This window comes from Acomys minous, assembly GCF_964271855.1.
Source record: "Acomys minous genome assembly, chromosome: 4".
NCBI classification, from domain to species: Eukaryota; Metazoa; Chordata; class Mammalia; order Rodentia; family Muridae; genus Acomys; species Acomys minous.
Window position 1 is genome coordinate 31,499,242 of NC_140486.1, and position 144,179 is coordinate 31,643,420.

The following is a 144,179-nucleotide window of genomic DNA, read 5'->3' on the forward strand; positions in this document are numbered from 1 at the left end:
TCCAGGAAAAAACACACCTGATGGCACATTTCTGTTCTTTAGAGTGGTAAGGAATAAAGTTCTTCTGTTTTAAGCTGCCAAATTTGTCATGATATATTGTGATAAGTCGCTAAGTGTCTCTAAGATACTATGCAGGAACCATCTTATGTACAACTGCACTGCTTTACTGACCAGTGTGAGCTTGAGAAAGAGCAACATAAGCCAGGAACTACATTTTCTGGTCACCTTCATGGTGGTTGATTTTATGTGTGAATTGACTTTATGACCTACATGGTACCAAGTATTTTGTCAAATATTGTTCAAAGTGTTTCTATGAAGGAGTTTTTAGATTAGTGCCATTAAATTAATAGATTGAGTAAATCAGTAAATCAGTAAGCTTTTCTAAATGAGCTTGGCTTCATCTAGTTAAGTGAAAAGTTGAAGTCAGTGAAAAAGTTGTAGTCAGGACTTGTTGAATCCCTCCTGTCTCTGGCATCACTATCTCATGGAAGTATCCTGGATTCATGGTTTGATCTGGGACCTTCTAGGGTATTTGAGGAGCAATTGGTGCCTTGTGAAAGTATAAAGATGAGAAAGAGGCAGTATACATATCTTTCCTAACAGGAGAGAGGACAAATTATCCCCAAAAGAAAGTCTTGCACAAAATGTTTCTCAGATGATCAACTTACTTACATGCAGCATCAAGCTAAGTCTGACTCAGATTTTCAACAGACAGACCCAAAAGCAGAGATGCAGCTGCAGCCATCCATCATATATTTGAAGGACGCAGTAAAGAGTCCATGTTTTCAGCAAACTTGGTATTGAGATTCTGTGAGTAACCTAGCCACCTTTGCCATAATCTACACATCAGTACTGTCAAAGCTAATAAGGTATTGCTAATCTGAATGCCATGTAATATTGTGATAATTTTAAGTAAGAATAAATATTGAGTAGGAGGCAACTCATTTAAATATTCTGGCCTTGTGGCTATTCTGGTACTTTATGATAAAACTATGCAGGGAGTACTAGGATGGAGACAGAAGAAAATGCCCATGGCACTATAAACGGCCAAAATTGTAGGAGCTTGGAGTCTCTATACTCTTTGTCCCTTTATGGTCATCCCTACCTGTCTCACAGAGGTGATGACAGTGATATTTTTAGCTTTGATGTTTGTGGCATGACGACACCTTTGACTCATGCCGCTTACCCATAGTCAACAAGGTGGGAGTAACTGCAACAGTCAGTGTCAACTTTATCCAGTTCCCGTACTCCATCTTCTGCATGATCAGGTCAGGAGCAGTTCTTTACCAGTTATGCAGACAGAACTCTTCAGAGAACCCAAAGCAGTGGGTTCCTCTTTCAACTTTATCCAAAACTTTGATATGAATTTGTTATGGATGTAGATTTATAGTAATTATTATTCTGTTTTCTAATGGGACAATGAGCTTTATAAATTAAATATTTTGTCTGTGAACACATAGTTACTTGGTGGCGAAGTCAGTATTTAAACATAAGATACGCTAACAATGATTTAAAAATGTTCAACTAAATAATGCAGTGTATTTTTTACTTTTTATTTTTAAGATTAAAATATAATTGCAACATTTCTTCCTTCCCATTTCTCCCCCCGCCCCAAACCTTCCCACATACCCTCCTTGCTCTCTTTCAAATTCCATGGCCTGTTTTTGTATATACATATATGTTTTCCTAGCATTCTCAGTTTGTATAGTGTTACTTATATGTTTGTTTTCAGGGATGACCATTTGGTTTCAGATAACCAGTTAGTATGCTCTTTTCTGAGATAGATGATTTCTCCTACTCTCGGCATTCCTTAGTGGTCTGTAGACCTTTGGGTAGGGTTGCAGCCATATGGGGCTTCCCATCCACTTTGGCAGGTCCACTAGAGTTGTCCCTGTCCATCTCATTTGTAGTCATCACCCCACATTAAGGAAACTTCGCTTTCTCTTTGCAGTAGACAGAGACCTCTACAGGAAACCACAGGCATCATTAAAAATGATGTGTATTTTAAAATGAAGAAACCTTGTCCCCATACAGAAAATAAATGGAGGTAGCTGTCATTGCTAATAGACGTTACAGTTAATTCCATGCACGCTTTGCTCTGCTTCTGAACCTCAGAAGATGGACTTCAATAATGAGGTTAAGGTTTCCCCCAGAGTGGTTTCCTTTCAGCTAAAGCATTATAATATTTTCCCTGTCTGGACCCTTAAGTCAGTTGTACTGTTCAAACATGCCTTAGTTCCGTACTCAGTTTCTGGGGTGTTTCAAACCCAGTTTGATCCTTAGAAACTTACCTTGTCATCTATCTTTTGACTGAGAACCACCACACTTACCCTGTCTGTTGTGTCAGCTTCTGAGATGTTCACAGTCTACCCTATTCTGAGCATACCAATATTCACAGAGGTCTGATTTATTAAAAAAAAATGACTGAGAGTCATAATTTATCCTGAGAATACATTTGTCTTTATTTCATCAAGAATTTCATGAGAAATCTGAAAAAAAAAAAAAAAGGTCAGGTGACATTAAGTTAGGGTTTTAAATCCAAAGATGCCAATAAAAACATAATTGTTTGAAGAAATTGAAGAAATAAAATCAGAGCAGGATTCTGGCAGGACACCTTGCTTTAAGATGGAGACTTGCCTGAAGCTCCATGCAAATTTAGAAAACATTGAATTTGATCCATCTAATTGGGAAATACAGAAGCCAGCAGAGAAGTGTTTATTGACTTGTATATTGGAGTTACACCACGAGTAAGTAAAATGCTGGTCCTGAAAAGACTCTCGAGGCACATTTAGCTCAGTGCTTTTTAATGGGCAGTGTGGAAAACCTGTCCAAGATCTATATGCAAGAGATTTTGCGACTTGTACTGTCTTTGAAAGATTAGAAACTCAAAAGTGACAAGCGAATTAATGAAATCAGCATTTGATTTGAGTAAAATCTACCAAGTTTTCTTTTAGTCATTACTTTTTATGGGGAAGATTTAAGCCTCACTGCACACTCACGTGTCCTGACTTAGCACTGCCCTTTGCCCTTCTCTTGCCCTTTTGAAGGTGGGAAAAGTCAACTAACTGGTTTGGCTAATGATGTAGGGGTGGAAGGCTCATAAGTCACTCCTGGGCAGGAGCAGTGAAAGGCTCCAAAGTTCACTTCCCTGGCTATGTCTATCTCTAAGGCACATGTTCTAGAAATTGCTGCTGACTGAGAGAAACAGATTCAACTATGGCTTTCTTGAGAGCAGTCTAGTCACCAGCTATATCATAATACCACACTTTAATTGTTAAATCCTAGAATATTTCTTTTAAATGTATGCCATCGTTAAGCTCTTACAAATTGGGTTTTGATTCACGGGAGTACATATTTTTCTGATTTTCTTTAAATCACTGTGAAATTTTCCTGTATCACCAATTTAAATATGTTCAATCCAGCATAAAATTTTATGATTCATCCAGAATCTTTCCAACAATTTGATATTTTGCTTAAACTTGCATTTATCTGGTTAATTTTATAGATCTGAATATTTTTCTAATTCTAATAAACTATATTATGTTATTAATTGCTTGTATATGACCTTAGCTCTTTTTATAATTTAGAGGTTGAGTTATATTTTTAAAATAATACTTTATTTTACAAATGGCTATGTTGTAGTTCTAGGAAAAATTGATGTTGGAACTGCAATATTTATGAAATTTCTTAAGGGCATATAAACCATATAGCTTTTATCTTACTATAAATTACAAAATGAGCTAAGATATGTTTGATTAAGTCTTATGATACATAATGCCCTCTAACCATGTGACCTTGATCAGAACATGTGTCAGCTTTAATTCATTGTTTTCCTGGCTTATAAAATACAGGCAAGACATAGGTGATGTGAGGTGAAGGGCTTTATAAACAATGGCAGAGAGAATGCTGGTAAAATTGCAATTCTATACTTTGGACAATATTATAATAGTAAATTTTCTCTTACAGGATATTTATTCTGATGATTAAAAAAATCTAAGTGGTTTTATAAAATTAAAAAAAAATTAAGAGTGGCTGCAAATAAATGCCAAAATTTAGAGGGAACATTGAATTGAAAAAAAAAATACATGAGCTGGAGAAGATGAATCATGAGTGAAGAGACTATAGCACTCTTGTAGAGGATCTGAGTTTGGCTCCCAGTGCCCATGCTGATGGGCTCCAGGGAGATCAGATGCCTCTGTGGCCTTGGTGTGAACTGTTCTTATGTACACAAACCCTAAGACAAATACAAATACACTCACAAAATTAAAAATAAACTAAATTTTAAAGAAAGAAAAGAAATGTAGGGGCTAGAGAGATGGCTCAGTGGTTAAGAGTGCCGCCTGCTCTTCCAAAGGTCCTGAGTTCAATTCCCAGCAACCACATGGTGAGTCACAACCATCTATAATGTAACCTGATTCCCTCTTCTGGCCTACAAGCAGACAACACTGTATGTGTAATAAATAAATCTTTAAAAATAAAAATAAATGTAAATAGTATTTGCACAAAATTTATTCTTTCTCCCAATTGTAAAAGTACTTTTGTTCTCCTGGTGTAGTTGTCATCTCAGAGGCTTACTGCCTCCATCTGCTAACCTAGGCCTAGCCCTGGAAGCTTCTATCCTTCATACAATGGTTTTAAAATATTTTATTAATTTATTAATATTACATCTCAATTGTTATCCCATCCCTTGTATCCTCACATTCCTCCCTCCCTCCCACTTTCCCCTTACTCCCCTCCCCTATGTCTGTGACTGAGGGAGACCTCCTCCCCTATATATGCTCATAGGGTATCAAGTCTCTTCTTGGTAGCCTGCTATCCTTCCTCTGAGTGCCATCAGGCCTCCCCATCCAGGGGACATGGTCAAACATGGGGCACCAGAGTATGTGTGAAAGTCAGTCCCTACTCCCCACTCAACTATGGAGAATGTCCTGTCAATTGGCTAGATATGGGTAGGGGTTCGAAGTTTACTGCACATATTGTATTGTCCTTGGCTGGTGCCATAGTTTGAGCAGGACCCTTGGGTCCAGATCCACCTGTCATAATGTTTTTCTTGAAGGTTTCTAGGACCTTCTGGATCCTTCTATTTCCCCATTCTCCCATACTTCTCTCACCTAAAGTCCCAATAGGATGTCCTCTCCTCTGTCCCACTTTCCTGTAAATGAAGATTTTCATGGGACAATCCTTCATACAATCTAATTGAGGCCTAGAATCTTTTCAGTTTCTGAGATTTACTGCAGAATCTCACCCTTGCCAGCTCTTTCTGAACTCTGGCTGGCTGGTTCAACTCAGCTGTTCTGGCTCAAACTCTCCTCCAAGATGACTGATTCAAATTGGTTTCTCTCAGTTTCTGAATGAATTGTTCTAGTTGGCCTCAAACTAACTCTAGCAATCTTCTGGCTCCTTCTTATTTTCTGGCTCCTTCTCTATTTACCTGTTCTTTCTTCAACCTGTCTCTGTAAAACTCTCCTGGTAAAACTGCTTGCCCTCTCCCTCTGCGCTGCTCTCTTTTAAGTCGTTTCTCTTTCCTCTTTGTTCTCCCTGAGAGTTGGGCATATCCTATTTTGTCCAATCTTTCTCTGATTTATCACTTTGCCTGCATGTCAATTTGATGTCATTGTTTGAGATTAAAGGTGTATACTAAGGGTGTGTCTGTATTCTAGCTGAATCACACAGACCTAGGTCTTTAGATGTGATCAGAGCAGTCATGTTGCGAGATTAAACTCTATTTCTACTGCGCTCTCTAATTTTATGTATAATTTCATATATTTACACAATGTACACATAGATTGGGGAAGAGAAGAAAAGAGAGAGAGAGAGAGAGAGAGAGAGAGAGAGAGAGAGAGAAAGAGAATGCTATAAGGTTTTTAATGGAACCGACTGGCCTTTTTTCATTTGGCAAATGAAAGCTCTTTTGTTATGCTAATATCTTTATATTGAGGCCAAGGGTTAAAAATCATATATGTCACTTTAAAATCACTGCAAAAATGGAAGACTATATAGGCAGCTAGACTTATAATCTAGAAAATGATAACAATTTGGATTTGTTAGCCGTGAGTCTTAAATATATGTTTAGTCTCTTTAAAGAAAATATAAATATTCTTCTTAATATTAACATTTGAATTTGATATACATTAATCTAAACAAAATACCTGTTATTTCAACATTTTAAGAGAAACATCATCCCAAATTATAATCTCAGTTGATGGCACAACCTTGAAATTCAGTTTTATAAGGACAAAATGTCTAGATGGCATTTGAACCTGAACCCACTTTGACTGAATCCACCACTTATCAGTGATGTTTTCTGTACCATGGCTGAAATTCTCCTGGTGAATTAAGTCCATTATCCCAATGGATGACATTAAATTAAACAATAATTTAAAACCATTATATTTGTAAATGTAATTCCTTTACTATCATCTCCTTAAAGCACTGCCTTATTTTTGGACATGAACAGGCAAAAATAGGACTAGAGACAGTAAAATGAGCCTCCTGTGGTACTCTGTCTGCCACTGAAATGTTTGCAATATATTTGTACTAATTACTGGAACATGGACCACTGATGTGACAGACTTGACCATGCTGATTTTTAGAGGAGTGTGGAAGATTTGGGGAGTTTGGACCAGAAAGAAACAGTTGAATATTGTACATAGGGCCTACACATAGGACTTTGGAAGATGACAGTGTGAAGAACAATGTGGACTATGAAGGCCTAGTTCAAGAAGTTTCCAAGGGGAACACTATTGTCACCTAGGCTAGAGACCATTCTTCTGATATTTTGGCAAATAATGTGGCTGGGTTTTTCCTTTGTCCTAAGAATCTGCCTGAGGTTAAATTGAAAAGTTTTGGACCAATTTCACTGGTGCAGCAGATTTCAAGACATCCTAATATATTGACTCTGTCTTGTGGTGATTAATAATCACTCTTATTCAGATCTACAATGAAAGAGGGAGGCAGAATAAAAAGAAATAAAAAATCTACGATTTGAGGAGAAAAAGAACATCAGGAAATGTAATATTGGAGCCAAGGCTATTGCTGAAAGAGATGAGAAGAGGCCTGGTATGAAATGGAATAGAGAAGGTGGGGCCTTCAGGTCAAACTTGTGAAGGGGAAAGGCCTGAAGAATTTTCTGTTCCTACAAGCATTCGCAGATCACAGCTTACGCAAATGTAGCTCAAGAAGGGGCTCTGTCCCTTGCTCAGTCTATGGGGATAATTGCTTTCCATTATCCTTGGGGGATAATAAAACCGAGTAACTTGGAGAGAAAAAAGTTTATTTGGCTTACATAGGGATGCCCAAACAGAAACTTGAAGCCAAAACTTAGAGGCATGGAATTGAAGCTGAGGCCATAGAGGAATACTGCTTACTGCCTTTTCCTCAGCCTGCACACACACACACACACACACACACACACACACACACACACACACACACACATATATACACATACAGAATAGGTGTGATAAACTGTTACAGTAGAAAATTGGGATCCCAGAGTTGAACATGATTACCTCTTGTTTCGACCAACTATTGTTTGAAATGGTCGTCCTTTACTGTTTCCTATACACTGCTTGTTCTAGACCAGGGAGTGCTTTGATTAGGACGATGAGATGCAGAAGAAGACTGCGAATTCTGTGATGTGGATCATATCAACCAGTTTACTTTTCTTGGTGTCCTTTATAAGTGAACAGTAATATTATCCAATAAGACCTACTCCAATGACATGTCTACATAAAGCATGTGGAATATAAAAAATAAAAATGTAAGAATACTTTTTGATCTTAGCCATTCTGATGGGTGTAAGATGGAATCTCAGAGTTGTTTTGATTTGCATTTCCCTGATGATTAAGGAGGTTGAGCATTTCTTTAAGTGTTTCTTAGCCATTTGATATTCCTCTGTTGAGAATTCTCTGTTTAGTTCCAAGCCCCATTTCTCAGTTGGGTTATTTGGTTTGGTGGTGTTTAATTCTTGAGTTCTTTATATATTTTGGATATTAGGCCTTTGTCAGATGTAGGGTTGGTGAAGATCTTTTCCCAGTTTGTAGGCTGTTGCTTTGTTCTCTTGACAGTGTCTCCTTCCTTACAGAAGCTTCTCAGCCTCATGAGGTCCCATTTATTAATTGTTGACATTAATGCCTGGGCTGTTGGTGTTCTGTTCAGGAAGTTGCCTCCTGTGCCAATATGTTCCAGGCTCTTCCCCACTTTTTCTTCTAAGTGACTTAGTGTCTCTGGTTTTATGTTGAGGTCTTTAATCCACTTGGATTTGAATTTTGTACAAGGTGACAAATATGGGTCCAGTTAATTCAAGTGACACCACATGCTGGTGAGGATGTGGGGAGAGAGGAACACTCCTTCATTGCTGGTGGGAATGCAAACTAGTACAACCACTTTGGAAATCTATCTGGTGCTATCTCAGAAAAATGGGACTAGGGCTTCCTCAGGACCCAGCTATTCCACTCCTTGGAATATACCCAGAAGATGCTCCAGCACACAACAAGAAAATTTGCTCAACCATGTTCATAGCAGCCTTATTCATAATAGCCAGAACATGGAAACAGCCTAAGTGTCCATCAGTAGAAGAATGGATAAAGAAACTGTGGTACATATACACTATGGAATACTATTCAGCTATTAAAAACAAGGAATTCCCAAAATTTGTGGATAAATGGATTGAGCTAGAAATGATCATAATGAGTGAGTTAACCCAGAAGCAGAAAGACTCAAAGGGTATATACTCACTTATATCTGCATATTAGCCCAAGGGGCATGTCCCACGAAAGCCTTCACTTACCAGGAAACTGGGACAGAGGGGAGGACATTCTAGTGGGACTCTAGATGAGAGAATCATGGAAGAATGGCAAAGTAGAAGGATCCAGAGGGTCCTAGAAGCCTACAAGTAGAACATTATGATAGGCAGATTTGGGCACAGGGGTCTCGCTCAAACTAAGGCACCAGCCAAGGACAATACAGGTGGTAAACCTTAAACCCCTACTCAGTTCTAGACAATGGACAGAACACTCTCCACAGTAGAGTGGAGAGTGGGATATTACTTTCTCACATACTCTGGTGCCTCACCTTTGACCATGTCCCCTGGACGGGGAGACCTGGTGGCACTCAGAGGAAGGACAGCAGGTTACCAAGAAGAGACTTGATACCCTTTGAGCATATACAGGGGGAGGAAATCCCCCTCAGGAACAGTCATAGGGGAGGGGAATAAGGGGAAAATGGGAGGGAGGGAAGAATGGGAGGATACAAGGGCTGGGATAACCATTGAGATGTAACAAGAATAAATTAATAAAGGAGAAAAAAAAAGAAAACAAAAAAATGTAAGAATACATGTATCAACCATACAAGTATAGATGTGTTTTTTTTTTATGAAAGATTAATGGTAGTTTAAGGCTTGTGAAATTAGATGTTAAATTGCCTTAACATTAGATTGCTGAACTGCAGTGCTCTCTCTCTTTCTCTCTGTCTCTCTCTGTCTCTGTCTCTCCTGCCTCTGTCTCTTTGCTTCTCTCTCTCTCTCTCTCTCTCTCTCTCTCTCTCTCTCTCTCTCTCTCTCTTCTGCGTGTGTTGTATACATGCATGGCAAAGATGGGGTGGTAGGTATGTGTGACACATGTGCATGTGTACATACACACTCATAAAGGCCACAGGACGATATTAGCTGTCCTCTTCTATCACCCTCTGCCTTGTTTTCTTGAGCTAGAGTCTCTTCCTAAACCAGGAAGAAGCTCATGTTATATTTTTGTCGAGGTTGGCAGGCATCAAACACCAGCGATCCCCCAGCACTGGTGTTAACCACACAAACCCATGCTCAGCTTGTTGCCTGGCTGCTGGGATCTGATCTCAGATCCTTGTGGTTGTGGAGGGAGCACTCTTAACCACTGGAGCATCTCTCTAGCCCCTAAGATATCTTTTACATTCAGATCCAGGTGTCATTTTTCTCTTAAGAGAGGAAGGAATTAATAAACAGATGGCTATTAATAACCTCTTGAACACAAAATATTTCCATGTTAATTCCCCATAAACATTTTAGACTAAAGAACAAACCTTAACTCCCACCGCCCACCCCCACCCCCGTTGCTTTTTAAAGGTAAAACACAGATGGTTTAGTGACTTTCAGAACCATTACACAGCCCATCATTTTTCTCACTTCCCATGGCACAGGAACAAACAATGTCCAGTCAAAGCATCTTACCTTCCAATCTAGCAGGTCTATAGGCAACAGGAGTATTTTAACCATGATCTTAAGAAGCAGTAATTAAAGTGACAAACCCTCACATTATTTGGCCATGTATACAAGTGAGCACGACAGTCCTTGTTAACACCGGGAGGCCAGCATGTGTCCTAGGCACTGTTTGGGAACCTGTCTAACTGACTATTTTGTGTTCTCTGCAAGAACCCTGATAGTACTGAACAGATGTTGTGGGCAAAAGCTGTCAAGGGAAAATAAGGCAGTCACTGCCATCTATCTCTGTCGATTCTAATATGCATACTTATTCAGTCACCTAGTTAGTAGTGAAAGATTCCAATTATTATACTTTTAGGATCTTCACATGTGTTAAAAATAACTTGATGAATTTTTAAAGAACTAGAGATATCATTACAAATGACCACTTATGTTACTCAATTTAAAGTCATAGCTTAATAATTAGAATAATAATTGGCCGTGGCTAGTGAAACAAGGCAAATGTAAATGACCAGATTGAGCCAGAGAGGCACACTCTGCCATTTCCAGACACAGCACATTGCTACTGCTGCAGTGTCACAGAAAAGAAAAAGTTCACCCTAGGCAGAACACCCAAGGGAGAGGGGGAAACAGTGAGAAACACCTAGTAGCTTCTATAGATTATGTGCTTTTACAATGCTCCTGACATTTTTATTAGTGTGTTTAAAGTAAATGTTTACCTAAGCAATATGGTTCCCCAGTAGCTTTTCTGCTACGGGTTCTTCATTAACCACACGTTTTATCTTTGTATTTTACAATGTGGTGAATAAAAAAAATCACACAATAGCATGTTGGGCACACCAGCTCACCCAAGCACAGCCGCCAGAGTCCCCTGGGGCTCCTGTGTTCTCAGCGCGGCTGGTTTGCTGTAAATCAATTACAGTCATTTCCTAAGGATTAGGAGATGCACTTTGAGAATGTGCTCTTATGTGTCTTAATTTGACTTTAGTAAAATTCCACTGGATTATAGAAACAGTGCAGGGCTTTAATACGAGCTGGCGATGAGCCTCATTAAAGGGATGTGGTGCTTAGTATTCAAGTCATGCTCACACTTTGTTAGAAGTTGTGTCCTGAATAACTAACTCATCCCCAGAATGAATTCTAAATCGTCTGAATCCAAAAGTTAATACTGAGCACAGGACAAAAGGGACAGGCTTCTTCAAATCTTAGGCCATTCTGCAGAAACGAAATCACATGAAAACAATATGATTTATTAGAGAGATTTGTGATAATGCCTTAGCATTTGACCTCCCAAAAGATGTCTGAGTATTAACTATGTTTGCTCCCTTAAAAATGATTTTAAAGCTGAGCATAGAGGCTTATGCCTGTTATTTTAGTCCTTGGGTAACTGAGGCAAGCGGCTGTTTAAAGTTCCAGGCAAGCCTAGGCTACATCTTAAGGTCCAGACCAGCCTGGGTGACAATATGAGTTCCTGGTTCATCAACAAAATGGAAACAAAAGAAATAAAAGGAATGTGTTAAAGTGCTAAGTCTGTCTTGAACACGATATATTTAAGAAATGCAGGGCTGATAATAAAATACCAGTCTTAATAGGTCAGAAAGTAGGCTAGGAAAACAGCTCCACAGAGTACACGCTCCACATGCAGAAATCCCAGTTTAATCCCAGTATCACCTAAAATTTATGAACATAAAAATTAAAAAGTATTTCAGAAAGCATGAGAATGATATAGCTCAGGCATTTTTCCTTTACCCATGTCACAGGACGTTAAATCGATATGGGAATTGACAAACTGAAGATGGACACGCTGCAGAGAAACAATAGCACACTGTTCAGTATGTAAAAAGAGCATAAAAACTTAAATTCATAGTAAGGGCAAGCGAACACTTTGATTTTACAACCTGACAGGGCTGAAACAAGCTTAGTGTTGAACAAGGGAATTACACAACACTCTGGGTCAGGCAATATTTGCAAAGACTGTTTGTTCCTTGCTGTCATCTATTGTCTGTATAGAGTGAGGAGTGCCTGCAAATGGTGCTGGCTAAAGCAAATGCATTCTGCTTCTAAACCATCATCTGATTTGAATTTATTATCATACCATCTTCATAAAACCTTATTGCAGCTTAGTTGTCATTTTAACTCCACATGCTGTCCTGGGTCAAGATAGGCAGGCGTGTCTGTTTAGAAGAACTCCAGAAACGAGCTATTTACTGTAGCATTAATGATTGTCACTAATGACTAGTAATAAATGCCAAGAGAATTGTGTAGACCAACACTTCTCAGGAATCTATCTGATACTCTTAACATTTATAAACACAAAAGTAAAATGTAGTTGTGGACAATTAAGCTTTCATCTTAAGTGTGAAAAAAAGAGTGCACTTGATTGGATGCTACATCTTTGGATGATTTCAGTGCAGATTTTAAATTACAAGCTCTGTGGATGCGTTTGCATCCCTGACCTGAGCTAGCCACTCATCTCATTCTGAATGAATTTAAAACTCAGTGGTCAACACTGAGAATTCATGAGCATATCCAGTCTCCTCTGACCCGAGGATAGAGGTATTGAGAAACTTGAATTCATGATTTTTCATGATCCACACGGAGGCGAGGGTGGTGCCTCGACAATTTTTATCATCTCTGAAGGCAAAATCCATCTGCAGATGCCATTCTCTAAGAATAATTTAGAGACTTTTGCTAGGTCCATTTATTCTTTTGGGTTATTAAGAAATCAATTGGTAAGTAGCCACTGTAGTCTAATAAAATTTTCTTTTACAGCATTTTGTTAAATGTCAACATTTATATTAGTCTTCATTGTTGCGATCTTTCTTTTTCAGCATAAAACTGTCAAAAGAATTAATTACCAGAGAGCTCAGTATTACTCTTGGACCACAAAATCAAGAAACTGACTGTTGCAACAGCAGTGACAGGAATATTTGAGAATGGGATATTGCTCAGTCTCATACCAATGCTAAGATGTCCCAGACCTAGTCTAAGTTCTTTAGTGTTTTACATATGTGTGTGTGTGTGTGTGTGTGTGTGTGTGTGTGTGTGTGTGTATACATAATGAACATACTCTGAATATAAAGTTTATGGAGTAATATTTTGGAGGAATTTTAATCCAGCAAAATGGCTGCTTTGGCAAAGGATCCCATCCAAAGACCTAGGTCTGTGTGATATGTCTGGCATTTATACATGCCATACACCTTTAATCCCACTGGCTGGAATGCAGACATGCCCTTAGTATACACCTTTAATCTTAAACAATGTTGATAAGGCTAGTGAAGCATCCATGTTTGAAAGTGATATCTAATTGAGATACAGACAAAGTGACAAATAAAGAGAAAGTTTTGATAGTGAGAGATAGGATATACCCAGCTCTCATGAGAAGAGACAAAAAAAAAAAAGACTTAAGAGAGCACGGGGTGGGGGGGTGGGGGGTGGGGGTGGGGGAGAGTATGGTGGTGGAGTGGGGTGGTGGAGTGGGGGTGCAGAGGGGGAGTTTTACTGGGACAGTTTTACATAGACAGGTTGCAGAGAGAACAAGCTAGAAAAGGTGAAGACAGACAAGCCAAAGAATAAGAAGGAGACCACAGATTAGAACAAGTTGTCAGAAGTAGTTTGAGGCCAAGCAGAGCAATTCAGTCAGAAGCGGAGAGAAGCCAGTTTGAATCGATTCGCTTGGAGAGGAGTTTATTTTAGGCAAGTACAGCTGAGTTGAAAGAACTAGAACGGGTGACCTTATTTAACAGTGAGCCTCTGAGATGACAATTACATCTGGCAAGTAAAAGATTCTTCTACAAACACAATTAGGAAAGTTTACTTTTTTTTCCACAGTCAGGAATACAGTTGTGCTTATGGAAGGGATGTTATTAATGGTTGCAGGATGAAGAAACTGTATGGATCTGTGTTTAATTTGTCCAGTTAGTTTTACCTGAAATCTACCCAAACTTGTCCTGAGCACCAGTGTAAAAGTCTTTTTATAGCTTTTTGGCTCTTCATCTCCAGACTCAGGATTTTCTTTTCCCTTCAAAATAGTATCAGCTCATTTTTTAAGTTTCTGCCTTAATGTATGTTTTAATACTTCTGCTGACTTTTTGTTTTATGGCTCATTAGATTGACTTTATAAATCATGCTTATCTTTAACATATTGCTTAATCATCTTCTTTTGTCAGTACTTTCCTTAATTTATCTTTACTTTAGGATTCTAAGATGATAAAAAGAAGTTACTATACCAGACTTTTTTCTTCTGAATGACTACTCTTATGGAATATTTATATATGTACACAATATATATGCATATATGTATATATACATATATAAATCTTTAAAGATCTTCTGGGACATATATGTATATATAGATATATGTATAGTTATTTATCTAAAGGCCTAGATGGTTTTCTTTTTCACTGTTGGTTTTAACTTCTGTTTTATATTTATATATCAGACCTGTGCTGCATCTAGAAGCCTTCACATTTCTGTTGTACTCTTTCATTTTTCTTGTACAACAAAATGCATTAAAAATCAGGAATGAACTTCAAACATATGCAGAAAGGAAAGACTTAAGGGATGCGAAAACCCTTTTCAAACAAAAGCTACAATATGAAATGATTAATTCAAGGACACTTAGCATAAAACATGTTCAAAGACATCTCTTTGAATTACTGTGTGCTTTTTTAAAATATGGAAATATTATGAAAACAGGAAAGACAGCTAAAATAAAGCCCATTTGTAATATTCATGAGCTCCAGGGAGAATGTTTTAGGGGGAGTCAGTCTGGGCGCTGACCAGCACTGACTGGAGAGTCAGAGTCTCCACCTGGGCTCTTCCCTTTGCTACCTGGATCTGACTCAGTGGGTGGTGACTGGGGTGGGGTTCAGTCACATTACTGTTCATGCAGAAAAGAATCAGGTTTTCTTTCTCCAAAAATGCATATTTCATTGTTTTAAGTCTGCAGTGATGCCTGTGATAAAATATATTCTTTCAAGAAAACAACAGAAAGTGAAAATGATGATGACTCCATGCAAATGCCCTTTTGAGAGGAAAATTAACACCACAGCTCTCTTTTTTATGCCCAGTGATTATTGTGAGTTGTCACATGTGGCTTTGCTTTACTCATGATTATTATGTATTGTCCTGACTTGCCTATTTTAGAAAATGAATTTCCTTACTTGTAGAAAAAAAAAGATTTCCATTTCCTTCTATTCTACAACATTTTAATTATGTAACTTTTCCCCCTGTGCTTTGCTTTCTATCAAGTTATACTGAGATGTTGACTTGTTGAATGTATCTCTAAACTTTCCTCCAGTGAAAAGTGGAGAGAATTAAACTGCACTTGCTCTTCAAGGGTCAATATTATTGTTCTTAAAAAAAGCCCTTCAGCCTCTTAATATAAAGTGAAGCTTAACATAAATAATATGAATCTTTCAAATTTTAGAGACAGTTATATGCTTTTTAAAATGCTGAAAATTAATATTTCACATTTAAAAAGAAAAATATCATGCATATTTTCATTGCATCTAAGCCATACACTAGGATTCATAATTTTGTGTTATTTGAATTTACCAAGTATGTGTTCCCATGCTGTCAGGTCCAATGGCTTCTTTCATGTTGATGGACTTTCAATTCGGTATAATATGTACTGTTATTGTTTATTTTTAGGTGAATTTCTTTTCATTTACAGGAATCTCTCATCCAGTAATTAATTTACCTACAAATAAGAAAGAAAAATGCTGGTTGTAGGTATTACCTCAACTAGAACTGCTAGCCAGTGGTGAGAGTGGCTGTTGTCCTCTGTCCTTTTCCTCCTGTTGTGTAGCTTTTATCTGTTGGTCAGCGGACACTCTGTCTCCATTATGGTACAGGAAAAACAAGAAAATGCACACCTCTTCATAATGTTCAGTGGCCAGAGCTATGTCACATGTCCCAGCTGCAAGGGAAACCAGAATATCAAGTGTCTATAGCCTGCAACAGGAGAAAATATATCAGGAAACTTCTGTGCTGTCCTCTGAAGACACAGTTTTCTAGAAATCAGGTTAACATGAAACTGTCTAAATATTTCATACACAGATTTCAGAATGTTCTCATTTCTCCTGAGCTCAGCTTTTCCTGGGCGGCAACTGGAGTGAGGTTCAGTCCCATTGATGTTCGTGCAGAAAAGAATCAAGTTTTTTTCTTTCTCCTAAATGAACATTCCATTAGTTTTAGTGTGTAACTGCAGTAAGACTCCTTTGTCCAGTTTTATTTTGGAATGTTCTGGTGAGAAGGAGATGTCTGGTCTGATTCTCATTTTTCTTTTTAAATGAAGGACATGTCTACTTTTCTCACCACAGACAGCTTTAACATTCTTAGTCCATTACATTTATTGCTCCTTGTGTTTACTTCTGAAATTGTTTAGTAATACAGGTCAGTATCAGTTGATTCTTATCATTTGAAAATTCTAATTTTAATGTTTTCATTAAGATATAATTTATATACTTAAGATTTACTTCTTTAAGACCAGGCAGTGGTGTTACATGCCTTTAATCCCAGCATTAGGAGGCAGAGGCAGGTGGCTCTCTATGAGTTTGAGGCCAGCCTGGTCTACAAAGTGAGTGTAGGACAGCCAAGGCTACTCAGAGAAACCATGTCTTGAAAAACAAAACAAAACAAACAAACAAAAAGATTTACTTCTTTATTAAATAGTTCAACCATTTTAGTGTATTTTCAGAATTGTGCACAAATCATCTAAATCTAAATTTACAATACCTTAATCAAGAATTGTACCTATTAGAAGTCTCTTCATCCACATGTCTGACTCTGCTCAGGGGCATACAGCCAATAATATACTTCCTTTACCTATGGACATGACTCTTTTAGCATATACCATGTTAATAAGATCATTAAATATATGGTATTTTGTGGCTGCCTTTTGTCATTTAATGGGATTTTTTGAGGGTCATGTATTTTCAATATTATTTATTTTAACTTGTACACAAAAAATTATACATCTTCATGGGTGACCAGGTATTTTGGTTGATGTATATATTGTATAACATTTGGCATTTATCTTCATGGAAAAATCACCTATTGCTTTTTATCTGAGTGACATATTTTTTCAGATTTATTTTCATATTAAAATTTCTGGAGCTCTTTCTATGAAAGGATAAGCAAGAATATTTAGCTCTTACATTATAAATAGCATAGAAGTTTAATTCAAGAACTAATACTTAGGCTATTGCAATCATCTTTATGGGGATAAGAAAGAGTTTGATATTTTGATAGACAGTTTTTACAGATAGCCAAGGTACAAACAGGAGCTGCTACAGGGTCCTTCTGGTGAGGTTATCACGTCTAAATAAGACAGCGATTGAGGAGGGAAATGCACAGCAGAGTAAGAGGATATTAAATACAGTTACCACAAGAGTCATTTTTATTGGCTAGATATTATCATGTATCCTGATGAACTTCATTGATCACCCTCTGGCGTATTTTCTCCTTTATTTCCCATGAAAGAAAGAGCAAATGAGAAAAACTAAAAGTGCATTTCTGAAGTAAGACACACACTTCATAGAAATCCACATATTGAGAAAGCTAGCTTGCCCTCTAGATACCAGTGGTTAGAGGGTCCAGTAAGGACTTTGTCTGGCATTGACAGTGAGCTCCAGGGATCATCCCTCCTTACATGAATACAAGGCATAGAGTGAAGGCTTTGGTTCTGCTCTGCAGGCTCCAAGAAGCCTGAGTATAATACATATCTGTGGGTTCAGAAGAGAGGGGATGATCCAAAGCTTGTATCTGAGCACTGGATCTTAAGGGTAGAGTTCTCTGAGGCCCTCAGTTCTTAGAAAAAAAACATGAGAAAATTAAAATATATGAAGATTAATATAAAACCTACCACCATAATTACATAGATCATGTCTATGTTTGTTTCTGGTGTTTTAGTATCTACATTGTATCTCTTGAAAGAGATTAATTGAAATTTATACTGTTCATATAATTTTTTACTATATGTGGTGCAGGTGCAATGAACAAGCCAGAGAAGAGACATTATCATATTTATAGAAGTAGCAGTCAATTGTGACCAAAGTCAGGAGCAATAAAATTAGAAACAAGACTCACTGTGGCCGCAGTATCCACAGCACAGGATATTGTGTGAGTAGAGGCCTGAGGTACTTCACTACATCTTTGGGTTGGGTGAGACTCCAAGAGGTTTTCTCTGAGGAAATGACTAATGGCTATAAGTGGGCTACCATTGCCAGATACTGCAACAAATTAGGAGAGGGAGAAAGAGAAAGAGCATCATTTCAAATGAGGAAAATGGCCACTTTACAGGGAGAACATTATGCATTCAAAAGACATTAAGCAGTTAGCTGTGAGTGGGTAAAAGGGAGGGGGCAGGAAGGTACATAGAAAAAGCTGAAGCTGCTGAAGGCCAGGTAATATGGGGCTTCATGTGCATCCTAAGGTACTTAACCTTGGCTATAAGGGAAATGAACTCACTGAATGGCTTTAATTAGGGGACTGCCATTACAAGGTGTGTGTTTCAGAAAGATTATTATGACTGCTCCATGGAAAAATGTGATGGGAGAGACAAGGCTGCAGGAAATGAATGCAGTTAGCAAGCTTTGAGAACTCCACACAAGAGATGATAGGGACGTGAGATGTGGTGGTAGTTCAAACAGGGAGGTAGCAACATAGGGAGAACAGGTTGGATAGATGCAGGAACCAGAAGGTGAAACTCCGGAGGACTAATAATATGTGGGAGAGTTGACAGGAGGAGGAGGAGGAGTCATGTGCTGACTAAGGTGGGTAGGAGAATGTTAGATGGCGCACTAAGTGTAGACCCATTGTGACCATTTTATGATTCCCATCACAGGTGGGCTTGTTGCTTCCATTGAAGAAAGAGGACGTGTTGAGTGTGCACATGGATTGCATGACGTTCCTTGGTACTAACTGGCACCCTTAGGTCACTGACAACCATGGTTTTTTTTTTTCATGCTTTTATTTGACTGTCAAATCACTTTATTCTTTTAAACATCAGTGCTTGCTCTTTGTGTTTATAAGCTCTTAGCATTCGTGTAAATGAGGTCCAATCCCTGCCCACAAGTAGCTTTCAATGTCGTTTTGATCTGCAGCACGCGGTGACTAGGAGGAGAAGGACCAGACTGATTCAGACTTAATCTCATTATCACATGCCAACTTAGTAACAAATGCTACATTTTGATTTACTATCTAAGAAGTAATTTGAGTTTCACAGTCCTATTTTTCTTCTATTCTAGTGGGATTTTTTTCCCCCTCCTGATTACTGGAAAAGGAATTGTGACACAGCGAACATGACCGTTCAATACGCAATCTCTGGTAAGACCTCAGTCTTTAACTGAATATTGCTACATGCAAAACCTGCCTTTCATATCCCATCTGTAGCTATATGGGGACCTGACGAGTGACTTAAGTTCTGGGCAATGAGAGTTCTGTCATGTAGGGCTTCTGAGATGTCTCCTGACAGAATGGAGCACCATATTACCTCACAGTTGAGTCCATCCTATTACCTAAAGTGCTAATGGAGAATCTGGAATTGGAGTGGCCATATTGGATTTTGCATAGAGGCTCCAGGGTGGCATAGCAGTGATCTGGAAAGTCCCTAGTTGCATGATGACATCACAGAACTACCACAGACTTCCAGCAATAGAAATATCAGTCATTCTTCACATGGAAGAGAAATACATTCCTCATTATTTTTAGCTAATGTAATTATACAATAAGCAGCCAAACGTATCCCTAACACATTAACACTCAACCCAAAATTTAAAAATATCAATTAACCAGAGAAATTATTTGCTCAGGGACTCTTTTCTAGTCAACTAAATGTTGGCTGAGAGATTATTCTTGCAGTCAGTTTTAGGAAGGTATGCCCAGATTAACAATTGACACAGTTGGAATTATGAGACTTGGGACTCAGGAACAAGAAAGAGCATCCCAATTAGAAAATTCTCAAGTGGTAGGGGAAAGTGGCATGGTTTCAGCTCACACTGTACCCAGCAGGATACTTTGTGGTGGTGCACTTGTAAGGAAAACCTCAGGCAAAAGTACTGTGAACCCAGGGCAGTGAATTCCAGTGCACACACAACAGAACAAAAGTGTCCTCCTCCAGTCTCTCCTTTGTCAGGGGAGATGAGAAAGAACAAAGCTTGATCAACTAACTCTAGGAATTCAATTATGTGCTCTTGTGTATCTGGGCTGACCCATGTCTTTAGCAGCTCATCTAATTAGATGAACTGGGCAATTTGCCATTCAGTATTTTTGACTTGTTTTTGTCATCTCAGGTAGGACTGTGTTCAATTTGCATCTCTAGTTCTTCTTGAGAAAACTGCTTTTGAGGAAAATTGTTAATGCTTATTGCAAACAATGTTTAAGCAGGTTGATTTCAACTTTCCAAGATACTATTATGAAATTTATGTAAAAATATCTGTTATATATTGTAGTATACCAACTCATATAATGCATTTATATATACATTCACACAGATAGAAAAGGAGAATGAGAAAAGTGGATGACCCTGAATCACACCATGTTTTAACGTAGTAAATTCAATAAGTTATGACAATCTATCTGCATACTGAAGATAGATTACAAATAAGGTCTCTCCTTCACAAAATGTCTTAGAATAGTGAGTACAAAAATTGATTTATGATTAACATCATAAATCCCTTATCAGTCGCAATCACATGAGTACGGCATATGGATTAACTTTGCTCCTTTCCCGAGAAGACAATGTTGACAGAACAGGTGACCACGAAGCACTCGGGATTCCCAGGTCATTGATCTGTAGCTTTATCTTCTTTAGTGTTAGAAGAATAATTGTCCAGAAATGACAAATGTTGCCAACACTTTGTTCCCTAGACAATGGAATTGTGAAGCAGGCAATTATACTTAGAAGTTTCAGATCAATATTTTGATAACTTTTAAAGATGAAACATGTTTCTGATAGTAGCCAGAGTTAAGGGCTGCATTAGGAGGAAGGCTTTCAGGCAGGGATTCAGTCTGGGTTGAACTGTAATTAATGATGTGTCTATAATATTGGTAGACTATCAAGTGAAATTAGCTAACAAATGCCACTATGTTTTTACTTCTGCTTTCATAATTTGCTGTATCTTAAGATAAATGGGGTAAAATTAATAGCAGCTGATAATATGGCAGCCCATTTACTTTAATTAAATGTTTTTCAACTTTCAAGTAATACATTTAGCTTCAAAGATGATAGCACTTGTAATTTTTAACTGGGAAATTAATAATTTCACTTTTGTTTAAACTTTCTGAATAATTTCTACCATTCTTTCAGACGTAAAACACCACAAGTATTTTAAAATTAGCTCTTATTCATAATTTAATCCTGTAAAATAAAAAAGAATAAACTCCTGAAAAATATTCATTTTCTAGATCTAGCTGAGAAAAAAAGTGATTTTCCTCATTTCTGTTGTAACTTCTAACACACCATTACATTGATCAATGACCATTTTTACTTGCTTTGAGTCAGGAAACTAGAATTTTCTTATGTTTCTTCTCATGAACTTACTGAAAGACACCATTATCTATAAGAGGAACCTAATACTAAATTTTGGGAGTTTCTTGAATAAGCATGAAAAGCGTTATAAAAATATCCTACATGAACAGAGACTGAACCATAAAATATTTGCTGAAATAGAAGCAAAACTAAGAATCCATAAGGCAACAATTTTAAAGCAGTGATTTATGAAGAGAATGTGTAAGAGAAAGAGTGTGCAGTCTCAAACTCATGGAATTTAAACACCCCACTACTCAATGATGGATGGGCAAAAGAATAACTCATGACTAAATGACTATATGAACTATATTTAGTTTCATAACTAAATGAAAATAAAAATACAACATATTAAAACATCTGAGACACATTTAAAGCAGTTCTAAGATGGAAATTTGTAGTTACATTAAACAATCAGAAAGAGCATAAATAAATGACCTAATGATACAACTCAAGAGTTTGGAAGCATAAGAACAAACCAAACCCAAACCAAAATCAAATGGACAGCAAGAAATAATAAAAAAACAGAACAGAAATTAATGAAATGGAAACAAAGAAAACAATACAAGTAATCAATGAATCTAAGAGCTAGTTCTTTGTGAAGATAAACCAGATTGACAGATTCTTGGCCCAACTAACTGAAAGAAAAAGTTACCTAAACTAAAAAACTTACCCATGAAGTAGAAAACACATAAAAGTTTCAGAATATTATAAGGGAATATTTTAAAAACCTGGACTCCATTAAATTGGAAAATCTAAAAGAAAGGGATTTTCTACATTCATCAAAATCATTAAAGTTAACCAAGAAGATATTAGCAACCTAAACAAACTCATAACAAATAAAGAAATCAAAACCAGTAAAAAGCCTTAAACTAAATAATGTCCAGGTCCAGATAAAGTCACAGCAGAATTCTACCAGACTTTCAAAGATCTATAGCTAACCTTTTTAATATTAGTCAAAGAAATAAAAGAAGCATTCCCAAATTCTTTTTATGAAGCCAATATTAACCTAATACCAAAATCATGTAAAGACTCAGCAGAAGGGAAAACAACAGGCAAATAGCCTGATGAAAATCAAATCAAAAAATCCTCTTGAGAAGCTTGAAAACTGAACATAGACATACATAAAAAAGATTATCCCCCATCACGAAGCTGGCTTTATCCTCGAGATTCAAGGCCCATTCAACATATGCAAATTAATAAATGCAATAGCTTAAATAAATGGACTCAAGTGATGAAAATCACTTGATCAGATCAATAGATAAAAAAGAAACCTTTACAAAATCCAACGTGCTGTCTTGATTAAAGTCCTAGAAGGGGTAGAACTGGAGGGAGCATACCTCAACATAATAAAAGCTATATACAACAAACCATAAGCAAACAACCTCCTAAATGGAGAAGAGTTGAAGCAATCTATTTGAAATCAGGAATGGGATAGGGCTTCCCACTATATCTACTCAGTTACAATATTGTGCTTGAAGCACTAGCTGGACCAATAAAGCAAGAAAAGAAATTAAAGAGATATAACCAGGAAAAAAGTGAAATTATACCTATTTAAAGATGATGTGCTATTAAACATAAGAGGTCCAAAAATTCTATAAGAGAGAAAAACTTCTAAAAATAATCAACAACATCAGATAAATGGCTGAATTAACTTACAAAATTCAATAGGTTTTCACCATCCACAAACACACAGCAGAGATCATGGACATACCCCCATTCACAATAGCCTCAAAGACAATAAAATATCTCAGAATAAATCTAAGCAAGGACATAAAAGACCTATTCAGTGAAAATGGGAGGATATTCATTGCTTATGGATTGGTAAAATTAATATCATAATAATTATCTTTCTACCAAAACTGAATTATAGATCCAATATAGTCCCAGTCAAAATCCTCATCTCATTTTTTACAGAAATAGAAAAACTCTTAATATTCATTTGGAACCACAAAAAGACACCAAAAATATCTAAAAATACTGAAATAATACTGAATGGATTACCATTCTTGACAGCAAGATATATTACTGAGTAGTGGTGGTGGTAGTGGTGGTGGTGGTGATGGTGGTGGTGGTGATAGTAGTAGTAGTAGTAATAATAATAATAATAATAATAATAATAATAATAATAATAATAAACCGGTATGGTATTAATATAAAAACAGACATTTAGACAAGTTGAACAAAATAGAAGATCTAAACATGAGTATGCATAACTACAACATTTTATATTTTGCAGAGATGCTAATGACATACACTGACGAAAAGATAACATCTCAGCAAATCATGTGGAGAAAACTGCATAGTCACATGTGGAAAGAAATTAGACCCACATCTATCAGTTTTCATAAAACAATCTATGAGTGGATCACAGAATTAAGTGAAAACCAGAAACACTGAAACTTCTAATAGAAAACATAGGTAGTACATGATATAGGTGAAGGAGAAACTTTTCTGAATAGGACTCCATTTTTCCAGGAATGAAGACCCCCAATTGACAAGATAAACCTCATAAATTAAAATAAAATCCTCTGAACAGCTAAGTTAACAACCAACAAAATAAAAAGAACACCGACAGAATGGGAAAGAATCATTGACAGAGTATTAGAATGGAGAATAGATAAAGAACTCAAAAAATAAAACTCAAACAAACAACCCATTCAAAAACTGGTCTTAGGATGTGAACAGAGAGTTATCAAACAAAGAAATAAAAGTAGGTGAGACGTATCTCAAAAAATGTTCACAAACAAGATCCAACATTCTTCTGCATTCAAGAAACACATCTCACCCACAGGACAGATATTATCTCAAAGTAAAAGGCTGGAAAAAATATACCAAGCAAATGGTCACAAGAAGCAAGCTAGTATAGCCATTTTAATATCTAATAAAATAGACTTTCAACCAAAATTAATCAAAAGGGATGAGGAAGGACACTTCATACTCATCAAAGGTAAAGTCAATCAAGAGGACATCACAATTCTGAACATCTATGCTCCCAATACAAGGGCACCCACATTTGTAAAAGAACTATTAAGAAAGCTTAAACCACACTTCCATCCCCGCACATTAGTAGTGAGAGACTTCAACACTCCACTTTCACTGAAGGATAGGTCATTGAAACGGAAACTAAGCTGAGAAATAACATCATTAACCAACACCATGAATCAAATGGAGCTAACAGATATTTATAGACCTTTTCACCCAAATACAAAGGATTATACCTTCTTCTCAGCACCCCATGGAACCTTCTCCAAAATTGATCACATCATAGGTCACAAAGCAAGCCTCAACAGATACAAGAAGATTGAAATAATACCTTGTATCCTATCAGATCACTGTGGTCTAAGGCTGGACTTCAACAACAAGAGGAATAACAAAAAGCCTACAAACACATGGAAACTAAACAACTTTCTACTTAATGACACCTGGGTCAGGGAAGAAATAAAGAAAGAAATTAAGGAATTCATGAAATTCAATGATAATGAAGAAACAAAATACCCAAATTTGTGGGACACATTGAAAACAGTGCTAAGAGGAAAATTCATAGCACTACTTTAGAAAGAAAGTAGAAACATATAAGCAACTTAATGACACATCTGGAAGCCCTAGAAAAAAAGAAGCAGAAACACCCAAGAGGTGTAGACATCTGGAAATAATCAAACTCAGGGCTGAAATTAATAAATTAGAAACAAAGAGAACAATTCAAAGAATCACAAAACAAGGAGTTGGTTCTTTGAAAAAATCAACAAGATAGACAAACTGTTAGCCAAACTAACTAAAAGCCAGAGAGACACTATCCAAATCAACGAAAGCAGAAATGAAAAGGGAGACACAACAACACACACAGAAGAAATACAAAGAATCATAAGATCCTACTTTAAAGGCATATATGCCACAAAATTTGATAATCTAAGGGTAATGGACAATTTTCTTGATCGATTCCTCTTGCCAAAATTGAATCAGGATCAGATAAACAAATTGAATAGTCCTATTTCTCCTATAGAAATAGAAACACTCATTGATAGTCTCCAAACCAAAAAATGTACAGGGCCAGACGGTTTCAGGGCAGAATTCGACCAGATCTTCAAAGAAGACCTAATACCAATACTCTTCAAGCTACTCCAAAAGATAGAAACAGATGGAACATTACTAAATTCATTCTATGAGGCCGTAGTCACGTTGATACCTAAACCTCACAAAGACCCAACAAAAAAAGAGAATTTCAGACCACTTTCTCTTATGAACATTGATGTAAAAACACTCAACAAAATACTCGCAAAACAAATGCAAGAGCATATCAAAGATATCATTCACCATGACCAGGTAGGCTTCACTTCAGGCAGGCAGGGATGGTTTAATATATGAAAATCCATCGATGTAATTCACCATATAAACAAACTGAAAGAAAATAACCACATGATCATCTCCTTAGATGTAGAAAAAGCATTTGACAAAATCCAATACCCATTCATGTTTAAAGTTTTGGAGAGATCGAGAATACAAGGCATATACCTAAACATAATAAAGTCTATATACAGCAAGCCAATAGCCAACATCAAATTAAATGGAGAGATACTCACAGAAATCTCTCTAAAATCAGGGACCAGATAAGTGATCCCCAAAATTCCACCAGAGAACTCCTACAGCTGATAAACACCTTCAGCAAATTGGCTGGATACAAAATTAACTCAAAAAAAGTCAGTAGCCTTCCTATATACAAATGACAAATACAGAGGAAGAAATTAGGAAAACTACACCCTTCACGATAGCCACGAGCAATATAAAATATCTAGGAATTACTCTAACCAAGCAAGTTGAAAGACTTGTTTGAAAAAAATTTCAAAACTCTGAAGAAAGAAATTGAAGATGACATGAGAGGATGGAATGATCTTCCTTGCTCATTGATTGGGAGAATTAACATAGTAAAAATGGCCCTCTTACCAAAAGCAATCTACAGATTCAATGCAATCTGTATCAAAATACCTACACAATTTTTTAAAGACTTGAAAGTTCAATTCTGAACTTCATATGGAAAAACAAAAAACCTCAGAATAGCAAAAAACAATCCTATACAATAAAAGATCCTCTGGAGGAATCTCCATACCCAATCTCAAGCTGTACTATAGAGCCACTGTAATTAAAACAGCATGGTACTGGCACAGCAACAGGCTGGTTGATCAATGGAATCGAATTGAAGACCCAAAATGAATCCATACACATATGATCACTTGATTTTTGACAAGGAAGCCAAATCTATTCAATGGAAAAAGGATAGTATTTTCAACAAATGGTGCTGGTCTAACTGGATGTCTACATGTAGAAAATTGCAATTGGATGCATATTTGTCACCATGCAAAAACTCAAGTCCAAGTGGATAAAAGACCTTAACATAAAACCAGAGACACTAAATCGGTTAAAAGAAAAAATGGGGAAGAACCTGGAACACATTGGCACAGGAAACAACTTCCTGAACAAAACACCAACAGCCTAGGCCTTAAGGTCAACAAATAATAAATGGGACCTTAGGAGGCTGAGAAGCTTCTGTAAGGTAGGGAGCACTATTAACAGAACAAAGAGACAGCCTACAGACTGGGAAAAGATCTTCATCAACCCTACATCTGACAAAGGTCTTCCTCAGTCACAGTCATAGGGGAGGGGGAGTAAGGGGAAAATGGAAGGGAGGGAGGAATGGGAGGATGCAAGGGATGGGATAAGAATTGGGATGTAATATGAATAAATTAGTAAAATATATTTTTAAAATGATCACAATCCCTAGCAATTAAGAAAATGAAATTCAAAGTAAATTTGATATTTCATCTTCCCTCAAACAGAATGACAAAGATCAACAAAACAGCCAACAGTCAGTACTAAAGAGGATGCTGGGGGCGGGGAGGGGGCAGGGATCACTCATTTACTGTTGATGGGTTTGAATACCACTCCAGCTACTCTAAAAATCAGTGTGTAAAAGTTCCAAATTTCTAAAATTAAATCTACCATGTGACCCAGTTAACCACCCTTTGGTTATGCCCAATGGACTTGACAACTTACTCCATAGCTCCTTGTTCCGTGTCTCTCTGTTGACGGTAGGTAGGAAATGAAATCAGCTGAATGATTTTATTAGTTACTTTTCTATTGATGTGAAGAGACACCATACCAAGGTAATAAAAAAAAAGTCATTTAACTGGGGTTTGCCTACAGTTTCAGAGGGTGAGTCCATGTGCACCATGGTTAGGAGCATGGCAGCAAGCAAACAGGCATGACACTGGGAAAGCAGCAGATAGAGAGGAAGAGACTGGGTCTAGCATGGGCTTCTGAAATCTCAAAACACATCCCCAATGGCACTTTCTTCAACAAATCTACACTTCCCAATCCTTTTATTGGGATTGCTAGGTTTCCAATACCAGACATAGTTTTCCCTTCTACTGAAAGGGCCTTATATCTAATTAGAGGGACGTTGGCTACTACCAGCACATGAGTGCTGCTGATGAACCTGCAGGGTCTTCATGCCACGCTGGTTATCCTTGTGCTTTATCGGCATTAGAGTTGGGCAGGACGATTTTTATTCTGCCAACTAAGGACCAAGCATTCAAACATATGATTCTATGCTGGCTATTCGCATTTAAACACCACAATGTCCTTCAACAAATGAGTGGATAATTAAATATAGTTAATATACAGTATGGAATACTATTCAATGGTGAAGTAAAATAAAATTGTGAAGTTTGAAGGCAAATAGATGGAACTAGAAAATTTCATATTGAGTGAAATGACTGAGACCTGAAAAGACAAACATTCTCTCATCCGTTCCTAGATACAGCATGAAGTAACCTTCACAGAAACTAGGAAAGTAAAAAGGGGACAAACGGGGAGTATTTAGAGAGGGAGTTAGCAGGATACAAAAGATTTGAAGGAGGAAAAGAGAAAAATCAGCTGGTGCTTTAATTCATGAGTGGGGAGGGAGGCCAGTGCAGAAGGAAAGGGAGGGAAGAAGGTTAAATAATGATAAAGATACATGGAAAACCAATAAGGATTATATTATTAATTATCCAAAATTACATCACACACACATACACACACACACACACACAAACACAAACACACACACATATATATATATGTGCAACCTGGCCTGACAAAGCTCATTCCATGAGCCATATATAGACTATATTATAACAAACTCTCTAATACCAAATATGAGAAACCCTCCTTTTGAGATGTTGGTCATGAGAATTCAAGTGACTCCCAAACAATATAGCAACTGCTTTTGCCTATGGTTGTTTCTCAAATATTGAAGGTTAGTCTCTGTTGCTGAAGACACCATACACTTTGAAAACAAAACGTGGAGGCCTCTGGGTGGATCTTACTTGAAAAGCTCTTTGTTGAGTATTCATATACTGGAATTAGTTTCCTAGAGAGGGAAGCAACTGATAGTTCTACCCAGCTGCAATGCAATCAGTAGTCCTGCCCAACTGTAATGCTTATGAAACACAACAGCCACCAGCATGTTTCCATGAACAGAATAAAAGATTAGACCACTCATATGTTTAAACTTAAGTTTAATTTTACATAGAATCCTCTTGTATCTAGAAGAGGCCACTGGAAAACCTCATGTTGTATTGTGACATGTGATAGCAAAAATAAGAACGATCTATAAAGATCGTTGGGCTTTTTTCAGTGCTTTTCTAATGTTTTACGTTGCTTTTCCATTTCTGACGTCATTCAGAAACGTCTTCACAGATGTGGATCTCTGTCTTCCTTCTGCTTGAAAATGTGTTCCTGACCTGGAAATGCTGCTTAGACTCCAGATAATAAGTCATTGTTAGCCTTCTTTAGGATGCCACCACTGATGATGCTCGGGTGCTTCCCTTATTTCATGGAGATTAATGGAAGGACATTATTGTCACATTGTGGTATCGAGATGGCGAGGACATTGACTGTGATGCTGTGGGCAGAAGTGTGTGGAGGATAGACAAACCCCACAGCCCTCTATGCATCAAGAGGAGAAGGGACTCAACCTTTTCAAGTGTGACTTTTTTTAGAGGGGAATGATGACCCTGAGTCACATTGGTTGCCCAATGGAAGAGGAAAATGACTGAGTTTAGATTTATCTTGCATATTTTAACAAGGTCCATTCAAGCTGTATTGAAATCTCTAAATTTGCATTCTAGTAGGGATTTTAGTTCATAGTTTAAAAGTTGGGGCTGTACGAAAGTACATATTAAGTGACTATCATATTTGTGGGTGAAGAGTTGGGGAGAAGAGGTTAGAATCTGACACTTGGTAAGTATAGATATTTGGGGGTAAAAAATGAAACTGGTGAAGGTAAAAGAACTGTGTAAGAGATGGGAGAGACTAGGATATAGCTCAATATTATGAAGTAATGGTGAGAAAGAAATTTTTAAAGTTTTTTCCGAGTTTCATCATAGATGTGTATATATTATGGCAACACTAAGATCTCTTTCAAGAGCCATTTCGTAGACTGGTAGATTGACAGCTCAAGGGACCACTTCTTCAGACCCACTACTCGGTTAGACCAGTTTTCCCTGGCTGTTGCCAGTCAGTGACTAACTATAATGGGAATGTTATTATAATGGTTTCTGTTCAACATTGGCTGCTAGGCAATTGTTCCTTGGAGACTCCACTATAGCCTGAATGATTTTCTTGGAACTATGCTGCTGTCTTCCCATACTACCCCTCTGGCCCTTTACTCCTTTATCGTATACTGAGCCTGCTGTTGCTGACTCTACTGTTGTCCCTTTATCCTTCACAGGCCTGTTTCCCAACTTACCTCTTGGCATTTGCTTCTAAGAAAGGCACACTGATACAATTACCAGCTTCAGTTTAATAGTTGACCTGGACATCTCTAGTTACCTGAATCTATAAGAAATATTAGCTAAGACCCTGAAATATTTATATGTAATTGGTGTATTTCCCTCCAAGATCTAGTTATTTAGTGGTATTGTCCATTACAAATTGTATTTATTGTCCTATCCATGGGAAAGATGAACAGAACTACTTTTGAGTTTATCAAAATGAGGGTCTTGCAGATCATCTCCGCTACTTTCTCTAGAAGTGGGCTAAAGAGGCTGATAGCTTGCCCTAACTAGTGCTGACATTAAGAGCAGAGTTAAGATTCATCATCAGTGGTTCTGTTTCCAGAGATCTATACTTTCCACCAAAACAGAACCAGGAACTCACACTGGCTTTCCAGTCTTTGAGGAAATCCTCAGTGTGGTCTCAGTCATAAATAGTATAGCACAGTTCTCTGTCCTTGGTGCTGGATCACAGGGCAGTAAGAACTGCTCCCTTTCGCATGGAGCTTATAGAGTAGTGGAGAACAGACTGCACTTATGAGATGCTGTCCATGCCTTTGTATTACTTACAAGACAAGTGCAGTGATATTATTTCTATATTCTGACTCTTAACTCCTAGTATCTATAAATAGAGTCACTTCAACTAGAGTACCAAAAGGAAGAGTAGGGATTGATACCAGCTTCTCTCTAAGAACTCTGCTCTCTGGAAGCTCAGCCTTGCACTAACACCCTTGAGATTTGAGAGCACTGATTGGATGGGTGTCCACTAAAGACAGTACATGTTGAATGAGGGCCAGAGGAAGATGATAGAATATAATTATGGAGTTTTCTTGAGAAACAAAGCCAAATATTATACAAAGAGATTCACCTCACAGGTGGCAAGCTTAAATTCTAATTTTATTTATTTATTTATTTGAGAACAATTTCTGCTGAAGATTTTTAAAAAATGAAATAGTTTTTTTCATACAATATATGCTTAATATGACTTTCCCTCTACCAAGTCCTCTCCATCTCCCTACCCACCCTTGTTTGTTCTCTTATTAGAAAACAAATAGGCATCTCAGAAAAGAAAAAATAATAATAAAATAAGATGAAATAAAAACAAACAAATCTGAGTAGGATAAAACAAACAAATGGAAATAAAGGACAACAAGCCAGAGAAAAAGCACAAGAAAAAGAACATAAACATAGAGACAGACACATTTGTACACACAGAAATCCCGAAAACCACAAAACTGGGAACCATAATATGTACACAAAGACTTATAGGTTAGTAAAAAAACTCAGACAAAGTATTTTACCAGACAAAATGCCATTGTAAATGCAATAGAGTTTGTTTTGTGTTGGCCATCTACTGGTGGATACAGGGTCTAGTCTTAAGAGTGGTTTGCATACCCAATAAAACTCTGTTGGAGAAAACTAATGTTTCATTGATGAGTGGTATCAATTGGAAATAGTTTCTGGCTTAGTCATGTGTGCTTGTGTTCACTTCCCTTCTTCATAACTAGGCCCCATGTGGCTTAGACCTGTGCAGGACCTGTGAATGCTGTGGTCATCTCTGTGAGTTCAGATGTGCATTGGTCCTTCCATGTTAGAATGCCTTGATTTTTTTTTTTTCGAGACAAGGTTTCTCAGTGTAGCCTTGGCTGTCCTCGACTCACTTTGTAGACCAGGCTGGCCTCGAACTCACAGTGATCCGCCTGCCTCTGCCTCGCGAGTGCTGGGATTAAAGGCATGCGCCACCACCGCCCGGCCTGCCTTGATTTCTTGACATTCTCTATCTCCTCTGGCTTTTACAGGCTTTCCATCTACTCTTCCAGGGTTCCCTGAGCCAAAGAGAGAACTGATGGACATTGCATTGTAAACTGAGTGTTCTAAAGTGTCTTACTATCTTCACATTGTACAGGTGTAGGTCTCTGTATCGCTGTATTTGTTTCTATATAGTACAAGAGGAAGTGCCTCTGATGATGTCTGAGCAAGACACTAATCTATGAGTTATAACAGAATGTTATTAGAAGTAAACTGTTGCTGTTTTTTCAGAGGAGAGTAGTGTTTTAGTTTCACTTAGGTCCTTGGCATATCTAGTTGCAGGTTTGTGGCTACCTGAACAGTGTTTGGGATGGCTTTCATCTCATGGGGAGATGACCTTAAATCTAATCAGATATTGGTTGTTTACTCCCACAAGCTTTATGCCACTATTATACCTGAACATCTTATTGTGGAAGTCACAACTATTGAATCAAGAGTTTGTAGCTGTGTTGATATTTACCTTTTTCCATAGTTGCATGCAAAGTACTATGAATGTTAATCAGTAGAGGTGAAGGCTTTAGGTAGGCAACAGCTCAATTACTCCATGTTCAGTGAGATGTGTAGATGTTATCTTCAGCAATTGGGACTTACTATTGGTTTGTAGAGAGCAACCAATAACATTGGCAATGGCCTGGGGCTGTGGAACCCCTTTTGCCAAAAATTAGATATAACTCATTCTCAGAACTGGAGGTTTCATTTGGTGATAAGAGATGCCCAGGTGGGTTTCTGTCTCCCTCATTATTTGGTGATTTCACTTAGATAACCTTCATATATGTATATATTTTAGGAAGTTTCTACTTATTCGATTTCTATACAAACTCTTTAATGGCCTTTATTTTTATTTGTTCCTCTCCATATTTCCTCTCTCAATCCCTTTTTTACCTTCCTTCCTATCATTCCAGTGCCCTATCTTTTCATAACTATCTATTCAATTTACCCTTCCTAGGGTAATACAATCCTCCCTGAAATCCCATATTCCTCACCTAATCTCTGTGGTTATGTGAATTGTTGTCTGTTTAACAAAAGACTTAACTACTAATATCCACATACAAGTGAATATATATCATATTTGTCTTTTTTCGTCTGGGTTATTTCATTCAGGATAATTTTTTCTAGATCCATACATTTACCTATGAATTTCATTTTTTATATGGCTGAGTAATATTAATACTCCATAATGTAAATGTACCACATTATTTTTATCCATTTAGTCATTGATGACCATCTAGTCTGTTTTCCTGTTTTTAGCTGTTATGAATAGAACAGCAACAACTATGATTGAGAAAATATATCTGTGGTAGAATGTAGAGTCCTTTGGGTATATGTCAAGGATAGTATAGCTATATCTTGAAAAAGATCTATTCTCAGCTTCCCAGGGAACCATTACACTAATTTCCACTGTGGTTGTAAAAGTTTGAACTCCGACCATCAATGTATGAATATTCTTCATGCTCTACATCTTCTCTAGAATGAGTTTTCATTTGTTCTATTGATCTTGGACACTGATATAAGATGAATCTCAAAGCAGTTTTATTTGCATTTCCTTGAAGATTAAGGATGTTGAATATCTCTTTAAATGTTTCTCAGCCATTCACGTTTTCTCTTTTGAGAATCCTCTCTTTATATCTGCACTCCATTTTTAAGTTGAATTATTTGTTTTCTTGATTTCCAGGGTTTGTTTGTTTGTTTGTTTTGCATTCTTTATGTTTTGGATATTAGCCCTTCTGATGTTGGGTGTACAGTTGGTAAAAATCTTTCCTTTTCTGTAGGCTGCTGCTTTGTCCGAATGACAATGTCCTTGCCATGCAGAAGCTTCTCAGTTTCATGAGGTCCCATTTATTAATTATTGACTTTAGTGGCTATCCTCTAGGTGTTCTGTTCAGAAAAACCTTTTCCTGTACCAATGAGTTCAAGACTATTCCCATTTTCTCCTCTATCAGGTTCAGTGAATCTGGTTTTATGTTAAGGCCTTTGAGTCATTTGGGTTTGATCGTTGTGCAGGGTGATATGTGTGGGTCTACTTGTATTTTTTTTTTTATGTCTACCATCAAGTTTGACTAGAAGCATTTATTGAAGATGACCTTTTTCAGTTAATATTTCTGCCTTTTTATTTAAAAAGCACTCATTTGTAGTTATATGGATCTACATCTGAGCTTCAATTCTATTTTATTGACTAGCATGTCTATTTTTGTGAGAATATCATGCTGTCTTTATTACTATATGGCTGAAGCAAAATGAGGTCAAGAATGGTGATACTTCCAACAGTTCTTGTGTTATTCAGGATTGTTTTAGCTTTCCCATTCATTGTTCTCTCTCTCTCTCTCTCTCTCTCTCTCTCTCTCTCTCTCTCTCTCTCTCTCTCTGTGTGTGTGTGTGTGTGTGTATGTGTGTGTGTTTCCATATGAAAGTGACAACTATCCTTTCAAGTCTCTGAAGAATTGTATTGGAAATTTGGTGGTGATATCAGTGAATCTATAGATTGCTTTTGGGTGGATGGCCATTCCTCCTGTATTAATTCTACTGATCTATGAGCATGGGAGACCTTTCTGCCTCTGATATCTTCTTCAATTACTTTTTTCAAAGAGTTGATATTTTTATCATGCAAGTCTTTCACTTGCTTGGTTGGACTTACCTCAAGATATTTTATATTTGAGGCTATTGTGAAAGGTACTGCTTCCCTAATTTCTTCCTCAGTCTGTATGCCATTTGTATATAGGAGGGCTACTGATTTTTGTGAATTAATTTTATATCCAGCTATGTTACTGAAACAGCCTAATAGCTGTAGGAGTATCAGGCGAAAAAATTTAAGTCCCTATGTATACTATCATATCATATGCAAATAAAGATACTTTGAATTCTTAATTCTTACCTTTATATTTGTATTCCTTTGATTTCCTTTAGTTGTATTATTGCTGTAGCTAAGACTTCATAGACTTGGAGAGAGCAGGAAACATTGTCTTGTTCCTGATTTTAGTGGAAATGCTTTGAGTTTTCCTCCTTCTAGGTTGTTGTCCTCTGTGGGCTCGCTGTAAACTTCCTTCCTGGTCTTGAGGTCTGACTCTTTTATCTCTAGTCTTTTTAGGACTTTTATCATGAAGGAGCGTTGGGCTTTGTCAAAGGACTTTTATGCATCTAATGAGATGGTATTTTTTTTTTCTTTCAGTCTGCTTATAATGTTGATTATATTTATTGATTTAGGTATGGCAAACCACCTTACATCACTCAGATGAAGCTTATTTGATCATGTTGGGTGATCTTTCTGATGTGTTCTTAGATTCAGTTTGCAAATATTTTTGCATCTATGACCGTAAGGGAAATTTGTCTGTAATTTTCTTTCTTTGTTTGATCTTTATGTGGTTTGAGTAGTGGGGTAACTGTGACCTCATAAAAATAAATTGAGCAGTGTTCCTTCTGTTTATATTTTGTGAAATAATTTGAGGAGTATTGGCACTAATTCATATTTGATAGTTGAGTAGAATTTTGCTTTAAAACTATGTAGTCCTGGACTTTGTTGTTGGTAGATTTTTAATGACTACTTCTGTTTCACTAAGAGGTATAAGTCTATTTAAATTGTTTATATTATCTTGACTTAACTTTGGTAGGTTTTATATATCAAGAAATTTATCCATTTCTTTTAGATTTTTCAATATGACAGAGTATGAGTTTTAAAATTGTGTCCTTGTGATTCTCTGAGTATCCTCAGTGTCTGTAGTTCTTGTTATCCTTTTCATCACTAATGTTGTTAATTTGGATCTTCTCTCTCCGCTGTTTAGTTAATTTGGCTATGGGTTTATTAATTTTATTGATTTTTCTCAAAGAACCAACTACTCTTTGTTACATTGAGTCTGTATAATTTTATTTCTTTGTTTCTATTTTATTGGTTTTAGCTCTGAGTGTGATTATTTCTTGACATATTATCCTTTTGTATGTGATTTATCTTTATGTTTTAGAGGCATTCTGTAAATTACTAGTATGGCATTTCTTTAATTTTTTTTTAAGTAGGCACTTAGTCTATGAACTTTCTCTTGGAACTGCCTTCACTGTGTCTTGGTATTTTCATTTAATTTTTAATATATTTTATTAATTTATTCATATTACATCTCAATTGTTATCCTATCCCTGTATCCTCCCATTCCTCCCTCCCTCCCATTTCCCCCTTACTCCCTCCCCCTATGACTGTAACTGAGGGGGACCTCCTTCTCCTGTATATGCTCATAGGGTATCAAGTCTCATTTAATTTTTAAAAGTTTTAAATTTCTTTTATAATTTCTGTCTTGACCCTTTTTAAAGTCAGTAATGTGTTGTTCAATTTTTATGAATTTGTAAGCTTTCTCTTGTTCAGTTGTTGATAATCAGCTTTAATCTGCAATAGTCAGATAGCATGCAGGGTGTCATTTCAATTTTCTTATATCTTTAAAGACTTGCTTTGTGTCCAACTGTGTGCTCAGTTTTGGAGAAAGGTCCATGAGCTGCTGAGAAGAAAGTGCATTCTTTTGTGATTGGGTGAAATGTTCTGTAAATATCTATTAGGTATATTTAGATTTATGATATCAGTTAGCTTCAGTATTTTCTGTTTAGTTTTGTTTGAACATACTGTTTGTTGGTGAAAATGAGCTATTAAAGTCTCCCACTACCACTATGTGAGGATCAATATGTGACTTAAGCTGGAGTAGTGTTTCTCGATACGTCTTTTCATCCTTTTACTGGGAAGTGAGGTCTATACTTGAAGAAAGGCCTTTCAGGATGTCTTCAACAAGGCCATGCATGGGGTTGGCTGTTAGAATTGAAAGAAAAGAAGGAAAGTGAAAATTGTCTACTTGATACCCTGTCCAGCCTGTCCAGTGGTTTTCTGGGAAGAGTCTTGAGACTGATTGACAGATTAAGAAGGGAAGGCTGATTCCCTGGCTGCCACGGGCAGCATGTTTCCACTGAGTACTGAGCATTGAGTATTGGCAAATGCAACAAAGAGCTGGTGTGAGGAAGGTAAGAAGGCTGTATTAGAAGATCTGCAATTTCTAACTTCATCTGTGCTTATTTCTATTCACAAAGTATAGACTGAAGTATGACTTTTTTTTCATTTAACAGAGCACTTTTAACATTTCAGATGATAGAGAATGCCCTATTTATGACGTTCACAGCACAACCATTAAGATAAATTCATTCATCCCAGCAGCTCTCTTTGTTCTTTACTTATGAAATTACTGTGTGTGTGTGTGTGTGTGTGTGTGTGTGTGTGTGTGTGTGTGTGCACAGAAACTAGAGAATAGCGTAAGCTGTTGTTCTTCATGTGCAACCAACTGTGTGTTATGCAATAGGGTCTCTCACTGCCATGGAATTCACTAGTAGACAAGTTTGGTTGCTCAATATCTTCCAGATATTGTTTCTGTTTCTGCTTCCTAGCCATGGGATCACAAGTGAGAGTTGTCTGCTAGGTTTTGTCAGGGGAAATGGGGGAAGAGCTTCAGAGGTATCAAACACAATCTTCTTGTTTGCAAGGAAAATATTTAACCAAATAAGATATCACCTCAGCCTTAAAATAGTTGGTTTTAGACATCTATCACACAATCATAGTTGTCAGCTTTTTATCCTCTGTCATGTTAACTGACTTAACTGTGCCGTGTTTTATTGTAATTGTTTTGTGATTGATTTAGCATTTGTCTACTCTTGGGCACAAAACACATTTCTTCGTGTGAAATTTGTGGACTCTTGTCAAAAGTCGATTTGCATTACTATTGCACGCTATCCACAAACAACAGATTCAAGTATAGCATCTGATAACGAGACAGAAAATCAAGATGTGGTGTGAGTACAAGATGTCAGTACTGGCAGCGAGGCAAACTTGAGAAAGGACTGCTTTAAAAAACAGTGGTCACATCTTGTGAATGGTTTTCCACTGTGACCTTTAGTTTCTTAGGCAAAAAAAAAATATATGTTCATTCACACATATGAATTAGTGTGCCGACCTGACTATTGGTAAAGAGACACTAAGATGGGTGGGAAGAGGAGGACACTAGAGAGACTCCTCAGCACTTGTTGCTCTTTTAAGGACATGGGTTCAGGTCACAAACCCACATGGCAGCTTATAACCATCTGTGACTCCAGTTCCAGGGGATCCATTCCAGGATGCTTAAAGCCTTTTTCATACAATAAAAAGTAAATATGTCTTAAAAAAATAAAATAAAAGAACATACATTGTGATGCATGGCATGGGAGACTGTTCATTTATCAATTTGTTACTTTATGCATTTACTTTAAAAATATCGATTGAGTTCTTGTGAGTTCCAAACAGACTAATTTCCAGTTCTTATGAAGTTTGACTCTACTGGGAGAAGGTAGATATTAAACGCAGAAATCTATAGGCTAAGAGTCAATATGTATGTCAATAAAACAAGAAAGGGGCAGAAAATGATATATTTCTTACTGTATTTGTGCCTAATAACAGATCATAAAAATATGTGAGGAAAAATGGTCTAGACTGCAAGCAGAAATATAAATAATCTACCCTTATACTTGGAGATTTCAGCAAGCATCTACATTGGTCATTATTTAACAAATACAACATGATAACATCACTAAGGATATAGTTATACCAACCCACCATCATCAAACATGTGAAAGCAATGACATTTATAGACCACTTTACCCAACAGCCATATAATGTGCATCTTTCCTAAGCTCACATGGAAAATTTGCCAAGGACCATATTCTGATCCATAAGACATACCTCAGCAAAGAATAATAATCATATACTGGGGCTGGAGAGCTGGCTCAAAGGTTAAGAGCACTGACTGCTCTTCCAAAGACTCTGAGTTCAATTCCCAGCAACCACACGGTAGCATGGTGGCTCACAACAATCTATAATGTGATCTGATGCCTTCTTCTGACATGCAGGCAGAGCCTTGTATATATAATAATAAATAAATCTTTAAAATGTGTTTTTAAAAAGAATCATACACTGTATGTTTTTAGACTGCAGTGGGATGAAACCAGAAGTAAACCAGAAAATAGCAATGAAAACTCAGAATGTTTGGAGATTAATCAGCATACCTCTATAAATACACAACTATAAGCAATGTATAAAGAAAACCATGAAACTATTTTAAACATAATAGTACTACTATGAAATAGAATTTGTGTGAAACAAGGGAGTAATTCGGAAGGGAAATAGGTAGTATTGAGTTCATATATTATGAAAGAATATAGACTCAGAACCTAAGATTCCTCCTTAAGAAAAAAGCTTCAAGAGCACAGTAGATACCTAAGCAAGAACACAAGAAAATTAATAGAGCTACAGCAAGAATCAGTAAAGATGAAACTGAGAACATGAAAACCCAAAGCTGGTTCTCACAGAAAACAAAACAATGACAAGGGAAAAACAAGTGGTATACACTCAATCAGACCAGACCAGACAAGAAAGATGCAAACAGACAAAATCACTTATCAGAGATGAGTCATCGTGTGTGTGTGTGTGTGTGTGTGTGTGTGTGTGTGTGTGTGTGTGTGTAGAATGCATGATTTAGATAGAAACATGTCTAAAGTCTTCATTTACCAGGAAAGTGGGACAGAGGGGAAGACTTCCTATTGGGACTCTAGGTGAGAGAAGCAAGGGAGAATGAGGAAATAGAAGGATCCAGAGGGCTCTAGAAACCTACAAGTAGAACATTATGATGGTCAGATCTGGGCCCAGGGGTCCTGCTCAAACTATGGCGCCAGCCAAGGACAATACTTGCAATAAACTTCAACCCCCTACCCAGATCTAGCCAATGGACAGCACTTTCTCCACAGTTGAATGGAGAGTGGGGTCTGACTTTCACACGAACTCTGGTGCCCCATATTTGAACACGTCCCCTAGATGGGAAGCCCTGGTGGCACTCAGAGGAAGGATAGCAGGTTACCAAGAAAAGACCTGATACCCTATGAGCATATACAGGGGGAGGAGGTCCCCCTCAGTCACAGTCATAGGGGTGGAGAGTAAGGGGAAAATGGGAGGGAGGGAGGAGTGGGAAGATACAAGGGATGGGATAACAATTGAGATGTAATATGAATAAAGTAATAAAATATATTAAAAAGAGAAATTAAATTGAGAATTAGCAATGTTCTCAAGTGGAGAGAACAAAGTTCATCTGTCTCTGAATCGCATTGGACATTCTGTTCTCTATAACATGTTTCTGGAAGTGGCAGAAGAAATCTTCTTCATTGTTTCCATAAGGCCAAAATATAAGCCTTGTTACCCAAATAGAAAAACCAGAAAAAAAAAAATCCAAAATGTAACAGAAACTGCAAAGTACAGGTGAAAACCTCTTATTAGTACAGACTCAATAATCTTGAACAAAATATTAGCAAATCAAATCCAAATGTATAGAAATAACATGGCCAAGTGGCATTCACTGCAGGTGTGAAAGGCTGGTTCAGGATTCAACATGTTACTTTCCACCTATTGAAAATTAGGCTATATAAGAAAAAAAAAAACCACATGGCCATATTCGAAGATGCAGAACTCTTTGCTGATTCATGACTAAATACCCACCAGTAGATGGAACCAGAAAAAGAACTTCCTCAGCCTGACAAGACATCCCCAAGGAGCTTCTGGCAAGCATCTGCAGTGGTTAGAAAACCAGAAGCTGATCCTTAAGACTGGAGACAAGACAAGATGTTTTTTTTTTTTTCACTTCACTACTCCTGTTTAACAACATGTCAAAAGTTCTATGTAATGAAATAAGACAAAAATGGAAATAAAAAGAATATAGCTTGTAGTGAAGAAATAAACCATTGTTCATTCACAGATTGTGTGTGTGTGTGCACGTGTGTGTGTGTGTGCATGTGCGTGTGCGTGTGTGTGCGGTGTGCGTGTGTGTGTGTGTGTGTGTGTGTGTGTGTGTGTGCGGTGTGCGTGTGTGTGTGCGCGTGCACGCGCGCATGTGTGTGTGTGCGCACGTGCGTGCGTGTGTGTGTGTGTGTGTGCGGTGTGCGTGTGTGTGCGTGCGTGTATGTGTGTGTGTGTGTGCACGTGCTTGTGTGTGTGTGTGTGTGTGTGTGTGTGTGTGTGTGTGTAAGGAATCCATAGAATAATAGCGGAGTAAATAAGAGAATATAGGAATGTTATACTTTGGAAGATGAACACATAAAAACCACTATTCTGTATAACACAAATGGAGTATTGGAATTTAGATTAAAAAAGGATATAATTTATGGTGGCACTAGAAAAACGTTCATGCTTGTAATGGACCTATATAAATGTTGAGTATATTCAGGAAAAAGGTACCAAACTCAGATGAAATAAATTGAAGCCACAACGTGTAAATATCTCTGGGATGCACTCTGAGAGGAAGCCAGAATAGCTTAGAGGGTTAAGAATAGTGTAATAACTGCTCAGTTCTTGTGCTGTGGAGCTTGTTTAAATAACACGAGTCTCAATTATTAGTATGACAGCCAGTTTAAGAGTGAAATAGAGAAACAAATGTAGTTTTATAAAATAACATTCACATTTTGGAATACCGTGAATGAAATTAAACAACCAACTGACCACATCAAGGTTTTCGGGCAGTAGGAACTCAATCCTCCTTACTGGGGAATGAAGCATGGTGCTGTCCCCTTGTCAGAGCTTGTCAGTTAGTTTTCAATGTTGTAATTTTTAGCTGCATTCAATGAGTGAACAAAATAACTCCTTAGCAGCTCAAGCCCTGACTCATGGAGCCCAAGGCACTGAAGTCTGAGCATCATGCTCAGTTCCTTGGTCACACAGGAACAATGAGTGCGTACAGAGTAAAACGGCTCATCTGGAGTAGGACACAGGGATAGGTAGTGGCTCTGGGCAGTGTAGACATGAGCAGGATCGTACCATCTACTGTTATGGTTGCTTTATCACCAGATAGGATGAAATACATCACCAGAGGTAAAGGAAACCAAGATAAAATGGATCTGCTTACCCTAAATAATCAGTGACAGGCCACCCAAATGCTAGCGCAATTCCAAGAAGAAGAAATAGCAGACATGAGCAAAAGAATTAAATCTTGTGTTCGGCTCCGGAACTAAACACATATACATTAGGAAGAGCTTGGGGGAAAGCACAAGCATGCACACTCACTTGTGGTTTAACAGGACAAAGACGGGAAGAATGGGAAACCGAAAGACTGGGGAATATGGCAAAAATACTTCCGGCATGGCATTTAATTAAGGGACCAATTAGCATCAACAGTTTATACTTTGCTTGATGCAGACAAGATCTGAAAGTGTGACATTTACAGTTTGAATTTGCCGATGACTTTTTTTTCCCTGCATGATTTTTCTGAGAGTAAATGTGAAAAGAGAATTCTCTGCATTTTCTTACATGTTGTTACATGAGCTGTCCTGTTTAACTGAAAACCACTATTGATTCAAAGTTCATTAAATTATGGTGGTTTATATTTTAAGGTAAAAGCAGTATGCATATACAGAAAAAAACCTTATAAATCTTTTCATCTATCAAAATATCAGTGGTGTTCTTCAATGTTTGTTATCAGGCCTTAAACACACACGGGTGTACACACACATTCGTTACAAAACTGACGGGAAAAACTCAGGGGAAACTTATGAAAATACATCCAAAAACCATAATCTAAGCTGTTTGCTTTGCAATTGACATTTCAAATTGTGACTAGGAAAACAGGGATAATTGCATTCAGTCTTTTGCAAATCTATGTGCTGGCATCCCATAGTGACAGGTTGGGCAGTGCATTAGCATGGATCAGTGTAGATGGATTCCTCTTTTTCTTCTTAATGGCATCCCCCAACAGCAATTGTGGCTCTTTTATCTATGGTCTAAGCCCAGGGCAAGAGCCTACTGTGCTGCAATGACCTTTTTTATTTCTGTTCTTACATTTCCATTTGTCTTTTTAATCTGCCTAATGCTACAGTTTATGTCAGCTAGCATTGTCTTAAACTAATACCACTATGCCAAAATTTCCCAGACACGTTAGCCAGCTGTTGCTTTTTATATCACACACACACACACACACACACACACACACACACACACACACACACACACACACAGAGTTAATTTGTGTTCTGCTGAGGCATGGTCTGATACTTTGTATTTGAATGTTAATTATTTTCCCCTGATGTCTGCTTGCTGTCTTTTATTAGCTGACACTCCTGTACCTCAAAATGATGTTTGTAACCTTGTCTGAGAAATTACTCCTTATTGGTTTACTAAAAGGCCTAAACGTGGGCAGGGCAGAATAGGATAGGTGTGGCCAAAGTTCTTGGGATTTGAGGAGAGAAGATCTTCAGGGGAGAAGCAGACAGGTACTGGAGGAGGAAGGAGGAGGAGGAGGAGGAGAATCTCTATTGGAAAGCAAAGAGCCATGTGGGCCAAGAGGAGGAATTCTGCAGTTCCATATGGAAAGAGATGGCCCAGATGAACAACATTAGAATGTATTTGGGGATTATGGATGAGAGGTAGCACAAATAGAAACTATTAGAAGCAGATGGCATGGGATGGAGGCTGGGATACAGTGGAAGGTAGCTGGGGAGGTAACGTCTGCCACGCCCCAGGTAATAAGGCTGTTCTAAGATACATCAGGTGTCTGTGTCTTTATTGATTGTGAAAGTGGTTTGATAATACAGCCATAATAATTGTAAGCCGTACTATTAAATTAACAGCATCAGTGTTCTTTATCCGTGCTAGCCCCAGTTGTCTGTATTCTTCCCAGAATAGGACTGGAAATGGTCAGTTATCATTGTTCTTGCCGGGGATGATAAATAATTATGCTGAGTATTGGTAACCGTCTACTAACTCAAATCGTGGTTGGTTAAATCCAACGAGGCCACAAGTTTGAAATACAGAATGGATAAGACAATGGACATAAACTTTACAAACTTACATATATGCATGTAAAATATTGGCACCTACAAATCTATGTAGAAACATATTTTAGAATCTTGAAGGGAAGTAGGAAAAATATGTATTTTGGATAGACACTTTCCATCCATTTGAAATTTTATGGCCACACATAAAGATTGTACTCTCATTACTAGACAGATGTTAAATGATCACATAAAGAGACTAAGTATCTGTTCTGAGAAACAATATGGCCTATCTGTATTCATAGATGGAAATCCAAGATGGAACTGTCGTAAAACATAAGAACTCTTGTTCCAGTAAGAGTCTGTGAACGTGCACTACCAAGACCAAAAATCTCTTCAAGAGGCAAAAATGGAAGGTGTGTGTGTGTGTGTGTGTGTGTGTGTGTGTGTGTGTGTGTGTGTGTGTGTGTATGAGAAAAAGGGATTATGTATTTTTGTGAAATTATAAATAGAACCTTGTTAAGAGAACATTGAGTCTGTTAAGTATCATTCCTATGAGTTTACAAAGTGAATCTGGCTCTCATTGTCTTTCCATGAACGGAGAAGGTGATTAGAAAACATTTAGAGACTTTTCAAAAGGAAAAGTTGATATCCTAGAATTGTCTGTACTCATGGAATCTGAGGAGGTTCTCGTTTTCACTTTCTCCACATGCCATCACCATCTTAACAGAGTCGACTCAACAGTTGCTTCCGTTGCTCCCAGGGTTTCCACCTGCTGTAGCAAGAGACAAAGCAGAGGACTGGGGACCCAAGGGAGCAACAAGGCTGCCTTAAGGACTTGTTTGTTCCAGCCTTAGGATCCTCCCTCTTTCAGGGTCCAGATCACCAACCGACGTCCATTCCCAGGCTGTAGGCTTTGCTCCATTTCCTGATTCTTCTTCCCAACTTAACTTTATCATTCTCCGCCTAAGTAAACTTGTGAGATTTCTGCTTGAAAATATAAATATTTTAAGGCAAATTAATGTGGGACAAAGGTTATTTTCCTTTACATTAACAAACTGATATTGAGAGGTTATTTGTTTGTTTGTTTGCTTAATTACTTAGTTGACATAGGGTCTCATTGGGGAATTCATGCAGCCCACCATAGAACCCAGGCTGGCCTTGAATGGCTGACCTTGAATTTGTGATCTTTCTACCTTAGCCAAATGTTGGGATTGTAGATCAGTGATATTATGCTCACCAAAGGTGAGCCGCCCAAAGTCTTTCTTCATGTGAAGCCATAATTATTCTTAATGTGAAAATTATAACAAGGTCCTCACATATGTTAATTTTATAAACCCAGGAACGTGTGACTATATTATAATAAAAGAGACTTTGTGTATATAGTAGTTTTGTATACTTATGTCAAAAGACCAGTTTATTTTTATGAAGCTGGTATACACAATGTCTACTGAAAATCAAAAGGAGGGAAGTTTGTTGGGTACACTTTCACATGGATAACTTTATTAATGTTTCTAGGTATTCAAGCAAGATTTCTTTTTTATTCTTAAATGCCTTCTCTTCAAGGAAACTGCCTTCAGAGTTAATAATCTGTCTTACAATGTCTGTGTTTGTTTTAATTTGAAAGCTTTTGAGAATTTCATTCATAAGTACTGTACTTATTTTTTTCTCCTTTATTAATTTATTCTTGTTACATTTCAATGGTTATCCCATCCCTTGTATCCTCCCATTCTTCCCTCCCTCCCTTTTCCCCTTATTCCCCTCCCCTATGACTGTTCCTGAGGGGGATTACCTCCCCCTGTATATGTTCATAGGGTATCAAGTCTCTTCTTGGTAACCTGCTGTCCTTCCTCTGAGTGCCATCAGGTCTCCCCCTCCAGGGGACATGGTCAAAGGTGAGGCACCAGAGTATGTGAGAAAGTAATATCCCACTCTCCACTCTACTGTGGAGAGTGTTCTGTCCGTTGTCTAGATCTGAGTAGGGGTTTAAGGTTTACCGCCTGTATTGTCCTTGGCTGGTGCCTTAGTTTGAGCGGGACCCCTGTGCCCAAATCTGCCTATCATAATGTTCTACTTGTAGGCTTCTAGGACCCTCTGGATCCTTCTACTTTGCCATTCTCCCTTGATTCTCTCATCTAGAGTCCCACTAGAATGTCCTCCCCTCTGTCTCAGTTTCCTGGTAAGTGAAGGCTTTCATGGGACATGCCCCTTGGGCTAATATGCAGATATAAGTGAGTATATACCATTTGAGTCTTCCTGCTTCTGGGTTATATCATTCTTTCTCATTCTCCCATTTCCAACTTGTCCCATGTCCCTGCCTTGACTATTCAAATATGTGATGTATGTATGTATGTATGTAGGTTGTAATTGTATGTATGCATGTATATAGTTTGTAATTATATATACATATAGATTTTTATTATATATATAGTTTGTGATTATATAGATATTTGCATGTGTGTCTGTATATACATGTGTAATGTAGAGATTTCTTCCATCTACATTGAATGCCTATATTTTTTTTACTTCAAACTTGAAACCTCTCTTTTTATTTCTCCTCAGATTTTAAAAGTAGTTTCAAGTTGAGGATGTATTCTTTTTCCAGCTTTAGTTCTCGGAAAAACTTCCACTACCCACTGACATATCATAGTTCAAGAGTTAAGCCATGAGATTCTGAAACTTCAGGACCAACTGAAAGGTCATCATGAACACTTGTGTTGGTTGACCTCATTTATTATCGCAAACCTAAAGATGGACAGTCCTGAGAAAGGTAGTCTCTTTGCACAGATGAAATTTTTTCAAGGAATACAGCATGAGAAGAATTGAGGTCTGGTCTGAAAACAACCAATAATGAATCTTGAGGTCTGAGATCTATGTTACCAGATGTTTTAAGGAGAGACATGCCAAACATCACTTCAATTCTACATACCACATTACAAAACAACAAAACAACAATAACAACGAAAAGAAATCAAAATATGTTTGAAGGAAAGGAAAAAATCAAATAAAAAGATTATGTGATCTGCCTTTCCATTTGCTCCTGATGAACTTTCTTGTTCCCAGATCTTTGTGAGTGTGATTAGCAATGACTGACCATCAGAGAGAAAACCAAGTGAAGTCATTACAAAGGAAAAAAAGTTATTTAGGCTCAAGGTTTTGTCTCTGAGGAGCTTTTTGTTTTTGTAAGTTTTTGGTCTCACTGATGAAAAATTCAAAAATGGACTCAGACAGAAACTGACAAGCTTTTATTTGGTGTGTGTGGGGGGAGGGTGTTCAAGACAGGTTTTTCTGTGTAGCCTTAGCTATCCTGGACTCACTTTGTAGACCAGGCTGGCATTGAACTGCCTCTGCCTCCCTGACTGCTGGGATTACAGGCTTGGGCTACTTGGCCCAGCTGAAACTGACAGGCTTTATTGGAATCAAAGAGAGAAAACAGCAGTGCCAGCAGGAGAGAGAGAGAGAGAGAGAGAGAGAGAGAGAGAGAGAGAGAGAGAGAGAGAGAGAGAGAGAGAGAGAGAGAGAGAGGTGTCACTTTAAAATTCAAAGTTAGAAAAGAGGCAGGCTCAGATGACCTGTGACCTGAGCTCCATGGGGGAACAGGCAGGGGTTCAGAGGGCACTTAAAATTCTGGCACATGTCCTGAGAAGGGGGACGGAAAGAGCGGAAAAAAAGGCTACACTTCCTGTGGTACAAGTGAGAAACTGGCCCACTTTATGGTGAGTCTGCAAGCCACTGTGTTGAGGGAGGGTTTTTCCGGGTTTGTAAAGACATAACATCATAGAGCTCATTATTCCCCTCCCCCTCCCCCTTTTCTTAGCCTACCCTCACATGTCTCATAGTCCATTTATACTCGGACTTGGGCTAGCTCTCTTTCGTTGTATAACAGGATTTCCTCCTTACTGCAGGTCTCCAGCATTATCTAGGAAATGGAGACACCTGGTCCCTATGTCAAAAGGATATTATTAGCCACGTGGAAAGGATCATTCTGATGGACATTTCTGATCATCTTCTATTTTATATCACATGATTTCAACACCTTGGGATTTATATGTCACCAAGGGATTCCCCAACATAAGTGGCTGCCTACGTAAAAACTGATGCCCTTACTCCAGAGTGAGCTGACATAGATATTTATGGATCACAAATGGTGTCTAGGCTGCAGCTGGCCCTAGGTAGCCCTTTCATTCCTTTTACCTTCTATGTTTCCCCTGTCAGTTTCAGAGGGTTCTATCATAGTAGTTTGGCCATAAATTCTTAGGAAAACTAACATGGTGGGATGTGGTGGAAGAGAGCTGTTCAGCTCATGATGTCCTGGAAACATAAGAAAGGATCCAGGCATGAGACACTCCCAAGGACCTACTAGTACTACAGCAGTGGCAAATCCCCAACAAACAAGTTTTTGTTGGGAGACATTTTATATGGAAGCCAGAACAGTATAGTTCAGGATCTTGATATAGGGAGATTTGACACATTGTTCATATGAGGTCTTCGATATTGAGTATAGGACACACATGGACACACGTGCACACACGTACATATTCTCTGCCTCTTGTATCAGTAAGCAGCTCCTAAAACCCCAGTATCTCCAGAATTGGGTGTCTTTGTATGTTCATGGGATTACTGGTGGGAGGAAGCCCCTTGCTTCACAACAGGGGCTGGTACCTAGAAAGGCCAAACCCTAGTCAGAGTTTGGAGATTCCATGCCTCTTTCCATGACCTCTGAGTAGGGAAGTAGGGTTGAAGGTTGAGCTGAATCAACCATGACTATGCTATGGGGCCTCTGAAAAAAACCGCTGACTTCTGGGTATCTGTATGTGAAGGTTCCTGGAGCAGGAATGTCTCTTCCTATCCTGCTTGCTCTACACTCCTCATCTCTCTGGCTTCAGCTGCTTTGTTTGTGATATATGTAATTAAAATAGTTCTCTGAGCCACTCTAGAAAGTTCAAGTAAACGCCAAATGAGGATCATGGGTGTGCCGTGTGTAGCCAGTTGGTCAGAAGCATGGGTCCTAAATTGGGGCATATAGTTGCCCTCTGATTGTAGGGGCCATCCTGTGAGAGTGAGCCTTAGCCCATGGGATAGGACACTGTCTCCCGATAGAGAGTCAGAAAGAAATTAAGTTATATCTCAGTTAATGCCCACTGGAGAACTGATTCACTGCTGGTAGAAAGAAAGCCCTAAGCACTCTGGAGACCAAAGATGACTTGCTCTGTGTCCAATATGTGAAACAGTAAAGAGTTTCTTGGGATCTTTATGACTCAATTCATCTAATAGAAGTAATTAGTTACTTGCTACCAATTTGGCCTCGATTAATTATTAGTCTTGTTGTTTTTTACCTTACCATTCAGTTTTGGTGTTATAGCATCTGATTTTGATTTTTTATATGAGAAAAGCCTTTCAATACTATAAAATAAGTTGCTATCGTTTACACAAAGGCAATAGGGAATTCCTATCTCTACTGAAGAATGAGAGGGTGTTGTGAAAAAATAATATAACTTAGCAATACCATGATTCTTGCTATGTGGCATTTCATGGTGTGAAAGTCCTGCGTGCTAAGTCCAGAAACACTGTTGAGAAAACGAAGGCACTGAACACAGAACACCCAAGAAACACATTTGATCATGGTACCAGTGTCCTCAAATGGATCACTCTAGAGTTGCAGAGATTGGAAGCAATACTGTTTATAGGGGAAATAACTCAATCATTTCAAAATATTTGGTGTGTGCTTCACAATAAAGAAATATTGATCAGAAAAAAAGTAACATAAAGGTGTAAACATTTTCTCAGCTCCAGCTTCAGAATTACCAACTTATCATACTAACCATATTAATACTGCAAAGCTAAACTATTACATTTTTTCTCTGATGTGACTTGTGACTTTGTTTAATCTTAGTGTTTATGTTTGTGTATATGACCTAATTACTCTCACTGATATGATTATTGAGAGAATTGGAAGCATGAAAGGACCCAAGCACTGGATCCTTTTGCTGTTGCTCTTAGAAACATATTGTAAACCTTTTAGAATGTTGATTTGTTTTACTTTTTTTTCACTTTTATTGTTCTCAGAATTAATGCTTTATTTTGTTTTAATGTATCTCACTCTTAGTGAAATGAACAAAGGCACATTTTGCCATGACATTTTTCTCAATTTGATGATTTCAACATTCTTCTACCTCTTACACACATTTTTGGACATGGCGCTTTTCCAAGGTTGCTGCTATGGCTGTAGTAATCTCCAATTTGAGCAATGCTGAAGGCTTGGAAACTTTTATGGAATTAATCTAACTTTGGTCCTTGTAGCTAAAGTAAGAAATGATGTGGTTATAGTGGTGATAAATCAAAATTATTTTACTAACTTAGAGACAGAAAGTACTAGTCTTTTATAAAACAGAAAAAGCATGTGACATTCTGAAAGGAAAAAGAGCCAAGTGTTTTATGGGTCTTAGACTATAATAACTTTTATTGATGGTTGGTAATACCTGCTATGAGTTCCTCAAATGTGCGCATCACTGTTAATGTTCACATCTACCCTTGCGTGCATACATGCACATGCATGTGTGTGTGTGTGTGTGTGTGTGTGTGTGAGCGCGTGTGTGTGCACCCACACACACAAATATTCAGTGGTTTGTCTTTCCAAGTTTTTAGCTACCCTATAGTCTAGTACTGTCTGAAATTTTCAAATATTAAATAGTCCATACATTTTTAGTATAGTTAATTATTATATTGTTTTAATTTTATTGTTAATAATTACTAATGCTTTATATATATAATTTATAAATTATGTTTACCAGACATGTTATACATAGCAAAATGACTGTATATCAGGCAAGGTACTATCTTGGCCTTCAAGCACCTGCTGCATGCCTTGGGGTTGCTTGGTCACAGATAAGGGGGACCTAATGACTTTCAGATTGTTTCTCCTTAACTGAGAAATAAGACAGAAAAAAAAATCAGGGATGAGGTAAAGATGTGAAAGAAAGACACCCCTTTTTGACAGGGTCCTAGTGTGTTACACACCCACTGGCCTTGAGCTTGCAAGTTCCTTGCCTTGTTTTTCCCAGAAGTGTACTGGCACTACAGGACAGTGCTACCACAGTAGCTAAAAAATGTTCAGCCTTAACATTTATGTTGCTAGAGATGGCAAAGGACTTGAGCACATCAGCAAATTCTCTGCTGCTCCAAACATGCTACATCCATAACATCTGGGCTTTTGGCTTTTGAGATTTTTGAGTGTGTTAGCAGTGTGGATAAGTTGAATAGCACATTTTCATAGTTTCTATCATGGTAATTCATATTCAGAAATATGTTAACTTATAATCATAAATCGAACATTGTAAGGTGCCACAGGCAGAAAGAAATGTATATTTTGTAATTTCAGAATCTTTTCGTGGCATTTTTCGAGGACACAAAATACTTCTGAAAAAGAGGCTGATCCCAGTGGACAGTCACTGCTCTGGCACACTGCTCACCACTATGGGGGCACATTGTGTCTTATATACTCCCCATGCTTGCTTTTGCTTTGGACTTTTAAAATCCTGTGTGGTTGGAAAATATTTCTTTTGATGACACCATAAAACTTCTCAAGATCTATGACTTATATCACATTGCTGTAAGTGTACAAAATAGTTACTTAATGATTTTAGAATAGTTTTTAGGGTTTTTTCCTTTGTGTGAATGGCTGCAGTAACAGCTCAGTGGGTAAATGAAATCACTCTTTCCTACTGTTGTTTTATTCTTTGGACTTTTCACTGGAAAGGGACAGAACAAAAAATTACCACATGACCTGTTGAAGTGTCTATGGTGAAAAGTAGAAATATTAACCAGTACATTTTGTCTCTTGTCCAAAACAAAGCACAAAGCACAAAGCTAGCAAACAAATAACCTATATGGTAGGCTGTTCTTTGGTATCAAAATAAGTAATAAATGTAAACCCAGGAGAGAACAGAAAGTAAACAAAACAAAACAAAACAACAACAAAAAAACAGGGGAGGAGGAACCACTCTTAGAGGATTAGACACAGTTAAGTTGAACTTCAAAAGGTGGTAGATTTTTGACAAAATAAAGATGAAAGATAACATACCAGGGAACCAGGATGTCATTGAAAAAGTAACAAATGAGTGAGCATTGCTGTGGCTTATTTTATGATTGGTGGGTACTGTTATTTCTTTCTGTCCCATTTACTCTAGGCTTGTCTGGCAGTCTTATTTTGGATAATGGAGAATGACTATGTGCCATGTCCTACTTGAGCAAAAGTGTTAATGTGATTCTGTGCTCATGTTTGACACCTTGTCGTCTCTGCAGAGAACAGGTAGATGGTGTTTTGAGCAGCTGGGCTGGAGTGGAATGTTACTCTGCCTGCAGTTCCTGTGGATCTGAACAAGAAGGGCTCATTTACTGGTCTAAGCCACTGAGATTGTCATGTGGTCCCTTTACAGCACAGACCTGTGAAAACTGATCGATGTGATAGCTTTCACCATAATAAGTCCTGACCAGAGAAGGGAATTATTACAATGTTCTGAAGCTAAGCCAAACACTGGAGACATTAACCATTTGACCTATATTTTATTTAACCCAAATTGTCAACATGTGTATCTTTTTTAGAATTAAAGTGTTGGTATCATTGTGGTGATGTTGTCAACATGCACTGCCAGTAAGAGATCCCAGTGTCATAGCGACAGAATTGTTTCTCGAGTATTCTTAGTTATGATCAGAGGAAATGTCAACAGACATTGGGACACTCTATTTTCTGTGCATTGTCCTTATGCATCAGCCCTCTCTCTCTCTTGGGCTGTTACTCTGGACTGTGTGGACTAATACTGGTATTATCATTGCCCTGTGTAATTCCTCACAAAATAGTGGGGGAAACTAGACATATACATCTATTCCAACGTTTTTTTCCTGAAATTCTACTTGAAGACTTTAAGCAGTAACTTGTATGTACATCCAAATCGCTCCAGTCTTGTTTTCAATCTAACATATATCCATGTCAGTGATGTGATGGTGGGTGACATAGAGGTATGTACTATTACTATGTATATTTTTTTCAAATTAGGACATTTCTGCAAATGAGATTGTCCAAGGACAACACATATAAACTGAAACTACTTAAGGCAAACTTGATAGACAGTGATCCAAAGACTGAAAGAATGGGAGCATCACTGTTATCGCTCCTGCACTCCCCCTGCTTCCTGGGAAGAATCATGGAAAGGGAGACAGAGCCGGTGGCTCTGCCCTTTACTGCTGATGCACACAGGTCCTGGTTTTGTCTTCCTCTCCTTCCACCCAGTAAAATAGCTCTTCAGAGAAACAAGGGAAGAATTGGCCAATTCTGTCCTTTGAATCTTTTAGCTTAAACTTTCTGATAGAAAATCCAAAACATGCAAAGATTTGAATCATCTCAATATAAGGAGAATGAACATAAATATCTATTGTTCTTGCTTTTAAGAAAGCATGAGAGATATGAATTTATTAATCTTAAATTTTTAATTGCTTTCCCCCAATATTTACCCTTCATTTTCCCCCTAATGTGAAAGATATTAAAAAATAATGTTATGATAAGTGAAGACTTTCATGGGACATGCCAAAAAAATAATGTTATTAGGAGTTCTAAGAAAGCTCTCATTATTCACGTTTTGTACAGTCCTTGATAGATTTCCCAAAATTGGGCATTTGGAGTGATATTTTCAATTACTTAAGAAATTTAAGACAGAAAAGATGACTCAGCAGATATGAATATTTCTTGCTCTTCCAAAGGGCTAAATATCCTTCCCAGAACACATGTGGGGCAACATACAACCATGTAACTTCATTTCAGGGGACTTAATGCCCTGTGGCCTCTTCTAGCACCATCACTCACATGTAATATACCTCTAACACACACACACACACACACACACACACACACACACACAAATTAGTCTTTTTTTCTAAAGAAAAGATTATTTGTATTAAGAGAAGATTATTTGTATTTCAGGAATGACAATGATCTTGTGTTCCACAGACAGAGATAATCTACATGCCAGGAAGGAAGTTACTTTCATGTATATTCACATATTCCTAAGTTTGTATTATCATGCATAATTTCTACCTTAAAAGTTTTTATAAATGTCTTTGAATCATATAACTTCCTCCACAATATAACTACATTTTGTTAGATGGATTATATGAAAAATTTAAGAAAATATTGATATAATCTTTAAAAATATACTCATAAAAAGCATAGAAAGGAAACAATAGAATGTCTTTCAACATAATAAAGAAAATCACATTTTAAAATATGAACAACTATATTGAATGAAAACTGTGTCAAAGCAAAAATGAAGAAAAAATAAGAAGACTTTCTGAAATTTAAAAAAGATGAATATACAGCATACTGAAACATACTGAAAGGCAAGTTCATAGCACTAATAATCTACAAACAAAACAAAAATGAAAACCCTGGAGAAATCTGATACTAGCAACTTAACAGTATATCTAAAAGTCCTAGAACAAAAAGAAATAACCACACACAAATAGATGGCTGTTGCTTTGTTTTGTTGACGGTGTCCCCTGCCTTACAGAAACTTCTCATCCTCATGAGGTCCCATTTATTAATTGTTGACCTTAGAGCCTGGGCTGTTGGTGTTCTGTTTAGGAGATTGTCTCCTGTGCCAATGAATTCAAGGCTCTTCCCCACTTTTTCTTCTAACAGATTTAATGTTTCTGGTCTTATGTTGAGGTCATTAATCCACTTGAACTTGAAAGATCTTCACCCTATATCTGAAAAAGGGCTAATATCCAAAATATATAAGGAATTCAGGAATTCAAATACCACCAAATCATATAACCCAATTAAGAAATGGGGTTCAGCCCTAAACAGAGAACACTGATCTGATCTAGGAAGTGCAATAAAAAAGTAAAGTGTTGCTGAGTGTGGTGGCTCACACTTGTCATTCAGTTCTCAGGATATAGAGGCAGGAAAGTCAGAATCACAAAACCATTTCTGACTACATTTTGAATTGGAGCCTAGTCAGAGCTACATTAAATTCTATATCAAAAATCAAGAAGAACAAAGAAAAAACTAAAAAAAAATATGTCTATTGATGATGTACTGATAAACCATGAAACTTAAATAACTTTATAGAATGCCTTTGTGTGTGTGTGTGTGTGTGTTTTTTCAGATTTAATGCATGTAGTAAATCCATGAACTTGAGATAAATACTGCAAAACCAATATTTATGTTTTTATAATTAACACACAAAATATAAATGTTATAATTATATAATATACAAGATTTATTATAATTAATCTTATAAGAGAATCATTGTTGTTATGACTAAGACTGTGTTTTGAGTACAAAAATATCCACAAGTGGAGCATCATGATCAAATTTTATTTTATTTTATTTTATTTTATTTTATTTTATTTGTATGTGAGTATTTTGTCTGTATGCATGTCTGTGCACCATGTGCATGGCTGGTGCCCAACAAGGTCAGAAAAGGGTGTCAGGTCCCTTGGAAGTGGATTTATAGACGATTGTGAGCCACCATGTGGAGGCTGAAAAATCAAACCTGGAAAGAGTAGTCAGTGCATTTAACGGCTGAGACACCTCTCCAGCCCTGTGTTTATTGGGTTATCAGTTAGTGTGTGTCCATATGACTTTTTCATACACCCTTCATTTTTATTAATTCTCCTTATTTCTTTATTTACCAATCTTCCCATCCCCCTTCCTTGATGAAGATGAAAGATGAAAAGAAATGTGAAAATTTGGGGTATGACCACTTTGGAGCTGAAGAAGAATAGCTCATGCAAGTTAAGGGTTAAAAGAAAGGAATGGATACTACAAATTCAACTTATTTGTTTATATTTATAATGAAAAATGAAATCAAAATTAAATCTTTAAAATTCAAACATTTTAAGCTTTAGATAAATGTTTAGCTTCATGATTCAATATTTTAAATTATGGCAGTAAGAGTTTTGGAACAGAACATTTCTGATATTAATTTATTAGTCAAATTTATATCTTCTATAGTCATTTTACAACACTAAATATATTGATAACATTTGTGTATTTACCTTTTTTTTGTATTTACCTTTCGAACAGCACATTTCAGTCATAATACTTTATCTTGGAACTATATCCTCATAGTTTTAAAGTGTACATAAAATGTTAATGTCAGCAGTGACTATCCCTATAAGCAAGTGATTAGAAATAACCCCACATGAGTAATGGGGGATCAAGTATGATTCATGAACTACTCATTCAACATTACTTGCAGATTTAAGCAAAATAAGGCACCTCCGTTTTTTCTTGAGTAGTTGTCATCATATTTAGTGAGATAAAGAATGTACATAGGTTATTTCAGTGTGTGTGTGTGTGTGTGTGTGTGTGTGTGTGTGTGTGTGTGTGTGTGTGTGTATGTGAGCAGGAGGGAGTGGGGATGGTATGTACACAGATTATCTCTAGGAGCCTTGAAATGTTGGAGATCATGATTTGGCTCTTGGTAGGGAGACAAAGGCTGAAAAGTTTTCTTGAACTCATGTCCTTGGGTTCTTTGTGATTTTTGCAAATTGTACCTATATTGTTTATTTAAAGTCATACTCTGAGAGTTATTTTGAGGATTGACAACAAGGGCATTCTTGACCACATTATCATAGAATCTCTAGTACTATAGTTGATAGATTAATATTATGTTCTAATATTCCTAAATAACTTATACTTGTAAACATTTAGACATTTTTTCAGTAAAACACATATAGACATATATATGTGTATGTATGTCTAGATATGTATTATATATGTGTGTGTTTTCCTTTATTTCAGAAATAATTCAGGGAGCCATTTAAAGTTCAAAGCAGTCTTTGAATTAGAACTGAAACAGAAGACTGCCAGTACATTGAAATGATTAAAAGATATGTGATCATGGACTTCCTGGAGCTCACAAGAATATGTGCTAAGTTTGACAATTTTAACTGTGATTGAAGTAAAAAAAAGATTATAACTGTATAGGCTGATATTCTTTTTCTTCTCTCTCACCAAAACAGAAAAGCCATGAATTTTCCCTTGAGACAGCAAAGCACACAATAACAAAATGAACTTATGCTTGGTAAAGGTTTCATCCTACAACCTTCACATGTGTTGTTTTGCAAAAGATTTGTCATATATTTTATTTTTTTCTGTTACAGATTTATTTTATTTATGTATAGGTGTGTGTGTGTGTGTGTGTGTGTGTGTGCCATGTGTGTGTCTGTGCCAGCAGAGTCCAGAAGAGGGCGCGGGATACCCTGGAGCTGGAGTCACAGCTGGTTATGAGGGGCCTAGTATGGGTCCTCTGGTAGAGTGGCACATGCTCCTAAGTGCTGGGCCATCTCTCCAACCTCCATTGCACTGCTGTCTACAGTGCAGCTTGTTGTTTCAACACTTCCCAGTTCTCTAACTGGTACTCTGCAGTTCCTGACTGTTCTCTTTATGTTGTGCTCAGAGACACATCATTCAGATGATTTTACAAGATAGGTCTGGTGCTGTAGGTATTTTCCATATGTCAATTTTCCAATACGATGGTAAATATGTCAATTGAATATTATACATTGGAATAAAACATGTGACAATAAAATTAGCTTTCAGTACTACTGATAATGATTATATTTACTAATATGATATTGTATCAACATGTCATCCTGAATCTTTTGCAATGCTAACTTGCTGTAAGCTTTTTATAATCATAAAATATGCCCAATGGTGCTGTAGTGTCATGAATGTATTAGAGTAACAAACAGCTCTCTCTTTAGACAAAAGTCCTACTCAATAGTGAGAACTTGTGCCTGCTGCAGAGCCAGCCACAGACTTGTGATGGGAGAGGTTATAAACTCTAGAGGGCAGTCTACCTACCATTGCCATTTTGTTAAACTGACAAAGCATTCAACTGTCTTCTAAATGCTTATCCTTATACTACAGATAAGTACATCACTCATCCTTTATCAAAGAAGCCTTATTTTGCAGAAAACAAAAGCCTTTAATGAGAATTAGATCTGTGGATTGTTCATCCTCAAATGGGACATCTATAATATAATACTTAAACCCAAGTCCCATGGAACAAAATGAAAAAAGGGATGGAAAGAGTAAGAGCCAAGAGAGCTGGGAAGACTGCCTTGAAATGTTTTCTGGACATAACAGGGATGTACCATGAACTCTAAACACTATTTTTGCCCGCATAAGACTTGCACAAGGTCGCACTACTCAACACGCTAACGTGGATGGGCAAAAGTTCACAAGTCCCTGTGCTCAGTAGAAGACTTACAGGCAGTTAATGCCTGCTGAGGTAAGGAAAGCCAGTTTCCTTCAGGGATGAGCTCACTGACAGATTGCCCACATCCTAGTTGTCATAAAAAACTCATAGACATACGGGGAACACAGACTATACTCATTAGGTCCATGGAGTGTGTGTATATATACATGTCTGTGTGTAAGTACATGTATACCATAATAACTATAGAAGTATTTTTTGCTGTGATGTACTTCCCAGGGAGAGCAGAACCAGTCTAAGTGTCCAGGAACTTAAAAAAAAAAACTGACCTCTGCAGGCTTTCTCTGACCAGAAGAATGGCTATCTGAGGTCTGCTTTCCTTTGTGCTTAGTAGCTCTTCCTCATATCTTTTAATTTGGGCTTCATAGATCTGATGATGCTACTAAATATGTACTTTAGTTTTCTGGGGATTTAATCCTCCTTGTTGCTTATGGGTAATTTTCAAGAAGAGAAATATCACTTTAAATTAGATATTTCTTTTATTTTGTGTGTCTATAGGTATAAGTATGTCTGGGTGCATTATGGGCAGTATACATACATGTATGTGCATATGAAGATGAAAGCTGTTCATTATTTAATATGTATTTACTTTAATTTTTGAGACAGGGTCTCACTATGATTCCGAAGCTCACCAATTCAACTGGAGTGGCTGGACAGCAAGACCAAGGGATGCTCCTGTCTCTGCTTTCATAGCACTGGAACTGCAGGTATGTGCTATAAAGATCAGGCTTTTTATGTGGGTGTTGGGGATCCAAACACAGGTCCTCATGATTATGCAACAAGCCTATATATTTCTTATGTTTTAAACTATAATTATTCAGACATAAGTTTATGGTGTATATTGATTGATCTGAACAACACAGTTTATTTATTCATGGGCATGGGTGTGATGGTAGCCACTAATAACTCTCTAGCATGTAAAGTTTCACATCTTACATCTAAGTACTTAATTCATTTCAGTTCATCTCTGTGTAAGATGAAAGGTGTACATAGTTTCATTCTCTGGCATGTGCACATCTAATTCACACTACACGATTTACGGAGAACCCCTTCCGCTCCCCGCAGTCTGTATTCTTGGTAAGCTGTCAAAAAATCAGCTACCTGTACCAGGTTTACAGGTGCAGCAGGTGACATCTTTAACTGCTCATCACCTCCAGGGCAGCTCACAACCATCTGTAATTCCAGTTCCGGGAGAGCCATCATCTGGCCTCTGTAGATGTACATCTACATATATACAGGCAAAACATTCATATGGATAAAATATCTTCTTAAAAGGAAGAATAAAAAGAAGTAGTATGTGAGGAAGCAGCTTTTGGCGCCCTTTAGGTACAGCTGCCACTGTACCAGGGAAGAACTGAGGGGTCGACATTGGTTCACACATTGGTCGGATTCCCTGTCCAATTTGCCATTTACCTGTTTAGCACCCTGATCTCGTTCGACCATTGTTAAGCTTTCCTGCCTTGTTAGCATTCTGATAGGAAGCTCCAATAAATCTACTTGGTACATCACTTCCTTTGTTCCTTTGGTTTCACAGCAGCTTAGCCTACATACGCACCACACTTGGCCAGAACACCAGTCTATACTGATTTCCTTCTTGTTTGTCCACCAGTTACTGAGAGAGGAATATTTAAATATCTGAGTCTAGTCATGGACTGGTCTATTTAAAAATTTTATTTTGGATACTGGTGAAAAGATAGGAAATCATGGCTGTGTGTTGTCTTGGGGTATAATAAACAGTACGAATTATTTTTTTAAAATGTGTTCTGATGTGTACTGTATATTCATCTTTGTTCTAGGAGCTTTCCGTATGATATTTCACAAGGATGTGCCATTTCATATTCCTGTGCTGAAATAAAAGCACCAGTACTTCAACTGGCTTTAAAAAAAATGTCGAATAATCTATAAATCCATATCAATTACACTTGACAATCTGGTTTCCATGCAAACCACTTATTTTATCTGGTCAAGGGATAGTTTGAAAGCTGGTTGACATGGTGACAAATTTCTATTATGTCATTGATGTACAGTTTAAAACAGAAGTGTAATGGGTAATACGATTTCAGATAATCTCATATTCTTTACCCATGAAAAATTCATAAATGCATTTGCATTAACCTAGTTCTCATTCTATTTTGTAATAATCATGTGGAAGAAACACATAATGCCTTGTGTCTTAGATTATATATCAATTCGATCATCACTGCTACAATGTTAACTCTGGGGAAACCCTTTTTCCGTGAAAAGAATATAACAGAACGAGAGAGAGAGGAGGGGGGGGGACCCAATCCAGTGTAGTCCTCCCCTTAGCTCATAGACAGGGATTTTGGGTGATCTAATATCAGACTGAATATGAAAAATGTACACAGGTTTAATTAATTGTCTTGTATATGACAATCTTGACAAGTGCAAGACAAGGTGAAGGGGAGCTATATGATATGATCCCCAAGATAGCTGCTTCTTGTTCTCAGAAGTCATTGAGAACCAGTAGGGGAAGGGGAGGACCCCGGAGCCCAATAAAGTAGTGAAGAGCAGTGTTCATTTAAGGAGCTTCCATCCTTAGGCATCTCTGACCTAGAAGGGATAAAACCACTGCTTTCTCACTGCTACTGCTGCTGCTTGGTCTTCTGTAGTTCCTGGTCATTCAAGTCTTTGTGCCAATGAACAAGCTTGGCAAATCTCTAGACAACCAGTGGCACAGCTGTTACAGAGGTAATAGCCAAACGTGACACTTTTTAGGCAAATCATAATAATTCCATGAAGGGTTGACAGAACAATCAGTAGTTGTCCATGGCTAGGAAAGTAAATTCTAGAGATATCACTAAGAGATATATAGAAGGTAGGTGTAGAAGGGGGTGAAGGATTGCTCCAATGAGTTTATTTATTCTGGCCACTGCAGCCTCAGTTACTACTCTCTAGCCGTCAAGACCATTTTTCTATCCTCCTTATATGAAGGACATCCCTTCCAAGAAAATCTTTATGACAGCCTAGCATGGAGACAAGGAAAACCACATGGCCTATTCTGATGCTAAAGTTCCTCAAATAATGTTATCCTGAAACAAGCAACATGCCTGATTATTATGTTTTGAGATAGCATGTTTTAAACACCTTTGACAGTGTGTATTTTTGTTTTGTTTTGTTTTTTAAGAAAGTCTCCATACATGCACACACATGACCCTGTAAAGCATTACCAAGCAGGAAAACACATGCTACACGCATGCTCTCACTCAAAGGTGGAATTCCAAAATCTTAAATTCATGGATTCTGAGAGCAAGTATAATGACGGGCACTAGAAACTAAGAAGGCGGGAGATGGGGATCTTGGGACTGGTTGGTAATACAATTAAGAGAGAATAAGCTCTGGGTTTTCATGGCTCAGTAGGGTAGCTATAATTAACCACAGTACGTTATACACAAAAGAGGATTTCAGTGTTCCCGCTCTAAAGAACGTTTGTTGACTTGATACAAGTAAAACTACCTCATCATGCTTCCTAAGGACACACAAATGCATCTAATTAGAATTTTTAAAATTAAAAAACAAGAGAGAGAAGCAGATTCTGTTTGTTACTTTTCTCACTGTTTGACAAAATACCTGATAAAAAGTAACGGAAGGAAGGATGGGTTTGTTTTGGTTCAGTCAGGCAGATGCCTTCTGCTATGGCAGGGATGCATGGGGGCAGGAGCGTGGATGGCTGGGCTTGCTGATACCCATGCCAGGAAGCAGAAAGGCAGGAACGCTGGTGCTCAGTCACTCCCGTCCTTTATCTTTTTATTCAGTTTTGGACCCAAGCCCATGGGATGAGGCTACCCACGATGGGCCTCCCGTTCTAATTTAAAGCAGTCCTCACAAACATGCCCAGACGTGCGTCTCCTAGGTGATTTTAAACCCCACGATATTGACAGAGAAGACCAACCGTCACAGTTCCACTCCTTGTCAACTTGACACCCAGATGATCACTTCAATTACTGCATTGCACCTGTTCCCCCTGCAGTCTCACGCTCCTGCGCAATGCTGTTACATCAGGCCCATCTCTAAAAGCCCTGACCTGCCACCTGTAGCACATATATCATTTCCCTGAGCTGCTCCCATGTGACCAGCTGTTTTAGGTTCCTGCACAACAGCTGGCAGGAAGACTTGGGAGTGCTGGGACTCAGTTCCTGTTTTCACTCCGTTCAGGACCTCAGACTGTGAAACTGCTGTGATGCTGCTCTATAAATTCAGACTGTGCCCCTCCTCTCTCCCTTTCCCCAACTTAAACGTACCTGAGAATGTCTTAATAAACATTCCCAGGGATGTGTACCTGTGATATGTCTAAATCCAATCAAGTTAACAACAAATATTAGTCATCACATGAATCTATAAGGAAAAAGGAAGTATTGTCATCTTTGCCCTTAGACCCTGCTATAGATTTTCTAAAGTTATATATTGAGGTAAAAAGAAAAGAGATATACTAACATGCTAATCCTGAGGAATAATAGCCAGAGATTGACTTTTTACATGTAAATTTATAAGTTCAAACTATATCGCAGTTGTGTGTAAGCAACAGGAGAGTGAATTATATGTCTTTAGTTGAAGAAAAACACTTGTTCATTCTCATACAATTAAACAAAATACATAAACATCTGTGAAAACAAAATTCTACATGAAATATCTCAAAATTGTGAATAAAAACCACAGGAAAGAAAAGCCTTCTGTGAAATCAAATCCCGCATTATATTTTATGACATTTTAGAGACATTGTTTCCTAAGTTAAGCATCTATTGGTGAGCATGGAATCCTTGAAGTTCAGTCTCGCAGTATGATGCTAACCTTGGACAAAGAATAGAACCTAAAAAATCCAAATGATATCCTGCTCTGCAGAGTGAAAGTCTTTGCTCACACAGATGTGTTAGCTTCTAGAGGCAGTATACCTAAGTCGGGTGTTTCATCCGTGCAATGGCCATAGACTTGAAACTGACGTTATCAGTGTTGTCATTCGTGTTCGTTTTGAATATCTAACAAGGAGTTCACTAAACGTCTGTGTAAATTTCTGATGAGGCCTAAAGGATGACACTTATAAAAATAACCCACAACCCAAATATGTTTCAAATACTGAATGACACGATTTTTAGTTTTTGGTTCAATTGTATTTCTTAATGATGCTTATTGATCAATGCCATTTGTAACTACAGCCACATACTTACAAAATGGATCTTGAAATAAATTGAATACACAATTTTGAGGGGCCAATCCCTCCTCCACACAGAATCCCAAGGGGAGCCCATTCAAGGCTGAGTACTCTCACTCTAAGCATACTGTCCAGCTGTGGGTCTTTGTATTGGTTACCATCTACAATAAGAAACTTCCTTAATGAGGGCTGAGCCATACATTCATCTTTGGGTATCTAAATATATAGTTAAGGTAGTAGTAGGTTTTCCCCTGGGCCTATTCCCTATCTGTTATCATGTTCTTGGCCTTCTTTTTTTAATAGCATTAGATATAGGTTCCATTTCCTGGAGTAGGCCTTAAATCCAATCAAAAGAAAGTGGCCGATTACTCCTTAATGTTGTGCCACCGTTGCTCTGGTTGTCCTATCTTAATGCTATCACTTGCAGCGTTTATAGCTGGATAAGACTGAAGGTTATTTTTCTTATCCAATAATGTGTTTAGTAGCACCTAGCACTATAAATGTTAATTAGTAGGGGTAAAGCTACCAGTTGAGTACTAGCTGTATTTGCCCATGGTATATGCTCTAGTATGTGGTGTTTTCAGCAATAGGGACTAACTGTCAGGTTATAAAGGGTAACAGGTAGCATTGGCAATGGCCTATAGTATTTGAGGCCTATAGAAACTTTCGGGCCAACAACTCAAAAAGATGCAACCAATTCCCTTGTACTGGGCACTTCACAATCTTGGGGTGTTAGCCGCTCCCTCATTTATATGGTCCTTGGGTTTTTATCACTACATGTTCTGTTAACTTCAGCATCATCTATTATCATTTCTTGGGAAGTCAAACATGTCATTTTGACAATTTGCCTTTCTTTTCTTTGTATCTTCCTGTTTCTGCCTTTTCCCACTTGGCTCTCAACCCAACCTGTGTTCAAGATTCTCAGATACCAGTCTCAGACTCTCCTTGGTGTTTCTTCTTTTTCCTAGTTGTTTAAAAATGATAAACATTTGAAAATCCTTCAGAGACTGAAATGACCCTAACAGAGAAAGCGAAGTGTGATGGAATCTATGTATCATGACTACCGTTGTTCACCAGGGCTGAAATGAACTTCGCCATTTGTAAACGGGGCTCTTCAGTCATTATGATCCCTGTAATCCCCGTAACACTGTTGCACACTGCAGTTTCTTCATCTTAGTGAAAAATATGAAAATAAACTCTCCAATTAATTTTAATGATGATTAATAGCAGCAGTTAGGATGTTTTGGCTGAAGTACAGAGAATTGAATCTCAAACTAGGTTAAAATAATGATGTTTATCCTAAATAAAAGTAAGGCACTGGCAAGGCAACCGTGAGGATTATAGCAAGATGACTTCGTGACTGATTCAGGGCTTGTCATTCTTCAGCTCAGCATCATTTTAAAGTGAGGTGGGCTGACTTCCTCAAGGTGTCGCTTGAGGCCTGAAGTTTCTGGATTGCTGGGAAACGTCCTAAGAATATCACCATATTGTCTGCATCTCTTTTTCAAAATGAAAGAGTCTGTTTTCAAGGCACCTCTTACAGGTTATTTTCTTAGACCTTATTGATCACCACTTGTTTTAGCTTTCTTCTTTGTTGCTGTATTAAAACACTGACCAAAAACTGGCTTAGAGGAAGAAAGGGTTTGTTTCATCTTACATTTCCAAGTGACAGTCTGGCACTGAGAGACATTGGGATAGGAACTCTTGGAGGCAGTAACTAAGACAGAGGCCATGGAAGAATGCTGCTTATGGACTTGCTCCTCATGGTTTGCTCAGCGTGCTTGATTCTCCAGGACACAACCATTCTAGGGTGGCACAAATCCACATCAATCATTAATCAAGAAAATTTCCCACAGACATGCCCACAGGCCAATCTGATGGAGGCATTTATCAATTGAGTTTCCCTCAGGTGACTCTATCTTGTATCAAGTTGACAAAAACTAAGCAGCACACTGCCGAAGAATTTCATTACCAAGCCCTTCACTGACAAGAAGAGTGACTTACCAACATCTGTTCTATTAAAATTATTAAAGAAAATGACTAGGGGTGACTTGAATATGAGATCAGCATATGATTTTTTTAAAAACACCACCACAGTTCATAACATAAATCAATGTGCCGTTGATGGCTATTTTTGATATTACAAAATCTATAGAAAACAAAATTGGTAATGTATAACTATTACTTACAATGTAACACATATTTCTAAACGCTAATACACCTACAGAGCAAGGCATGAATCACTTGAATAAAAACATATTCAGGAGCTTGGCCCCAAGTTACCACAGGTTTAGAAAATTAGAGTGATTCAATTTCCTCTGAACTCATCTCCCTTCTTGTTTCTTTTAACCGCAGCTCTACGTTTCTATCAGTAAAACGGATGCATAAGCAAAGCTGCTCTCAGCACAGGGAGGTTTCCATTTAAGATTGTTAGGGAGAAGGATACATTATGAACAATATTGATTTTTTTTAACCTCAGTCAAGTGACAGGAAAGCGTAACCTAGATTCATCTTCTCTTCACATTCCTCATAAATCTCTGATGTGCCAATATTCAATATTCGAATGCTTTGCACACATTAGCAATATTGTAAAATCATACTGTATTGTGACAAGATGCTAAATTTATTTCAGAGCCAGTCCATTTTATCACTATATGCACTATGAATAATAAAGTAGTTATTGATTCTAATGACAGATTATTATAACATTAATAAGTTAGCTGAAGCAAGACCTTATTTCAGTTGAAATTGGAGAGTTCCTAGAGAAAAAGAAAGGGGGTCCTAGTTAGATTTTCTTTGTGTTATAATGATGTTGTTCATCATAGTTATGTGGCCTCCTATGTGTGTGAAGAATATTGATTTGGAACGACAAGGCTGTGCTCTGTCATCTCTAGCGTAGGCCTAGCTGTTTAATTTTTTTTTTACTTTTATTTGTGTGTAAGTGTATATGTCTGTGCGTGTATATATCATGCACGTGGAGGCAAAGAGACAGTACCCCTGGAGCTGGAGTTACAGGCAATTGTGAGCCACTGGATTTTGCTTCTGTACCTGGACGTGGATTTTTCTGCAAGAACAACAAGTGTTCTTAACTTGTGAGCCATCTCTCCAGCCTTTGTCTTCTTAAATATTTAAGCTTTAGTAAATAGAAATAGGGCAAAGTTTGAAAATTCAAATCCATAAATAATTATGTAAACTCCTCTTCACCTCTGACAAGACCCTTCTTGGTATATGCTCAACATATGACCCAGATATGCCACCTCTTGATATATACTCATCATGGGACCCAGATATGTCACTTGTTGGTATATACTCAAAGGACTAGATAGGCATCCTACTACAGAAGTACTTGATAGGCCATGTTCATTTTCACTCTATTCACAATAACTCAGAAATGGAAACAACCTAAATGTCCATCAGTTGAGGAATGGATAATGAAATTGTTTACATACATTCAATGCAATTTTATTCAGGGAGATCTAATTTTAGCCTTTTGAGAATTCTACACACTGTTCTTGTTTCATTAAAAAGTTTCTTTAGGCTAATTTGATTTATAAGTAATATGTATTTATAAATAATGTTTATACATTTCTTTTTAAATAATATAATTTATTGTTTAAAAATCATGAAATTTGTAAGTAAATGGATGGAACTAGGAAATAATGCACATAGTGCGATAAACCAGACCCAGAAAGAGAAATGTCACATGTTCTCTCTTATTTGTGGAGAGCTCTGAAATGTTAGATTTGAGCATAGAACTGTAGAAGCCAGGGGAGTAGAAATGGATGAGGGGTGGGGGTGAGAGAAGGACTCCCTAAAAAGGGGATAATAAGACACAGGTGCTATGAACGAGAAAAGGCAAAAACAGGGCGAAGGGGGCTTGAGTAATAGAGAGGGAAGGGAAGAAGAGACAAGTAACAGTAAAGATGCCTGAAAAAGACATAGGGAAATGTTATTTTATAAATTTATATACGTCACATATGTGTATACACTTTTAATGGAGTTGGGCCACATGAGATCGTAATGACCTCCTACTCTCAAAGAGCCATATACTACATATGAAACCCCTTAGCCCAGGCCAGGGAAACCTCCTTGTGAATGGATGGAGAGGTGAGTCCACTAGGCTTTCAAAATAATAGAGAATATTACAATTATCTTTCCCAGAGTTAGAAGGTATCCCTATTGCTGGAGGCACCACACACTTTGGACAAAGGACTCAGAGGAATCACGCTTTTACTGACCTGGAAGACACTCCCCTGAGGGATAGATCTCATAGTACAAGAAAGCGCTGTGCAAGCTGACAAGGGAGAAAATATCAACAGTCCTGCTTAGCTGTAAATCCTACAAACCACAACAGTGACTAGCCTGGCAAGATATCCCCAAGGATACTATAGTGGCACGTGGGGGTAACCAACTGCTGCTAATTTGACTTAAGTCACATTCAATATGAGATACTCATGCTTATGACTTGTAAACCATGGCTGGAGAGATCATAGAACCTAAAGTAGAACCTATTACCATTCAGTATAGCTCCGAACTGTATTCTCAGTATTCATCCTTACACCACAGATAAATGGAGCACTTAACTTCTTCCAGGAGCTTCATGGAAGAAAGAGTGAAAGTATTATTATAAGAGTCAGAGGAACAGGGTCTGCCAAGTGGGACGGGGATATAATAACCATAAAAATCTCTGCATCTGTATAGTGTCCAAACCAGTTGACGTAACAACACGGATGGGGAAGATTTAAAAGGCCACACTCCTAAATGAAGAGCTACAGAAATCAATGGCTGCTAAAGGAGAAAGAATCAGTTTTCTCCAGAGGTAAGCAAGGGTAAGAACCATGATAGGTTATTGTATTAGTTATTTTTCTGTTGCATAGGAAAAGGCAACTTAAAGAAGAATGAGTTTATTTTGAGAGAGAGAGAGAGAGAGAGAGAGAGAGAGAGAGAGAGAGAGAGAGAGAGAGAGAGAGAGTGAGAAATGACAGGGGAGGTATGGCAGCAGACAGCCTGAAAGATCAGGAAGCTGAAAGATCACTTTTCTATCTCTACACAGGAAGTAGAGACATCCAACTACAAGAGGAACAACAGAGTAAGCCTCAAAGGCACCCCCAGTGAGAAACCTCCTCCAGTAATGCAAAGCCTCCAAAAGATTCCATAACCTCCTCAGACAGCATTACCAATAGGGGACCAAATGTACAAACACATGAGCCTATTGGAGGAAGTTTTGCATTTAGATCACCATGGTTTTTCAATCACAAGTGGTCAGGCATAGAAACACGTGCATATGAGAAATATTAAAACAGGTTGTAATAATAATTATAGAAGAAGAGGTCATGAATTACAGAGACAATAAGGAGACATGAGAAGAATTGGATGGGAGAGATGTAAGGATGTAAATACAGCATATGCATGCATAAAATTCTCAAAAATATTTAAATTTACCTGGAGGCACTCAGAGGAAGGACAGCAGGTTACCAAGAAGAGACTTGATACCCTATGAGCATATACAGGGGGAGGTAATCCCCCTCAGGAACAGTCATAGGGGAGGGGAATAAAGGGGAAATGGGAGGGAGGGAAGAATGGGAGGATACAAGGGATGGGATAACCACTGAGATGTAACAAGAATAAATTAGTAAAGAAAAAAAAAAAGAAACAAAAAATGAGATTAAGAGAACATTTCAATTAGGAAGCCACAATAGCACTTTAAAAAATATATATATAGTATTTTTAAAAATTCTCTGATAAATTAATACATGTATGTAATGTATTGAGATCCTATCCAGCACTATTCCTCCCTGTAATTCTTCTCAGCCCTAGCCCATCCCATAATACCTATTTTTCCAGAGAACATATTTTATCCTTTGAATTCAGTAATATATGTGTATTTTATAGAAGTATATGTTGAAATGTCTTGTTGAAAATATGAAATTATTTAAAAAAACATTTTTTATCTTTTTATAATATTATGAAAAACTTAGAGATGCCACAATGCCAGGGACATTATGCCAAACCAGGGACTTGGCATGTAAAAGTTATGCTTTGTTCATGGTTAAACATACCACAGCTGTGTAGATTGATGAGGATATGGGACACATTCTCTATGTAATCCTGTTGAAATGAGTAGAAATTGGTGTAACCTAATTAAATGGTAAATGATAACAGTTACAGATACTTCCCTGTCAGAGGAGAAATGTTCAGTTTCAATTTCCATACAAATAGTGTCCATAAACTACGTTTCTGAGATTCTACAAGTACAGTTTTATTATATAAACTTGACACAAGTACATAGATTTATTGAACCTATGTTTATGAGGACAATACCACTGAAAAACAATCCAAATGTCTGTCATCAGAGGACCACAGAGTAGAATACACACAGAGAAGATACCATGTAATCATTTCAGAGTGAAATAAATTGAAGCATCAACCCCTATTGCTTTGTGTCCATATGGGTTTGCCTGCCTGAAAATACAGTGGTTTACAAAACACTTTTGAGTATTCTGTGCAGTAATAAGAACAAAGGTAAAATGTAAACAGATGAAAAATATTATGTAATATGGAGGAAAATATATGGACTTATATCTGTTATATGTCTGTAAACATATAAAACACTGGTGGCATTAGTTAATTGTTGAGGTCAGGAATGAGTAGCAGGGGAATACTGTGAGCCCCTTTGTAGTATCAGGACATTTCTTTATCAGTATATTGATATTACTAACAAATATTTTTAAAGTATTTTTAAAATATTCAAGGATCATTATTTTTCTTTGTATCTTTTGTGAACACTTCCAATTTGGGCTTCCTTGGTTGTATTTTGTGGTGGTTAAAGTAGGGATAAATAATTTTACATTTGAGACTCATTGGAGATCAATTTAAAAGTATTTACCCCAACCTATACATGTTCCAAAGAGAAGTAATGCTGGGGAAAAAAATCCATCTTGATATAACATAATGTATTTCCCCTTTCTGTAGAAGCATGTAGAAACAATGTAAAATGGCCTTACACTTATTGCTCTGATAATAACGGAAATGGATGCTTTTTAAACCATGAAACAGTCTTTGCACTGCTCTGAAATAGCCAATTAGCTTACATTCCATTTTGGCTTAAGTGATTTGATAAAACACAGCATCACTTCATCCATCCTTAGTCATGAACCCTTGCTCTCTAAAGGTTAATGTTCCATCCTACTTCATGAATTGGATAGTTTAGTCTGTTTATGTGTTAAAGCAAAATATACATTTTAAATTGCACTTTATTTAGTTCTCATTTATATAAGAAGCAATGAGAACAAGGATGTTATGAAAATAGAGTGTTGTAATAAATAGTTTCATTAAGGGATTATTTTGCCCTTTCTCCTTCAAATGATAAGACAGTAGTCTGTGAAAGAAAATTATAGTTATAAAATTCAGCGTTTTGTTTCCATTACTTTATTCCTAATGATCAGCAAAACTTAATATGCAGTATTTTTAAACTCTTAGCCCAAGCTTTCTAATCCATAGAGCACTGCAGTGAAGACTTAGCAAGAACATTAATTTCTTTTCCTGCATGCTGTGATAATGGAATCCTTGGGTGATTTCAGAAGCTATCCCTTGGCTTTGTATCTTTTTTCAGTGTGGGCTGGAGTTTCCCTCTTGAGGTTAGAATGACTGTGTTTCAGAAAGTGGAAGTAATGAAGTTACAGAGATTGCCTGCACATGACCTTCATCTCCAAAGCCACTGTCTTGTTAAACCTGTGGTGTTCTCATGGAGATTGGACAAGTGCCCAAGGACATAGGTGCTAGGCAGGAGTGCTCGACCCATGACAACTAGCTCAGTGTGGCCACTGTCATCTCATTAGAGCTATGAACATTTTGGCTACATGGTGGTTAGTACAATAGTACCAGATCCTGCCCTGTCATCCCAGAGACTGGAGTTGACTTTATATTCTTTCATCTGCTAATCATTTACTTATATGACATCATGGAATAAGCAAGCCAGCTGCAGGTCCACCTGGTCTAGCCTCCTTTCAGAATACCAATAGTTTATCTGGAAGACTAATACCTTTTTGTTACATTTAAAAATATTTAGTTGAGCCTTGAACTCACTGGCACAGGAAAAGACTCTGAACAGAACACCTTAGCACAGGCACTAAGATCAACAATTAATAAATAGGATCTCATTAAACTAAAAGCCTGCTGCAAGGCAAGGGATACCATCATTCAGACAAGCAGCAACCTACAGAAAGGGAAAAGATGTTTCCCATGTACACAGGTGATAAAAGGCTAAGATCCAAATTATATAAAGAACTCAAAATCCTGGATATAAAGAAAACAAATAACCTACTTATAAAATGGTACAGTTCCAAAAGGAGAATCTTCAAAAAGAAGAAACCCAAATGGCTAAGAAACACTTAAAGAATGTTAATGTCCTTCAGCCACCAGGGAAATGCAAATCAAAACCACTTTGAGATTTCACCTTACCCTCATCAGAATGGCTAAAATCAATAAACAAATACAACTCACACTGGAAAGAATGTGGAATAGAGGGAACATTCCTCTATTGCTGGTGGGAGTGCAGACTTTTACAACCAAAATGGAAATCAGTGTGCTGGTTCCTCCAAAAGATGGGAATCAATCTGCCTCAAGACCCATCTATATCACTCTTGGGCATCTAGCCAAAGGAAGCCTCATCCTACTATAGAGATACTTGTTCAACCATGCTCACTGCTGCTCTACTTATAATAGCCAGAAATTGGAAGCAACCTAGATGTATCTCAACAGAAGAATGGATAAAGTAAATATGGTACTTTTACACAATGGAATATAATTCAGCCATTAAAAAAATGAAATCATGAAAATTTCAGGTAAATGGATGGAACTAGAAGAAAGCCATCCTGAGTGAGGTAACCTAGAATTAGAAAGACAAATATGATATACATTTGCTTATATGCGGATATTAGTACTAATCCAATGATAAGCAAGCTACCATCCATAGAACCACAGAAGTTAAGTATAGATTAAGGGACTGGGCAGTGGTGGATAGATCTCCATAGGAAGGGGAAATAGATTATAGTTGTGGATGGATGAGGGACTAGAATGGGAAGATCAAGTGAGGAAGCGGGGGAGATAAGAGGAAAAAAAGAGGGAACACAGGGAGAGAGTACTAAAATTAAGGGCCATTTGAAGAGTGGTATGGAAACCTATTATAGTAGAAGTCTCCTAAAATATATACATGTATAAGAGTGATCTAAATGAAATCATCAAATAACGTGGGAGGCTAAACCCCAGCTGGACATCTCTTGTCACCAAATGAAACTTACAATACCATGATTTGGTTACATCTAATTGAGTTGTTGGCCAAAGAGTCCCATGTAAACCCTCAAACAACATAAGCTGCTGCCCAGGCTATAGCTTGCTCTCCACAAACTGAGGGCAAGTCCCTGTTGCTGAAAACACCACCTACACAACTCATTGAACGTGGAGAAATCAATTGAGTGCATCCCAAGACCTTCACAGCTATAGGCTGATTTTCCTGATACAGGATGGTACTCTGATGTTACCAAAGGCAAAACATAAACCTCAGCATATCTACCAAGCATTTGGTCTACCCTGGTCTTATGCCTTCGAAATATGCTAGTGCAATGGTGGCACAGTGCCTGTGGGAATAGCCAACCAATATCTGATTTGACTTAACGCCCACTCCACAAAATAGAACCCATAGTTGACACTGATTGGATGAACAAGAACATGAAACTAGACAGCCCAGGGACATGGGGGAAAACCAAATACTACTGTTCAACTAAAGGAACATAGCAAAAAAGTGACATCCTGCTATATTCATAGATGGTTGCTCTGCTCAGCCATCACCAGAGAAGTTTCCTCCTGTAGTATGGGGGAACAAATGGGCCACACAATGTGCAGAGAGTGAAGTCTCAGGGAATCTCGTGGAAGAAGGCAGGGTAATATCACTGGCAAGCTGTGGCATTGAGCATAACATAGCTGGTGCTGAAACCACCTCCTAGTCTGCCTCAGTGCATTGCAAAGCGTTTTCGAGGGCTTTGCAATCTGTGTGATTGAAAAGAAAGGTCTCCACTGGTCATAGGCAGCCATACCTGAGTCTAACTGTGAGAACAAGACTCCTGTTCCTTCTCTATCAGAAGAAACTTCTAAACAGAGTAAAGCTCTGCCTTTGAGAGGTGGAATCTGCCCAGACTGAATTAACTGACCTCAAAGGCAGATGACAGGAAGCTAAAGGTGGCAGATGGAGCGGGGAGCTCTTTACATTGACTTTTGCAGTCACAAGCACTCAGGGCACTTCTTGTTCAGCACTGTTCTCTTCTGCTTATGACTCATTTCGTTCATATGTAGAACAACAAATATTAAACTCTGCTGGGCCTGATGATACAGGCCTGTTATCCCAACATGGTGGAAAGCTGAGGCTGGAAGATGGCAAGTTCTAAGCTACTTTGCCTCAAATAAAATAGGCACATCTGTGAGAGATTATCTTGATACAATTATGGCCATACCTGTGAGGAACTTTTTTGATTGAGTTATTAAGGTTGAAGCATCCCACCCTAAATGGCAAGCCACATCATTCCATGTGTTTGGATCCTCAACAGCACAGAAAGGGGTCCATGGCGGAGATAAGCATTCATTTCTCTTTTTTTTTAATACTCTGGATGCCACGTGACTGGCTGCTTCAGGCTCCCACTGCTTCAGGCTCTTGACTTCCTGGCCGTGCTTGCCTGTACCCTTGAGTTGTGAGCCAAAAGAAATGTTTTTGGTTTTGATTTGCTTTCGTGGGGTATTTGGTAGTTCTATAGATATACAATGTGTTGTGGTTATATTTACCCTCAGTACACTCTGCTACCCACCCCTCCTTTGCCTCTGAACCTCTTCCTCTTTACAACTAGTCCCAGATAGCTATAGCATTAGAGAAAATGATACACTCTTCTATGGCAACCATTAAAAGTCAATAGCTCCTCAGGAGAGGATGGGGCCTGATAGGCACCTCATCTGTTCATGATTCAATGGTGAAGGGCTCAATTCTGTGTGAGTAGCCACATGTGCTATGTTGATAATTACAATGGCCACATTGGAGCTGGATGCCAGTGTTTGATAGTACTCCTCCCAAACCTCCAGCTCTAACAATCTGTCTCCTCTTCTGTGATGTTCTTTGATCCTGAGGTGGGGTGATGCTGGCAATATCGATGTTCCACTTAGGAGTGCACACTGAATAGTCACATAGTCTCAGCACTTTGACAGTTTCTGTGCCTCTGTATTAGGTATTGCCCTCTGCAAAAATGAGCTTTGCTGCGCTAACTGAAGGTGTCACTAGTCTGTAGGTATACACATATTTTATTTTATCATGCTGAAAGGAGAAGTAACTAAGGCATGACTTTAGCTCAGTGGTAGAGATCCTGTCCATCATGCAGGAGGCCCTAGTCTCAGCTGCCAGTACTGGGGGAACACAAAGAAAAGAAACAACTCTTTATGAAGAAGCTAGACACAGTATACTCAAAATACAATTTTATACCCTTCCCTCCCATTCTTCTAATTCACTTTACGGAATTCTGAAGGAGGCTAGCTAAAGATTAGTGTGATGTTCTGGCCTTAAAATAGGAAGAATCATTTCATTATTAAAGAGACAAGTGAAAGAGAAGGAGCCTTGCACTTGGAATGACTTCAGCAGATGAAGAACAAGTTAAACAATTACCTTTTGAAAGTCAGAAAAAGCTAGATTCAGTGGTGCATGCCTGTCATCCCAGACCTCCAGGAGGAAGAGGCAGGTGGATTTCTGTGATTACAAGACCACCTGGTCTTGAAAGCAAGTCCAGGACAGCCAAGGCTACACAGAGAAACCATATCTTGAAGAAAAAGCAAGCAGGCAAGCAAGCAAGCAAGCAAACAAACAAACAAACAAAAAACCAGAAAGTCAGAGTAAAATAGAAAATCTTGGTCTTTCTTTCTACCCTCAACCAAGTTGGGTAGATTCCCATGTTTCCAAATGCTCAGACTAGAGCATGCATCTTTCATGCAGGTCAGTTTTGTAGGCCAGAGCATGGGGAAGTAAACGGTGGAAAGAGGAGCTGGGGGAGCAAACAGGTTAAGGCAGAGCCCTGGGCCGTGACCCAGGAAGAGGAAGACATGGAATTTGAACCCAGGAGTTAGTTATTTTGTCCTAAGTTTTTAGAATCAGGAGTGGTTGTCCTGCTGTAGACAGTGTATTCTTTCCCCAGTGTAATACGTACTTGATATCTGCACATGACCCCAACTTTAATGCTGTTGGCTCTAATTCCACATCTAATTAAATCTTAAAAGTACAATAAACAATCTGGTGGGGGGGACCTTGGACTGTAAAGTGAGCAGTTACAGGAGAAAATAGTCATGTGTTAAGGCTGATGGATATAAACTGTTTTATATGTGCTGCAGATAAAATGACACTTTGTGTATACATTATATTTAATTCCATTTGTATGGTCTTTAAAAACAAGCAAGAATCATACTAGTTCTGGAGGATTGTATGGCAGGGGTATGAGGGGAAATGTTTCACATTCTGAGCTGTAGACTACATGTGTATAAATTTACTAAATGATGCACTTTACTTCATGTTTCTATATTATACTCCAGAAAAAAAAAAAAAAAGAAAAAGAAAAGTACTCTATGTCTCAAACTGGCCAATTCACATAAACTACATCATTAAAGAATTTCATCTTATGTTGGAGGACAATGCTTTCTGTCCCCCTTTTCTGTTCCCCTTTAAGGATCAAGGAAGACAGAACAATGGGAACCTGAAAGGATTGAAAAGGAAGGCTTTGAACTAACCTGGATGAAACACAAAACAATAAGACAAGGCAAAAACCCTCATACTGAGGCTGGACAACCCTATAGGCAGAAAAGAGTCCTAAGAGCAAATAAAAGACTCAGAGACACACTTGTTCCTACTATTATGAGTGGATATGGGGGAGAGGGGAGGTAGGAGGAGTGAAGGGAGGGGAAACTGTGGTCAGGGTGTGTTGTATGAGAGAAGAATCCATTTTCCATAAAAATTTAAAAATAGAAACAAAACAAAACAAAAAGCAAACAAAAGAGGAAATGAAGGCTTTGATACTATAGTTTAAGATGATCAAAAAAATGAATTCAGTGGGTGAGACATCTCCCCAGTTGGTGAAGAGAAGAAAATTTATCAATATTCTTTTTCCCTGTCCTGTAAGAGTACTTGAGTTTCAGAGTTTAAAGATGTCAGGAAAGCAACACAGTGGTCTTTTCTTTGCATTCATGTTCCTATTAAATCCTTACACTTTCAAGGAGGGCATCTGTCAGAAGTGGAGATAAAAGAGGGTGTGATTCAGAAAATAGGGTCAGAAGCATGTACAAGGAGATCTTTTGGTGATTCCCAAAGGTATGAGTGTGACTTTCTCCCCAGTATGAAGAACATGAAATATCAGTTGAGAAGCAGGTAATATCAGTGGCAATTGAAGGGACAAGGTCAACATGGGCAGTAACATCAGAAAGCATTTCAGAAGCAACACTGAAGGACAACTCCAATCCAGGACCCAAAACCACAGGTTAAGACCTTCTAGAACCGCAATTCTCAATCTGTGGGTCACAACCCCCTTGGGGAATCAAATGACCTTTTCATGGGTGTTGTATATTAAATATACTGCATATCAGATATTTACATTATGGTCCATAACAGTAGTAAAATTACAGTTATGAGGTAGCAACAAAATAATATTATGGTTGGCGTCCACCACAACCTCAGGAACTGTATTAAAGGGTTATAGCATTTAGGAAGATTGAAAACCACAGCTCTAGAATATGCAGCAGAAATTAAGTGTGGTTGTTTGAACCATGGAAAATTTAGAAAGAAGGCATTCCTCTTTGAATTTTTACATGTAATGATAGATACCTGGAGGTTGGGGTACCATTGAAGGCCAGAGAAAGTGCAGATGCCTGCAGTAGATTCTTTGTCTTTACTATAGGGAAGGGCAGTGATATTCATTGCACACAAGTTATTTCCTTTCTGACATTCAAGCCTCTTTTGTCCTAATTGATAGTATGAAGAGATTAAGGCCTACATCATAACAAAGTTTTTTTTTTTGTGGTGGAAGTCACTTATTAAAACATCATCATGACTGATGTCCTCTCAGATAGCCACCATCTCTTTCTTTGAATAGTTTTCCATTTTGGAAAATTTGAATTACTTGTGGTCTCCTCTGAACATCCCAGTGTTTATCTTCTCTCTCTCTCCAATTTTGTTTTTTACAAGATATAGCACTGTAGCATTGGATCTCCTAGAGAGCTAATTATGTGAAGCACACTAACCTTGAACTCCTTAATGTTCCTTTCCCATAATCACAGTCTTGATCATCTATCCTTCAGTAAATGTCTATTTCACCATCAAGACTTTTAGTTTGCCAGTCTGATGAATGATTCATCTTCTTTAGCTGTTTGGTTAAGCTGTCTCTCTCCAGAGGGGATCAGCTTTCTGTGTCATCTGGGCTGCTGTCTTTCTGCATCTCTTCCTTCCTTGAGTCATGCCTTTCATGTGGAATCTCCTTTTAGTCAGATCTCATCTTTATCGATTTTGGGGGAACACATAGTCTTTCAGCACCTATAGAAACATAGGCAAAACATAACATAACAAATTCTCCAACATAACAAATTCTCTCACTTCCATTCTGTCATTAAAACATCTTTAAAGTATACAGATTGATCTAATTCAGCAGTTTTTTTCTGCAATCCAGTGTCTTTGAGCTAAGCTTATTCCCCCTTTCTGTTTATCAAAGTACAATTAGGTCTTTATGAAGCCACACATAAACACTTAGGCACTCACCTTCCATGCCTATCTCCACACCAGCAAGCTAAGCTTCTTACCTATTTAAACACAGAAACAATCAAGCCATAGTATATAAAATGTTAATATACAGTGTCTCCAATACGTAATTTAGCTTTCTTTAGTTGATCTGTGGATTGCTGAGTGGAAATGCTTGGCTCATGTCATTTTGTTGCCAGGATATGAACTAACCTCCTTGGGGAGTTTCCTGTCAGTAAGGGGTCCCTCAAATATATCTTGCTGACCTGCATTCATTAGTCCAATTCCTACCTTTACCACACCTTATACAACTCGCAAGGCTGGGGTCTTCTAGAGAACTCTCTAGGAATACCTTGTCTACAATCCCTTTTCAAATAAGCTCATCTTCTACAGTCAAAATAATGAACATTTTGGTATCTAGGATTATTGCCATTGTTTGTCCAATTACATAGTCATTAGCATTAATATTAGTAGGGGTTCTAATCAATTCATCCATGGGTGCTGATTGAGCTTTTAAAGGTCTAAAACCTTTTTTATACTCTGCATTTGCATTTAAAAAAGTAATGTTTCAATTAGTACCTGTTTTGTGTCTGGACCTCAAATTGCCCTGCTAATAGGAGATGTTAATCTATGTAAGGAGTCAGTAAAAGCCTCTCTGGGGCTTTGTATAATGTATTTGCTGTGTCTTTGTGAATGATATAGACCATTTTTCTTGCTTGTCCACCTTATCCCAGGCTCATAAGCTACAAAAGTACACTATATAAAAATAAAGTCATCAAATAGCATCTTCTGTCTTAAATCAGAAAACTTAATTTCACCTAATAATCTATTTTCCATGATATTAATGCCTTTGGGCCTATTAAAATTTCCATAATTGCAGCTTCTTCTTACTACCATGTTGCCCATTGCAACTGAAAACCAGTTTCCAGGACAGCTGCTGCTAAATCTTTATAAGCTTGGAGGATAATCCTGTTTTGGGTAGCTCAGACATTTAACATAGTTGAGTATTCCATAAGTTACTATTGATTCTTTAAAATGTTTAAGATCTTGTATTCTAGCAGCAATCCAGACTAGTTGTTCATTTTTTGAATTTTTGCCATTTTCTGGGTATTTGGGAAAGCCAGTGGGGATGATTTCCTTTTCTCAATTTCATGAAAAGGTAATGCTGTAGGTTCAATGGGATGTCTATCTTGAGCCTTAATTTAATTAAGCATGTCTTCTTTTGTCTCTTGTCTCTCAAGCATTTTTATTATTATAGTTCACTTTTCTAGATGTACAGCTATTTTTCAACCTTTTTGAGAGGAAATATGTAAAGGCTACAGTTGAAAATATGGAGGGGTTTACTGAGGTGGTCACAGTTGCAATAGCTACTATAATATCTTTTTCGGGTAATGTTTCTATCCCTTCAACACCTACTCTTGTTCTTAAGGGATCTGAAATGGACTTTCCTATTTTTAATGAAGTAAATGACTGTCTAATTATTAAAATTGTCTTTTGGAGTGTCTTAGTGCAATAGGCTCTCTCAGGGGGCTCCTGTATCATTTCTTGCTGCTTTTATTTCTATGATTCACTCTCTGAGTGGCTCCTGTGTCATTCCTTGTTCTGGCCTTGAGGTTTCTGTGGCTCCAGAGTCTTTTGAGTCTTTCTGAGCATTCATCTGAACTCAGAGAACTGATAGTTTTCAGACAAACCCAGGTGAATTTCTCCTCTGTGGCTTTCTGTCAGGTGTCTTTTATCCTTTGCTACATTTCTATCAGATGTCCTCTGCTTTCTGCAATGTTGATGGGCTTTTACTTTCTCCAATCACATTAGGTTTTTCTTCCTATCATATTTGTCACTAGATGTAAATGTTTTTATTTCCTCAGATGATGGGTGAAATGAGAGCTGTACCCCAGCATTATGAGTACATGTCTTGGGCTAAGCCCAGAATGTTTCTATTTAAATATCTCTGGCCTAGGCATGGAAGCTTCTAGCCTTCATACAATTTAATTTTGTGCAGATCCAGACCTTGAAGGCTTCAGCTTTTAGCCTCCCTTTGTTAACCTATGCGTAGAATGTTTTAGCCTTCGAGACTTATTGCTGAAAAAGTTCACACTTTCTAGTTTTTTTTTTTTTTTTTGCTGAACTCCATCTGGCTGATTCAATTCAACTGTTCTAGCTCAAAACTCCTCTCCATGTTGACTGATTCAAACTGGCTTCCCTCTGCTTCTCACTGAATTGCTCTGCTTTGAAAATTTTCCTCTGATCTTCATGAACTGAAATATATAGACTCAACTCGGCTTAATGGAACTGCACAGAACTGTACTGTACTCCTGAACTCTACTGTTTTTGAACTTCTCTCATTTCTCTCTCTCTCTCTCTCTCTCTCTCTCTCTCTCTCTCTCTCTCTCTCCTGTTCTTAAGTAGCTTCTCTTTCTTGTCTGTTGTCATGAGACTCGGGGGTAGCCTATGTCTGACTCATTCTATCAAATCTTTCTCTGATTCAGCTCTTCATCTGCCTCTCAATTCAAAATCATTGTTTAGGATTAAATGTATATACTAAATTCCAGCCAGAAGGAATAAAGTTGTGTATTTCAACAAGAGGAATTAAAATGTGTAGTAAGTGTGTGCCTGTATTCCAGCTGGATCACACAGACCTAGGTCTTTGGATGTGATCCATTGCTTCAACTGCCTCTGATGACCTGCACTGAACTGCATGAACTCACAAACTCAAGTGCCACAAACTTCTGAACAAACTCAATGCCATTGCACTGATTTCCAACTAACTCACTGAACTGATTTGAACTGACATCAACTGAACTGCCACTGATCTACCTCTCAAATGACTGCTTAACTCAACTCCATTATACTGTCTTCTCTACTGAACTCTCTACTGTACTCTACTGTATTGTCTTCTCTACTCTCTCTACTGTACCCTACTCATGTCTACTGTATTACTCTCAAGTAGCTTCTCTTTCCTGTCTCTTCTCCTGAGAGTTGGGTATAATTGATCTCTGACTCATTCTGTCAAATTTTTCTCTGACTCATCACTTTGTCTGCCCCTCAATTATATGTCATTTTCAAACATGGGTGTTTCCTTCTACAAACTAACTTTACCATCATTGTTTGTGATTAAAGGTTTGTACTATGGGTGTCTGTATAGATAGGATGGATTGTTTTATCTACTTGGGGGGAAAAAGGTGGATTATTGTATCTCTGTTTAGACTAATAAAGCAACATGTCTCAAATATTTCACATTGTTATCGGTTTTTGTATGATGATACAAATTTAAGGTTATATTTTACTACAATATACTATATTTATGTTTCATAGGTATTGTACATACACAACTCATATAAGATGTATTATAAATTTCCAGTCCTATTAAAACTACTATTGTAAACTGTTCAGGATATTTAAGAAATTCAAGGTAATAGTTACTAAACTGTACTTTTAGTCATGTTAAGTACTTGTTTAGTTAATTACAGAAATAAACTTTATATGATTTCAAAGTCAAGAAGATAGTAAATAGCTAAAACCAGCCAGTGTTTGGCCATTTAGATCTACTGAGATAGATAGATAGATAGACAGACAGACAGATAGATAGATAGGTAGTCTTCAAAGACTTTAGAGATCTACAGACTATGACACTTATGATGGTGTAATATTAAAAGGTTTTTCTGATAAAAGAAAAACACATTAGTTCCTGGAAGCATCCCAGTCTACTTCAAGGAAGATGATGGGCAACAAAGAATCTCCACATGGAACTTGATTCATATGTGGCAAAGCTAGCCACTGGGCAAAAAACCTTACCTTATCTTGATTGCTGACAGCTAGCTGTCCAAATGGAAGACAAGCAGGATATTATAAAGTTAGCTGTCCAGTTTTGCTGAAACAAGATAGGCCGGTCTTTCAAAATTCCTGCTTCACAGACTATTCTGTCAGATATTCTGGGCCTGTTGGCTAAAGATGGGGTGCTCCAATGATATAGAACCTTGGGTTACTGTCCAGGCAGTCATCAGTTTCTGACATTTCTATTGTTTTGGAATCAGTTTGCTCTGCACTTCCTGTTTACTTGGGTAAAATTTATCCTTCTCAAGTCTGTGAGTTGAAGAAGAGATAGTTATAGTCTTACAGTTTTCCTCATTAAATATTAAAAACATAAAAGCTTAAATTGTTTAGGATCTGAGAAAGTGTTTTAGGGCCAAAAAGATGTTTTTAGGTTGATAAATGCAAGTTATTGAGGGTAGATGATATAAAAGCTTATATGAAAGTGATTTAGGTGCAGAACTTTGGACTCACCAAGATAGCATGGGTAATATAATACTTTCTTCCAGGTTGTCAAATACAAATGGACCAGACATTGTAAATATAATTCTTACTTGATAGCTCTCATAACTGTTCTTATTTTTATACAGTTTATTGATGCTAGAAAAAAAGTCATTTATTGGACTAAAAGAGGGAGATGTTGAGGTGCACTGCATGAAGATTATCTCTGTATATTCAGTTGTTGCTTGATGTACCAGCAGAGAGCTGAGTACTAGCTGGACTTTGGTACTGTTATTTTTATGGCCCATTACTCGTCTCATATTTTAAAATATCCACCTTCCTCACTTGCTAATTTTCTTTAGTAAAGATCTGACAGACAATGGCTGGGTGGAAGATCTTCTTGGCAGAGAGAGAGGATCTCTGGAGTAATAAGGAAATGTGGGAAGACTCAACCAGTGGACAAAAGGGTGAAGGGACATGAGCAAGAGAGAGAAGTAAAGAGCAATCCATGTGGCAGGTCATAGGCTAGAATAGTTGGGATAAGCTAGCTGATAGTCTGCCCTGCTAAGTCCTAAACTTTTAAATATTGATATGCTGTTGGGTCTTTATTTAAATGCTGGCGAGGCCAAAGAAGTCCCACTATAAATTCCCATGTGTAGGACTGCTGTGAGAATTGAGGTGTTTGTTATGCACTAAATGCTTGAATAGGTGTGCTTGCATGTTAACGCCAATTGCCTGAAGTTTCTTTCTACCTTTGGATAAAAAGAGATACTATGTGTTTCATTTGAAAAAAAAAAAAGAATTATTTTTGTGTGTATTTTTAAGCAAATAAATAAAGCACAGTATATAAATATATATTGATAACATAGGACAACTTTGTGGGGCTGGTTCTCTCCTTCTACCTTTGTATGTGTTCTAAGGATCCAACTCAGTTTATTGGGCATGTGCAGCAAGTGCCTTTATATGCTGAGTCATCTTGCTCACCCCATATTACATATTCTGAATAATAAAATTCTGTAAAAAAAAAACCCCTGATATTTGAACTATTAATTCAAATGTGCTACTTTATTAGGATTGTTTATGATCTATGTTATTGTACTTTCATAGTTCTTTTACATACAATATAAAGAAAGAAAGAACAGTACATATGGCTATCAGATAATGTGCAGAGTAGCTCAAAATTTTCCACACTGAGAATTAGAGAACATAGAGAGTCAATTATTTTCTTCTATATGATCAATATATACTACAGAATATAATTTCAACAAACACTTATTTGAAGGCAATTTTATTTAATGCTATAATATGGTTGAAGCAATAAAAGATCTTTTTATAATACAAAGGGCTATGCAGCCATCACTCTTTTATCTTCTTCCTCTTGTTAAAAGAGAAACTGAAATCCAAATAAATCATTCATTCAAATAAATCATTTATAAATCAAAATTGAACAGCTAGAGTGTGCCAGACAGTGTAAGTACTTGATAAATAAAACATAAGGGTAATTTAAATAGTATCTTTATAAATTTGGCATTAGTATCCCTAGTTATGTTTTTTGAGAACCGTATATCATACAGAGACCTAAACCTCAAGTAACAGAATCCAATTCTATGCAAACAGAAAACAGGAGTTTTCTTAAAGGATGCTAGCTCTTAAAGGATGGAGATCATTGAAACCTTGGTAGGCCTGGAGTACCAGAGTAGAGGGGGAGGTTGAAACATAGATACAAAACCAAGGAAGTATTGGGCAGGGTTAGCCATTGCTTCAAAACACAGCTTGATGCTTCACAAACACCTTGTCTTTACTTTTGATTGATGTATTCTGCCATCCTGATCCTGCACAACCACCACCATGAGCTTCTTACCAAAGTCCCAAGTGTATGCCACTACTGTGGGAATCCTGTATCCTTGACTGCTAAGGTGGCTGGGGTTTTCAAGTTCTAGAACTGGCAGCAGTCGCTGACAAATTTCATTAAAGGAGGAAGTACTTGGTCATTGAAATGAACAATTGACTTTATAAGTCAGGCCATTTAATGAACTATGATTACTACTCCATGTAAATGACACAGAAAAAAAAAACAGTGGCTGATCTGGGCTGGCATGTGGTGGCTCCATCAGCCCAAGAGGATTTCCAATCAACTACTACAAATTCTGTTAAGTCCATGAACGTAGATAGATCTTTTGTGAACACGCAGCATGGAACAATTTCTTGTAGTTGGAAGGAAGCCATTGGCAAGTTGATATCATTGTGTAGGTTATGTTTAGTTACACAGAGAAGACGGGCACATTGAAGAATAGAGTAAGGAAGAAAGGGAAATAGTTAGGAGGCTGTTGCAATAGTTTATTAGAGTGTGGTGAGTCAGGGGATGTGAAAAAAGAGAACTGTTGGGGAAACCTGCTCTGGAGACACACAGGGCCTGGCGTGTGAGTCAGGAGTAGAAGGTCAAGGCAGTGGGCGTGGGGAGATGCTCTCCTATGGGAGTTTCCTCCCTAACACTCTCAAGCACATATGAGATTATAAACTACTCTGCCACCATATAGGGGCTCTGTGGCAATACTAGTTATTAGCAATGGAGTGTTGCATGAACAAAAGTGGTAAAGCAGAAACTATTGATCTGAACATATGCGCATAAGAAAGGGAGTGTGATTGCCCCTGAAGCATTTGAGCCACATAGTTAAAGTGGTTAAATATAATCTGGGATTGAAGCATTGGACTCTGATCAAGCACCCAGACAAACTATAGTGTGTGAAAGAGGTGTCAGTTTTAAGATGAGGCAAGGATGGGCGCAGGGGAGGTTGGCACTAGGGAGGTAGCTCAGTTGGTAAAGCAACCACTTAAAGTGCAAGCATGAGGGCCTGAGTTCAATCCTCTGAGGGCATTTTTAAAACCTGGATACAATGGCCATGAACTCATAATCCCAGAGTTGCGTAGGTAGAGAAAAATGGGCCCCTTGAACTCTTTGGCTAGCCAGCCTAGGCCACTTATTATGGTCCAAATCAATGAGAAAGCCTGTCTCAAATATTAGGTAGATGGCACCTGAGGAGTGTCACCAAGGCTGACCTCTGTCTTATATGCATATAGGTGCACATATGCTTCCTCTTCATCGCTCTCTTTTACTCTGTCTCTGCCTCAGCCTCTGTCTCTGTCTCTCTGTCTCTTTGTCTCTCTCTCATACACACAGAGCTGGGGGGAGAGAGAGAGAGAGAGAGAGAGAGAGAGAGAGAGAGAGAGAGAGAGAGAGAGAGACAGACAGACAGACAGACAGACAGACAGAGACAGAGACAGACAGAGAGACAGACAGACAGAGACAGAGACAGACAGAGAGACAGAGAGAGAAGAGAATGAAGGCGCTGAATAGATAGATATAAATGAAATAACATTTCCACCCTATACAGACAGTGCGGCATCTGTTACCCAAGGCCCAAGCTGCTGGTCCTTTCCTGTGTGTCTCTTCTACATTTAGCTCTCTAAATTAATATCACATACTGTATAAATTATGAGCAAGACAGGTTTACTCGAGTCCTGGTTCTGGAAACTAAGAAGGCCAAGCTGGAGAGGCTACATCTGTTGGTGGCCATTCCCCCGCACCCACCCCATCATAATATGGCAGAGAACAACAGCTCATGAAGGAAAGAAAATAGAACTGAACCCCTATTTCAGAAGTTCAAGGCCCCACTCTTGCAGTAACCATAACATTCCAGTTATTACCTAGATATCCCCAGTTAGGACCACCTTTCAACATTGTTGCACCGGTGTTGAAGTTCAAAGTGAATTTGAGAGGCAAAAAGCATCCAAACCATAGCAGGAAGCCTCGTGGTTAATGAATGAATGCTTTGTGCAAGATCACCTCTGAATTATGTGGTCAATGTTTCCTGAGTATGCTTCTCCTTCTTTGACTAGAATTCAGCAATCCAGTGTAGAACCACAGTGTCTCTCTATGACTGACGGGTACAAAAGAGGGGTAGCAATGATGCTTTTTGCAGCAAGACACTACAGAATCTTGCTTTATGTCCATGTGGTGCATATTTTATGTTCAGAATAAAGAGACCACTGAGAAATGTTAGGGCACTGACTAATGGCAGAAAGCTCAGGCTGTAAATCTGTCATCTCAGTGGTATGAAAAAATAAGTCATTTGAATATGGAGTAAGTTACCATGACAGATGAAGGATGTTTGAATCTAGAGTATGAGACGTTCATGTCTACCACTGTCATCAGGCCTTTGGGAGTCTATATCTATGCCTCTGTCACAGATAGAACAGCAGTTCTCACCCTGTGTGTTGTGACCCCTTTGGGTTGCATATCAGATGTCCTGCATATCAGAGATTACATTATGATTCATAACAGTAGCAAAAGATCAATTATGAAGTTGCATCAAAATAGTCTGTTTCATGGTTGGGGGGCAGCACAACATGAGGAGATGTATTAAAGGGCCACAGCATCAGGAAGGCTAAGAACCACTGATAGAGAGGGACAGGGTTGATGGTTTTAAAGTCTGTTTTTTGAATAAACAAAGCTCTGAAATGTCCTATACAAATTCTGCTTTATAGAAAGGTCTAAAATGAAGGTGCTCTGAACCCTCATTTGGACTGCTTATTCCCTAGAGCCTGTCCTGTGTTTTCTTGACATCTGGTTCAGTCACCTCTAATATGCTATTTGCAGACTTGATCGTCCCAGTGAAGTTCCGAACTGAGTGAGCACTTCCAGAGTTTTGGTGGTCGTGGTGGTAGTGATTGAAATGGTTGGTCATCTGACCTGTAACTCGTGGAAAAGAGCAATGCTCATCTTGTGCACACAGTGCAAACTAACTTTGTCTGCAAGCTCTGATGACCAGAAGCACCAGCCACAGCATCCCCTGCCATCCCTGTCTGAGAAGGACTGGCATGGACTATTATTGTTTCCTTAGCTTCCCCCCCTACACACACACACACATACACACACACACACACACACACACACACACACACACACACACACACACACACAAAGGGATCCTACTAAATGAAGTTCATGTGTTTTAAACAGCTCACTTTTGATCAATCTTTAGAGTAATTTATATATTATTTTATTCGGCATATCACTTCCTTCAATAAATTTATATTTAAGTACATCTTTAGGTAGACCATGCATAACCCGATCTATTCTGTAATGGCTTATAAGCATGAACAAAGGCAAACTTATTTAATTCCAACAATAATATTTCTCCCCAGTATTTTCAGGCCTCATGGAAATTCTGGTGGCAAACATAGATATCCATCTAAACAGGCTGAAGTGTAAGGCCATAGTAGTGGGAGGTTATCTAACTTGCTGAAGATTTCAGAAGCAGAGAAGAAGGCCCTGGGAGATTCTGCCACACTCTAAATCCATGCCTTCTGAAGAGGAGGTGTGGGGAGGCCTGCTGGGGGAAGGAGCAGTGAGAGAAGGAGCCCTTACCACTTTTCTGCATGAGCTCCCTGCTGTAGTGCCCTGTGTAGATGCCTGTCCTTATCCAACCTCCATTTCCTTCCCTGGAGAACTCGGGTCTTGGTTGTGTAAAGATGGTTCCTGAGATGGCATACAATCTTCTGCTGCTTCCTGCTCTTACCACCACTTCACTGAAGCTGTCTGTAGGATGCAGGCACTTACACAGCTGTCACTGGCAAACAGGCTGATTATTCAGTCTGGGATTCTCCAGGCTGCTCCACAGGATGCAGCTTATTTAGGGTAGGAATAAGGAAGGCAAGACAGAGGTGTTGGAGAGGGAGAGAGAGAGTGCATGCGTGTGTGTGTGTGTGTGTGTGTGTGTGTGTGTGTGTGTGTGTGTGAGAGAGAGAGAGAGAGAGAGAGAGAGAGAGAGAGAGAAGAAATAACAGCAAAATTCTTCATCGATTCAGACACATGCATTCTTACTCCCATCTGAATATTTTTTATTTTTTATCTAAAATTATGGATCAACACACTAACTCTACATGGGTGATTTTTACATACCGGACGACAGGTTTTTAAATCCTAGAATGTACTTAATTCTCAAATGTGTTTAAGTGAATATAAACTAGTGCAGATATACCTACAGCTTGAATTTGGATAAATAAGTTTTATTTGTTTAGTTTCCTGTAAATGCTATGTTCAGAATTAAACATGGAAGGAAATTCCTGGTTTTTTTTTTTTTATCCTGGAGTTCCAATTGCTTTTTTAATGAAGATAAATGACTCTGTAGAGACCATAAGCCTTCTTACATGTTACAAATTTTGTTTACAGAGAACAGTCCTAATGAGGTCAATATAAATGGATTTGGGACAAATGGACTGAGTAGTCTTGAAATATGTAGCATAATGCATAATGGAAAATGTTAAATAAAAATGTTTTAGGTTTTTCTAAACTCCAAATATCCTAATATCCTAAGGGTGACTTTCCACCCCAAATCCACATTGTCATGTCTATTACATAGTTATTGCATTATTGATATGATGTGTGTAATGGATGTATACTTTGGTGTTCTCAAAGCATGTTGTATTCTGTGGCCAAGTGGCATTTAAAGAAAAAAAAAAACCGAAAATATTTAAATAAACAAAAGGCATCATACTTCCTCAGCATGTGTAATGTGAAGTTCATTGTTCTACGGGAACGCACACTATTTATAGTTAGCTTGATGTGTGGGTTTGACAGGCAGCCATCTGGGGCACGGCAAGGGGCCACTCTGAAAATGCAAACCTTCAATAAGATGAAAGTGTGTGCATGAGTATTTCATTATCCCCCCGGACAGAAAAAATAGGTGTCCTCAGTCTTATGTGAAGTTCAACAATTCAGACAGGCTCTGTAAGTCTTGAGTTCCTCGCATTCGCATGAAATCCACGCTACTGAAATGCTTAGAGACAGCTGGGGGTTGGGGGCGGGGGGCGGGGAGCGGGGGGGGGGCGGGGGAGGATCTAAACCAGGATCACATGTCCTCTTGGGCTTCTGACTGTGGCATTCATCTGACATAATAGAGACTCAGAAGCGCAGTGTGCTTTCGCGCTGCAGGAGTTACAAAGCTGTTCAGTGTAGGAAAGCAGCGCGAATCTCTCTTCCCCCAGCTAGAAAATGAAAAACACCTGACACTTGAGAACTGTTAGTACATGATTTGAATGCCATTAGGGGCTGCTCCTACACGTTTCCTATTACAGCTGCAGACTGTGTAACCCATGAATAGCACTTGTGTTGTGTTTGCTTTAGAAAACGCCGTTGATCCCTCCAGGCGCTCTGCTCCCAAGTACTCCCACGTGAGGCATAGAGTCGGGGAAACGGGAAGCAAACAGATCTGTCTTACAGAGAGATTATTCTATAAGGAAATATTTTTCCAGGCTGGAGAAATGGGCCGTACACCTCCCACTCTGGCTGTAACTTGTAAAAGACGACTGACTTAGGAGATATTTTATGGACACATCAAAACTATTTGTGCAATGTGCTAGGCTCAGATTTCAGGCAACTACCTCCGTGTGGCTGAGCCATTTAATAAAATTTGACCTAGCCTCTTTGTGGGAGGAGAGCTGTAATAGAAGCACTTTCCTTTGGGAAAAGTTGCTCTTAGGGTTTTGTGAACTACTTCTGTACTTGTGAAACTCATATAAGGGTAATCTCTGAGCATTATAAAGTCCTTGTTTCTCTTGGATTTCCTTCAGGGTAGTTTTAACATTTTAATTTTCTTTCTTTCTACTTTTTTGGGTAAGATATCTTAACTTCTTTTCTCTGCATATACAATTTAGTCTGGATGAAAATTGTAGTTTTTGTTTTTAGGAGTGTCTAAGCTGATGACTGAATTTGCTTTTGAATAAAGGAATGTATCATAAAAATTATGTGTTTCCATGCTTAAGTGATGGGGCACTTTATCGAATGAGCCATCTTCATAGTCTGGCAATTATGGGCTTCTTATGTGAATTTTCATATGTTTTATTAAGTAGGACACAAAGGATAATATCATTAGTGAAGGAATAAAATTATGCGTGAAATATGTCACACCTGCAAAATGGTTGGCAGGAAGGTTGTTGAGAATTACTCTAGAAAATTGGTTACTTTGTAAATAAGCAAAGCTAAGTCCTGGGGTTGGGAAAGGAAAGTTGGACATTCAATAAAATGACATTTAATGATCACAAAAATGTCTGCAAAATAATAACTGAAAATATCTACGGGGCACCTTATGTAAGGAGAGGGTGGTGCTGGATACTGCAGTTATAACAAAAAGCAGCATCAGCAAGATCCCCGGGGGATAAGAAACGCCTACCTGGGAGCATACAGGACAGGCAACAGGCACTTCCTCTGAGGAACAGTAACGAGCTGGAGGAAGAAGCAGATGCCTAGAAGTCAGTAGAAGCATGTGCTCCTTTAGGAGGTACCAGGGAAGAATTTCTAGAAGAGGATGTGGATGTCTAGCTGAAACCAGGGGCATGGATGAGCAAAAGGGAAAAAAGAAAAAAGAGGCAAGTGTCTTAAGGTTTCTGTTGCTGCACAAAGCACCAAGACCGAAAGCAGCATGGGGGGGGGGGAGGGAGAGAAGGGGTTTATTTCAGGCTTACAGATCCACATCCAATCGGTTATCGAAGGAAGTCAGCACAGAGAACTGGAGGCAGGAACTGGTGCAGAGTCAGTGAAGGGATGCTAGTTTTCTGATTGCTCCTCCTGGCTTGTTCAGCTTGCTTTCTTACAAAACACAGGACCACTTGGCCAGGTGTGGCCTCACTCCCAGTGAGTTGGTGCCTCCCATATTAACTGTTAGCCAAGAACATGACCCATGACATGCCCACAGGACAATTTGACAGAAGCATTTTCCCAGTTGGGGTTCCCTCTTCCCAGAGGACTGACTGTCTTGCTCCAGGTTGACAAAAATCTAGCCAGCATAAGGAAAAACACCTATGATGGGAAAGAGAGAACCTGACGTTTCAAAGCCATTGGGCAGCGGGGAGTGTAGTTTGATTATTTCAGCCACATAAGAATTGATTCCTTGAGTATGCAAACTTCCTCCAATGAGAGACAGGAAGGGGGCCACACATCCACTCAGAAGTCATGAGAACTAACTCTCTGTGGATGTAAACTTCATCCAGTGAGAGACAGGAAGTGGGTCAGGGACAGTGTCGTGATATATTGCCTTTCTAATCCCCCTTCGAAGTAAATGATCAACACATTAACACTTATCAGATGCTCAACACCATTCAAGCCACTCTAAACATCAGAGGACCTCAAACACGTGATGTATGCAAAGAAAATTCGAGCAGCTTGCCATGGGGAGCACTTGTGTTAAATGATGGAGCCAGGCTTTGAACTGAGATCTGCTGTGGCCTGAGAGGCAGTGGCTGGACTAGCTGCTAAGAGGAAAGTCTGACTGGCTTGGTAATAACCTACTAATGGCTAGGAAAGCATCTAAGTAGGTGATAGATTTGGTCTTGTTACACCCCAAGGCACCCCCTCCCCCAGTGCACACACTCTAAAGTCTAAAGTTTCCGTTTCAGTGCTGTCTCAAAGGGTGTGCCGTAAAAACACAGCTGGGAACTGACTTTTACCTATAATTATCGGCCTCTTACCAGTATTTAAAGACACATTGCATGGATCAGTGCTTTGAACTTTCTTTGGTTTTTATCAACAGTGTGCCATTACTTTCCTAAAGACCTCTACTTCCCCTTTATTTAGATCTTGCAGTGGTCTATAATTACATGAAACTAGAAATTCTCAATGGATTGATTTCCATAAATTACAAATATGTCACGCGTTGTGTTTCTAGGCAAAAGGTCAGCAAGCCAATTTGTTACACCAGTAGCACATTTACTGGGGCTTGGACAATGATCCTTTTGTTGAAAGCTCCTGGTTTTAACTCTTTAGCTCAGATTTTCATGAAAATACTAATTTGTGTAAAATAACATCTAAACCACTTGCTCCTCATAATAATTAGAAAATAGCCTATATTGGATAGGCAGTCATAAATTGGTATTTTGCTTATAATGCATGCGTTTTTAATTCAATTTTCTATGTTGGAGAATAAATGCATGGTGCTTTGCAGTATCCTCAATAAGTCAATTCAAAATTAATTCTACTGTCAAATAAGAACCAATTCTATAAGATTAAATTATAGGTTTGCTAAAAGGAATACTAATAGCTTACCTTTGTCTTAAAAATAATGAAATATTACACATTATGCAACTTTCAGATTATTAAGTTAGGTTCTCTCAGTACTTTGAGTGGTCCTTAGCAATCAATTAAAACTGAATCTAATCAATAGGGCTTAGGCAGTAGGAATGAAGTTATTAAGTTTCAAAGGAGAACCTATGTCTTCTCTGGCAGCAGCTTGGTTGAAACAATGTCCATCACATGATCATGAAATTATTCCAGCTGCCACTCTGAAATCAAATACTTCTGTTCTTTCCCTTTAAATTTCATTTCCTGTTAGGGAAATCAAAACAAATTCTGTTTCTACAAATATCATCATACTTTTGTCAGTTCCCGTAGGTTTGAAAGCCATACTGGGCGCTGACACACCTTCTCCTCTGCTTGTCCACACTGCGTGGTCATGTTGTTTTCCAAGTCCATTCAGCCACATCTCCATCCTCCTTGATGCTCCAGTGACCACCACACTGGACTCCATTTCCTTTTACTTTGGTCACTATCTTGACATTCCTGACCTCCTTCTGGAATACACAGCGGTACCATCAAATGTTTCAGAGATAGGGTAATTTACTCCATGGTCACCCTCCAAAGCATTCTCTTCTCTACTGTCCACAGTCCCGGCCACCACGGCATGCTGGTCAGACTGCGTCTCTTCCTCTCCCAGCCTAATGGGCCAAATTTATCTTCCACTCTTGCTTCTCATGATTGCTACATTTCCGAGTTTGCTCGCAGCCCTCAAACCATACCTCTTGGGGCTAAACAGATGATGGCTCAGTGGTTAAGAGCATTGTCTGCTCTTCTAGAGATCCTGAGTTCAATTCCCAGCAGCTACATGGTGGCTCACAACCATCTATACTGGGGTCTAATGCCCTCTTCAGGCATGCAGAGTACGTGCAGATAGAGCATGCATATACAATAAATAAATAAATAAAATCTTTTTTAAAAAAATCATACCGTGCCCCTTTATGGCTTTACTTATTTCTGACCTTGCCATTGTTCATGTAGACCCAGCTAAATCCTTTCCCTCCTTCATAGATCAGTTTAAATCCACACCCTGAGCTTTTGCATAGCAATGGTCACACGACTTGTAACTGACTGCCAACTATCTACACCTGTCATTATTGCTATGAGCTTGTAGCTAATGTCTTAGGTAACTTCTCGAATGTCTCCCCACTATTTAATTTAAGTTCTCTACATTTAACAGATGACAAAGTGAGGTTCACAATTTTCATAACTTTCTAAGGCCACACAACCAACACTGACAGACCATGGTCAAGCCTAGATGCTTGCAGGCCTTGACCATATATGGATCTTCCAAATATGCTTCCAACACAGAATTGGAACACACACACACACACACACACACACACACACACACACACACACACACTTGCAGTAAGGTGATAGGTAGATGGATGAATGGATAGGCATACATAGATGATAGATAGATAGATAGATAGATAGATAGATAGATAGATAGAAAGAAAGAAAGATAGGTGGTAGACTATCTGATTTACACTGATTTACATGGACACAGTTTTTAGAAATGTTCTGACTCACAGCAGTCAATTATTCCTCTATTTACTAGCAATTGCTTCTTCCACAGCTTTTGGAAGTCTCCCTGAAACGTAATTACTATGTCGCATGCTGCATGTGGAGAAATGGCTCTGAAGCTGGAGGTAATTTTACCAACATAAAATATTTGCTTGACCACTCAGCTAATTCTGTCTTTTGTGGTTGAACTATCAGTACATGCTTGGCTGTTTAGTGTAAAGAGACTCACAGTTGATGGGTAAGTGTGAACAATTCTTAAAGAATGAATAAACTATTGTATTTGAGAAGAGACACTCGGTGGTACTGGAATAAAGCTGCTCGTAGTTCGGGTCCGTTTGGAGCCTTGCTTTACCTTACGTGATGTCCAGAATAACAGCCCTGGGTACCCTGGGAATACTGTGCTGGTATGAGGATAAAGGACAGCGGCATGTCGAAGCACAGGGAACCTGGGGCTTCAGTGAGGTAGGAGCATCACGAGTGTAACAGCCTGCAAAGAGTTCCCGTTGCCTCTGTATTTCTCTTCCAAAAGCAAGTGTGTGTGTGTGTGTGTGTCTGTGTGTCTGTGTATGTGTGTGTGTGTCTGTGTCTGTCTGTGTGTGTGTCTGTGTATGTGTGCGTGTGTGCATGTGTGTGTGTGTGTGTGTCTGTGTGTGTGTGTTTGTGTCTGTCTGTGTGTGTGTCTGTGTGGGTGCATGCGTGTGTGTGTGTGTGTGTGTGTGTGTGTGTGTGTGTCTGTGTGGGTGCATGCGCGTGTGTGTGTGTGTGTGTGTGTGTGTGTGTGTGTGTGTGTCTGTGTCTGTCTGTGTGTGTCTATGTATGTGTGCGTGTGTGTGTGTGTGTGTGTGTGTGTCTGTGTGTGTGTGTTTGTGTCTGTCTGTGTGTGTGTGTCTGTGTGGGTGCATGCGTGTGTGTGTGTGTGTGTGTGTGTGTGTGTGTGTGTGTGTCTGTGTGGGTGCATGCGCATGTGTGTGTGTGTGTCTGTGTCTGTGTGTGTGTCTGTGTGGGTGCATGCGCATGTGTGTGTGTGTGTCTGTGTGTGTGTGTCTGTGTGGGTGCATGCGTGTGTGTGTGTGTGTGTGTGTGTGTGTGTGTGTGTGTGTCTGTGTGGGTGCATGCGCATGTGTGTGTGTGTCTGTGTGGGTGCATGCGCATGTGTGTGTGTGTGTGTGTGTGTCTGTGTGGGTGCATGTGCGTGTGTGTGTGTGTGTGTGTGTGTGCGCGTGCGCGTGTGTGTGTGTCTGTGTGGGTGCATGCGCATGTGTGTGTGTGCGTGCGTGTGTGTGTGTGTGTGTGTGTGTGTGTGTGTGTCTGTGTGGGTGCATGCGTGTATGTGTGTGTGTGTGTCTGTGTGTGTGTGTCTGTGTGTGTCTGTGTCTGTCTGTGTGTGTCTATGTATGTGTGCATGTGTGTGTGTGTGTGTGTGTCTGTGTGTGTGTGTTTGTGTCTGTCTGTGTGTGTGTGTCTGTGTGGGTGCATGCGTGTGTGTTTGTGTGTGTGTGTGTGTGTGTGTGTGTGTCTGTGTGGGTGCATGCGCATGTGTGTGTGTGTGTCTGTGTCTGTGTGTGTGTCTGTGTGGGTGCATGCGCATGTGTGTGTGTGTGTCTGTGTGTGTGTGTCTGTGTGGGTGCATGCGTGTGTGTGTGTGTGTGTGTGTGTGTGTGTGTGTGTGTGTGTGAGTATGTGTATGTGTGATTCCAGGCATTCTTCTTCTTCTTGTACTCTTCTCTGCTAATTAAAATTCTAATCACTCTGGCAGCTACAGGTAGAGGGGGGAAATCATTCTTCCATACTGGAGAAGGTAATTTCAGGGTGTTTTAGTTATCAGGAAAAAAGCCCAGAGAAATTAGACCAAAGAATCTGGTTGTCGCATAAGTACAAAGGAATTGCATTTCCCCATTCTATCTAAAAATATAAAAGCTTAGCAAACATATTTAGCACATGCTTAATTCTAAAGACATGAACTTTAAGTAATACATTTTACTGTCCTATGGTTAAGCTTTTCTGTTGAAAATGGCCCTTTATATACTTATGTAAAAAATGTAGTGCTCTTGGGGTGACATAAAGTATCACATCAAAGGTTTCTCTTTCTGATGAGTTGTTTTTGATAGTGCTTCCTTTTAACATTTTAGTTTTAGAACTTTATTAAACACTTAAGAGACTAGGAAGTTCCATTGAAAAGAAAGAATGAATTGGTGGTATTATTCCTTAAAAAAAAAAAAAACCAAGATATTGAATTTCAATGTCAACTAGCCTTCAACTGTTAAGTACAGTTGTATCCAGAGTATACTGGAAATTGACTTTTCTAGAAAGGTAGTTTCCTGAGACACTTTCTGATTCAATTAATAATTGAGCTGTGTTCTGGTTATGTCTGTCAGAAAACCAAGATTAGAATAGTGTTCATACATCATCTGTGCTAGATAAGCTATGGCTTAAACTTATGGACAGTTTACTTATTGTTCACTCTTACTCAAATAAGTGGATATTTGTTAAAATATTCTGATTGGCCAATTCCATGTTATTTAAATATAATTGGAAGCATGTATTTAAAAAGCATGATGTTATTCAATAAACATCATTGTGTGACCCATGTTACATATCTAGGTCATGAATCTGGGTGCATGGATATCACACAAGGACTTTGTAATGTACTAAGATCATTTACAACATAACATTGTTCTTGGAACAATATTTTTTCAAAGAGTCATAGTCTTTACTATCCTAAAAATAGATATTCATTTATTCCTGGATAAGATCATTGAAAATGAAGTTCTACTGATTAAGAAACTCACATTCAATTATGATTATAGCTGTACAAGTCCATTATTTTTGCTTTATATACTTGTTCATTTTATATTCCAATATCTAGTGTAATTCTTCACAAAAATCAAGCCCTTAATGGATGTCTTTACTGAAATAGCCTATGGTGTTTGTTCATTTTGAGTTGTTGATTCACTTTATAATGAAAGAAAGTAATAAATAACCTACTGGATAAGATTTTAACATATAATAAATATCTAAGCACTGAGTGGTCTTTGTCTAGGCCCTTCCAGTGGTGGATAGGCACAGCACTACCTGCTCACAGTTCTAGAATACATTGGAATGAGATAGTTAGCTCAGCAGATCTGCTTCTTAAACTTCTGAAGTCACACCAGACCATGGATATGTAATTTGTTGTAATATTTACTATGAGACGATTTTGAAGATGTGGCACTTCAAAGAAGAGAGGTGAACAGACATTTCATGGGTAGGGATTTGTAAATGCAAGAACTAGAGGGTTGAAAAAGTGTGGAGCTCATTAAATTTCTCCAGACAATTGTGTGTCCAATATATACATATATATTTTTTTAACAGCCTTATATAAAGCTTAACTTTATATTACAGTATTTAGAGTTCAAGATTCTTAGACAATACCTGTGCTATTACACATAAACCCAGATAACATCTCTGAGCCTGTTCACTCCTCTGCAACATGAAACCAATGATGAAGGCTCCCAAACAATTGCTATAGATGGTATTATCTACTGTGGTTCTGTATGTTATACAATATAATAGGGCAAATGGTATCTATTAGCATAAAAGACCATATCAGCCTAAGCAATTATGATCAATTGTTAGAATTGATACTGTATACCCATATGGTTCATAATTGTACAGTAAAAACTGAATGACACAGAAGTGAGCAAGTCAGAGAAATTGACCTCAAGAGTCGTTTAATTTGCACACAGATAATAACTAGCATGAGAGGTACTGAATGCTCACTGAGCATGGAACTAACTTCCATATTTTTGTTTGTTTGTTTGGTTGGTTGGTTGGTTTTTCGAGACAGGGTCTCTCTGTGTAGCCTTGGCTGTCCTGGACTTGCTTTGTAGACCAGGCTGGCCTCGAACTCACAGAGATCCGCCTGCCTCTGCCTCCCGAGTGCTGGGATTAAAGGCATGTGCCACCACCGCCCTGCCTAACTTCCATATTTTTAAAAAATCAAGAATACCTGTTCCTGTTTTGTTTTCATAAATGTCCCAAGAGTTAATTTTAATATTACCCATGAGTCCAGCATGACTCTGGCCTTTAAGTCATCTCAATAAGTGTATAGACCAACCTAGAATCAAACAATTTGAATGTTTACAGAGGATCCATTGTAGATGCTGCTCATAGACTTAACACCAACAGAACATCCTGGGAAGACATAGAGCTCCACATCCTGTTATACGCTTTGGTGTTGGCTAGCATGTTGACCACTAGATCATCTGGAATCACACTGGTGCCCAGGAAATGCCAGTCTAGGGCTGATAAAAGGCTTTTCTAGAGTTCTCAAATTTATTAAAATGCTAAAAGCTTATTTAGGTTGGTTTCAAATGTTCTTTCAGCTAAAATAAACCCAGAAATATGATTATTCACACATATAACCACATTAATAAGTTGTGTAAAGAATCTTACCAGAACTTTGAATATTTACTCTTAGCTATCTTTGAATCTTGGGCCATGGCCAGAGTAGTGAGCATGGTTTGGTTTGATGGGCACAATGACATGGCTCAAAGACAAGGGTTTTGACCTAAGTTCCATCACCTGGTTCTTTTGTGATCTTGGGAAAGCCACCTAATGTGTCAACTCTCAATTTTCAATAGACAGTGGGACACATACACAAGCATAATGCATAAAAGCCGAGTTTTATCCCCAACTGTTTTCTGTTTCTTCCTCCTCTTGCCATTGATATTATTGTTTGCCCAGTTCTGTTTCTCTGTTTATTAGTTCATCTATCTGCTTAATTGAAAGTATTCACTCTTATGTTTACAAAGATAATGTCTAGATTGTACATTTTTAAATACCTAGATATGAGCCAGTGACACTTTTCTTATATACTGTATGTTGAAAAGGGACCACTGGGGGGTGTAGAGTTAATTCAACAATTAAAAGAATTTGTTGATCCTCCAGAGAACTCAGGTTCAGTTTCCAGTACCTATGTGGCTACCCACAACATATGTAAATCTACTTCTAGCAGTATCTGATATCGTCCTCTGTGGGTACATCAAACACTTGGTGCACACACATACCCTCAGGCTCATACCTGTGCACATAAAATAAATACTTAAACATAAAATGAAAAAGGACTACCAAAGTTTGAAACTCTACAGTCATTATTTCTACTAAATGTTGAATTTCAGGTGTGTGCATGTGTGTGTGTGTGTGTGTGTGTATGTGTGTGTGTGTGTATGTGCTTTGTATGTGTTTAAAATTTACCCTCTTGGTAATAAAAGGCAAGAATGTAAAGGAAACGTTCTGAATTTTAAAATAAAATATAAAATAGCCTTTACTATTGAGAGGTCTGGTGCTTAGAATTATAAAGTTTATAAAAAGTAACAGAGTAGTAAAGAAAAGGTGTGTGCTTCTTTTTATTTTTTAGCATAACTTTAAAAAATGTATTTACTTTATATCCCAATTGTAGTCCCTTCTTCATCTCCTCCTGGTCCCTCCCTCTGTCCTTTATCCCTGCTGGTCCCTCTCCTAATCCTCAGAGAAGGGGAGCTATCCTCCTCCATCATCTGACCTCAGCCTATCAAGTCTCATCTGGACTGCTGGCATCCTCTTCCTCTGTGGCCTGGCAAGGCCACCCCACCAAGGGCAAGTAATCAATGACTGGCCACCCAAGTTCATGTCAGAGGCAGCCCCTGCTCCTCATATTTTGGGACCCCAAAGGAAAATGTGCTGCCTATATTTGAGCAGGGGGGCGTCTAGGTTCTCACCATGCATGGTCCTTGGTTGGTTCATCAGTCTCTGCAGCCCCTACCCCTACCACAAGCCCAGATTTGTGGGCTCCATTGGCCTCCTTGTGGAGCTCCTGTTCCCTTCTGGTCTTTCTATCCTCTAAATCTTCTAAGACTCTTCATTTTCCAGCCCAAAGTTTGGCTGTGTGTCTCAGCATCTGCTTCAATCCCCTGCTGGCTGGAGTCTTTCAGAGGACTTCTATGGTAGGCTCCCATCCTGTTCCTTTTCTTCAACTTCTTCTTGTGCCTAATCTATTTGACTTCTGAATGAGAATTAAGCATCCTCCCTAGGGTACTCCTTGTTATTTAGCTTCTTTAGGTCCATGTATTGTAGTGTGGATATCCTGTATTATGTGGATATCTACTTATAAGTGATACACACCATGTGTGTCTTTCTGGGTCTGGGTTACCTCACTCAGGATATTTTCTAGTTCCATCCATTTGCCTGCATATTTCAAGAGTTCCTTGTTTTTAACAGCTGAGTAGTATTCCATTGTGTAAATGTACCACAGTGTCTTTATCCATTCTTCAATTGAGGGACATCTAGGTTGTTTCCAGATTCTGGCTATTATGAATAAAGCTGCTATGAACATAGTTGAGCAAATGTCCTGTTGTATGGTGGAACATCTTTTGGGTATATGCCCAGGAGTGGTATAGCTAGGTCTTAAGGTAGCACTGTTCCCAATTTTGTGAGAAAGTGCCTGATTGCTTTCCAAAGTGGTTGTACAAGTTTGCACACCCATCAGCAATGGAGGAATATTCCCCTTTCTCCACATCCTCACCATCATGAGCTGTCACTTGAGTCTTTGATCTTAACCATTCTGATGGCTATAAGATAGAATCTTAGAGTTATTTTGATTTGCATTTCCCTGTTGACTAAGGCCATGGAGCATTTCTTTAAGTGTTTCTTGTCCATTCAGTATTCCTCTGTTGAGAATTCTTTGTTTATCTCCATATTCCATTTTTTAATTGGATTATTTGGTTTGGTGGCATTAATTTCTTCAGTTCTTTATATATTTTGGATATTAGCCCTTTGTTGGATCTAAGGTTGATGAAGATTTTTCCCAGTATGTAGACTGTCATTTTGTTTTGTTGACAGTGTCTTTTGCCTTACAGAGTCATTTCAGTTTCATGGGGTTCCATTTATTAATTGCTGATCTTAGAGCCTGAGCTATTGGTGTTCTGTTCAGGAAGTTGTCTCCTGTGCCAATGAGTTCAAAGCTCTTCCCCAATTTTTCTTATAGCAGGTTTAGTGTGTCTGGTTTTTAATCCACTTAGACTTTAGTTTTGTGCAGGATAATAGATATGGATCTATTTTCATTTTTCTACATGTAGCCAGCCATCCAGTAAGATAAGAACCATTTATTGAAGATACTATGTTTTTTCCACTGTATGGTTTTGGTTTTTTTGTCAAAAATCAAGTGTTCATAGGTGTGTGGGTTTATTTCTAGATCTTCAATTTGATTCCATTGAATTGGACTCCACCTGTCTGTTTCTATGCCAGTACCATGCAGTTTTTATTACTGTTTCTCTATAGTACAGCTTGAAATTAGGGATGGAGATACTTCCAGAAGATCTTTTATTGTACAGGATTGTCTTAGGTATTCAGGGTTTTTTTTTTCATATGAAGTTTAGAATTGTTCTTTCAAGGTTTGTAAAGAATTGTCTTAGCATTTTGATGGGAATTCCATTGAATCTGTAGACTTGCTTTTGGCAAGATGCTCATTTTTACTATGTTAATCCTACCAATCCATGAGCATGGGATGTCATTACATTTTCTGCTATCTTCTTCAATTTCTTTCTTCAGAGACTTGAAGGTTTTTTTTGTTTTTTTTTGTTTTTGTTTTTGTTTTTGTTTTTGTTTTTGTAGAAGTCTTTCACTTGCTTGATTAGAGTTAGACCAAAATACCTTTTTTTGTGGCTATTATGAAGGGTGTTTCCTTTACTTCTTTCTCAGCCTGTTTGTCATTTGTATACAGGGAGGTTATTGATTTTTTTGAATTGATTTTGTATCCAGCCACTTTGCTGAAGGTGTTTATCAGCTGTAGGAGTTGGTAGAATTTTGGGGGCCACTTATGTATACTATCATATCAACCTTGAATACTGATACTTTGACATCTTCCTTTCTAATTTGTACTCCCTTGATCTCCTTTAGTTGTCTTATTGCTCTAGCTAGGATTTCAAGTACTATATTGAAGAGATACAGAGCGCATGGACAGTCTTGTCTTTTTCCTGATTTCAGTAAAATTGATTTAAGTTTCTCACCATTTATTTTGATGTTGGCTATATTTTTGCTACATATTGTCTTTAGTGTGTTTAGGTATGTGCCCTGTATTCCCGATCTCACTAAGATTTTTAATATGAATGGATGTTGCATTTTGTCAAATGCTTTTTCAATATCTAAGGAGATGATCATGTGGTTTTTTTTTTCAGTTTGTTTATATGGTAGATTACATTGATGGATTTCCATATATTGAACCACCCCTGAATTCCTGGGATGAAGCCTACTTGGTCATGTTGGATGGTATTTTTGATGTGTTCATGGATTTGGTATGCAAGTATTTTATTGTGTATTTGGGCATCAATGTTCATAAAATAAATTGGTCTGAAAATTTCTTTCTTTGTTGGGTTTTTGTGTGGTTTAGGTATCAAGTTGACTGTGCCCTCATAGAATAAATTTGGTAATGTTCCCTCCATTTGTACTTTGTGGAATAGTTTGAAGATTATTAGTATTAGCTATTCTTTGAAGGTCTGATAGAATTCTGCACTGAATTCATCTGTCCCTGGCCTTTTTGGGTGGGGATTGGGAGAATTTTGATGAATCTCTCTACTTCCTTAGGAGATATAGGACTACTTAATTTGTTTCCATGATCTTGATTCAATTTTGGTAAGTGATATCTGTCAAGGAAATGGTCCATTTCATTTAGATTTTCAAATTTTGTGGCATATAGGCTTTTGAAGTATGACTTAATGAATCTTTGGATTTCCTCACTGTTGTTGTGTCTCCCTTTTCAGTTCTGATTTTGTTCATTTGAATACTCTCCCTCTGCCTTTTAGTTAGTCTGGCTAAGGTTTGTCTATCTGGTTGGTTTTCTCAAAAAACCAGACCTTGGTTTCCTTGATTCTTTGAATTGTTCTCTTTGTTTCCGATTTAATTGACTTTAGCCCTGAGTTTGATAGTTTCCTGCCCTCTACTCCTCTTTGGTGTGCTTGTTTCTTTTTGTTCTAGAGCTTTCAGGTATGCTGATAAGTGGCTAGTGTGGGAGCACTCCAATTTCTTTATGAAGATGTTTAATGCTATGAACTTTCCTCTTAGCACTGCTTTCACTATGTCTCATAAATTTTGGTAAGTCGTGTTTTCATTTTTATTCAATTTTATGAAGTCTTTAATTTCTTTTATATTTTGTACCTGGTCCAGGGGTCTTTGAGCAGGGAGATGTTCAGTTTACATCAGTTTGCTGGCTTTCTGTTGTTTTTCTGATGTTGTTGAGTTCCAGTTTTAATCCATGATGGTCTCATAAGATCCAAGGAGTTATTTCGATCTTTTTACATCTGGTAAGGTTTGCTTGATGACTCAGAATATGGTCAATTTTGGAGAAGGTTTCATGAGGTGCTAAGAAGAAGGAATATTCTTTTGTGTCTGTGTGAAATGTTCTTTAGATATATGTTTGGTGCATTTGATTTATAACATCTATTAGTTTCATTGTTTTTCCATTTGGTTTCTGTCTCAATGATCTGTCCATTGGTGAGAGTGAGGTGTTGAAGTCTCCTACTATTAATGTGTGTGATTCAATGTGTGATTTAAACTTTAGTAATGTTTCTTTTTACAAATGTGTGTGCTTCTGCATTTGTGGCATAGATGTTCAGGACTGGGACATCATTTTGCTTTATGTTTCCTTTGATGATTATGAAGTGTTATTCCCCATCTTTTTTGATTAGCCAAAGTTGAAGTCTATTTTATTAGATATTAGATATTCCAGCTTGCTTCTTGGGTCTCTTGCTTGGAAAACCTTTTTCCAACCCTTTAGTCTGAGGTCATGTCTATCTTTATTGCTGAGGTGTGTTTCTTGTATGCAGCAGAATGATGATTTCTGTTTATGCATCCATTCTATTGGCCTGTGTCTTTTTATTAGGGGATTGAGGCCACTGATGTTGAAAGATATTAGACAAGTGGTTGTTGCTTCCTATTATTTGATGTTGGTGGTAGAAGAGAGAGAGAGAGAGAGAGAGAGAGAGAGAGAGAGAGAGAGAGAGAGAGAGAGAGAGTGCGTGTGTGTGTGTTTCCTCTTTTTTGGGGGGTTGTGGATGTGGGGTCACTTATTTCCTATGTTTTCCTGGATGTAATTAGCTCCTCGAGTTGGAGTTTTCCTTTTAGCATCTTCTGTAGGGCTGGATTTGTGTACCATTTAAATTTGATTTTGTTGTGGAATATCTTGTTTTCTCCATCTATTGGGATTGAAAGTCTTCTGGGTATAATATTCTGGAGTACATCTGTGGTCTCTTAGTGTCTGCATGGCATCCACCTGGCTTTCATAGACTCTGTTGAGAAGTCAGGTTTAATTTGGATAGGTTTGCCTTTATATGTGACTTGGCCTTTTTTCTTGCAGCTTTTAATATGCTTCCTTTGTTCTGTACATATAGTGTTTTGATTATATGTAGAAGGAGAATTTTCTTTTCTGGTCCTATCTATTTAGAGTTCTGTAGGCTTCTTGTATGTTTATAGGCACCTCTTTCTCTAGGTTGGGAAACTTTTCTTCTATGATTTTATTGAAAATATTTTCTGGGCCATAGAGCTTGGAATCTTCTACTTCTTCTATTCTTATTATTCTTAGGTTTGTTCCATATTTCTTGGATGTTTTGTGTCTGAAACTTTTTAGTTTTAACATTTTCTTTGAGTGATGTTATCTTCTACACTTGAGATTTTCTCTTCCATCTCTTATATTCTGTTGGTATTGCTTATGTCTGCAGTTCCTGATCTCTTCCCTAGGTTTTCCAACTCCAGGATTGTCTCAGACTGTGTTTTCTTTGTTAGTTCTCGTTCCATTTTTAGGTCTTGAATAGTTTTATTCATTCCATTCTCCCATTTAATTGTATTTTCCTGTGATTCTTTAAAGGAATTATTCAATTCCTGTATTTATTTGAGATATTTATTTTCTTCCATCAAGGCTTCTATCATTTTCATCATCTGAGATTTGGAATCTTCTTCTTATGCTTTAGAGGTGTTAGTATCTCCAGAACTTACTGTGGTTGGACCACTGGTTTCTGGGGCATCATATGGCTCTGAGTTTTGTTGTTTGTGTTCTTACACTGGCCTCTAATGTTAGTAGGCCTTGAGGTCCCTTCAACAGGGTCACTGTCTGTGCCCCAGGTGTGCCAAGCAAGTCAAGAGCACTTGAAGAAAACTCCAAGCTGAAAGTTGCTTAGATGCCCCATAGGCCTCTTCAGGATGGCGGACAGTGTAGGTTGTGGCTCGCACCCATATCAGCTCTCCTGGGTTTGCTGTCTGTGTTCCAGTTAGGGGAAGCTGCTGAGAGACCTCCAAGCTGAAAACTGCTTAGGTGCCCCACAGGCCTCCAAGGAATGGTAGACAATGTTGGTTGTGGCTGGATCCTGACTAACCTCTCCTGATTCACGGTCTCTATCCCAGATAGGCCAGCAGCAAGCTTCTCTGGTGCCCCAATGGGCCTTCTTGAGTTGTCAGACAATGGGAGTTGGAGCCCATGCCCAGATCAGCTCTTCGGTTTCAGTTTTATACACTTACTGTAGTTTGCTTGTGGTAAGGCTTGCCTGAGCTCTCCTCCAGCACCCAGCAGCAGTGCACAGAGCATATCACTCAGAATCATTCAAGCCAGAGTACTGATTCTGAAGCACTGGGCAATGTATGCTTCTTAAGGGGACCTTTTTCTTTCTTTCAAAAAGAGGGATAGATGAAGACACACCTAGACAGTTTACTAGGTATTTACCAAGATAACTAGATGACTAATCTGAAGGAAGCATACTGTTTTCAGTGGCTAAGTCCATTCCTACCATGACACAAAATAGACCTCTGCCTTCCCTCCACAGTCTAGATCTTAGAGATTATTCCCAAGCTGAATTACAGAAAAATAAAGTTGATTTTTAGTATCAGAATTGAAGCTATAAATTTGGAGTCATTCACATTTATATTGTCAGTGCTGATAAATTATTAATTTTAAATAAGCTCTTCTGTTCCCATCAGTGTCTCAACTAGAGAAATTGTTTCTATAAATGTGTGTGTATAATGAAACATTTGTTAATAGTAATTTTTTTTGTCCTTTAGCTAGAGTATAATTTTTTATCCATTCCACACAAAGTATTCTGTCTTAAAAATGTATGTAAGTTATTTGGCAAGGCATATCATGTTTAAATCATGTTTAAATTTAAACCTACTAGTTTTTCTCTTTCAAATAACAGTAAATTTCTAAGCAGCCACTTTTTCAGACTTGACCAGAATTTTGAAGTTATTCTTCCTATTTATCTCCATTATCACCACTCAACCCCCTAAAGATTACATAATTTATTCTCTTTAGTAATATTTTTGACACCATAGGTGCTTCAGGATCACTAAAACTTATATTGCAATGAAAAGGAAATCATGGCTGAAACTCTCTTCTGAAGGGAAATATGGGAGAGAGTCATGGAATGGTCAAGACAAGAGGTCATAAATAAGGATAGCAAAACAGTGCTCCTAGAACAGTAATCAGAGAAAATAACTACTAAATGTCCCGGAAGCATTGTGGAAATCCATGTCTGATCCACACACCCAGTCCTTCATTTAGCATCTTATTCTGAGCTGAGAGCCATATTTAACTAGAGGTAACCTCTGGCCAGAAAGTGGCCTAGGACAAATGCTAAGCAGCAGGAGACCCATAGCACAGTATGGCAGCTCAGGTCCTCCAGTGAGATCTAATGTCTGGAGATGGGGATGGGGTAGGACAAAAGAAAGACAACCAGTTCTAGTTAGAGCCAAACAGACTCATTTCCCACTCAACAGGGGAATCTTTGAGGGGGGGGGTAGATTTGATAGCTATTAAAGGGGAGAAAAAGCTTGCTTGCTTCAGACCTCCAAACTTTGCAGTGAAGTGCCACAATCAGGAAGATACACAACTATAAATGCTTGCAGACAACCATCATGATCCTAACAATGGAATACCAAGGACATAAAGACAGCAGAGAGTTCTATACCAGATACCTATACTCATCTGCCTTCTGTGTCTTTCACAAATGGGAGCTTGTTGCATATTAAGGCATTCCATCAGCAGCATGGAAGATAAATTCCAAAGTAAACAACGGTACAAAATTACTTCTCAGCAAACATTTGATTCACAAAAACGTATCCAGTCAAAAATATAAGTTAATTTACTTAGGAAAAAAGTGGGGGTGATGTGCCACGCAAAGATAAGAAGTTTCAAATAGGAAAGGAAATCATCAGCTAGGAAGATGTCTTTGAAAACAAACATATGTTGAGAAACATAATTCAGTAAGACTACACAAAGAAATTTAATACCACTAAAATTAATAATGAAGAGAATGAAGTCAAGGGAATCCCCCCAATATATATGAAGATGATAAGAAGATAGACCATGAATGCTAGCATTCCTGAAATATTAGTTCTAGGTGGAAAAAATCCAGTAAGCTAAGAGGAGATATAATTAAGGACAAAAAGGAGTATTTATCTAAGACAGAGAAGCTCTTGAGCTTATAATTAAAACACTGCAACTGAGTGTGTTAGCAAAATTCATAAAAACAAAAAACAAAAAAACAAAAGCTGAATGTATCCTGGGGCCTTTCAGAATTCCATGGATACATGCAAAATCCTTTTATAAGAATAAGAACAAGGAATGGAGTTTACACTCAAGAAGGATTTTAAATGAGTTCATGTGTTTCTTATATAACATTGTATGTAGGAAATAAAAAGAATTAGTCAAGGATAATTTCAATATGTGCATTTTCTTTGCCTCTATCCTATGTGCATTATTTCCCTGATTGTAATACCTTAAGAGTTTGTGTCTTTGTTTTAGAGTTGTATTTAGAGTCTAAGGCACCAAGGAATCGGGACTATGTTGTCTCTCTGTTTTTTACCATCATGACCGCAACATTTTGCTCTGGCACATCTTCCTAGACCATGATGTTGTGTCTCACCAAGTGACCATAGCCACTGTGAATCTGTGAGCCAGAACAAGTCCTCCTTCTTCTTAAATACTTTCTTTCATGTCTCTTTTGTGAAGGTTTTTAATTTTTTATGTATCTGAGTATTTTGCCTGCATGTGTGTAAATGCAACAGATGTGTACAGTACGTCTGGAGGCCAGAAAGTTCACTGGATTTCTGGAAAATGGAGTGACAAATAGCTGTAAGCAACCATATGGGTGCTGGTCACCAAACCTAGGTGTTTTAGTTACGTTTTGATTGCTATAACAAACACGATGGCCAAGGCAACTTATAAAACATTCAGTGTGGGGCTCATGGTTTCCAAGGTTTAGAATTTGTGACCATCATGGAGAGGAACATGCTAGCAGGCAGATAGGCGCATTGCTAGAGAGCTGACTTGCTGAGAAATGAAATCTTATCCATGAGCATGAGGCAGGAGAGTTAACTAGGAGTGGCTTAGCCTTTTGAAACCTCCCAGTGAGACACCTCCACCAACAATGCCACACCTCCTCATCCTTTCCAAACAGTTCCACCAACTGACGACCAAGTATGAATTCAAATATATGAACCTATGTGGACCATTCCCATTCAAACTACCACGTTAGGTCCTCTGCAAGAGCAGCAAATGCTCTTACCCACTGGCCTCTTTCTCCAGCTCCTCTGTCAGATATTTTTCTCACAGATTGGAATCTGACACACATGGTCCATAGTTAGATTCCTTTTGAAAATGTTCACAAATATAAAACTTTCTCTTTAGCATTGCTTTCAATACATCCCATGAACTCTGACATGCTGCATCTTCATTTTTGTGTCTTCAAGTATTTTAGTTGTAATTCCCCTTATTATTTCCTCCATAATCACAATGTATTTAAAAATGTCTGAATTCTGCATATTATTAGCTCTTCCAAATTCAATTTAGGCAAATTACGATTTAATTTCATTGCAATAGAAAAGTTCTGCATATTATTTCAACTTTTTAATGTGTTAAATTGTACCTGGTAACATAACAAAAATTATATTCTGTAGAATGTCCATGTGTATGTTGATGTTAAAGAGTGAAATATTCTGTATGTCTTCTGGGTCTAATTATTTTATAGTGGGGTTTTTAGATTTATTTTTATTTTTATTTATTTATTTATTTATTTATTTATTTAGTGTGTGTGTGTGTGTATGTGTGTGTGTGTGTGTGTGTGTGTGTGTGTGTGTGTGTGTGTGTGAATGTCATATGTATGTGGGTACCCACAGAGTCTAAAACAGAATGTCTGATCGCTTGGAGCTGGAGTTTTAAGTGGCTGCATGCTGTCCCATTTGGGTGATAGTCATGAACTCAAGCCCTCTGTAAGGTCAGCAAGTGAGCCTAATTGTTGAGTCATCTCGCCAGGCTTATTTTACCAATGTTAAGCCTTTAGTTTCCTTACTAACCTTATGCCAACTAGCTCTTTTCCTTATTAAAACTGGAGTGTAGTAAAGCTTCTCCTATTATCATGGAATCTTTTATTTGTTTATTTTTATTTCTCCTCTTAATTCTACCAATCTCTATTTTATATACTGTGTATCTATTATTATTACTATATTTTCCTCATGAATTGTCCCTTTTATCATTATGAAATTTCTTGTAACCTTGAACTTGTGGTGAGGCTCCACCTCCTGAGTGCTAGGATTATAGGCATGCACCACCAAACTAGATTTATGTGGTACAGGGAACTTGAACACACTCTATCAACTGACCTACACCCTCAGGTTACACCACTACTTGTTGTTTTCTGTGTGTTTTATTGTTATCTGTCATTTCCTCTGTTCCTGTCTTTTTTTGTTTTTACTTGATTCTCTTTACTGACAAAGTTGATTCTCTTCTCATTTCATTTTGTATAAATCCTAAAGGTACTTTTGTTGTTACAGCATTTACACAAAACTGCTTAAAGTTGCAGCTATTTGAAACAGATAGTAATTTAACTCCAATTTTATATGAAATTTAGTCTTCTCATGTCAGTGTTGTGCATGTTCTCCGTGGGCTAGTATGGGTGCATTTCTTTCTTGCTTTTCTGTATGAATACAGAGCTGCCTTTAAAAGTTAATTTCTGGAAAAGTGTGTCTCACCTGCTTCTTGAAATGTTAAATGCTTCATTGTATTTTTCTGTCTGAGATCCTTTGCCCCAAAGTGTCTGTGAGTAACCCTGAAGTTTTCCAATGCCACTCTATGTATCCCCTTCATATAAGATAATGGGTATCACAAATCATTACTATTAAAATATATACTTATTGATATAAACTTACCATTTTGTTTCTTCTCTATTAACTCCTTAAAGTTTAAAAACAGAACAATGAAACAAAATTTTATGAGTTTCTAAGGTTTCCATATGTTTATCTTTACTACAGAACTTTTTATATGTTTTTAAGGCTTCCAGTTACTGTCTTGGTTAGACCTTGGGTAGAGTCATTTGAGAAGAGAAAAAGTACAGTTGAAAAAAATGCCTCAATCACATTCACCTGTGGGTAAACATGTGGGACATTTTCTTGGTTAATGATTGATGGAAAAGGGCCCATCACACTAAGAGAGATTTTACCCCCCAGGGAGGTGGTCCTGGGTGGCGTAAGAAAGCAGGCTGATTGGAGCAAACAAGTAAACAGTGTTCCTCCATGATCTTTGCTTCAGTTCCTGCCTCCATGTTCCTGCCTTGAATTTGTGCACTGACTTCTTTCAGTGTTAAGAGTGTGACCTGAGACTTGTATGCTGAAATAACCCTTTTCTTACCAAGGTGTTTTGGCCATGATGTTTTATCACAACAATAGAAACTCCAACTAAGACAAACATCCTTTCGATTAATTTTGGTTGAAAGTCTATTTTGTTATATATTAGAATGGCTACTTGATCTTGTTTCTTGGGTCCACTTGCCTGGAACACTTTTTTCCAGCCATTTACTCTGAGAGCATGTCTATCTTTAATGCTGAGGTATGTTTTTTGCACACAACAGTATAGGCTCAATTTTCTTAGCAAATATATTTTATTATGAACTTATTAAATGAGAGTACTTCACTTATAACCCAACTAACCTAAACAATAGGAAAAGAAGATTAAAGAATACAGTAACGAAACCGTAAGGATATCAGTTCCGAGGAACAATTCTCCTAGCCTAGTCAGCAGTATTTCTTCTATGGAACCTGGAACTACCAGAACCTGAACCTCAGCCGGAGCCTCAAAGCCCTCCAGGGTTCTCTCTAAGAGTGTCTTGAAGTGTAGCAATGAACAGCCAAAACTATCTCAACTCTCCAAAGGCCCCACCTCTTGTTTTTGGCTCATTTTTATACCTCCTCTCAGAATTGTTCAAGGATGTTTTTTGCTGGTTAATATCCAATCTCCCCCACATGGTGGTTTGACTTCTATGGGGATAAACATCACCTGCTCTCTCACAAGTCTTTTTCTCATACCCCACTTGTGATCTAAACAAAAAAATATGTTTATCTCTCCTTCACAGGAGAATGATGGATCCTGTTTTTGTATCCATTCTGTTAGCCTGTGTCTTTTTATTAAGGAATTGAGTCTACTGAAGTCGAGAGATATTAATGCCAATGAATGTTAATTAACATTGTTTGGATATTTATGGTGGTAGAATTTATGTGTGTCTGTGTTTATGTGCTTCCTTCCTTCTTTGGTGTGAAATTATGTATTGTCTTTGTTTTCATGGGTGTAGGTAACCTTCTGGGGTTGGAGTTTTATTTCTATTATCTTCTGTAGGGATTCATTTGTGGGTAGATGTTGTTTAAATTTGCTTTTTTTGTGTAATATCTTGTTTTCTCCATTTATGGAGATTGAATTTTTTGCTGGGTATAGTAGTCTGGACAGGCATTTACGGTCTCTTTAGAGGCTGCAAGACATCCCTTCTGGCTCTTAGAGTCTCTGATGAAAAGCCAGTGTAATTCTCATAGATCTGCTTTATATGTTACTTGGTCTTTTCCTCTTGCAGCAGGAGGAAAATATTCTTTCTTTGTTCTGTACATTTAGTGTTTTCATTATTTGTGGTGAGAAGATTTTCTTTTCTGCTCCAATCCATTTGGTGTTCTGTAAGCTTCTTGTATGTTTATAGGCATCTCTTTCTTTAGGCTAGATTTTCTTCTAGGATTTTTAAAAAATCTTCTCCTTTTTCTATTCCTATCATTCTTAGGTTTTGTCTTTTCATAGTTTTCCAGATTTCCTGGATGCTTTGTGTCAGGAACATTTTATATTTAACATTTTCTTGGGCTGAAGTATCAATTTCTTCTTTTGTATTTTTATGCCTGAGATTTTTCTCTTCCATCTTTTGTATTCTGTTGGTGATGCTTGTGTTTGTATGTTCCAATCTGTTACCTGGTTTTCCATCCTCAGGATTTACTCAGTTTGTATTTTCTTTATTGCTTCTATCATTTTATGTCTTGGACAGTTTTATTCATCTCTGTCACCTGTTTGATTGTATTTTCCTGTATTTTGTTCTGGGGTTTATTCATTTCCTCTTTAGAGGCCTCTATCATCTTAACAAGATTAAAGTTAAGGTCATTTTCTTGTTCTTCAGCTGTGTTAGGATATCTAGGGTTTGTTGTAGTAGAATAGCTGGGTTCTGTTGGTGCCATAAAGCCCTGGCTGTTGTTGATTGTGCTTTTATACTAGCCTTTAGCTACGTAAGTTTTGTAATTATTATAGGTTTATATGCTGATTTCTGAGTTTATCTGTGTTGAATGAGTAGTTTTTGGATGTTTTCCCCAGTGGTTTCTGTTTCTTCTCTCTATTCTGGCCTGAGTGACTTTGGGTTCTGCTGACTTGCAAGCCTTCAAGTCAAGTAGGGTATCTCCTCTGGTATTTCTGTGGTCTTTTGGCTGTGGAGCTTTAGGTGCTAACCTTGTCTCTGGTGTTCCTAGACCCAGAGTGGCCTGGGGTTCCAAGCACTGGTGGACTTCAGAGAAAGCAGGTGAAGCTATAGGCTAGAGTTGGAGAAGGTCATATCATACTCATTAAAGGAAAAATCCACCAAGATGACATCTCAATTTTGGATATGTGTGCCTCAAATGCAAGGGCACCCACATTCATAAAAGAAACATTACTAAAACTTAAATCACACATCAAACTCCGCACTTTAATAGTGGGAGACTTCAACACCCCACTCTCAAAAAGAGACAGGTGATGCACACAAAAGTTAAATAGAGAAATAACAGAACTACCAAATGTTATGAATCAAATGTCCCTAGCAATTATCTACAGAATATTTTACCCAAACACAAAAGAATATACCTTCTTCTCAGTACCTCATAGAACCTCATCCAAAATTGTCCATAAACTTAATTACAAAGGGAGTCTTAACAGAAACAAGAAAATTTAAATACACTCCACCCCCAGAATCTTAACAGACCATTATGGATTAAAGCTGGATTTCAACAATAGCAGAAACAGCAAAATGCCTAAATACCTGAGAAAACTGAACTGACATAAAGAAAAAAAAAGACGTTTTAGAATTTAATGAAAATAAATATACAGCATATCCAAACTTATGGGACACAAGGAAAGCAATGCTAAGAGGAAAGTTCATAGCATTAAGTGCCTTCATAAAGAAATTAATGAGATGCCATACTAGCAACTTAACAGCACACCTGAAAGCTCTAGAACAGAAAGAAGTAAATGCACCCAAGAGGAGCAGATGGCAGTAAATAATAAAACTCAAGGCTGAATTCAATAAGTGAAAAACAAAGAGAACAATACAAAGAATCAAGAAACCAAGAGTTGGTTCTTTGAGAAAAATCAATAAAATAGATAAAACATAGACAAATTAGCTAAAAGGCAAAGAAAGAATATCCAAATTAACAAACTCAGAAATGAAAAAGATATATAACAACAGACATTGAGGAAATACAAAGAATCATTACATCTTACGTCAAAAACCTGTACTCCACAAAATTAGAAAATCTAAAAAATGGATGATTTTCTTGATAGATACCATGTATGATTAGGTAAACAACTTAAACAGATCTATAATCAATTACAATAATGACATAGAAGCAGTCATTAAAAGTCTCCCAACCAAACCAAACCAAACCAAGCCAAACCAAACCAAACAAAAACAAATACAAACAAACAAAAAAACAAAGAAATAAGGAAACAAACAAAAAACAAAAGACAAAAAGAAAGAAATAAAAAAGAAAAAGCTCAAGGCTAGGTGCTTTTAGCACAGAATTCTACCAGACTTTCAAAAAAGAGCTAATATCAGTACTTCTCAAACTATTCCACAAAATAGAAACAGAAGCAACATTGACAAATTCATTTTAAGAAGGCTCAATCTACCTGATACTTAAACCATACAAAGACTCAACAAAGAAAGAGAACTTCATATCATTCTCCCTATGAACACTGACACATAAATACTCAATAAAATTCTTACAAACCAAATCCAAGAACACACCAAAAGCATCATCCACATGATCAAGTAGGCTTCATTCTAAGGATGCAAGAATCGCTTCGGATATAAAAATCCAGCAATGTAATCGACCATATAAACAAACTGAAAGAAAAAACCCACATAATTATCTCATTAGATGTTGAAAAAGTCTTTGTCAAAATCCAACACCCATTCATGTTTAAAGTCTTGGAGATATCAGGGAATCAAGGCTCATCTTAAACACAATACAGGGAATATACAGAAAGCCTATAGCCAATATCAAATTAAATGGAGGGAAACTGATAAGCTTCTGCAAGGCAAAGGACATTGTTAACAGAACAAAACAACAGTCTACAGACTGGGAAAAGATCATCACCAACCCTTGATCTGACAAAGGACTAGTACCAAAGTATATAAAGAACTCAAATAATTAGACACCAACAAACCAAACAACCCAATTAAAAATGGGGTACAGAGTTAAAAAGATAATTCTCAACTGAGGAATCAATGGCTGAGAAGCACTTAAAGAAACGTTCAAAGTTCTTGGTCATCAGGGAAATGACAATCAAAATGACTGTGCAATTCCATCTTACGCTTGTCAAAATTGCTAAGATCCAAAACTCAAATGACAAGTCATGCTGGTGAGAATGTGGAGTAAGAGGAATACTCCTCCATTGCTGGTAGGAGTGCAAGCTTGTACAACCACTTTGGAAATGAATTTGGCAGTTTCTCAGAAACTTTGGAATAATCCTACCTCAAGACCAAGTTATCCCATTCCTGGGCATATATCCAAAAGATGCTCCTCCATACCACAGACACTTGCTCAACTATGTTCATAGCAGCTTTGTTTGTAATAGCCAGAATATGGAAACAACCTGGATGTCCCTCAACTGAAGAATGGATAAAGAAACTGTGGTACATTTACACAATGGAATACTACTCAGTTATCAAAAACAAGGGCATCCTGAAATTTCCAGGCAAATGGGGGGGGGGGGACTAGAAAAGATCATCCTGAGTGAGGTTACCCAGATGCAGAAAGACACAAATGTATGTACTCATAAGTGGATATTAGCCATAAAGTTCAGGATAACTTCCAGGTTTGGTGGCACATGCCTTTAATCCCAGCACTCAGGAGGCAGAGTCTGGTGGATTGTTGTGAGTTTGAGGGAAGCCTGGTCTACAAAGTGAGTCCAGGACAGTCAAGGCCACACAGAGAAACCCTGTCTCAAAAAGAAATGTAAAAAAAGTAAACTAACAGAAAGTTCAGGATAACCACAATCACGGACCCAAAGAAGCTAAGTAACAAGGAGGACCCAAGGGAAGATGCTTGAATATCATTGATGGGTAGGGCGGGGGATAGAATAGCCACTGGGATGGATGGATGAATAGATGGATGGATGGAGGAGACTGTGTGAAAGAGAGGTGGGAAAAGAGCAGGAAGGATCAAGTCCGTGGAGGATGGAGGGAGAGAGTGCTTCTAGAGAGAACTGGAAATGGTGAGGAGGGGCAATCTCTAGGATGACATAGAAAGCTAGAGCAATGGAAACTTCCAGGAATCTATTGCTAGCTAAGACTGGTAGCAATGAGGTATATGGAACCTGAAATGGCCATCTCCTGTAACCAGAAAGGACTTCCAATGGAGGGTTTGTGACACCAACCCAGCCATAAAACTTAGGCCCATAATTTTTCCTGCCTAAAAGATGTGCAGAGGTAAAGGTGGAACTGAAATTTAGGAAATGGCCAACCAATGACTGGCTCACCCTGAGACCTGTAACATGAGACAGAGTCCACCCCCCCCCCCCAGACTATTAATGATTTCTTCTATACTTGCAGGCATAACTGTCATCTGAGAGACTTCATCCAGAAACCGATGGAAACAGATGCAGAGACCCACATCCAAACATTAGGCAGAGCTTGAGAAACCAAGTGGAAGAGAGAAAGGATTGAAGGAACCAGACAGGTCAAAGTTGCCACAATAAAGCCTACAGGATCAACTAATCTGGGCCCATGGGTGCTCACAGAGATAGAACTGCCAAAGAGCGTGAATGGGATGGAACTACACACTCTGTGCATATGTAGCAGATGTGCAGCTAGGTCTTCATGTGGGCCTCCGGACAGCAAGAGCAGGGGCTGTGTCTGATCCTCTTGTCTATCTTTAAATCTCTTCCTTCTAACTGGGTTGCTTTGTCTAGTCACATTAGGAGAAAATGTTCCTAGTCCTACTGCAATCTGATATGCCAAGGCTGGTTTATATCCATAGGAGACCTCCCCTTTTGTGAGGACAAAGGGAGGATAGCAGGGAGGGGTAGCTGAGATCAGAATGTAAATTAAATTAATTAATTAATTAAAAAAGACAAACATCCTTTCATTCTAGCTTAAAGTCTCACTTTAACACTTCCACAAGCTTTTGCTTATCTGGAAATGTCTTCAGTTTTTCCCTTATTCCTGAACGACAGTTTCACCAGATACAGTGTTTTCAGTTGACACTCTCCATACTTTATTTTATTCTAGTACCTTCTGGTTTGAAAATATGTTGCTGAACAACCCTGTTCGCCGATTATCGTGGCACACTTTTTTTTTCTTTTCTCTCATTGCTTTTAAGACTCCCTGTGCCTGACATTTGACAAGCTGATATTAATATGTGTCAGTGTCGGCTTCTAGATTGTCTACACGGAAGAGACTTTTTTCAAAATTGTAATGTTCAAGACATCATTATTTCAAACACCTCTTCTTCCTCCTCTTCTTGTGTCTCCTACAACACCTCGATTGGTCGGCTTGATGGTGCTCCATGAGCCTCTTGGGTTCTGTGTATAGTCTTTTATTATTGCCATATGACTTGTGTTCAAGTTCAGTTCTGCTTCTGCATACCGATGTGTATCTACTATTGGACTCCAAAACTGAACTTTATAACTAGTTGTATTGTTTTTCTCTAGAACTACCGTTTGGTTCTTTTTAATAGGACATGGGATTTTTTTGTTTTTGTCTTGTTTTCTTTCTCTTTGCTTCCCTTGCCTCCTTTATCTATCTATCTATCTATCTATCTATCTATCTATCTATCTATCTATCTTTTTCTATCTAATGTTCTGTATCATTTCATTGAAAGTTGAACATTTGATTGATTAATTTGAAAGCATGTTTTCCAGTTTGTGCAGACTGACTCTAAATAGGGCATATTCAGCCTGGCGCGAATGCTTTTGGTTTTACCAGGTCAGTGTTGGGCATGTGTCCTCCTCCATGGGCTAGTGTGTATGCTTTTCTTTCTAGTTTCTCTAAATATAGGGCTTCCTTTAAAAGTTAATTCCCCAAAGAGTCTCTCTCACTTGTTTCTTGAAGTGTTGAATGCTCTATCATATTTTTCTGCCTATAATCACTTGTCCCAAGGTGTCTGTTACTCTGCAGCCGCCCTGCAGTTTTCCCATTGTTGTAGCTTCCAATCTGAGGTTCAAACCAGGACATCTCTGCCTGAGCACGGAGCCATGTGATTCAGAAACCAGTCTCTCAGCATCCCTAACATTGTATCTGTGGGGGAGGGGCTTGCAACTGAGAAGGAACCAGGATGCCTCCCATGATTCAGAGTGTGCCTGTTTCTTCCTTGGTTGGCTGTTTGGTTGCTGTGGATCCTTTCTCAAGCTTCCACACAGCTTTTGTAGATATATACTTAATTAAATGAGAGAGTGAAAGCTTGGAGCTTCCCATACTGACCTTGGGGCAAACTTCATGAAAGTGACTCTTATATTTAATCTAACATTAAATTGAGAAATTAAGATAAAAATATCTCTTTTGGACATCCAAAGATTAGTAAAGCTCTAATGCATAAATCTCCTAAAAACATACAAAAATATTGCAGCAAAACATTAACAATAGTTTTGTTAAGAGATGTCAAAAATACTGAATTTTAGATAATAAAATTTGAACATCTTTTAAAATATTGGTAACTAATGAAAATCGGAAATTTGGGGTGAAAAGTCCAAGATAATTCTGGTATAATGGTTGGATCAAAAGAATAAAACCCAGAGGAATACAAACAAGTGATAACCTGTTCTGTTCTTATATTGTTCGATGGGAAATAGCAATATAATTATTCTTAAATATTGACAGCATATTAGAGTTTATTCCTCTAGAAGACCCTATGGATCCGATTATATACCTCAAATTAATCAGTACATATCCTAATAAAATTCTGAAACACCAATAAACAAAATGTTAATGAATAATAGATACACTTAGGGATGGAAAAGGTATGGAAATAGGGTGATAATTTCAGTCAGTAAGAGAATATGTTCAAGCTTTCCTAGACAATGAGTGTGCAGTGATTACCACATACTAATGTGTCATTATCTGCCTAGCCACCTCACTCAGAAAATAACATGTAGTATTTTATGTAAAGAGACATGTTTCCTATTTTATAATATATTACATATATGTATATATAATATATATGAACCCTGAGTGTTCATTAAGTAAATTATTATAAATTTAGTAAGTACATATTATGATATGTCATGAAACATAACAGCAAATGAGACTGAGCCACATAGAAGCAATATTGGTACACATTAAAAGCAGAGATGAAAAAGAAACATATTATGATATGTTAGTACGTAATAAGGTAATGTATATTTATACATGTCTATTTTCTACTTTTGTGAATCACAGATTATCCTGATTAATTAGTACATGTGTTTCTGTGTTATCAGAATACGTTTAACATTTGTGATGTTAAATAAGTGAATGCATGCTTAATTAAATAAAATTTGAAATAGTCTCACTATCTAGCTAATAAGTCCTCTTTCATGAAAAAGCCTGTAAGAAGCTAGCTACCCTTGTGTTTGCTGGAAGCATTCAGAAATGTTTTACCTCTCTCTCCCATATTTCTTTAAGATCAATGGGACTACAGATGTACATGCTACCACACCTAAGAGCAATGGGACTGCAGCTGTGCATGCTATCACACCTATAAACAATGGGATTGCAGATGTGCATGCTACCACACCTAAGAGCAGTGGGATTGCAGATGTGCATGCTACCACACCTAAGAGCAATGGGACTGCACCTGTGCATGCTACCACACCCAGCTTTTATGTGGGTTCTGGGGATCCAAACACAGGCCCTCATGCTGATAAGGCAAGCGTGTTACCACTGAGTCATCCCCCCACCGGACCCCTACCTACCATTTGTAACTCTAAAATGTTCTTCTTAAGCATAGGCTTTGAGCAGACCTAACAGAATCTAACTGTTAAGACCAACCCTGATATTAAACAGGGATTGAAATAAGGGGGTGAGGGGGGAATAAATCTTTTTCCATTATAGGGGAAAAGGGAGTAAAACCTAAAGTATTAGGCTGAATTAATAGAAATACCAAACTGTTAAAATGATTCATTTATTTTTATTTTTGAAATCATGACATAATTATATCATTTCCTCCTTTCCATCGCTCCCTTAAAGCCCTCCAAACACTCACTTTTGCTTTCTTTCAAGTTTATGGGCTCCTTATCATTAGTTGTTATTACATACATACATACATACATGCATATGCACATACATACATACACACACATAAATAAAACCTGCTCGGTCTATACAATATTACTTGTGTGCATGTTTTCAGGGCTGGCCATTGGGTACTGGATAACCAATCAGTGTGCTGTCCCCTGAGAAGACTATTTCCTTTTCCCAGCATTCCTTGGCTGCCTGTCATTGGTGTGCAGTGCAGAGGCTTCCTGGGCTTTCCCTTTCCACGGCTGCACGGCTGTTGGCGTCATCCTTGTTCATCTCATATTTAGGCAGTCATATTGGTGAGTGTACCTTCTGATATTCCAGGAGTAGGATCTCACAGCAAACTTCCTGTTCCTCTGACTCTTAAATCTCTCTACTCCCTCTTGCATGACGTTTCAGGTGCCTTGGGTTCAGTAGGTGTTTCGTAGACGTATCCATTGGGACTGCGCACCACACCTCGGCACTTTGATGGGCTGCGGTTTTCTGTACTGGTCTCGATCTGCTGCAAAGAGACGTTTCCCCAGGGAAAAGCAAAGCCCTTGCTTACCTGTGAGTATGACAAATCTTTAAAAAATACAGTTTTGGAAGTTATGCTGTATGGTGGTGCTTGTAAGTTCTCCTCGAAGATCTGTGACCTCAGTCCTGTGTACTTGCTACATTTCCAGTACTAGGCAGGACTTCGTCTTTTTGAAGGGGTTTTTAGTCCAATGAGGAGGTATTGGTTACCATCAATACTCATGACGCCAATGCACCTTGAGGGCTATCGGACCATGCTGGTTGTAGTTATGGTTCAGAGGGGATCACAGCTGGGCAGAACTATGGTTGCGTGCCTACTTTGTTTTGTTTGTTGTTGTTGTTGTTACTGTTGTTTTGTTCTGTTGTTTGTTTTGAGACAGGGTTTCTCTGTGTAGCCTTGGCTATATTGGAACTCTCTTTGTAGACCAGGCTGGCCTCTACTACCTGCCTCTGCCTCCCTAATGCTGGGATTAAAGGAATGTGCCACCACACCCGGTTTGCATTGTACCTTTTGAGACCATAAAAGTTGGTCCTCAGAAGAAGGCTTTCACATCAATTCTAGCTCAGGAGCCTCTGGGCCCTGTGTCTGAAGTACATGTTGTCTTAAGCAATAGGAGGATGGGCCCTGTGATCTGAAGGGGAATGGGAAAATGAGGTTCTATGTAGGGAGGGAGGAGGGAGAATAATACAGAAGGAAGGAGAATAAAATAGCAGTTAGAATGTCTGAAAATCTCATAAGGAATGGTACTAGCAACTACTTAAAATATTTATACATATACATATATAATTTAAATTAAAAAAAAATTCTAATTTGGGCCAACAGTGCTTCCTCCAAGAGTTAAAGACTATCTAACAAACACCCATTACCAGGCATGAGAAGCCCCTTTTGAGCTGTTGGTCAGGATAGTCTAAGAGATTCCCCAAACATCATAGGCTATTGCTGTTGCCCCTGGTTTCCTCCTAGAGGCAATTATAATTTTTTATGCAATGCATTCCAAACAAGGCTAGACCAAAAATAACAAGTCCATGACTGTCTACGTACTGATCTACCTGCCCTACCTAATTAACTAATAGCACTCTGCAACCAGCATCTGTCCAATTTTTCTTACCCAGATATTGTTAGTTTGTGATTGTAACGTTTGGGAGGTTATAAATAAGAGCTCTGATTACATGCATAGTTGGGGAGAGTGAGCAAGGCAGGATTGTCAGGCAAGAGTTCTTTTTCTGCCTTGGAGCAAGCCTCCCACATCTCTCCTAGCAGCCAGCAGAACAGGCTGACGCCAGGGAAATGCCTGGCAGGGAACTTTGCTAGGAGGCAGTTTTTAATTAACAGGGGCCAGCAAAGGTGATAACCCCAAGGGGTAGCGAAGAGAAATTAACATGGAAAAGCAGTTCCACACTTCTCTGGGTCCCCAAAGGGCAGTCGTATTAGTAGTGTCTGTTCTGATTGAACTTTTGCTGTGTCTTTGTATTGATTCAGCTGTCAGAATCTGACAAAAGGACCAATGCCCTCCGTTATTTGCACATAGTGATAGGTTATGGCTTCCTCATATGTATGACTGGCTGCAGAGACCCGTCCATTCCAATACCATTCTCCAGACATGATTAATCTTGTTGAGACGCATGTGAAAATTAGGTGTGTATACACACATACAGCTGCCAGCCTTGCCCCGGATTTTTGAGCCTCCTCATGCACTTTGTCCTTTGCTTGGTTTTCCAGAAAACTTTAATTATTGAACTATTTAAAAATGCCACTTTAGGGGGTAGTAATTACACAGAGTGTTGAAAATGCTTACTCTCCTTGCGTACCCCCGCCCTCACTAAAGCAGGTTTTAAAAAGCCTGCCCTTACCTTTAATAAACGAGCTCTTGACAAGCAATTGTTCGCTTGAGCTACTGTCTCTCTCCCGCCCATGTCTTTATGTACAGGTTGCGACCCCCCTCGATCCCCCAATAACTGACCAGCTGGACTGGTTGGTGGACTAATTATCGTTACATGGATTAATTTCAATTTACCAAAGCTTTAGCTAAGGAAGTGTTTTTAAGAGAATAATATCCTATGAATAAATATTTCAGGTTTCTCTCCTATGGCAGAAAATGAATAGTAAATAAGGCACAGGGAGAGCTTGTGAAATTGGCTCATGAAGTGGGGAGAGCAAGGGACCGGATTATCAGCTTTGTGTTTTGGTTTTGGGTGTTCTAAATTATTGGCATGCTGGGGGTGTGTCCCAGGAGGCCTTTTATGATTTCCCGGGAAGAACAGAAACGTGTTTTCTTACAAATATTTTAAGAATGTTTTGAACACTGCATGGGTCTTTCTGAGTCTATGAGTAGTAAGCTATCTCCAGAATTCCACATATGCTTACCGAATTCTGGCAAATGCTATAGTTTGGAAAATGTGGCAAAAGTGATGTCTGCTAAAATCAAATCCCTTCTGGCATTTTTAAGTTACTTGATGAGAAAATGGTAAGCCCTTCAGGACTGTGTAGGTTTCTCTCTCGCTCTCTTCCTTTCTCTTGTGTTGGGTGGCTTTACCACCATTTACCACGAAATGGCTCATTCAGAGTTGCCATGTCTGAACTGAAATTCTGTGAAGCAATTGACCATAGGAAGTATGGCCAGTCTTGATTGGGAAATGCTATAAGTATAAAGCATGCACTACATATCATAGACATAGTAAGAGTATAAAATAATTCATTAGTAAGTTTCTATGTTGACTATATATGGGTATGACGATATGGGTACATATATTATTAAAATTAATTTTACCTAGCTTACAACCCCTAAAGAATCCAAATTATTTTTCTTTTTTATTAAAACTGCAGTGATTAGGCAAAAATTACTTAGTTTTTATTAAGTGTTTATTATGTGACATGTGTACCACTGCACTATTATATTTATCCTTTAATTTTATCTCACCGATGATACTGACACAGGTGATTTCATTACCTTTGTTTTATGGGAAAAGAAATTTAAGGCCAGGCAGTAAGAAATTCACCCCAAATTTTGCAACTAGATCCTTTTCACTCTTCTTTTGATGATGACTGATTTTGGAGTGTCTTCCCAGTAATGTGCGTGTGTGTGTGTGTGTGTGTGTGTGTGAGAGAGAGAGAGAGAGAGAGAGAGAGAGAGAGAGAGACTCACACATGAGTAATGCGCTGTAATTAATTACCCTGTTATATATGCTAACATAATGCTACATGGATTAAAGAGTATTGAAGATTGCTGCATTAATTTTTTCCCAACTGTATCCAATTAGGTGTATCAGACTTAGAAGAGAATGTGCTAGTGTGCTCACAAACAGTCCTTATGATTGTGATGGCATGGCTTAGAAGCATGTGCATTTGTTTAAAAAAAAGGTTAAAGAGGTAATATTACATGTGAACAATGCACAAGGCGAAGAAAAAATTAACCACAATTTAAAGTCCCAATGTCTATATGTAGGTCAAGAGAGAGTCAGGCAACAGGGCAGTCCTGGCTACACACAATATTCTCTACAGAGTTAAAAAGATGTTATGAGTACAGAATACTGCTTAGGCAAGCTGAAGAAAAATAATCAGAGTCAGGACTCTGAGAAAAGAGCAAGTGGACAGTACTTAAAGACATGCTTCCTTACACTTCCTGTTGATACTGTCATCTCTTCTTTCAATAATAAGTCAGCTTTAAAAACTGTGTTCTCAGGGTGTGGAGCTTTTTGGAGATAAGTAAGTACAGGCTGAGTAGCTGCCCTTTTTTATGCTATTTTAGGAACTCCAGGGCATGGGCTACTGAAATAGCATGGGAAGATAGTCTGGCTTATATGAAGACTTCTGACTTTTAGAGCCTAATTTTTCTTTCTTTCTTTTTTTAATTTAAAAAGGGTTTCATATAATATGCATTCATCATATTCTTCTCCTAAAATACTCCCAGATTCTCTCTGCTTCTCTGCCAGCTCAACTTCATGCTCTTTCTCTCCCAATCGGCAACCCCCAAACCAAAAGCACTGAAGTCAAAACAAAAAAACCTCTAAAACTAACCAACCAATCAATCAAACAATCAAAACATCAAGATAGAAAAACACAAAACAAAAAAGCCTCTGCACGCATGCATGCTTGTGTGTGTGCACATAAGAAGGAGGAGGGAGACAGAGAGGGAGGAAGGGAGAGAGAGAGAGAGGGAGGGAGGGAGGGAGGGAGGGAGGGAGGGAGGGAGGGAGGGAGAAATTCTTTTCCTTTTGTTTGGCCAACTACTCCTGAGTGTAGAGTCTGCCTTGGAGTTTAGTTGCCATTCACAGAGACATTCCATTGCTCCTTCTTGGCAGGTTTCATTTACAAATAGCTTCTTGGTTGTGGGTAGGACTGTATATCTACTTCCCTTCTCAGTGCTGGGATTTTGACTGGTTTGAACCCATGCAAGTCTTGTGCTTATTGTCCCAGTCTCACCAGTCCTGTTCTGTCTGGAAGATGCTGTTTATTTCAAGTCACCCATCACCTCTGGCTCTTAACAGCCTTCCCACCTTCTCTTCAGCATAGATCACTAGCCTTGAGGGGAGGAGGGAGATAAAGACATCCCATGCAGGGCTGAGTCCTCCCAAGTGTCACACTCTCTGCCTATTGTTTGTGAGTCTTTGTGTTATTACCATCTCCTGCAAGAAGAAGCTTATTGGGGAGAGTTGAGAGATGTAGAGCCCCAATTTCTGTAAGACCCCATAAGTCTATTATAGTCAAGGTGTTTAAGGTAGAGAAAATAATTCTTATAACATACATAATGTACAAAAAATGCTTCTATTTCAAACCATATTAAAATATTGGCTGAACATAGCCTCTGTTGAGTAACTCATTTATGTGTGTTTTTTCTTATTTAGGAAAATGTATTACTTTTCATTAAGTGGTCAAGATTGTTTTTTAAAAAAGCAAATCATTGGTATTTAGAGGACTTTAACATCACACATAATTTCTATTGTTGTGACAAAATTGCCCTTTTTTAAAATCATTGTTTCAGAGTTTGGGGGCCACCATCTACTGTTTTGGGCCATGACATACAATGGTGAGGAATATATCATTGTGGAAATGCATGGTAGAGAAATACTCACCTCTCTGCAGTTAGAAAACTAAGAGAGGAAATAGAGAGCATGCTAAAGTAGGGAGAAATAAACTATATGATACTGACTGTGTGAGACAGAGAAAGAGAGGGGAGAGAGAAAACACTGTATGTATGTGTAAGACACACAAGGAAAGGCAGGGAAGGACACACACACACACACACACACACACACACACACAAAAGATCTCAACAGCTGCTTCAGGGCATGCTCCTAATGACATAGCTTTCATATGCTAGTCTACTAGGGCCCAGCTCCTGAAGGACCTGCCATTTCCTAATAGTAATGCGGGGTAGTGGTGACCAAAAGTTAGGATTCTGCTCCAGTCTCCTTAGCAACCTGTGATGTCATTGTGTACCTGACACTAGGCATGACCCTACCCAGGATTATAAAAGGACAAACCTACCTACTTCTCTTCCTCTCTTCCTACCTCTCCCTCTTATTATCTTACTCTATTGTTCTCTCCCTCCTCCTCTTTCTGACTCTCTTCCTCTGTCTCTATCTCTGTCTCTGTATCTCTCTGCCCTGCCCCTGTCCTTCTCTCCCCATGCTCATATAATAAACCTCTCAATATCATATGTGTTGTGCATATTTCATATTTCATATTATATCTCATTGAAACTCAAAACCAAGCCTTTAACATACGAGTCTTTCTGAGACCCTTTAAGAGCCAAGCCATACAGTCTTCCCTTGGCCTCAAAGGATTATGTCCACACAACAATACGAAGCTCACTTAATTTTTTTTTACAAGAATCTCCAAAAGCTAACTCATCCACGAGCCCTTGTAAAATCCAAAAGAAGCGTATGTACTTGCAATATGAGGTGGTGTGACTTCAGCAGGCTAAAAACAATTTATATTTTACTAAAGAACAGAAGCCCAGAAAAGAAGATTCATACCAAAGCAAGACCAGAGCCCAGCGGGACATATATTAAATCCTACAACTCCATATTTGGCATCCAGCATGTGATAGTATGAAGGACAGCCCTGAAGAGTATTGCTGGCCGCAGCCCACTTGGTTGGTCCCTGGCTTCCATCAGCTTCCTGGTGTCTGCATTCGAGTGTAGATTCTATTTCACAGCTTCATTAAATATCACGGGACATGGCTTGCAGGTCCTCTCACCTTGCCAAACACTTCCTTGTTTTCCACAGCCTCCTAAAAAATCTGAGCAGAAGCTTCTATAACTTCATAACTCTTGCATTCAGTAAGAAAATCAGAAAAATGAATACAGATGATGGGAAGGTTTGTTCCCTGTTTGAATTATGTCAAAATCTCCTTGGACCATGACTTCAATGGTCTCTGAGGGTCATGATAGTTGAAGAGAGAGAGAGAGAAAAAAATAAATCCCAAGGAAAAAAACTCTTAGGCTGCCTTTGAGAATAATTTGCTAGAAAGCTCTCTTGAGAAACACTTTTTAAAAAAAGAATATGTGCTTTAAGGTTTAAAAAAAAAATGTACCTGTATGGGTGTTTTGCCTGTATGTTTGCCTGTGCATCACATAGCAGAGAAAACCACTCACCCCATGGCAGCTGGGGAGCAGTAGGTGGGAGCACCTGAGAGTCCCCTTCATGGGCACACCCCCAGAGATCTACCTTATTTTTACTAGGCTCGACGTCTTGAAGGTTCTACAAGCATACCTGGTGTTATGGTTGATTCTAATGTTAATTGGCCATAAATCAGAATCCCTTCAGTACAGAGCCTCACCTGATTAATTATCAATCACTATACTGATTGCCTTGATTGATATGGGAGACCTGCTCCAATTATGCTATACTTTGGCTAGGAGCCCAGAGCAAAAGGGTGTGACATGAGGATTATCTCACCTTTTGCTGGCTTGGCCCTCCCTACTGTCACTGGATTTATTTGCCTGTTTGCTCCTGCTGCTGCTGCTGCTGCTGATAATGATGATGATGATTCCTTTGCTAGTAGCAGAACCAGGGCTTCTAAGCTTTTGTTCTAGACTAGGGACCAGTGGCTCACCAGGAACCTGCCTCGTGAACTAAGTAACTACAGGTTTCTCTGGCTCTCAGGTAGAATAAATATTGTTACTATTTTAAAGCCAACTTATAAATTCATATATATGCATAGGCATCATCATACAGATATATCATATACATATCACACACACACACACACACACACACACACACACACACACACACATGAGAACTTTGACTAATACACTTGGTGCCTGCTGAGGACAGAAAAGAGCATTGGATGCTTTGGAACTGGAGTTACAGACAATTGTAAAGTTCTATCTGGGAATCAAACCCGTGTCCCCTGGATGAGCAGCCTTAACCATTGAGCCATGTCTTCAATCCCAATTTTGTGCTTTTCTACCTTCTCTGAGATACCTTCAAGTCACCTTTTCCATTGGTTTGCTGCAAAGCCCTTGGCTTCTTTTCTTTCGTACTTACACTTACATGTATCTGTTTCTTCACTGGATTTAGCTTCAAATGTGTGTCTTTCATGACCAAACTGTGTCTCTTATCTGTTGATTTTTACACTAGCCTTGGCCAAAAGCACTCAGTGCCACCTACACTGGCTTACACGTTGTGCTGCCTTATGACTTGTAAGTGAATTGAAAGCCTGTTAAAGCTAGCCTCTGCCAAAGTTTCAGGACGTGTATAAAATGTAGACAAGTTCTTTGCGATGGGTAGGAAATGGGCAGACTCAGATCTACTTTCCAAGAGTCTCCTTTTCTTGTAATCCTCCCCATCATAGCCTTTACTATCCACATTCCCGTGGTCATTCTAGTCTACAGAATTTTTTTTGCCAGAATCACCCCTTAAGCCCTGCTTACAGTGGTCTTTAACCAACTTCTCTACACTTTTCCCAATTCACCTAGCAAACCAGTTCCAAAGGCTTCTGAGCCACATGTTCAAGCGTAAGTATAGCAAAAATACTTTGACAGTTTTCCGTGTCACATTTCTGTTACTATGACAATATGGCTGAGATAAAGGAGCTTTAGGCGAATTTTATTTAGGCCTACAATTTCAGAGGTCTTGGTTGGTTGGCACAATAGCTTTTAGGTAAGATAGTCCCTCATGATAGAAGTGCATGGCAGGGGAAACTACTCACTCCATGGCATCTGGGAAGTACCCCAGTGTCCCCTTGAGGGCATCCCTCCAGTGACTTATCTTAATTTACCTAGACCCCTCTCAGAAAAGCTCCACCGTCTTCCAATAGTGCTACAGGCTAGTGATGATCACAGATTATATGCTCTCGGGATATTTAAGATTCAAGCCCTAACACAATTTTAAAAGTCGTATTTAGTAGGTGACTCACTTCTTAATTTAAGGTGTGAAAGATATTTACGGTGTTTACTTAACATGTGCTTTACTTAGTGCAGACATGAATCATGACATTTTGTTTCCACGATAACACTGTCAGATATTATTTCCCACTTGTAAAAATTGGTGCAGGAATAAAGCTCAGACATGTTAAATAATAACCTAAAGACTTCCATACCAATCCAAGAGTGAGTAAGAGTTTAAAGCAAAATTCAAATAAATATAATGTTGTCTTTGCACTCATCAATGCATTTTTTTTAAGCTGGCTTATTAATGAGTCTTCCAGACCAGCTACAGATCACCCTATCAAACAAGGTTCACCCAGCAATGTCAAAGCCACATTTTTAATTCTTTCCTTTGTAAAATACAGGGACCTTTCCTAGATTATTCTTTTTCATGGCCCCAAGTTTAATTCCTTCACATCAATTTCCATCTCTGTACATTCATATAGACTCCTATGTTGTTTGTGTCTAGAATATTCCCTCTACAATTCATCATCCATATTGTTATACTAGGTTCTTTGCTAAAATATGCAACTGTACTTTCTCCACTTTAGAATATTTGGGAGGTCTTTGTCTCCTTAGGATTTAGGTTATGACACCTTGGGATGGTAGTCCATGCCTCAGCCTCCTTTCCTTGCGTAAGCTTTCCCCTTCTCTGGCTCAGGCTGCAGTTTCTTTTCTAGCCACACTGAAAATACGCAGCAGCCTGCTTATGAGCCATTGGGAACTAAATATCTGAGGCCTTCCGCTGAGGGCCATTTCTCATGTGTGGTCACAGCCAGACATCAATTCCAACCGGATCCCTGAAGCCGCAGCCTTCCCCTACCTGCTTGTTATTTGATGATTCAGATCCATACTGCCAAACCTTTGTACGCTTAGATTCTTATCCAGTTAGAGTGCAGCAAAAAAGAAAAAAAAATGCCTGAAGGAAATTTGGCCTCTCCCAGCTCCAAGTCAAATCTGAAAGCCCTTCCCACCGCAAAGGGTACTTGTGGTCTTGATGGTTTTTATTTCTGTAAGTGTCATTGTTCAGGTCAAGACAATAGATTAGAGAAAGCAAGCATTGTTGCTGCAAACAAATTCTAGAAAACGTATTGGCAGATGATATTTTAATTGGTTCAGCCTCTCAAGTGATTAAATAATCATGAAAGCCCTTCTGTTTAACAACTGCTTGAGGTGCTTTGTATTCGTGCCTCAAAGTGGAGCGGTTTCTAGCTGTTAAAGCCGTGATTGATTTTTCCATATCAAATACAATGTTACGGTCTATTGTTTCCATAGCCCACGCAGAGCATCTGTCTTCAAATTCAGCCTGTGATCCAGGGCTAGCCAGTAATACTTTATATGACCACATACTTCCATTACAAGTATGAGTGGATTAATATTGATTTTCTCCCCCTCCTGTCCGAGACTGAAGGTCTGTCTTAACAGCAATCATTTACACAGCTGGTACATAAGGATATACTTACTCCTTCTTACTCTTATGGTAAGGATTATAGCTTTGTCTGAAGATCAGTTTCAGCTATTTTTAACCCATAAATAGGTTGAAAAGGGTAGCATACTTTGCAGCCCCAGTCATTTATATTACCATATGTTTCCAATAACATCTTGGAGTTATCTGAAAACTTTGAACTTTTCTAGTATGTACAAAACTTGAGGGAAACCACTAGGAACTGGAAGAAGCATAAAATGTCATAAATTCAACAAAAACTGACTTCATTAGACACCCAGAATTCTAAAGTGAGTGAGTGAGAAGAATAGAGACCTAGTAAAAATTTCCAGAAGACTCTGTGCTTTGCTCACTCGCAGTCGCCCCAGTTTCTCTTCTCCACAGCCCCACAGACATTTCACTCTCATTCCTGCAGTTTCTCAAGAATACTGTCCTGTGGGGAGACCTGGTGGCACTCAGAGGAAGAATAATAGGTCACCAAGAAGAGACTCGATACCCTATGAGCATATACAGGGGGAGGAGGTCCCCTTCAGTCACAGTCATAGGGGAGGGGAGTAGCGGGGGAAGCGGGAGAGAGGGAGGAATGGGAGGATACAAGGGATGGGCTAACAACTGAGATGTAATATGAATAAATTAATAAAAATTTAAAAAAAAAGAATACTGTCCTGTCTGGAGTGCTCTCATTCTCTATGGCTGCACTAAGTTTAGCCACTCCTTAAGCTGCAGATTAAACTTGATCCTTTCTCAAGCCTTTTGCAAATATTCTGGATCTCTGTAATTTTCCCTTAGCAGTATTAGAAAATTATACTAGAAATTTTAACTTTCAATTTTCTTATTCACTGTGTCCATATAATGTAGCACAGAACACAACTCAGAATACAGGAAGCTGCAAGATAAAAAAAAAAAAAAGGAACAGCACACAAGAAAGGGTTAAAACATGGCGTCTTGGAAAGCTGATTTGTATCTGAATGTGTGTGCTATCACTTACAATTACACAGAGTTTCATCCAGCACCTGGTAGTAATATCAGCTGGTAGTTGAAAATGGCAACCAGAGTTCAATCCCTCATCCCAGTACTAGCAAAATTAAAAGAGGACTGGCTTAGGGATTAAAGGAGCTAAGCCCTTTCCCTGGCTCTACCACTATTAAATAATATAATTGAGAAATTTCATACCTGGAGAGAGTTAGTTACTATTGGGGTATTAGCAGTTGGCACAGAAGGACATGACTGCTCAAACCCAAAGAACTCCTGTCTCTTTTACACTTTCAATCCAAAACTCACAGGATGTACCAAAATCTGATACCAGAACCTACCAAGGGGCTTCTTCCTGCTAAGGCAGACTGAGGGGGAAAGCCAAAGGAAACTATATATAAACTAAGGAAGAGCTAAACTCTTCAATGTGTGTTGTGAAAATGGAGAAATGTTATTTGTGAGCTTATGAAGGACATCTAAGAAGAGAAATGCACTGCTAGTGACCCAAGAATGCCTTTTTCTGTTGTTAAGATGCTGAGGGTTGAGAGAAGTTGTCATACATGCTAACCCTATACACTGTTCTGGGCCCCAGCCCCAACCCCAGCCCCAGCCCCTCACCCTGCCCCTGCCCCTGCCCCTGCCCCTGCCCCATCTTTGGGTTGGTTATAAGCCCATACTGAGACCTTGCCTGTACCTGACACTGGTTTTCTTAGACTTTGGGGCTATGAAGTAACTTTACATATCACAGATCTTTCTTGTTACTGTGGAGGTCCAGGCCTTGAACAGCGCATGGTCTATAGAGGGGCTCAGTGACTCTTCAGTGAATGATGAATGCATCCCATTTTTGTGGGTTTTTTTTTTTGTTGTATAGTTTATTCAAAATAGTTCTAATTAAACAGACCAAGGACATCTGACTAATACAGTGAGAACTTGATAGTACTTAATTCCCAGTAGATTTCTCTAACTCCATGCTTCCAACTTGATCTAATTGACTGCCTCATTCATATTTTTATTTTGCATGCAAAAATTTACTGTACAATCTAAGCGCCTTAAACTCATTTTGCTTTTCAAAAAACCCTGTTTGCAGAAGTGAAAGCTGCTGTTGCTGTTCACTGGTTTTCTTGAGGTAATAAATTAGAAGTTGCACCTATGGTTGCTTGTGCACATTTTAGTCTCTTTCTATGTCATCAGGCAGATGGAGAGAGCTGGCGATGGCGTCTGTGCACTGGTGCTTTGCAAGGTTGTCTTAGGTATGCCTTTTGTGGTTCGAAGTACGTCTAATGATGTTTATGTGCAAAGTGCAAATTAATGAAAAACAATCACTCATCTTCATGTCTCTGCCTGCTGTCCCAGAGGCATATTTTAAAACATTCCTGCATGTACTTGATAATTCTAAGAGGCACGGCACAGATAATTGTCCCACAAGGTGAATATGCTTGTTAGTCCTATTTAAAGTCATTATAGAAGTTCAAGGAAGAAGGGAAACATTCAAGAGAATGCGTGTACAGAACAAGGCATTTGACCTCATTCGTGAAAGAGGGCAGACAGTGACAGCGTGGCACTGTGGCTGATAGTGGTGGGGCTGAAGGAAGGCAAAGCAAATGGCTGTTGCATCCTTTGGTTATTGTCAGTCAGTCTGAGAAATACCAACCACGGAGTAACCATTTCTATTAGCATTCTCTGGCTTGACACAAAGTTTATATGGCATATTTATCAGAGTGTGTGTCATAGAAACTGACTACTAGATGAAAATAGAGTCAGAATTTTGAGCTATATATTTGTAATTTTGAGCTGTATTTGTAATAGCCAGAAACTGGACACAAACTAGATGTCCCTCATCTGAAAAAGAATGGATAAAGAAAATGTGGTACATTTACACAAAGGAATATTACTCAACTATTAAAAATACTCTCACTTAACTGATAGACTACTTGCAGACATGGCATACTTTCTGGGGAGGTGAGGGTACGTGGGTGATAAGAATTAGTCCCCATCTAATCAGATAGATCATGTTTGACAGACGAAACTCCAGCACCCATGAACATCCATTTATTGAGGTGCTGCTAGGAGCTATGCAGTAATAGTGGACGCTGACTGTCCCTCTTCCATTCATATGTTGGGGCCTTAACCCCTAGTGTGATGTTAAGAAATAAAGCCTTAAGAGGGAATTGGTGAGATGGGACTGTAAGAAAAGGGGCCTCATGGTACCCTTATACTAAATGCATTCTGTTTGTGTCTATCTTTCCTGCCAAGTGAGGGCACAATGACAAGGGAGTTGTATGTGAGCTAACAAGAGAGCACTTACTTGGACCCACCAATGCTGCATCTTTATCTTAGTTTGGCAGCATCAAGAACTGAGCAAAAAAAAAAAAATACCTGTTTTATGTTCTTCAATCTGCCCACTACCTAGGATTTCATTATGGCCACCCACGCAAAACAATTAGATACAACATCTGAAGAGCAGGGATACAGAGAAAGCATAGCTCCTACTCTCCAAATATTAGATCTTAAAATGTACAATTTCTCTCGCCCACACCTATAGCGAGTTAATCTTTCCATGTATTTAATAGAATATACAGCTTAAATACCATTTTATATTATTCTGTTAGATAAAAGCAATTCCCCACTCCCTTCCTCCCCAGCCTCCTCCTCTAGTGCTCACGGGTAGCTGCTTTCATCTCTCTGCCAGTTTTGTCTGGATTTTTCTCTTTGTATTTAACAACAATTTTATATTACTATTTATTCAGCTATTGAGATTAGGCAATACCCATTGATTTCTTACTAAGGTGGTTGAAATTCTATGGGTTTCATATCAGATAACTTCATTGTCCTCCAGTCTTAATTAATGAAGGATTTCTGTTAAATAAATATTGAAATCAGAAGTATAACACACATATAATTCTACTTTTCTGTGATTCATATACTTTATAAGTTTTAGAATTGTTTTTTCAAACCTACTAAATACTAGAAAAAACTTTGTAAATGTTGGAGAAATGAGACTTTTTTTTTAACTCACTGGGGACCTGCCACCTACCCTATTCTTTCTTCCTGCTCCAGACCCAGACAGAAAATCTAGGCATGGTTAGAGTGACATCGTTTCCAAGACATCCCTATACTGTGTTGTGTTGCTCAGAGACATGAGTAGTTGAACTTTCTCTTTCTTGACTTTTAGTCTTAATTTACTGTGTATTTTTTCCAGTAACTACCTGAAAAAGAATCCCTCTTGTGTCTAATTCTCTTTTCTGCCTTCATATCTGATTGAAAGTGTAATTTGCCATATAATTCAAGGACGGAAGCAATTTTTGTCATCACTTGGGAAATACAGTTCTATTCTCTTGTAACATGTCATTGAAATTATGATTCTCTTACTGCTGTCTTTTAGCTATTATGCTTTTGTGGATATATTTTTTTCCTTAAGCTTATTAATTTTAGTTCTTTTTTTTTTAAAGTTAGTTCTCTTTTGTCCCCTGAAACATCTTTTTTCCCCCTCTGTAGAAATTTTACCTGGAATGGCTATATTCTTGGTAATCTATTTATAAGCAAGAATGCACAGAAAATTGTGAATGCATCTACCTCAAGACCCAGATATACTATGCCTGGGCGTGTACCCAAAGGTTGTAGTAACAAGGGTATTTGCTCAACTATGCTTATACAGTTGTATTTGTAATAGCCAGAAACTGGACACAAACTAGATGTCCCTCATCTGAAAAAGAATGGATAAAGAAAATGTGGTGCATTTACACAAAGGAATATTACTCAACTATTAAAAAAATAACATCATGAAATTTGCCAGCAAATGGATGGAACTAGAAAAGATCATCCAGGGTGAGTAACCCAGACACAGAAAGACAAGCATGGCATGTACTCACTTATACGTAGATATTAGCCATAAAATAAATCCACAGACCCAAAGAAGCTAAGTAACAAGAAGAGCTCAAGGGGCGGATGCATGAATCTCACTGAGAAGGTGAAACAGGATTGACATTATGGGTGGTTTGGGAAGGGTACTGAATGAGGGGAAGGGTGGAGATGTGAACAGAAGGGAGAGAAAACTGAGAGAGATAACCAGAATGGGGGATGAGCATCTCTGGAACAAGGTAGAAACCTAGGACAACGGAAACTCCCAGGAACTTATGAAGGCGACCCTAGCTAAGACTCCTAACAATGAGGAATATAGAACTTGAAATGGCCATCTTCTGTAACCAGGCAAGACTTCCAATGGAGGCACTGAAACACCAACTGAGCCACAAAACCTTTGACCTACAATTTGTCCTGCCTACGAGATGTGCAGGGGTTAAAAAAAAAAAAAAAAAAAAAGAAAGAAAAGGTACAGAAATTGATGGTCCAGCTTGGGAACCCATGACATGAGAGGGAAGCCACCCCAGACACTGATAATGATATTCTGTTAAGCTTGTTAATAGACACCTAACATAATCGTCATCAGAGAGGCTTCACCCAGGTAGAAGCAGATGCCCAGACCCACAGCCAAACATTGACAGAGCTTGGAGGAATCCTGCAGAAGAGGAGGAAGGATTGTAGGATCCAGAGGGGTCAAGGAAACCACAAAATAACCCACAGAATAAACTAACCTGGGTCTATAGGGGCTCGCCAATCAGGGAGCCTACATGAGACTGACCTAAGCTCTCCACGCATATGTTACAGTTGTGTAGTTTGGTCTTCATGTGGGACTTCTAACAGTGGGAGCAGGGGCTGTCTCGGACTCTGTTGCCTGCCTTTGGGACTCTTTCCTTCTAGTGGGTTGCCTATCTAGCCTTGATGGGAGAGGATACGCCCAGACTTACTCCAACTTGACGTGCCAGGACTAGTTGATGTCCATGGGAGGCTTGACCTTTCCTAAATAGAAACAGAGGAGGAATGGATCAGGGTGGGAAGAGGAGGGAGGAGAAATTGTGGTTGGAGTGAAAAGTTTAATTAATTTTTAATAAGAAAGCACAGAAATATGTTTGTGTTTATGAGCTTATTGGCTGATTCAACTGCCTGTATTATCAAATCTCAAATTTATTTAATGTGGTGACTCAAGTATCATAAAGAAAACAAGACAGTTTTAAAAATTATTATTCTGATATCCTAACTGGAAGGTGGTATCAACAGTTCTGTAAATGATTCATTTATTTTTTTTCCCTTTCGAATTCTATCATCACAAGTTACTTTTTTTTCTCTTTTTCTTTTTTGTTTTTACATATATGTTTATATTATTACACATATATACAATAAACAACATACAGCAAGAAGAACAATGAAAGAATCAGGGATTATACAAATTATATAAATGTGATATTCATAGTATTTTGGCTATTTGTATCTGGAAACCTTGAAGAAAACATCTTTTCCATATTGGTGAGTCTAAACTTCTGAATGTAAATCAATATCTATCCTATCTAATCTCTACCAACTTAAAATATATGTCAGAACTAAAAAGTCTAATGTCCTTGTTTCGGCCACAGACAGAATTCTGCCTAAAAATGGGCAAACTTTGATGCAGTCAAAGTTGATAGCCAAACTCCCCCAAGCCAGGGTGATTCAGATATTTCTAAGAAAGGGTTATAAAACTTGATTAAAGACCATGTGTACATGTCAGATATATGTATTTGGTTACTGTATTGTTCCTTTTCCCAGTATCATCTGCCTGTTTGGTATATTCATTGCCAAAAAGGGTACCCTGTTATCTCTAACTATTATTATGAAATTATTTCACTTTTCAGTTCTGTTAGTTTTGCTTCCTAAATCCTGATCCTTTGTTATATAAATGTTTATGGTTGTTAAATTTTGGTGTGAAGTTGAAACTGAAATTTATTTCTTATAATATTTTTATATTTCTACTTTATTTTGTTTGACAATAGAATACTCAGCATGCTTTCTTTGGGTGGTTTCACCTGAAATATTCTTCTTCATCCTTTACTTCCTACCTCTTAGTGTTTTAGATTTAAAGTGAGCCTCTTGTAGGCAATGTGCCTTTGGATCATGGTTGCCCATTTGGTGTTTACCATCCTCTTAGTCTCTCTCCTGACTGGCCTCATGTGATGTCAAAGGTCAGCTTGCTGCTATCTGCTTGACTAATGTGATTCCCTACCTCCACACCAGCAATGCTTGGCAACTTCGATATGGGAACAGAGAGGGTAACCAGAATGATTTATCTAGCTTGAGATTGTGGTAGCTGGTGGGCCCATTCAAAACACAGGGAGCCAAGAAGTACTAGACCAAAGTAGATATGAATAAAGTGGGGACTCTTCTAAGGGAATTCTCAATGGAGAGAAATAGGAACTAGTTGACAGTGTTACAACCACTGGTGTTTATACAGTGCTAGTTAGATATACTTGTATTATTTTTATATACATTATAATTTGAATACTTAATCTGTCTACTTAAAATTTGTACTTTTAGAAAAGTCCACAAAGAAATACAAATAATCCTTCTTCTTAATGGTATGCCATTAGAGGACACAGTGTCTGCTTTGACATGAAATTGTTCAGAACCCATATTGGTTTCCAAGACTACTCTGTCCCTGTATATGTGTGTATTTCCTGTTCTTTAACTATGCTACCATACTGATCTCTGGAGGTAGGTACATCAAAATGGCAGTTGAAGATTGGCAGCTTTGTAAGAAAAGTGCTTGCTATAGCTATAGCACCACAGCAATTCATTTTATTGGAGAATTTAAAAGAAAGATTATATTATACTAATAAATTTATATGGCCAGGTTTTCATAAATTTCATTGAGGGTCATCAGCAAATACAGTCTTTAAAAATATAATAACTGAACTTAATTCTGATCAAATTAGCTCATAATATCCAGTGTCTTAGGAAGTCCTGAAGCTGTGTAACAAAATGTTTTGAGTTCACAAATTGCTTTGCTTAAATTGAGTATATGTTGTATTTAACAATTTTATCTAAAGTCTCCTTGATGTTAAAATTAAGAACAAAACAATATAGTATGATTTATGATGACATGCCTAAACTTGATACTTTACTCAAACTTGGTATTAGATCATACTTTTATAAATTGTCCAATTGAGACCGAAATATTAGAGTGAGTGTAACAGAAATCTACCTTGTCTGTTGTTTGGATATTGTCCATTTTCAGGTAGCGTGAACACATCTGGCTTATTAATGCACAGACTAGGCTAATGTTTTCCTTTTCCTCCCTTGTACATCATAACGAATTCCTTATTTAATCCAAGTATGAGTTGAAGTAGAACACACTGGGTGCACAGGCATTGGTAACATAAGATATAGAAACTTCTCTACTTTCTCTGGACCAGCCTGTACCAGTTTTCCAGCATGTGCTACAGTACTGTTTGGTTCATGGCCAACATGATGTGTGCTTTGATGTTTCTGACCCTTATCCTATAGGGCACCTGTGATGGCTAGTCACAGTTGTCAGCTTGACTACATCAGAAATTGCCTAAAACCCTCACTCTCCCTAACATGTTCATCTATGCTGTTTGTGCATCTGGCATTAAACCCAACTTCTCCAGGATTCCAGCACAGACTGAAGACCAGCGAATCCTCCATTATCCATTCTTGTGGAGTGAACAACTACCGGATTCTAGGCCTTTCTGTCATTGTTGGACTTCTCGGACAGCATCCTGTAAGAGACACACACACATATATGTATGTATATATATATTCCTTCTATCTGTTCTGTTCCTTTACTCATCCTTGACAGACACACCACTCTAAAATGTAAAATATGTTATATTGGCATAGAATTATTTTAGATTAAAGGAATTTAAGACTTAGCTGAGAGATAGGAACTGGATGTCCCATGAAAATGGTAACTGTCCTGTACCAGCAGGAAGCCATTCTTACCATCACAAATTTGGAATTGAGGCAGAAAGAAATCTGTGGGAGCAAATCTTGTTAAATTCAGCCTTATCTTCCTACTTACTTTTTCTTAAATAACTGTTCTAGGCCAAACCTCTGTTTTGTCATGTTTTCATAGCCTGCTATCCTTTACCTAATCTAGTGTTTAAGCATTTAGCTTCAACTGCTAGTTCATGAGGTTCTGCTAACCTGACCTTGACATCCTCCTTTCCAGGGCCCCACCAGGAGGCCTGGGATGGGAAGATAAGATTTTATCCCCAATCCCAGGGTCAAAACAGTCACTTGGTAGCAGCTGCATTGGAAATGACTGTGATTTCTCTCTTACTAGCAAGACTACCTAGTTTAGCCTGCTCTCTAGTCTCATATCAAGGTTTGGAAGCAGTACTGCATGCTGTTTGGACATACCAAGGTGGAGGTCTCTATTAGCATTAAGCTAATCCTCCACTTTATGACCTGCCAGTTGTAAGGGTTTTTTTTTTTTAAGTTACCTGATAAATGTATTTGAGAAGTAATACTGAGTGTGCTATGTCATTATTCTGAAAGCAAATTGTACCTAGGAAGATCTTTTATCACGTAGATGTGTAGAAGGTGCAAGTGGCAGTAACATTTCCTCGACCCTAGAGGAAATCATCATCACATGCCTCAGATTAAAAGACTGTTTAAAATGTATATACCCATCTATGTATCAGAACCTTAAGTATTATCTCTTTAGGAATGTGAGCCTTTGATAGCTCCTTGAAGTTAGCTTTGGTTTTCTTGATGCTAGTAATACGGTGGACCAGAATGGCCCTTTGTAACATCAAGGTGAACAAGGTTATATACGGAGAACCAACCGAAGGTCTTTGGTGTCAGAGTGGGAGCATGAATATAGATTATCTTCTTAAGTGAGTGGAGCAGTGTTCCCGATCCTCCTTCTGAATGGGAGCTTAAAATAAGGCCACAGACAAGAACTGAAGTACGAAACGCACCCACAGATCAACAGCTGCAGGAGGGACTACTCCATCCGTAATTTTATAAGCAGCGCCCTACCACAGTTGTTATTGTTCTCGAGAGGAGGTTGTACTAATGAAAGTGACTGGGATGGGTCCATGAAAATGAAGTCTTTGTTGACATTATACTAAGTTCTACTTTCTCCTCAAACACAGTATTGCCTTCGTGATTTTTCTCTTTCCTGAGTAAAAGTTGAGGGCTGTTTCAAAATATCTCTGATTTATACTTCAAGAAATCAATATGAGAATTGTATTAAACACTAGGTGCATGCAATGTGTGTGTGTGTGTGTGTGTGTGTGTGTGTGTGTGTGTGTGTGTGTGAGTGAGAAAGAGAGAGAGAGAGAGAGAGAGAGAGAGAGAGAGAGAGACAGAGACAGAGACAGAGACAGAGACACAGAGACAGAGACAGACAGAGACAAAGATAGAGACAGAGACAGAGACAGAGACAGAGACAGAGACAGAGACAGAGACAGAGAAACATAGAGACATAGACAGAGAGTGGGAATGAGGTAGAGGGCAAGATTCTATTATTTTACAAGGAAGGTCATATTGAAATCTGAAGTATCCTAATGCCAGTATTCAGACTGAAGACTAAATAGTCCTAAAAAAACAAAAACAAAACACACAGAATTTTACTCAAAATACATTTGCTATTTGAGAACCTATTTGAACAATAAAGGGAACTGGTATCATATCATAAATATATTGAAGCATTCTTGCTTACAAATGCCTGCCTCCATACCCAATTGATGGGTTCTGAGTTTGAGAATTGGTTTTCCAGTGTAGCTTACAATGTCAGCTTATAGCTTATGCTCACTTTCCCTGAAGTTTTGGGGGCCTCTAAGGCCAGCAATATTCTTTTGATGTGAATTTCTCTCTCCCAGGGTCAATAACATAACTCTGTAAATCTCCTACAAATCCTGGCCTTCTACTTGCTATTTTGGTTTGGCTGCCCGTTGTAGTAATTACAGGTTGTTTCTCTTGGTTAAATGTGATCTGGTTGGAGCCCTTTCAAGACTCTTTCATATTGACTCTGGTAAATGGTGATATCAACTATTACGTATGAAGGACAGCTTCCATTGATCTCCACTATACTATACCAAGAAAGTATAGCCATCTCACCTTATTATATCTAGGTCATTACAGTTTCAAATTTTAAAGAAGCTTCCAGGCATTATTCTGATTAGCTTCCCCAGTTATGGCATCATATTAATTTTGTGTAATGCATCAATAACTTCTCTCCTATTTAGCTTTATTCTGCAAGGTCTTTGGGGATTTCTAGCTGGCTTTCCATTTAGTACTATGTAGAATTCACTGCTCTGTCATGGTAACTAACATCTATCATTGGTTCTCTGCTTGAGCAATTTTAAAGCATGATTTTCTTCTCATCATATACTCTGGTTTGAATATAAAATGGTCAACCCAGAGGCTCATGTTCTTGTTTGGAGAGGTTTCCTGCCCTGTGTAGTGGAGGTAGATCTTCAAGGATGGGATTTTGAGTACTGCAGTCCAATACTCTTCTGGTGGCATTTTCTGTTTCCAAATCTGCCAAGTGGTACGAGGCTGTACTACAGACTTCCACCTCCATGGATGAGCTGCAGCAGCTGCCATGCCATCATTGTCATTATGGATAGTTCCCTCTGAAACTGTGAGCCAGAATTAGGCTCTCTCCCTTAGTTTGCTTCTGTCAGGCATCTTATTACATATTTATCACAAGTATTTGGTTCAGGGAGAAACTTTGTATACTTTCTAAACAATGGCAAAGCAGGATAGGGGCATCTGGAGTTTCGTATTATATACCCAATTGTCTCCAACTTGGGTCTCAATCCTTCCCTTTATAGGATATATCTGAGACCTGCTTTTTGAGTCTGGCAATTAGGTAGTCTGTATCTAGACCTGACAGTAGCAGCTCTGGGAGTGAAGCTTAAGGCCTGGTCCCCTGTATGTGAAGAGGACTGAGAAGGCATCTGAAGCCTGTTTGTTTTTAACATGAGGTCTGTGACTAAGGCAAACCTATTTGCCTTTTTAAATAAAAGATCTAGTATCTAGTAGTTTTAACTAGCTAATGAGCTGGCTGATGAACTAACGTGGTGGATTACTTAAGGAGCTAATTGTCTGTTCTCTAGCTTTCAGGCTATCTTTACCTTAGCTGTCAATGTGAACGGAGACCTGGGAAGGATGAATTGTGACCTAAATGAATCTATGAATTAATAAAAACGACAGGGATGACTAGTTAGTCATAGTCCATTACCTAGACAGTTGTCCAAGGCTCCTGTGGTTTTCATGTCAGTGTAGACAGAGATAGTCTGGCCATTAGGCACAGAGAACAAGAGGCTTTCTGTGGAAGAGTATGAGCTCATCTTATTTTCAGCAATGAGAGACAATAGCTCTTCAGGTGTCTGTCTAGTTTGTCCATATTTCAGGCTTGGCCCTAGCAGAGTGCAAGGTATTGGGGGCAGTCCTGCCCAGTGGTTAGCATACCAAGATCCAGGGTTGAAGTCATCTGTCATTATGCCCAAATCTTCTCGGCGATCTTGCGGGACTATTGCTAAGATTTGGGAGCCTGTGCCTATCATTATAAGCTTACATATGTTAAATTCCATGCCGTATTCAGCTGATCTCAGACAAAGTTGAGGAGCAGCACATTTGAGTTAAGTAATCTTTGTCATTAGTTATCTGCTCTAAACTACATCTTGCAAACATAAAACAGAATGTTATGATATTATTTTGTTTGACCTTGAAAATATGTATAGGAATCTAAATAAAGCTTAATCTTATAATCAATCACATTGGCTCTTAGCATGACTAAAAATATATTTTGAACATGTTAAAAGATTTGATCATTTATAATATTTTAAGCATTAAAGACTAGGATGTTAGGTTTCATCCTTATTAAGTTGAAGCCTTAAAAATCATAAACGTAGTTCATAATGAAAGAGCAGAACAGTTTCCTGTATGATTTAGTCTATAAAAGTCTATATCTTATAAAAGTCTAAGGCTATATTAATAGATTAATAAATTACCATATTCAGAAAACAAGGCTAAACATATGTGTAAGGCAGTGATTTTTAACCTTTTGAGAGTGGAGGCAGGGAATAGTAACCAAGTTCTAACATTGTAAACAAATGAATGTCTCAAAAATTAATATATTTTAATGTAAAAGCATTTTTGGAATTACCCATTTTCAGAGTTGGCAAGAGAGAAGAATGTTGTAGAACAATTTTGAAACTGCATTTGAATTTATTATATCAAACCCATTGGCCAGAAAGCCTGTAGGTGCGAAGAGGCACTAGGAGTGGGAGAAACAGCATCCATCCAAGAATTGCTGAAGACATAGGTAGTTAATAACATTTTCGAACCAGGGTACAATATACAGTATATTGTAAAAATATAAGCTTGAATTTATATAAAAATCTATACCAATTTAAAATGAGAGTAGAAAAGAAATCATAGAAGAAGAGCAGAGGTTAAGCTTTTAATGAGGCTAGGTTTTTGTAACAGAGAGCCAATTAAAGAAAGGTGGAAGGAGCTTGTGCTTTCGGAATCCTGTAGGCCTGATGCAGGAGCTGGGGGAGGGGAAAACACTGGCAAGTCGGGCCACATGTAGAAGCTAGAGCCAGAGTCACATGGGAGAATCTATAAGTAGAATATAGAATCAAATTTAACAGATAAATGATCCAAGCAAACTTGTAAAAGTGGCAGGGCAGGTGGGGCAGTGGCCAAGCAAGCAAGAGGAGGAGTGCAGCAGCTGAGCTGGCAGGGAGGGGGTTTTCATGGGAGTGGGGGCAGGAGGGGGTACTGGTAGATGTGGCCTGGAGCCTTTGGCAGACAGTGGGGCCAGTGTTAGGTTGGAGACCCCCAGAGGCAGTGGTGGCAGCAGTGTCAGAGACAGCTTGGTCGGTAGGGGCAGAGCAGGAGCATGGATAGTGTTTCTATTA

General features: G+C 38.3%; 1 long non-coding RNA gene across 2 annotated transcripts; it reads left to right on the forward strand.

Annotated features, from left to right (window-relative positions):
• The first annotated feature begins 19,395 nt into the window (after positions 1–19,395).
• Positions 19,396–116,913, forward strand: LOC311595942. 2 transcript variants are annotated; one of them, XR_014778628.1, is made up of 3 exons: positions 19,396–19,525; positions 59,019–59,123; positions 116,436–116,913. It is a non-coding gene; the product is annotated as an uncharacterized lncRNA (long non-coding RNA). The 2 variants fall into 2 exon arrangements; XR_014778629.1 differs by lacking the exon at positions 116,436–116,913 and adding an exon at positions 102,474–102,502.
• The last annotated feature ends 27,266 nt before the right edge of the window (positions 116,914–144,179 follow it).